Genomic DNA, 144,179 nt, shown 5'->3' with positions numbered 1-144,179 from the left:
AACAGCACAAAGGCACAGTAATGTGGCCAGTTCCCAGGGATAGAACTTTGGGGTTCTTCGGAAGAGCATGAGACAGGAGAGTGGGATGTAGATGGGAAGGGCAGTCAATAGCAGCTAGGAACCTGCCCCCAAGAAACCTGCATGAGCACCAGGGAGAGCTCCTGAGGGGGCTTGAGGAGCTGTTTCTCAGTTCTGGGGGTCAGCAGTGACTGAGACCATTGGGAGCAGGAAAAAAGTGAGGGGAAAATGAGGGTAAAGATGAGGGACTACGAGCAGGGCCAGATTATCCAAGAGGATTCTGAAAACAAGAAGACCATCTGTTTTCAACAATCAGAATTTAAGGTTTAATGTTGTACAGCACCATCCGGGTATCACCTGGAGCAGGGGTGGGGGAGGGCTAGGGTAGAGAAGGAGAAAGGGACTTCTGTAATTAAGGACTCAGTTACTTTCAGTGAGGAGCACCTGATCTGAATGGGCAGGGGGGGAGATTAAAAGGGAGAAAGAAAAGTGAACGTGGCATCCATGTTCTAAGCATCTGCTATGTCTTCGGCTCCATGCTAGGAACTGGGAATACAGATGAAACTCTTATGCCCTGCTTTCATGTCAGAGAAAAGTTGGTCCTTAGACCCCTGTTCACATGGAGGCTCCTAAAGACCTTCACTGGATGACCCAGATGATCCCGCTGAGACAGGCTGCGTGCACATCTGATTATCTTTGCTGGACTCTCTTCAGGAGGAAGCGCAGCCTCTAGATTTAAATGTATAGTTACGCGCATGTAATGAAGTTTCAGTCGAGGATGGACCATGTAGAGGACAGTGGTCCCACACAATTATTCGAAGGCTAAAAAACTCCTATTAAATAGTGACATCATAGCCAGCAGAGCACAACACCTTGTTCTGGTGTTGGTGTTGGGGTAGGTGTGAACACACATACTGTGCTGGCAGTCGTGTAAAAGCACAGCAACACCAAGTGAGTTCTAAACCATGCAAGAGGCAGTGGGTTGTGGGAATCAGAAACGAGGGCATTCAGTTTTCTTATTGGGTAGGTCGTAGGAAGCTTCAGGGAAGCAATGTCCATTTCAGCTGGACCTTGGAGGATAAGTAAGATTTCACAGGTGGAAAAGATGGAAGGAAATGTTCAGGCAGGAATTGTAGGGGAATTCATGGAAATATGTGAGCATGCATTGGGGTCTGGGGGAAAGTGGCTCTTCCTCTCAACGTGCCTTGAGGGAGGGTGAGGACATGGAGTGATGGGTACAAGGGAAGGTGACAGACCCCCAGGAAGAAGCTCAGCAACTGGCCCATGGGTGGACAATCAGGTGGGAGGCAGCATAGCAGAGTCATAGGAGCAGGTGTTCCAGTGAGTCAGGTAGCCCAGAGTCACCTCAATTCCATCCTGTTGTTGCCCATTGAGTTTGAGCAAGTTATTTACCCCCCCCCCCCCTTGAGCCTCACCTTCCTGCTATATAAATAGAAGATTAGTACACCTACTTCTCAGAAGGGGATACCATTTAAAGGATGTCATGTTCAGAAAATGCTGAACCAGGGCTCAAAATTGACCCTCAGTGAATGTTGCCCCTTCAGGTGGAGTCAACGAAAGAAACCCAATTGAGCTTCAAAAAGTTTCCTATGTTGTCTTTCATTTCACAGATTGTTATTGACCACCTACCATGTGCTAGGCCCTGTGCTGGATGCTGCAAGATAGTCAAAGATGCAATCTCTCAAAGAGAGCATAATACACTTGGAGGAGTGATTCCCAAAGAGATCAAAAGTTAAGCAGCAGTCCAAGATGGCAAGCCATCAGAGCCATTGCAGAGGCTGAGCACCTCTGAAGGACACGTGGGTTTCCATACCGTCTGGAAACCCACGTGTCCTTCAGAGGTGCTCAGCCTCTGCAATGGCACCATGTACTGAAGGACAAAGTGCTGCAAGTTCAGAGTAGGGTGAGGTCACAGAGGATTGCTGTGAGTTGGGAAGGTTTCAAAGAATAGGAGGAATAGGAAGATCCCAACCCGGAACACGGTGAGTATTTGGAGAGACCAAGGAGAGGAGCCATCACATTAAGCGGCAAAAACACCAGCCCTGGAGCAAGGTGAGCTTAGGGGATGGTGTGGTTTGATGGTAGAAGAGTCCGAGGAGGAAAGGCTGAGAGGGAGGGTGGAACCAGATTATGGAAAGCCCTGGGAGTCAGGCTCAGAACTTCAATATCCAGTACAGGCAATGTTTTTCTCATTGTGTGCTCTGGGTCACACAGGCCTGTCCCCACCCCCATCCTGCATTTTTAAAATGCCACTTATTCTTTAGTATTTAGTTACTGCCTTGTACTGTTTTCTTTGTTGCATCTATGTGTCACCCTGAGCCTTAAGCAAGATTGTAAATTCCACAGTTCAGGTCACATAAAGTTTTCCTAAATTGACATGACTCAATAGAGGAGGAGCATTATCTCCCAGTCCCAGAGCCTGGGAGATAAGCAAGGTTTGCAGATATCCATGGAGAAGCTGGGGCCATGCTATTCTGATGGCTTATAGTAAGTCCCAGTCACTGTCCAGTCACCACGCTTGATCCCCAGCCTCATGTTGCTCTGATGATTGGAGGTTGCCTTGAAGGTTTAGGCCTCCAGTTTCAGCAATATCTCTATGGACCACATTTGGTTTTATTTTCCATCTATGAATACAGATCCTCAAATATAGGTAGAAGGAATGTTGTCTCCTAGATTTTCCAGATCCCTTTGGGCTTCGTCTGATCAAGCTCTTTGACCTTCCCCAAACCAACCAAAGTCTCACCATTTGACTAGAGAACGCCTGGGTCCTGACTCCTCTTATTGTCTAGAGTCCCCTGTTCCTTTGCTATCACCAGCTGCCTTTCCAAGTTTACTCCTGAGGAGGAAATCAACCAGGAACCTTAGGAATCAGGTGACTCAGGGCAGAAGGCAAGAACTGTGCAGAGCAAACACGGCCTGCCTGTGTGTTTGCTTTGGTTTAAAGAGTTACTGGGGATAGTATACTAACCTTTTGTTTTGCTTTCCTTGTAAATAGCTGTTTTAAGGTAGCAGTTTCTCCATGGGATCAGTCAAACAAATCCTTAAAATAGACCTGACCCCCTCTCTGTGGACCAGCCAGGATGGCAGCAGTGACACCTGGGCCATTGGCCCCAACTTCATGCCAGGGATATGGCCACTCAGTAGTGTCTGCATTCCTTTTCTATCCAGGGCACAGCACTTCATCTCACAGTCCCTTGAAGCCTCGGCCTTTGGTGGCCCCAATGCCACTCAAGTGCTAGACTCCTCACATGAGTGCCTGCCCCCATACACGGTTAGAGACCCTCATTGTGGTATGCACATGAATGGTCCTTTAGTATGGAGTCCCTGACTTTGGTTTTACAGACACCTTTTAGCTTGGTTCTGCAGGGCAAGAGCAGGTAGGGGTGAATATGGGCAAGAGGTCATTCATGGTGGTTCTGTCAAAAAAAGAGAGAGAGAAAATGTCTTCCTTCAACAGGAGCCTGCTCATGCTCTTGGGAGGGGGGGCAGCAGTCTATGGCTGGTCGGTTGGCTGGGTCATGCCTAGACCTCAAGGCCCCATAGACACTGACCTGCCTCTACCTTATCCCTCTTTTCTCAGATGCATTTTCCAGTGGAGTGTGACCAGATTTTGAGGACACCACCAAGGTACATTCATAAATGCACCTTGTGCCAGCTCCTTCCTCTGGCCTTTGTTCATGATGTTCTTTTCTCCTGATAAGTCCTTCCCCATCCCCTGTATGCATTCAAATCCTTTCCATCCTTCAAGGTCCAATGCAAACCTACCTCCTCCACAAACCTCTGTGGAATATTCCTCACAGTTTGGCCCTGGTTCTTGTCTCCTTGTTTTATGTGGGTCACTTTGGTTTTTCCTCAAAGAGTCTGCAAACTCTAGGAAGGCAGAGACCCCATTGAGTTCTACATGCCCTAAAATCTCTCTTTTTTCCTGTATCACTTATGGCTCCTTTGTTATTCACTTCTGAAATGCCCATAGCTACTAGCAGAAAGTGGGAGATCAACAAGTACTTGACAATTGGTTGATTTATTCATGTCTTGTATTAGAGAGAAGAATTAGCTAAATTGATAAAAGTTGAGCATGATCCATGTGCCTTATTCTGGAACTTTGACAATGAGCACATAATGGCTTTATGTGCATTTCTCTTTCATTTAATTGCCTCCTGAGGAAGACTGACTTTAGTCTTTTGCATTCTGTTAGATCAATTCCCATGGGGAAACATTAAACGAGTATCTATTAAGTGCACCTCACTGTGTAATCCTGATATTGGGATCTGAGGCCTTCACCCTGGAGTAGAGCATGAAGAGGGTTTTATTAGTCCTTTGTTATTACCTTCTCAGCCCTGATAGGGAATGACCATGACAACTATGAGCAGTAGATATAGGCTGTTCAGGACAAGGTGAAAATGAGGGAGGAGATCTAAAGGGTGAGGACTTGGAATGAACGACTTCAGCTTCCAAGAGCACAAATGTACTCTGGCTGTACTGTGGCTTGAAGTGACTCAAATGACCAATTATGCAAGTGGCCACCAGAACCAGACAAGACCTCCAAGTAAGGGGAGCCAGCCCAGAGCTCTTTTGGGGAGATGCCAAAACTTCAACAGTCATGGGACAAAGTCAAGAAAGGTTCTTGAGAAGAGCTAAATTTATCCAGGTGCTCGAGGGCATGAACTTCAGGGGAAAAGGGCAAATGAGGAGCCACTTGCCTGCCAGGGAAAGAGGCGAGAAAAGGACAGTACCCATGGCTGGCCATTCACACAAGAAAAGAGGGAAGTCTTTCCAATGCGGGCCAGCAGCAGCTGCCTAACTATATCACTCTGTGTGTGTGTGTGTGTGTGTGTGTGTTTAAACTTACTATCTTGAAGCCTCCTGACAATTGGGAGATGACAGAAGATCAGAAACCACATTGAGATTCAACTACTACCTCTGATGCTTCCTAGAAATGTAATGTTTTCCCATGGATCTAGGTTAAGAGTTGGTAGTTACAAAAACATTCCAACTTGTCCCCAAGGGGCAGAGCATTCAATATGCAGTGTGCAAGAGCTTGGTGACACAATGGTAGAGTCCCACTTTCTGAGGACCTCAGAGAAAAATGCTGGGATCATGGTCAATGTGGACAGTGTGTCTAATGTGCAAGGAATTGAGAAAGACTTGATGAAGAGTTAACTATCCCATGCAAAGTTGGCTCTCAAGAGTGAGATGGGCAGCAGGAGGTAGGTGGTGAGGGGGCATTAGCTGAGTAGCTATTGGCACTTTTTGGAAATATTGTCATTCAGTTCTTAGAGATGAGTATCATCTCCTGTTTACAGATGAAGAAACTAGATTCATGGAGTTTACATGCCTTTAAAAGGTCCATTGGTTTCTGCTTAATTTTGCTCATATTCAAATCATTTCCAATAATTTTTTGAAAACTTTAGCACTCAACCCAAGTCTTAGTTTTGTTTTGTTTTTCTTCAAAGTTCTATTGAAAAAAAATCCTATTGCACTCTTGGGGAAAAGAAAAAAAAAGGTTCATTGATGATAATTATTAAAGTCAGGGTTCAAACCTGGCTTCCTAGTTCCAGTGCCTGGGTTCTTTCTACTCAGCTACAGAGAAACCCCAGAGAGCTGACATCGGAGAGTAGTTCGGGAGACTTGCTCACTAAATCTCCTAGATCTTGGACAAATCAAAAGCTAATAATCAGCCAATGCCCTTCACTGAGCCAACTCACCACTTTCTTATTTCTTCTAAAATTACATTTCTCTGAGAAATATACATAATGAAGTAAAAGGTGGGAGTCATTGCCTTTTTATTTTTGCTTTCAGCCTAGGCTGAACTTTTTGGTCACATCCCAGTCTCCCTGATCTTTGTCCTCAATGCCCGGAAAGTGCATATTTGCCCAGCCTTTCTCCCACATGGCTCTAAGCACCACATGCTCTAATCTGGACTAAGTCCACTTAGCAGAGGGGTGGATGGCCTTCTAGTGACCCTTCCAGGAAACTCCCGTTCTCCCCAGGTTCTCCTAGTAACAGTGCTAGGATGGGCCAGAGTGGGCAGACGCCTTCTCCACGGTAAGTTCTGGAAATGGCCCCACAGACAGTTCCATAATTAACTGAAAATTCTCACCCTTAACTCCTCCTACTTCTTCTTTTGGTCACTCGAAGCATTAGCCACAGTTAATTATAACACAATTCAACACTCAAGAGGAAAACCACCCATGAGGAACTCATCCCTCAGACATAGGAGACAGTCATTCAGAGATAGGTGTTGGCTGGTTCCAGAGTTCTTCATATTCTCCTTTACCCTTCCTGTCCTTAGGATTTTGTCTTGGACATCTTGTCTTAGTGCACTCACTCTCTCTGGGAAATCTCATCCTTCAGTATGGTAGTGATGGTCACTCCTAAGTCAGTGACTCTGAGATCTCTCTTTGCAGACCCTAGCACTCCCCTGTCCAGGTCTCTCAGGAGACAGTCGGTGCTCAATACATCTTGGAGAATGCAGAGGACTCTTTAAACCTCAAAGGTTGGCAACCTAGGCAGTCTTTGACTTGGTGATTTTTATAGTCCCTTATAATTACTGCTGCTTTGTGAGGCCATTTAGAGGAAGGGAAGACTCACAAACCTCAGAATTACAAATTTTTACCTTGCCCTGACATCTGTTTGCATCTATCTATCTGAAGGTTACAGGTCAAGTTCTAAAGTAGGCAACATGGAGTTCCAGCCGGGATTCTAGATCTGGTTATGATGCAAATTGGCTATGTAGCTTTGAGCAAGTCTCTTTGCTTCTCTGTGTCTCAGCAGATGGTTGAATTGGATGATATATAACTTCTGACACTTTTCAGTGAAAAGCATTCTAGCAATTTTGTGTCTGATTTTTTTTTTCCTAGACTTACTAGCTGATGAATTTTCCTGAGAGATGATAATGTAATCTTCAGCAATTGAGCAAATTTTATTCTGTTTGTTTGATTTTTCCTATAGCATTGTCCAGATATCTCCGAATGAGGCTTAAGAACTAGTTGTTGGTTTCAACACTATTCAAGATTAGTCTTCTAAATTTTGTTGTAGATGAACACAAAGCAGGCTTCAAGATCAATGTAACAATGTCTCCACCCAACACAAACACCTGTGTTTGTCTAACTTGTCTACTTTTCTTCCTCCTGAGACACAGTCTGGCAGGGTGGCTTTGACCCAGGCCAGAGTTGCCCTGCATGTATGATTATGCATGAGGAATCGTGACTTAACAAGCATGTTCAACAAACATGCCCAGTGCAAGAACAACGCATCTGAGGGAGTCATTACCTTTCCAGCTATCCATCTTGGTAGGTACAGAGTTATCCTAAAACTGGTTTGGGGTTACCACTTATTTCTGGTGGTGTTTTAGTCAGCTTTTTCACTGCTGTGACCAAAAACCCTGGCAAGAACAATCAGAGGAGGAAAAGTTTATTTGGGGGCTCAAGGTTTCAGAGGTCTTTCTCCATAGACAGCCAACTCCATTCTTGGGGGCCTGAGGTGAGGCAGAACATCATGGTGGAAGAGTGTGGCAGAAAGAAGTGGCTCAGGGCATGAGGGAATTAAAATAATATTCAGTATTGAGATTATTGGGATGATTGAAGGATTGTTCATGTGAAGCTAAGTGGTGAACTATAATTTTCACCTTTTGATTTATTTTAGATAATTAATGGTTTCCTACTTATTTTTTTTCCTTCTTTTTTCTAATTTCTTTGAATCTATTGCTAAGTCCCTCCATTCCACTCAATATCTTATCTATATAAATTTCCAGATGGGAAAGCCAGCTGTGTATGGGTGATACATGTTTGCACACACCTTGAAGCCTCCTGTGTATACAGCTCCATTTTCTTCCCTGAAGACCTTTCTCTAGGAGTTGTGTCCTCTTGCTCCACTCTGGGCTAGTGCCCTAGGCCTGCCGTGAAGCTGTCCGTATGGGACTTCCCTTCATCATCATCATTTTTCTCTTACATTGTGTTCCTATTTCTTGCATCCCTTGTCTTCCCTTTCTTGAATGACATCCTGATTTTGTTGGATCACTGTCTCGAGAAATCCCCGATAAAAGGTACCTGTTTGTTTTTTAGGAGGTGAACTTCTGGAAATGTTGCTTGTACGACATTGTCTATATGCTATGTTCACATTAATTTGAGACTCTTAGGAATAGTTGAAAATCATTTTCTTTCCAAAAAAAATTTTTTTTGGTCTACTCCCTTCTCATGTTGTTGTTGAAAAGTCTGTTGCTATTCTTATTACCATTTCCTTGTATGTAACCCACTTTTCTCCCCGAAAGCTTTTGTTTATTCCTAGTATGTTAGACCTCATGATGATACATCTTCAACTTTTTAAAAACATTCATTGTGTAATGTACTTGATTAGTCATTTCATTCTGGAAATTTTGTGTTATTCAATTTTTTGTACTATTTACTCGATACTTTCTTCTCTATGATTTTTTTCCCCATAAACTACCATTGGTCAGAAATATAACTACTTGGATCGATTCTCTAATTTTTTTCTACTTATCTATCATTTTTTCCTATCTATCTATCTGTATCTATATCTATCTATCTATATCTATATCTATATCTATATCTATATTTTAGTTGTAGCTGGACACAATATCTTTATTTTGTTTATTTATTTTTATGTGGTGCTGAGGTTCGAACCCAGGGACTCACATATGCTAGGCCAGGGCTCTACGGCTGAGTCACAATCCCAGCCCCCTATCTTTTGAGAGATTCAACCTTAAGTTTTCTATATTTTTAATCTCTCAAATAAAAATTATTATATTTTTAATTCTCAAATACTTTTAAAATTCTCATTGTTCCTTTAGTTGTCACGATTTTTATAGGATTCTTATTTCATAGATATAATCTCTCCTATTTCTCCTATTCACCTTTCCCACTATTACCTTGGTAGGTACAGAATTATTCTAAAACAGTTTGGGGTTTCTATGTATTTCTGATAGTAAAACAAATTGCCTCTGCTTCCTCCAGATTGTTTTATTACTCTTTGTTATCTCCATCTTTCATGTAGGAGGATTTCCCTAAGTAGCTGATGTTTTTCTGTTGTCTGTTTTTATTGAAGAGTGATATTTATCACATTGGGTGGGCCGGTTTAGGGTCACCACGTGGCAAGTGGGCTTTCTTTGCACACAGCCAGTCCAGTTTGGAGGACAGAAAATGCAGAACCAAGTTTAGGCTCTAAATTGGGGCGTCAATGACTCAGCAAGGTCAAAGTACACTACTTCTCCCTCTTTCACTTTAGAAGGGCGGCTTTCCCCTTCCACCATCATTTCACTCTAGAAATCATCAAAGGGATTAGATAAGTGCTTATCTGCTGAGGTCATTTCAGATGCTATCCAAAGCTTGAATTCAGAAATGATAAACTCAGATGCTCATCATCTCATGAAAACAGGCTGACATCAGAGGCTACCAGACTACCTTATAGAACACATCCCCAGAGTCTGCCCCACATCATGGAGCCCAAGGAGCACACTCTTTGGGGGTGGGTAAAAACAGACTTGGAAAAGATGAAAAGAAAGATAATTTGCATATTATGACTACTCAAGGAGTTGGAATCAATGTGATTGTTCTGAGCAAAAGAGTAGAGCTATTGCACACACACAAAATCCTAATATTCTGTGCTCTTTGCATTGGATTTTCTAGAAAATATCTTTTCTCAATATCTCTCCACGATTATTGCTACCAGTGAGGAAGTTTTCTGAACCAGGATGTTCATGTGGTAATTGAAAAATTATATATAACATTCCCTGCAAAGAAGTTGAAATGTCTTCTCCATTGTCTGAAAACAAGAAGTTTGCAGATTTAAAATAAAAGGTGCCAGATCTGTATTCCCCCCATTCTAGCCACGGCCTGCCATGAAAATGTATTTAGCCCTGAGCTCGAAAGGGAATATTTCTCTCTTGTTAATCTACCCACGCCTTTATCCTTTTAATAACCTATTCTTATTCTACTTACTTGTTATGATCAAATGTAAGCTTTGCTGACTATTTAATCTTATTGATTTCTCCTTTCTCTAAATACCTGCAGCATAGCTATGCTCATTTTAGCGTGTAGTAAATTATGGCTTAGATTGTTGCAGGTGATCACCAGCATAAGCCTATCAAAGACCAGGAGAGGATGTAAATGAAGCCTACGCCAGGAGTCAGGTAGTAGAGCGCTGGGGCCTGCTGTGAGCTCGAGAATGAGTGCTGTCAGGAAGGGACAACCCTAGTCACTTGCTACCCACCAGAAATGCAGGTCAAGGGGTGCAGATCATCCAGTTTTTCAAGAAAAGTCAGATATCCAGATTTTATGACTTTTTAAAAGGATGGTTCCACTTTACAGAAACACTGTGTGGGTCGAACACAATGAGAGTTTCACAGTGCGTGTTCACAGCCTCTGGCACAAGTCTCTCCCCATGGGGTGGTGAGCTTATCCAGCTTCTTGTTTCTCAATTACACATGGCGGCTCAGATACTAACCAGCATGTATACTATGTGCCTGATACATGCTGGCCCAACTTTCTAGAATATCACATCCACATCAAGCAAAATTATTACTTGAAGGTGGTGTAAAGAGAAAGCTCCCTATATAACTTCTTACCCCCAACCCCGTAGGGCTTGATGCATTGCTTGGCAGGTGTAAATAAGCTATTACTGTATTGCTTATCTATTTTATTTTATGATTTTTGGTATTGGGGATTGAATCCAGGGCCTTTTGCAAGCTATGCAAGCACTCTACCACTGAGCTACATTGCCACCCCCACCCCCTTTTTATTTTATTTTGAGACAGGGTCTTGCTGAGTTAAGTTGCCCAGACAAGCTTTGAACTTGTGATCCTCCCCAGTAGCTGGGATTATAAGCATGAGCCATTGTGCCTGGCTTTTACCTCCACTAAATAAAATCCCCTCTTAGCCCTCCATAGTTGCTAGTAAGAGCACATACAGGCCACCTCTTCTTTAGCATCTCCTTTGCTCCTCAGCATCCTACTCCACAGAAGTCACTCTGGATAGGCCACCAGTGATCCTTCAGGCTAAAAGCAGTGGTACTTATCAGCCCTGGCCATCTTCTTAGCTGATTTGAATCCGTCTACAGCCTTTGACGCCATCGATCCTTTCCTTTTTCTTGAAACTCCCACTTTCCTTGGTCTTTGGGGCTCTGCACCTTCTGAATTTTAACCTTTCTGGATGCTCCCTGCCCAGTCCCTGCATGGCTGATGGTCTGTAGGTGTCATTCCAGGCTCTCCCTCCTCCCTCCACTCTGTCACCCGGGGTGACCTCGTCTCTCCTATGACTCTCCCACATGAGCACTGATGTGTCCAGTTCCGTCTCGCTCCAGCTCCAGACTCATCTAATCAGCTGCTTTCTGGCAGTGTCTGTCTCCATTGATACTTCGCGTTCCATGCGTCCAAGGCTGAGGTCACCATGCCCACTGCACCTCCCGCGGCTCCTCTTCTGGAGCCGCTCTTCTTTGTGAGGGGCATTGTCACCCACCTAGTGGCCTGAACATGAATTCTGTAACTCAGTCCCAGTGTTGGATTTCCCAATAAGCACAAACAAGCACAGGCTTGGAACACCCAGAAAACAAAATCAAGGTGCCAAAAATATGTTGAAATGGTGTCATGCTTAAAAAAAAAAAAAAAAAAAACTCTAAGCACTATCCAGGAAAGAGTAGAGACTTCTTGGACTTTTTTACACCCGTACTATGCCTTTATATTGTTTTGATTTTGAATCATGTAGGGTGGGTGGACATGACCTTTTCAGAGCTTAGAACTTCTGAAGTTCTTACTACGGCCTGGTCATTCTCAGCCGCCCCTTCTCCATGCCCAATTGGTTCCTAAGCCTTGTTTATTTTTGCCTCATTGACAACAATTGAACCACCTCTAATGCTATCTCAGGGCTTTTCTGTCTGCAACCTGAATTGCTGTAGAAGCCTCTTGATCAGCTCTCTCTTGCCATCCATCCATCACAGAGCTGTGATCTGCTTCCTGTATGTCACTTTCCCTTTCTAACATCTCTCCACAGCCACTTAGTAACTTAGGAAGGTTCCAATGCCTAGCCCACCGACAGGGCTGCGCGCCTCTCATCCGGGCCTCCTCATCTTCGTTCTGCTCCTTCACATGTAGCTTCTTTCCACTTGTCCTATTCTTACCCCAACTGTGCAGTCCTCACCCTCTGCTCCCACCTCCGCTGGGGAATGAGTCTTCCTGAGATGTAAAGGGAAATGTGGGAGACTAAAGCTATGGTCCAGAGAGGAAACAAATCCCTCCCCTCTGTGGGTGGAATACAATGTGTCCCCTCCCAACATCTTGTTGAAATGTAATTTCCATTGTGAGCTCATGAGAGGGTAGATACTTAAACTGATGATGGTGTTTAGAAGTGGGGCCTTTGGGACATGACTGGGATCATCAAGGGGAGCCCACATAACTGAATCCTGGTAGCTTCATCAGAAGAGGGAGAGAGACGGGAAGTCAAACGCATGTGTGTTCCTGCCTCTGGCCCCATCATGCCCGTACCATCTTGGGACTTTGCCATCAGGTCATCCGCCCCTGCACCTAGGACCTCCAGAACCATGAGCCAAAATAATCCTCTTTTCTTTATACTGAATCCAGCTTGTGGTACTGTGTTATTAACAGCAGAACATGGAACAACACACTTCCCATCTCTCAAAATCCTCCAAAGGAAAAATAACCAAACATATAGATAAGTGTATGTTCTTTCTGCCCCAGGGCTTGTCTTTTGAACCTCATTTTTGCAGGTAGATTCAATGCTGGGGCCACATACAGAAGAGGGCCATTGTCCTCTGCATCTCAATGCTCGGTCAGTGAGAGCATCTTCACATCACCAGCCACGAGCCGCCTCTCAGCTGACAGAACCCGTGTCCTCTGTCAACAGGGCCTGGGGACACTCCGTGCACCTCCGGTCGGGGCTCAGCCTTGGAGAGAGAAGGGCATTACTCACTGGAGCCCCAACCTCACTCAATGCTGTTTGCCCATTTCCACCAGGGGGCTCGCAGGGCTGGGGGAGAAGCGGGAGGGCACAGGAGAGTGGAGCTGTTTGTTTTCCCTTTTGTGTTAACAATACAACATCTGTTCCCCAGCCTGGCAGCTGGACCCAAGTGAAATGATGTGACCATTCATTGCTCTGGGGATCAGGGGGTGGGGAGTGGGAGAGGGGAGGAGGGCGGGAGCCAAAAGGGCTGAACAAGAACAATAATGAGAAGATCTTCAATACATTGGGCAGGCTCGGGGCCAAGAACCCGCGGAGCTGGGTAACCTGATGTTCTGGAAGATCCACTTGTTGTCACTAATACACTGAAGAGCAATCTGCATGCGTTTTTAAAAGAATCAGTGAAAAGGATGGTATTTACCTAGCAAATATCTATTTTGGCTCAGGCACTTTGATTTAAAAAAAATGTGTTTATTTACCTAAGAGTGAAATGGAGAGAGATGGAAGGAGACCAAAAAGAGTAACACAAGAGTTAGAGAAAGGGCAGGAAGGGGCAAGAGGACCCATGGTCTCCAGGTTTCTCTCCTGCCTCCCTCTGTTCCTCCTCCTGGGCTGGCTCCTTCCCAGCTCTGCAGTCTAAGGCTGGACTGTTCTAGGTCTCCGTCTCTTATCTGCACTCACTCTCAATGTTCTTATTTAGTCTTGCAGCTAAAGGATCCATTAAAAACTGGCCATTCCCAGTTGGCCCCCAGCCCACGTCCATCCCCTGAATTCTTTGTCCTGTGTATTCAACTGCCGGCTCCCCATCTCCAGCTGGATGGATACCTAAGCAGCCCCAGTGAACTTCTGATGCAGCTTCATTCTTGTCCCTTTTCTCTCTCTCGTATCCTACAACACACTGTTGGCAGATCCCATTGACTATAAATGTCTCCCAGACCCACACTTCTTCCTCTTCCTGGATTGCTCTTCTGAGATTTGTACTTCTCTGACTTACTCATCTTTACCCCAGCACCCTCTGTCTTTTCTTGGCTTATTTTTCACCATAAACGTGTGCCATACCTACAAAGTTCCATCTTCTACCTTTGTATTTGAGTTGCCTCCACTAGTGGTGACAGAAGTTCCATATGGGCGGGGATTTTTGTCTGTTTGGTACTTGGCTCCACCCTCAGCTCCTAGAGCAGTGATTGGCACATAGAACTTGCTCAATAAATGTTTGATGAATGCCAAATTGATGGTTAAAAAATAAACAGATGCATGAACCCTGTTATTGTTTATGGCAGGATGGCTAGGCTGCTAGAGGCTCTTCGCACGCCCTCTGAGCCAGTGGGGATGTGTTTGTTGAGTGGTTATTCTGGGTGTAACATCTCTTCCCCTGATAAATTACTGGACAGAGAAGGAAAGGTACAGCTTTCTGTCCTGGAGTTCCATTATGGGGAAGGGATTTGGGGCTGCCTGGAGAAAAGACACAAACAAAGGCCTCCGTTCCAGTGTTCAGAGCGCCCTGCTGTGTTTTCTTTAGAAATTATGATTTGTTTGTTTTTTGGTATTGAGGATTGAACCCAGGGATGCTCAACCACTGAGCCACATCCCCAGCTCTTTTCATTTTTTATTTTGAGACAGGGTCTCGCTCAGTTGCTTAGGGCCTTGCTAAGTTGAGAGGCTGCCTTTGAACTTGCAATCCTCCTGCCTCAGCCTCCCAAGGCAGATGGGATTATAGGTGTGCACCACCAAGCCTGGCCTTCCTATGCCTTTTTACAGATTGGCAGCTATTGAAGACTCCTGGGCAAAAGCAGTACTAGATTACAGTGCCAGTGACATGGGGACAACCATCACTTAGACACAGCAGAGGAGAAGATTTAGGATGCAAATGGTTAGGTTAGGGCCTGAACTCTACACCTCCCAGGGAAATCACAACCCTCTGCTGCCCGGGTGCCTGGAATGTGGTGATCTCTCTGATGGCTTTGTTTCTTGACTCACCACTTTCTATCCTTTAGGATCTGGGACTAAAAGAAAGAAAGTGAAAGAGTTGTCTTTCCCTATGTTAATCCAAACTCCCTACATTTGCACAATTTGCTGAGAACTTCCAAATGCATTCCTTGCACACTGTGTGTGTGTGTGTGTGTGTGTGTAAGGAAATTGTGCAAAGTATTAGGGATGTTAGAAACAGTTGAATATAGCATGAGGAGTGCTCTGGAATGTTAATGTAATTAAAGCAACACTGAAAAGTTGTAGACTGGCTATTTCTTTTCACAAATTTGAAAACAGATTTAGAGATTAAGTTCAGAATACATGGGGATCACAACAGTTCTGGGAACGAAGCTTGACCCCAGGTGCTTTGTCCCTCAGTTCAGTTCTCTGACCTTTCTATTGTGTGCTGTTAAAAGGTGACTTTTTCTTTTTTCTTTTAGTACTGGGGGGTTGAACTCAGGGGCACTTGATCACTGAGCCATATCCCCAGCCCTATTTTTGTATTTTATTTTGAGATAGGGTATCACCAAGTTGTTTACAGCCTAACTTTTGATGAGGCTGGCTTTGAACTCATGATCCTCCTGCCTCAGCCTCCTGAGCTGCTGGAATTACAGGCGTGCACCACTGAGCCCTAAAGGCAACTTTTCCAATCATGTCATAAACCCACACTAGTAGTCACACTAGCCCACAGCCTTTGTCTACTTGGGCTGGAGGAATTAAAGTGGCTCATAAGATATGCTCGTTTCTCTAGGAGTCTGTCTGCTCACGTTGGAGAGAAGACCCAGTCATCCCTGATCACCCTTTTGGGTCTGCCACTCATGATTATCCCAGCCCTGACACTTGTAAGTGAGAGACACTGATGAAGCTATTTAACCTCTGTCAACTTCAGGTTCTTCATTTGTGAGACGAGGATAATAATAGTTCCTACATCAAAAGGTTATTACAAGGTTTAATGAGTTTCAACTTACGAAGCACTACATTAATTCACTGGGGCTGCCAAAGCAAAGCACCACAGAATGAGTGATTTAAACAATAGAAATCCACTTCTCACAGTTCTGGAGGGTAGAAGTTCAAGGTCAAGGTCTCGGCAGGGTTTGTTTCTTCTGAGGCGTGCCTTTCTGTCTCTCTTGGGCTGCAGCTCTTTCCTCCGTACCCTGTACATCTCTTGTGTGCCCAATTTCTTATTTCAAGGATACCAGTCGGACTGGATTAGGCCCACCCCCAAGGACCACCTCTGAGGTTCATTATCCCCTTTAAAGCTCTGTCTTCAAATAGTTTTATTCAGAGGCTACGGGCATTCGAGCTACAACATACACATTTTTTTTCCCCCCAGAGGGAAGCACATTTCAGGTCATAACAAATACCTAAACAGTGGTTGGCAGTGCTTGGTTGAACAAATAAATAAAGGTAAAACTTAACCCTGTGTTTGAATCCCTGATCTCAGTCTCTGCTGCTTCTTAGGGGTGGTGAGTCCTGCAAGTTCATTACCGCATTTATCATAGCACTCCTCTTGTAAATGCATCTCTGTCAAGCTTCCAGAATGGTTCCCAGTTAGTATTTTTACACTATTGGGTTTTGAAAGATTCTAAGTTTACTCACTCCACATCCCTTGTGATCTTCTAGAATTTAACAATATCCCCTCAGAGTTTTCAGCTTTTTGAACTGAATGGTCCCATAGCATGGTAGAAATATCCTGGCCCAGGGGGGTCCAAGCCTCAGTTCTGCTCCAAGCTAGGTTTGGGTAGTCTCTTCAACTTTCTGAACCTCAGATTCTCCAGAAAGAGATTGGAAGTAACCAACTACGTGTAATTAATATTCAGCAATAATTCCATGGAACATGCTGGTAAAGGCATGGGATTCAGAATCCAGATGGATTTGGATTGAATCCCTTACACATGGGATTAGAATAGCCCTGGAGACTGTTTTATTTGGGTGCTCTTGGGCAAGTTACTGAAGCCCCAATTCCTCACCTGTTAAATGAGAACAACAGTACTACTACCTCTCTTTTTAGATTTGCTGTGAGGCTTACGTGAAATAATGCATATAAATTTCCCTTAGCACTGTGCATGGCACAGCCTCAGTGTGCAAACTCCTTTCCTGACTTCACTCCTTCCCTGGACCATCTTGCCTGTGCACATCTTTGCAGGGAGCCAACACCTAGAACCACATTCTCTCTTCATGTCAGGGGAATGAGAGCTTGGTTTTGTTTGAAGGAAGAATAGCATTTTTTGTTTTGTTTTGTTTTCCTGGTTCATGATGCTGTTCAGATTTTGTTTTACTATTTTGGCTAAAGTAGTGCATTTGTTTCATGCTCTCTATTGGATCATTGCTAAGGTTTTTTATAAGTGCCCCCCCCCCCAAGCCCATGTGTTAAGGCTTGGTTTCCCACATGTGCTTCTGCAGGATGATGAAATCTTTAGAAGGCAGGGCCTAGTAAATAAATTAAGTCATTGAGGTTTTCATAATGGTGATATTGGGACCCTGGCCGTCAACTGTCTCTTCTTTTGCTTCCTAGCCATCATAAGATGAATAGGCTTCTTCCACCATATACCCCGCCCCCCCCCCCCCCCCCCCATGATGTACTGTGCCACCACAGGTCCAAAGCAACAGGATCAAGTGACCATAGACTAAAACATCTGAAACCATATGCCACAATAAGCCTTTCCTCTTTTTAAATTTATAACTTCAGGTATTTTATAACAGTGACAGAAAACTGATTAACAGTCATACAAAATTTGATAGCAATATAAGTGGGTACACAATCGTGAGGCTGCTCAATGAAGGTCTTCATTGCAATTGGGATATGAAAATTAGTGTCTGCAAGGTATTTTCATTGGGTTTTATTATCAAGCTTTTAATAACCTTTTATTGTAGCAAAGTGACAAATAATTTATTTTTTCTAATCTTCATTTCTGTACATAATAAAAATTAATATTAGGAAGTAGCAATATTAGCTTTGTAGAATTGAATCCCTTAACCCAGGGGTGCTTAACCACTGAGCCACATTCTCAGTTCTTTTTAATTTTGGGACAGGGTCTTGCTGAGTTGCTTAGGGCCTTGCTAAATTGCTGAGGCTGGCTTTGAACTTGTGATCCTCCTGTCTCAGCTTCCCAAGTCGCTGAGACTACAGGTATGCACCACCACACCTGGCCTAAATCCATCTTTCTTTCCATCTGTACATTAAATGGGAAAACAGGGAGGGTGTGTGTCTTCCTCTTTGCTAGTTAAGGCAAATATTTAATTAGAACTTCTTCCTGGTCTCATATCAAAGGCTGATAGGCCTCTGACTCTTAAGTAAAAGATAGACCTGACCAATCACTCTTGAGACCACTGCAAAAAGGGACAGCTGAAGGTGGTTGGCAATAAGGCAGAGCCTCCTTAAAGTTAGTGACTCAATCTCAGACCAAATGAAGTAACAGTTAAGATTCAGTTGGGAGAAAATTTTGATGTTCCTAGTTTATTCTGCTTCAGTTGTTTTTAAATCAGAGGTTTTGATGTGGCTAAAATTATTTCAGCAAATGTTCTTAAAAAATACTTCTGGTATTTTGTGACAAGAAAGTAGAAGTTTGTGGCAGTTAAAGGGATGTCAAAGACTCATCTAAATTTGATTCCCAAATGATAGTTTGTCAAGTGTCTGAAGACAGCTGCTATGCAATTTTCTTGGCTAAATATCTTCACCTCCTCAATGATTCCCACGTGACAGGGCTGCCCAGTTCTGAGTGTCTTGAATAGCTGTCATTCAGTACTTGTCAGTCTGAAAGTGTGGCACCCAGAAATGAACTTACCACGTCAGATGTGGATCGACCCAGGCAAAATGAAGTGGTTCTTCCATAGACACCCTTAAGAATTTTATACTTCATTAATCCTAGCCACATCCACCATAGTTTATCAACCACATCACCGTTTCAATTCACACTGTCTTATAGTTAACTGAAACCTCTAAAAGATTTGTCCTTACTTCCTTCTCAAGAGCAAGACTAATATTTAAAATATTTGATTTTGAAATAATGATAGATTCTCATGAATTTGCAAAGACAGTGCAGAGGGGTCCCAAGTGCCCTCCTCTAGGTTTCCCCCGATGGTTACGTCTTTCTTACCAATAGTACAATAACCGAACTAGGAAAGTGATATTGGTACATGCATACTATAGATCTATGTCATTGTATGTATTTCTGACTTCAAAGAATAAATCTGAGCTCCTTAAATTATTGCCCTGTGACTACATATGTTTCTTCAGATATTTCCCCCTTTTCTTCCAATTTGTAATTGTCAGCATTAAATTTTTGAGTTTCTCATATTGTTTGAACTTTCTTCTCTTAATATTTGTGAATGCCCCTCTGATGTAGTTTGGATATGAGGTCCCCTGCACCCCTAAAATGCAGAGTTAGATTGTGAGAGCCATAACCTAATCAGTGGATTAATGCATTTGATGGATTAATAATGAAAGGACCACTGTACTGGGTGTAACTGTAGGCAGGTAGGGCATGGCTGGAGGAAGTAGGCCACAGGGCAGACAGGACTTTGGGTTTACAGTTTGTCCCTGATGCCTCCCTCTCACTCTGCTTCTGGGCTGCCATGAGCTGGTGGCTTTCCTTATCCATGTTCTTCTGCCACGATGTTCCATCACTGCATCAGGCCCAGAGCAACGGAGTCGGCTGACCACGGACTGAGATTGAAACTGTGAGCCAAAGTGGACTTTTCCTCCTCCAAGTTATTCTTGTCTGATCTTTTGGTCACAGTGATGAAAAGCTGACTAACACACCCTCCCAACAAAAAAGACCCCACTCATCCAAGAAACAAAAATCTCTTCCCCCAAAGTTCTCCGTATCAGTAAAATGGAGCCACCCATCACTCATTTGCTGAGACAAAATTCTGGGAGACATCACTACTCCCTCTTTTCAACTTGTATCTCACATGCAAAACCAATAACAAATCCCATTGATTTTCCTTTCCAAGTTCAACTTCAAGCTGCTGACTTCCAGCGTACCCACCATGACCTCCTTGGACTAAGCCACCATCACTCCAGTCTCAACTGCTGACCTCTGGCCCCCTAATCCCACTCTTGCCACCCTATGGTCCATTCCACAGAAAATGGAGGGAACCTTCCAAGGAGTAATTTAAGCAAGTTATTGGTACTCTTCCTCCTAACATCCCAGGAAGTTTCCATATAATAAGAACCAAATACTTATTTTTATAGCTCTTATTACATGCTAAGTGATGTTTACACAGATCAGCTCATTTAACCCTCACAACCACCCTTCGGCAGGTTCTCCTGGGATCTACATCTTACATCTACGACCCCTGGAGAGAAAGGGCAAGGGACTTCCCCAAGTCATAGGTTCAGAGGTGGAGAGTCAGGATGAGACTTGGGGTGGGTGGGCTCTAGAGCACTCTCTGTGCTGTTCTGCCTTGTTCCTTGCGCATATGGGAATTCAAATCCTCACCCAGCCCACAACACCGCCCACCCAGCCCTACTACTACTTGGCCCCCTCCATACATGCTGGAATCTGTGCTGTTCCTTCGCTACGCTTTGAGGTGTGACAATACCCTCCTGCAAAAGCTCATGGCTGCACCAGCATCCCTGCTTCATCTTGCTCCTGCACCAGTTCACGCCTGCAGGCAGCACTTTTGAACTCTTGCTCATCTCTCTGCCCAAATACTCTTCACCCGGGGAGAATCTTGGCTTGGCCTTATTTCATTTAAGTTTCTGGTCAAATATTTCTTCCTGTCTACCTAAATAGCAGCCCTTCCCTTCCTGCCAATATGTCCTGGCCTGCCTTTCCTTTCTCCCTCCCTCCCTCCCTCCCTCCCTCCCACCCTCCTTCCCTCCTTCCTTTCTCCGCCCCCCCCCTCTCTCTTTTTCTTTTTGGGACTGGAGATTGAAACCAGGGGCACTTTACCACTGAGCCACATCCCCAATCCTTTTTTTTTTTTTTTTGAGACAGGGTTTCACTAAGCCATTTAGGGGCTCACTAAATTGCTAAGGCCAGCCTACCACACCTGTCTTATATTTATATTTTAGATAAAAATTAATTAAAAAATAGCTTTAGATTCACAAAATTGCAAATATAATATGGAGTTCCCATATACCCTACCCAGTTCCTCCAAATAGTGACATCTTATTTTGGGATGACACATTTGTTAAAATTAATGAACCAATATTCATACGTTGTTTCTAAAGTCCACCTCTTTTCAGATTTCCGTAGTTTGTACCTTTTGTCCTTTTTCTGCTCCGGGATTCCAGAAGTTACCACATTCCATGTAATTGTCGGGTTTCCTTAAACATCTCTTAGCAGTCAGTTTTTCAGACTTTCCTTGTTTTTGATGACCTTGACAGTCAGGTATTTTCTAGAATGTTTCTATATTGGTAGTTACCAGATATCTTCTCATGGTTAGACTGAAGTTGTGTCCTTTAGTGAGGAAGGTCACAGAGGAAAAGTGCCCTTCTCACCACATAGACCCAGGGTGCAATGACATCAACATGACCTATCACAGTTGATGTTGACCTCAATGTCTGACCGAGATAGCCTTTATTACGTTTCTCTGCTGTAAAATTATTCAAGTTATTCTCTTCCCAGATCATTTCTATTCTGTGCTTTTTAGACAGCAGTCACTATGCATAGCCCACACTTAAAGGGCAAGGGACTTATGCTCCATCTTTTTGAGAGGGATTATCTACATGAATTATTTGAAATTCTTCGATATGGCAGATTTCTCTAATCTTGCCCATTTATTTATTCAATATTTTATGTCTATCTATATTGAATGATTGTTATCTATTCTATACTCTGTACTACTCCAATACTACTTTATTTTGATGTTTAAATTGCTCCAGGTTTCGTCATTAGGAGCCATATCAGTTTGCTTCTGGGTCCCTTTTACATAATCCCACTAATGCAGATTTTTTTTGGTTATTGTTGTTAGGATTTTCTTATTTTCTGGCACTACAAGATGATTTGAACTTATCTTGTATATTTCCTGCCCTAGTCCTAGAATCAGCCATTTCTCCAAATAGCTTCCTCTATTTTTTAATACTTATCACTATCTGACATGATATGGTATACTTACTCTTTTGTATATTTGATTTTTGTTCCTCTCTAACCCAGCTATAATGCAAATTCCATGAATATGGGATGTTCACAGTATTCCTAGTCATGGAATCAATTTTGTCAAATCCGTTCTGACCATGGGACCAGAGGTCTCTTTTCTCTTGACTTTTATTTACCCTTCAGGAGCTGGAAGTACACAATTCACTTGTTTGGCTCTTAGAAATCTTGGTGATCAAGTTAGTTTTCCTTAAGTTCTCCTCATCTATGCAATTCTGATGACTTCTTAACCAAAATTAAGCTTAGGATAGCAGTTCCTTTATTGCTTCCTCAACTCTTTATGCAAGAGAAGAATTTAGAGAAGCTCTGCTTTTAGAAAAAAAGTGAAACTTGCAACAGATTTTCAGAGATATGAAAGTAATTTTTCATCACATCCACATTTTTGATGCTGTGTCGAGATAGTGTCACTCTCAGCCCAGCCACATTGTTACCTGTGGTTTTCACTGTCTTGAGACTTCCCCTGAAGCTTCCCCTTTGGGTTTCCATCCTTGAGTTCATGAATAGCCAAGACTTGCCATGTCCACAAAGTCTAGCAAATCTATGAGGCGTAACCAAATCCACATTCATGAGGCAGTCACAGACATTGTCTGACAAATGGAAAAGATTGTAAGGTTATATTTATATTTTTATATGGAAATTCAGTTTATTTTATTACTCAAGCTCTGGTATTATTACTGAACTCAATCATGTTCTTAGCCATTTTCTGTTGTTTTTGTCTTTGCTACTTTTTTTTTTTCCTGGTACTGGGGATTGAACCCAGGGCACTCTACCATGAGCTACACTTTTTATTTTTATTTTATTTTTTGAGACAGAATCTTGTTAAATTGCAGATGCTGGCCTCAAATTTGCAATCCTTCTGCCTCAGCTTCTGGGTAGCTGGGATTACAGGCATGTGACACTGTATCCATCTCTTTGTTATTCTTAATAGTTTGCATAGAATGTAATTTTGTACTTTTACCTGGCTGTCTCCTTACTCTTTAAATACTACAAGAAAGCCCTCTGTTTATACAAAGTAATTCTCTCTGTCACTATCTTTCTGGTTCTGGTTGGATTTACATTTTGCCTTTAGCCAGAATTTCATTTCTTGCTGTTAATTATAGGGCAAAAGGCTAACTCCTGTGGGACTATCTACTCCTGTTTTTAGTGTATTTTCTTATTTATTTTTTCCCTTTCCACATTCTGAGACAGATTTTGAAGGCTAACAATGATAAGGGCAAGAGAGAAAAGAAAATACAGACAAGAAGTCAATGAAATTCCAGAATGGAGGATGACATTTTTAGATAGCACATCTTGGGGTGGCTCCCTGAGAAGGGGCTTGGGGCAAAGCAAAAGGAAGTGAAGGAGCAAGACATGGGTCTCTCTAGGGAAGAACAGGACTTGCAGAGCAGTAGGTGAAAAGGTCCAGGGGCAGGAACAAGTGTGACATGATCTAGAACCAGCAAAACTACCATGTGGCTGGAGCCAAGGAGGAAGTTATCAGATGAAACCAGGGAGGCTATGGGAGGGGAGCAGGTCATATAGATCACAGTAAGGACTTCTTACTTTCATGCTGAGTGAGTGGCGGAATGCCATTGGAAATTGAGCATGTGTCTGTGATTTTGTGTGCACCTGTCTAGGAGGCTCAGAGTTGGGGTGAAGCTGAAAAGGTACAGCACAGCTAAAATTTGTCAAGGTTATGGGCTCTAATCATCAAGTGCAGAGCAAGGTCATGAAGCAGAAGAGAACAGACATGTGTGTAGACAGTAACCAGATTATAATTTCATTCTGAGCATACTGTGGAAATTTATTGATTAGTTTCTTTACAGTGTCTAAATTTTGCAGGTGGAGAAATAGATGCATGAATAACCAGAGAAGCTGAGCTTTGTCTTTTGACTGAAAGCTGTGCACCACTATCTCTGGGCAGCAAAAGTGATTTAGGTTGGAGGAGAAAGAGAATCAGAAGAAAGTGCAGATAGAATAACTCATAGCTGGTCTCTACTCTCCCTTGCTCTGAGTTGACCTGACTCAAATTAAGAATCTTTGGGGCTGGGGATATAGCTCAGTTGGTAGAGTGCTTGCTTGGCATGCCCAAGGCCCTGGGTTCAATCCTTAGCATCACAAAAAAAAAAAAAAAAAATGTCTCCCACTGTGTTCCAGACAGTGTCCCGGAAACTACAGACTCAGTCCTCATGTTCAAAAGTCTTACATCATGGGAGAAATATACAATGAACAAATTATCACATAAATACATGAAAATATTTCATGTGGTAATTAAGTGTTAGGGGGAAAAATAAAGAAGTTGAAGGAATCCTGCCTTGCGGTTTGTTAGGGAAAGTGAGACTGCTCCAAAGTGGGCAGTCAGAAACCATTTCTTTGAAGATAGGACTTTTAGTCAAGACCTGAATGAGAAGAACAAGTTCTGCATGCAAAGATCTACGAAAAGAGCATTCCAGGAAGAAAAAAAAAGCAAATGAACACAAGCCATGGTGCAAAAGCCTCAAGTCCTGAGTGACTTTGAGTGACCTTGACATGTCCAAGGAACAAAAGGAGACTAATGTGACTGAAGTGCCCTGAAGAGGTAGGGTGGTGCCAGCTGATGAGGTTTAAGGGGCCAGAAAGGACCTGCAGGAGCCCTAGGGGCAGAGGGAAGCTTCTAGAGCTTAGAATCCTGTCTGGGATGCTCTGAATGAGCAGCTGTCATACAAGAGCCTTCGGAACTATACATATATCAATCAATTTCCTTTTCTCATCACCTGCTCAAAAGCTTAGGGTTAGACTTCTGTCTCTCTGTTCCCTGCCACATGAGGCTATAAGAAGACAGCCCTCAGAAAACCAGGAAACAAACCCTCACCAGACACTGAATCTACTTGCACGTTTACCGCAGACTTCTCATCCTCCAAAACTATGAGAAATAATGTCTGATGTTTCAGCCTCGCACAGTCTATGGCATATTTGTTACAGCAGCTTGAACTGACTAAGACGCTGCATTTGGTACTGACTTCATTCTTGGCACCATCTTTTGCTCAATTCTGTGTTCTTTTTCATTTTCTCTTCTTGCTTTACCTAGTTCTGGTTTATGTTACCTTTTTGGTAAGTCACTTCAAAAAAACTTTTTTTTTTTTTATAAACAATGGTGGAGGGACAGAGGTAGTGACAATCTCTTAAGACCAGGACAGACTTTGTCTATCTGTCTGGAATGGTTTCAGCTTAGATGAACTTAAAGCTATGGCTTCCTTCTCCTTGGGTATTTAATGTGGCTGTGGTTTTGGAAGAGACTCATTATTTGTAGTAATTATGTTCTATAAGGTGGCAGAAAGGGCTGAGTTGACAAATGCTGAACCATGTTCCTAGGAGAAACACAGGGTTAGGTTCCTGTGAGCTTCTGATCACACTATTTTCATCAACCAATTGCTATGTACCTTTGTCTTACCTGTGTTTTTATTTAAAGACACCTTACTTAATGCATATTTTTGGTTCATAGCCAACAGCATTATAATTCATTTCTCAGCTCCCTACATATATATTTTCTCCGTAAGGTGAATCAGAGCCTTCTTGCACTTAGGAACATCAAGCAACAATTTAGTGCCATGCTTGGGGGCCACTTTAAATAGCAAATTGCCAACAAAAATAAAAAGAAATAGGAAAAAATGTGGCACTAACCAGATTAGAAAATTACACTTGTAATTTTCAGTATGAGAGCCGAAATGAGAAGAGTATTTCTGCTCCATCTTTGTTGGGAATATGCACATACAGCAATTCATGTTTTTCTAAACTCTGCACATTTTTTTTGTGAGTGACCAGGAAAGTGTCTTAAGTATTGATTCTGGGCTTAAGAATAAATTGTAGTGAATAGGCAAATTTCCAAACACAGAATCAATGAAAAATAGGACTTCACCATGTTTTTATTTTTATTTTTTTTAGTTGTAGTTGGACACAATACCTTTATTTTATTTATTTTAATGTGGTGCTGAGGATCAAACCCAGGGCCTTGCACGTGCTAGGTGAGTGCTCTACTGTTGAGCTACAACCCCAGCCCCTTGACCATGTTTTTAATTTTTTTTTTTCACTTCTGAAGTAGACCAGAGTAATCCCAGTATTGTGATGCATGTCAGCAAGTGAGGGAGCTTTTTATTCAGTTATAGGATCTATAAGACTGTCAAGTAGAACACTCCTTATATTTTCTCCAATGAGAAAAATCGAATTCATAGTTGACATTTATATACACCCAATGTGGTTCTGTCCCTATATGACTGGTAGGTGGAAATCATTTTTACTACTTGAAACAAAAACCCCACATTACTGGGAATATTGGCCAAATGAATTAGAGAACTCATTTTCAATGGTTTTTCCTAAGGAGCCAGAAGGTATCATCAATATTGTCAGAAGATGGATTAGAAATTTCTTGAAGCACTGTGATCCAGAGGAGATTCAAACATCCCAGACTTTTGTACAGAGAGTCTGGACCTCACAAATAGCTGGCCTCAAAATAGTTGCCCAAATGGGGTGGCAGAGCCAGCAGGAGCAAGGCCGGCTCTTCATGCGCCTTCCTCTTCTCCCTTTTCCCTATGCCTGTGTTCGCGGTTTCCACCATTCTGCAAGGTATCAGTCTCAGTTCTTCAGTCCTGCTCAGCACCTTCCCCTGGTCTCTTCTGTCAAGTTCTCTAAGCTCTCCCGCTTGAATCGGGACCTTCCGTTCCAGGCCCACAGAGACTCTCCTCGTCCAAGCCTTCATCACTATTTCCAAACCTACTGCAAGAGATGCCTAATTATCTTCTCCTTCTCCCCCTCGACTATCTCATGGCCAACGTCTTCCTCAAAGAATCCCTTACAAAAAAACCTTCTGGGACTCCCTGTATGTGCCAATTTAAACTTACACACCTCAGACTCCAAAACCCAATATTAGGGACATAAAGCTTTCTTTTCCTCATAATTCTTAAAGGAAGCCTTGCACCAGAATAGGATCTCAACAAATATTTGTGGAACATGAAGGGTGTTCTAAAGTCTTCTATGGTGATTTGGTAGACATCTCTCTAAGTAGGACAAGAAGAAGGCAGGGAGGGGTGCCACCAGGATTTTGTACCTGGGGCCAACCACAAAAGGTACGAGATGAGCTTATATAAAAGTAAATAATATATTCCAGATCCCAGATATCTAAAAGGCCACAGATCGATCTTAGAATTCAAGACAAATGTAAGTTCATTGGATGAACTCCTTGGGATGCAGTATCAAACAGAACTGGAAATCTCATAAATTTCCACTAAAAGTTATCTGGAACTGTTATGGGCATCTCAGAACAGTTGTGGTCTCCACAGGTCCTTGTCTCAGGTTTTTTTTCCAGATGTGGCAAAGCCACCTTAGGCTGACGATAATCCCTGATCATCTTTAGTCTTGGGTTGACCAGAATTTAAGGCTTTGAGAAGATACACATGCAAGGAAACTTGTCACATACTGGCAAAACCCTGATCCCTGTCCAAATTATCATTTTAGAAAAGGTAAGCACTTACAGTGAGTGTGCAATTGGGGTGGCAAGGGGAGATACACATATGAGTTCTCTCTAGGAAAGTGGGGAAAGAGAAAGCTCAGAGATCATTCTACCAGCAATAAAGTAACATTATCTGTTTTACTTTAAAAGAATTATCTTTCTCTAAACCTACTGTTAACCTCAGTAAAAATCACCTCCATTTATTATTCTTCAATTATAATTATTATATAATTGTATAAAAATTAATTACAATTACTCCTTAATTATCCCTTGAGTGTGCTTTTCTGAGCACTGGGAGACACCCCTGAGCATTTTGAGCTTCTCATCCCTCCAGAGCAGTCTGAGCCATCTACTGGGGGTGACCACAGGCTGTCAATGTTCCCTATTGCCCTGAATTTGTTGGTTCCCTCTTGAGCATAAGACGATGATATTCACCGAACCATACAGGGACTTCATGTAGGAGGAATGGGTGACTACGAGGAAAGGATTTGGACATTGGTTCTTGACTGGTGAAGTGCTTTGCCACCCAAGCACAGGATTGACAGCTGCACACCATGGGGCTGATTCCACCATGGGCCACTTCCATCCACAGGGAGTCCTCTTCCCAAACTGCACATGAGTCTACATGTTTATTTTTTAAGTCTTTGCCTTTTACCCCTAAACCTTCTCCTCCAGTACTCCCTCCGTCCCCCAGGAGTAAAACAAAACCCAACACCAAAGGGAAGCAAAACAAAACCAAGAAAGTGGAGGGCATATTCCTTCCTCATTGTTTTACCATGTCAGATGCCTCACATCTGGTCTCTAGCACAACTGGCAGCAGAAGTGCTGACCTATCCTGAGAAGGGCTTTTCTGGGGGACATGTAGCTTGGGCAGCAGTGACAGCGGAGGCAGGAAGTACAGGAAATCTCATGAGATGGCCTGTTCTTGAACAACTGCCAGCCTGCTTCTGCAGACTCATGAGGTTAAGACACATGTCCACGTTACTGGGGAAGCTGTTGGAACAGAGCCCCAATTCTGTGTTCAACTCTGAGGCTCACTGGTAACCGGCCCAGTGACCACAGAGCATAACTGTCAGAGCTCCAGCCAGGCCTGAGGTTAGGTGCTGCCTGTTGAGGTACTTCTCATTTTAACAGCTGACAGCACTCAAAGCTAATATTGGCAACATAGCGCTGTGGAGCAAAGCTCTCTCTGAGACTGCTACACGGCACTGGCTGATGGTGAGACATTGCTGCTGTGTCCCTGGTGAGGTCACGTGGGAGAGGAGGGACCCTAGTCTGTTTTTGTGATGCAGAAACATGGCTGATTATGAGGAAAGAGGAGGTGTCTGAGTTAGAGACCTTCTTTGGAAACTCAAGATGGGATCCTGTGACCCCAGTTTTGCATTTCTGGATAATTTAGCTAACTGGTCACATGAGTATACGTTCTGGGATGAAGAGGCTGATGCCAAGCCACCAGATTTTCAGAAGTTCTATCCCTTGTTAAGAGAGAGAGAGTCACCAAGAAGGGGTGTGGCAAAAGATTTCTTTGGCTACATCTCTGGCAAATGTCATTTCCTGGTACAGCAAGCTCCATTCTTAGAAATAGCTGGGCTCCCCTGAGGGAGTTTGCTGGAAGCACTGTATTAAAGCCACTGTAGAGAGACTGGACCAGGCCTAATGCTCTGTCCCATCTAAATGCACCCAGGCTCTGGACCAACTTCTGTTTTCTGTGGTCTCCGATCATTTGATGTCTCACCTTGAGAGCCAGAAACCTGGGATGATTTGGCTGTGTCTTATATACACCAGAGGCACTGGACCAGCCTCAGCCTCCAAGGGGCCCAGAGGATGCCTTCTTCAAGAAAACTTGGCAGGTCAACCTGATCTGGGGGGGAGAATGACAGGTGAGCCAAGACAGGACCTGAACCAAATGTCACTCACCTGAGCCTTGTACTCTGAGAATGTCCTCTGCCACATCACTTCTCATGGGGCAGAAAACGTGAAGAGTAGAATTGGGTATTGAGAGAGATTGGGTGGATCACAGCCCCAAAACTGGGGCCTGTGATCAGATGAGGACTGGGGCCTCCATGTTGGAGGTTCAGATGAGGAATTTTGACTCACTCATTGAAGATGTTGATAAAGCCCTTAACTTGCTGGTGGGCGTGGTAAGAGGGTTCCCATACTGCTGATAATTTGGAATAGAAGCATCAAAAAACTGAATTAGTATATGGGGTAAAAATGGGAGTTCATAACCCACTTGATTCAAAGTGTGAAATATGATATATCAAGAACTATGTAATGTTTTGAACAACCAACAATAAAAAATTAAAAAAAAACTGAATTACAAGATGAAGTCGATGATGTATATGCTCAAAATAATACTTAATATGTCTTTCTGAAGAACACTCAGCTAATATTAAATGGATTCCCTCCTCTCTGCTCCCCACTTGCTGGCTTGGTGATGTGAACTGTCTGTCTAGTGCACCCTCCTTCAATCCACAATCAAGCTCTATGGGAAGCATTTCTTTAACAGACATCAATTCAAGATTTAATACATTTAATTCTACATTTTAAAAAATCATTAGTTCCAGATAAGGAGGGGTGCCAGCTTCTGCAGGGTAGGGGTGGGGGTGCACAATTTTTATCAGTCCACTTCCCTGGGCAAATGCTAAATGCCAGCTTTCATGACCACCACTGAGAACACAGAAACATACAAGATACCTTGCCACACAGGTGACCTCCGGTCTGGTCAGACAGATATTTTTTAATCCACGTATATCAGCTAGGGCTATTGTTAAAAGTTGCTTTTGTCTTGTTTTGTTTAAAGTAAAATCCTTTTATAAGTATTTTTAAAAGGTCATGAATTTTTTTTTTTAAATTCCAAGTCTCTGCCTTTGACAAATATATTTCTAAACAGCACCCAAAGTGACAATATTTTCTGAAAAATGATGTTGGCGTTGTGTAATACTTTCACTTGCCTTATCTGATCCCTATGACAACCGTATGGGATAGATTTGGCCCAATTTTATCATCCCTACTTTAATGTGGATCAGGGCCTTACAATTTGCTGATGATCTATATGTTGTCCAGGTGTGGTACTGGACTCTGATGGAAACAGAGTGCCTGACCATGTGAGACCAAGTGATTTTCTGAACTGCTCATTTTGACCTGGGGCCTGTCCCATTTGTTGAGCTGCAGGGTCAGTGCGCCCAGCAAGGATTCATTATGCAATGGAAGCAAGTGGTGTACAAGCAGGAATAGAGGTCACGAGCCAGCTGTACAGCCCACACTGCTGCACAGGAACTCCCAGGTCTACACGGGCAGTTCTTGATAACCAGCTAAAAGGGATTAAGCAGCCCCAGCTTGCTTTATAGATGGATCAGCTTAGTATTTACGTGCAAGTGGAATGTTGATGACAGCTGCAGTATAGTCTCAGGCCTGACCTTGGAAAAGACAGGGGCAAGAGAAAATTCTTGCACGTGGCCCCCAGCTTCCAGAGAGAGAAGCAGCCTGAAGTCAGAATACATGAGGACTCACAGAAATGATCTTTGGTGTCTCACCCAGTCAGAGGTTTGGGATTTTCCTTGGCAAAGAATAAGCTGTTTTTCCCTTGGGGCAACTTTTCTCTGCCCAGGACAGATCTGGCACATTGCTGAGGCCTTCTAGGGCCCCCAGAGGGCTTTGTAATCCTCCCTCTCCTCCAAGGGACTTGATGGCCCAGGATGCAAAGAGTACATAGTCCACATGGAGAACATGCCAAAAACAAATCACTTCTGAAATTCTATCCACAGCTCTGGGTTAGGGCTCCACCTGGCACAGACTTCTGAGAAGCCCGAACAAGGCCATGTGATTCTCTGTACTAGGATTAGCTAAGAATAATACAAATCTAGTGTAAACACTCTTTGGGACATGGGGGAAGTGTGTTTAAATTTGTGTTTTTAACTGGTCAAGAGTTGGCTTGTGGGGGCGCAGAGAAAGAGAAGGAGGCGATTCCTCGGTTAGTCACTGGACTGTTGATGTAACTTAAATATTTCAGATTGCAATTTGTTCCATAGTCAGATTAGGGAAGAATAAAAAGCCATGCTGAGACTTTCTATGAAAATTATTCAATTAAGAAGTGACATTTCTTTATTATGGAAAGATAAACTGACCTAGGAAGCGATGACCCTTTTCTTTCCTGATTCTGCAGTTACCTCAAAATAACCAAGCCTCCAGGAATGCAAAATCGAAAAGGGTTGAGGATTCTTTAATTTTTTTTATTTAAAAATTATTTTTATTAAGGTGTATTTGACAAATAATTTTTATATTTAAAATGTGCCAAAAATTCTTAGAACACTAAATTGGCATATAAATATGTAGGATAATAATAATAATAATAATCATAGCAATAAATTAACAATGATAAAATAAAATTATTATCTGTGATTTTCAACCTTTATTTTATATAAGAGATACCTGGGGAGATTTTAAAGAGCAACTAACCCTGAGCTCTATTCCCTGGGATTTAGATTTCATCATTCTAGGAAAGGGGAACTAGCAACTGGAATTTAAAAGAGTTCCTAGGAAATTTAATGTGCAGAACCATTAAACTAGTCCTTGACTCGACCTACCACCTGGAAATTTTTGTCTCCACAGAATATCCGCCGTGTAAGAGGGTGGTGTGGCAGGTGATGCTAAAAACCACGAAAAAGAGCTCTTTAGACATCAGATAAAATGAAGGCTGTTCTTTAACGAAACCAATGAATCTCTATATTGACAAAGATCTGGTGAACTTTTCAAAACACATTAAAAATCCACATTTCAAATATTGATGTCAAATTGTTTGTTAATAATTAGATAAGAATGGCCAGGCATAGTGGCATATGCCTGGAGTCTCAGCTCCTCAGGAGGCTGAGGCAGGGAATTGTTTGCACCCTGAAGTTTGAGACCACAACCTAGTGAGATTCGGTCTCTGAAAAAATAAATAATGAATGAATATAAATAAGATTAGTGTTTCTGTTTCACAATTTCTTTGAGTTCTTTAAATGGCCAGGAAAAGTTTCTATTGGTGGTGCCAATGGGGAGCAGGCACAGCTCTGTGGATGCTGTCACAGTGGGCTTCTAAGGCACATCAGGCTCTCCATGAACAACCACTGTAGGAGCTCAGATAGACATCACTTTGGTACAGAATCTAGGTGATGTGGTTTGTAGTTCTTCTTTCCCTGGGGCCCAGGGAGGGGTCCACAAATGTTGAGAAACCCAGCCTCCCTCTGCTCCAGGGTCTGCATTGCTGCCATTAAGATTCCCTTCCAAAGTGACCCTTGCCCCCATCTTTTGCTCACACATGCCCAGACAGGTTGAATTGCTGAAATGAGCACTATTTAGGCCAAAGTGTGTGTGGGGGGATGCCAATATGCTATTTAAAGAGAAAACTAAAAAAGTAAAATCACAGGAGTTTTGAAGCTATTCATCTTGAAGACTATTCATGGAAGCAGGGAAATTAAACACAGTATCCTTGAATGTATACCCTCCACACATAGGCTTGGGCTATTGTTTCCTTCATAATGACAATTCACCTCTGGGAGTTTAGCATGGGGCTCTCAAGTCTGCTCAGCACAATCAACACAGCACTGTATCAGGAATCAGGAGGAAATGAGAACAAAGCTGTATTGTCAGCAAGCTGAGGGGTGACCCAAACACAGCAGAGCTGCAGAAAATTATTTTGGAAAATATTTCCTCCAAGCTGCCTGGGATGGCTCAGTCTGATTCTTGGTCAGACTTGACTGGAAGAGGAAATTAACTTACTCCGCCAAGAAGCCTGTGCATTGTTATTGCATTAAGGAGAGAAAGCACAGGTAATGGTGTGAGCCACAGCTCCGGAGAAACCCGTTGCTCTGCCCTCAGACTACCTGCTCTTCAGCTTCCTTCCCAGGGGGCAGGCAGCTCCGTGGGCAGATATCATCAGAAGAAAAAGTTGATTTGACTTACACACACACACCTGCCTCCTTACCTGCTGGTTTGGTTAATTGGGGTCCGTAAAGTTTGACATCACAGAGGCCAAGTGGTGACCTAAGACAGTGAACCCAGGATCTTTAGAATGGAATTGTTGGGCTGGGAAAAAAAGTCAAAATGGAATCTAAAAGGGTGTGTGATCAATGAGATGCATTAGCCCTTATGCTTCTCTTGATAATCACAGGGACTACCCCAAAGTAGATTTAAATGCCCTATTACAGGGTATTGTAAAAATGTATTTGAGCTAAAACTTGAACAAGATTCAATTTCTCTAGAATCATGGTATTTCAAGATTTTTGTTAAATTTTTCTTGTTACTAGTAAAATAATTTTTTCCTCCTCCTCCTCCTTCTTTTGGTACCAGAGAGTTTTTCTGGGTACTTTACCACTAAATTATATCTGCCCCTCCCACTTTTTTTTATTTTTGTGACAGGGTCTTGCTAAATTGCTTAGGGCCTCACTAAGTTGCTGAGGTTGGCCTTGAACTTGCCATCGTCCTGACTCAGGCTCCCGAAGCTGGGATTATAGCCATGTACCACCATGCCCAGCATCAATTCCTTTCTTTAAATGTAGGAGGAGCTGGGGGAGAATCCTATGAAAGGGGAAGAATCCATGGTCAGCTCATGTGTCGCAGTGGTTTCTGAGAGTCATTCATTCAGTTGTTTTTCGTTCCCTTGTCTGTCTGTTTGCTCAACACACACTCACGGAGCCACTATTACCAACTAAGCAGAAAAAGTGTCAGGGATAGAGAGACTGGTGAGCAAAAGAGACAGGCTTGCTGTTTTCTTGGCACTTGTAGCCTAGAGGAGGAGACAGACTAATATGACACAAATAAATTATGTAATTGTGAATAGTGGCAAGTACTAGGAAGGGGAAACACAGGGTGCTATGAAAACAAATAGCAGGAGTGGTGAAGGGTCAGAAAACTTTCCATGAGCCCTAAAGGATTAGCCAGATGGAGGGAGGAGCTTGGGGGAAACAATTCAAGCAGGAAATAATAGCATGAGTGAAGAGAAAGGCAGGTGAAAATCCAAATCTGAGAGAATTGAAACCATCAGTGAAGAGCTAGTGAACAAAACGAAACAAGGAGAAGGCAAAAGAAAATAAAACCAAAACACAATAGGGAAGAAATTTGCTCCTAAAGCTGCCTTGGTGGCCGGAGAGCACATGCAGGGTCTCTTCATCCATTCTGGCTTCTGCCTGGCCCTCATTGAGGGCCATGGGCATTTTGGAGAAGCAGGAGGTGAGGTCCTTCACGTTGCCTTCCCAAGATGGTACCCTAAGTCAGACGGAAGTAATGAATCCTTCATAATATTAATGTGGTTATCAAGTGGTAGAGGTGGCCAAGTGGGAGGTAGGGATAAAACGAAAACGACTGAGTACTTGTGATGTAACAGGCATGCTGAGGTACTTGTGTTCCTTATTTTATTTAACATTCCAATAGTTCTGCATGGTGGATAGTATGCATCTTATGTTCTAGAGAGGAACTGCAGACTCGGGAAGGTGAGTAACCTGCCCAAAGAGTGAAAGATGGAGATGAGCCTGCTCAAGTTGGGTTGGCTTCCATGTCCTGGGGTTTCCACACTCTTATTCTGTGTGGCTTCCTTAGAGGGGCCACAGAACCCATCTGGTCCAGGCCTCTTATTTTCTAGAGGAGGAGACGGAGGATCACTCGCACATAAGGCCTAGGAGCTAGTAGCAAATGAAGGCTACACGTCTGGTTTCCCATTGCGAATCCACACACCTTTCCTATTTGTTTCAATACACATAATTTAAAAAAAAAAGTCACACTTTCAATTTGTCTGGATGCCAGAAATAAACAGACTCATCATTTTTTTCTTAGTTTCAGCCCTTTTCCCGCCCCCACAAAAATTCAGTGTTGAAACATGTAGTGAAAATGTCCTATTAAAAAACAAAACCCTACTAAATGACACATTTTGTAACAAAGCAATCACATTTGACTGCATTTTTTCATTTGGACTTTTGTATTTTGAGCTCTTATAAAGCAGGCATGCTTTAATGGAACAACTATCTTGTGACTTTTCCATAATAGACTACATTCATCTAATAAAATTCAAAGTATATGTAATTGGTTGGTTTCTCTAATAGAATCTCATATCCAGAATCATATCTTGGTCCAAACCTTGAATCAGTGAAACAATACTGAGGAATAAGAAGATAGAAAATGGGCAACCATTGTTTCATCACAGGTGAATTCCACATCTGTGATCACAGAGTTGCTTCTAATTAGTTTCAGCTTTAAACATGACATTCTGGCCCCCAGTTCTGCATCTGGGAGATGAAAAAAATGGTACCTGGTGGTCTGTATGATTCCCTTCCAGCTTTGAAGTTCAAAGAGACAACAGGACCTGGAGGTATATTTACAACTAACTCACCTTCTCGCCCTTGATCAATAACCCCAGCAGCTGTTCTTACCTGCTGGGTCCCTTAATTTTAATCCTAGCCTTTCCTACCGGATTTTAGAAAAACTGAAGGGGACATCTGAGATTCTCAATTCCTGAGCCTGAGCGCCCCCTAGGCACCCAGAGGTAAACTGTGACAGCCTTGGAAGAAATCAGGATTCTGGGAAGTAGATATCTAAGGTCAGCACCAAATCCTTGAACTTCCCTGTTTGTCCGATGATGCAAGCACTGTGGGACTTTCCTGATTTGGGCAGGGAGGGCAGGAGGTTGGAAGGACGAGAGGGAGTAGGAGGCAAGCACTGTGGTCAGACAGGCCCCACAGAGCTCTGCTAGACTATCCTTATAACGACAGGGTTAGAATGGAAGCAAGTAAACTGGAGACCCATCAGAGCTGCCCAGTGCAAATGACCCGTGGCCACACAATGAGTGCGTGGAAGAGACATTTTCTGTTAGAACAGAGAATAATCCCAAAGTAATAGACAACCATCATTGTGTTGCTTGCATTTCCCTCCTGTCCCAATAAACACCATGTGAGTCTTTCCAGAGGGACTTTGTTTTTGTGTGCCATTTTGCTGCTTTTTCCACTCCTTTTGCTATTTCGCATGCATACCTCCTGTACTCGTAGTCCACATAACAAAGTTTTTGGTGACATGGCTCTATTATAGAAGTAGAGCACCAAAATAGAGTACTTCTCTTTATTTTGAGAAGTAGAGCATATGTGTGTCCATGCGTATGTATGTGAGTCATGTGTGTACTGTGTATGGTCTGTGTCATTGTGTGATTGGGTGTGTTTCTGTATGGTGTATGTGGCTTGTGTGCAGTGTGCATCTTTGTGTCTCTGTGGTATATATACATGGAGTATATGTATTCTGTGTGTGCAGTAGGTATGTTCTTCTCTCTCTGTGTATGTGTGGTGTGTGTGAGTGTCTCTGTGTGGCGTGTATATATGTGTATGCATTTTTGGTGCATATAGATGTCTCTGTGTTTTCTGGGCAGTGTGAGTGTGGGTGTTATGCATTTGTGTGTTCACTCCTGTGTGCTGACTCCAGCTCCTTGAGTCTAGACTCTGGGCTCCTCTCTCAGGCCTCAGCATCTATGACCAAACACAAGGCCTTCCGAGAAGTATGCTTTAAGAGAGTGAGGAGGGCCCTTTGCGTGGTGGGCCTTTGAGATCCTGCAAAGTCACGCTGCACCTGGGGGTGTGCCATGTGACGGCGTCTGCCGAGGACCGTTCTTATCAGAAGGGTCAGGACGCCTAAGAGCCATTATCACAGGCTCCAGAGCTTAGCTTCGTGAACTATGTGTTTTTTCTCTAAGATATTTTCATTTTCTCCTAAAAGAAAAAGAAAGAGGAAAGGAACAAGAAAAAAAAATCTCTTGGGTGAACCTGTTGTTGATTCTCCTTGGGCCACCCTCACCCACATTGCAGAAGCAGGAAGAGATGGTACAGGCTCAAATCCACACCAGAGGTGGTCTTTCCCCTCAATTCAGGCCCAGTTCCCGGCTTGATGTGAACTTACGGCTCTGCCTCACCCACACTGGGTACATCTCCTCCATGCCCCTCATAGTGGACCTTTGACCTCCGTGTTCCTCAGAGTGGGCCTTTGACTTCCCGGTTTGGGTCCTACTCAGAAGGTGAAGACACTGTCTTCACTGCCTTCTATGGTAGTTTTCTGTTTACTCCACCACGAGTCAACTCTTTTAGCATTCACTAAATAAGGGTGGCCACATACTGGGCCAGATAGAGGAGGTAGACAATAGGGTTAAGAATGTGGCTTAGAATAAGACAAGGAGGTTCACCACTAAGTTCTCTGCTTACTCTGCACCCAGTTCAGACAAAGTAACCTCCCTAAGGCTCTGCTTCCTCCTTTGTGAAATAAGAACTGACCGCCCTGGGTTGCTGAGCGGCTGACCCAGTGCAGAGTACTTAGCAAGGACGTGACATTCTGCTCAGCATGTGGATTGGCCAACCTTCACTCTAGACTCTCTGAGTGGAGCACCATGGTTCTCAGACTTTTTGGCAGTGAACATTCTAGAAGCAAATTATCTTCCACCAAGGAGCCCCACAAACACAAGATGAGCAAGTCCTCCCTTTTGCAGCTGTTTTTGCTGGGAAGCAAGATCATGGACACAGGTGGGTCCCTGACTCCTGCCCCTAGGGTGCCTGCCTCAGCTTTGAGAGGCTGGGTTGCTGCAGATGCAGCAGGAGCCTCTCCAGAGGTCCCTAGAGTGGGGTCTCCCCTGTGGGTCATTTCTATATCGTTCTGGGAGTCCTGGCCCAGAACCTGTTCCTTGGACCTTTCCAAATAATTTTGTAGGCACCTTATTTCTTGATTAAACTCCTTCCTACTTAATATAAATAAAGCAATTTCTGTTCCCTAATTGAACCCCAATGAATACAACTAGTGTCATTTGTATATGGAAGACCAAAATTAAAATCATAATAGCTATCGTGCTTCGGTTATACCAAAAGTTCAGATTTTTACAGATGGTATCTAACTTCATTTACCCAGAAAATCATGCAACTGTTAAGGGGCCTAATCCTGGTGTGCACCTAGGTCTTTCTGCCTAATTAGGCTGGATACCTAATTACAGTCTACTGTTCTTTCTCTAGAGGAGTTCACAGTTCACAGGGATATATTCAGGTCAATAAATGGCCACAGCCCACGTGGGAAGCTGAAAAGAGCTGTGGCCCAGGGCTCTTGGAGCCAGGAGAGAAATTCCTACCTGAGCTCAGGACTTGGAAGTTCAGCATGGTATCTGCTTTCCAGTTGGCATGGGATCACAATCTTCAGACTCTATGGGGTCACGATCTCTGGACTCCTTACCATGTTGGGGGCTTCTACCTCAAAGCTCTGTTGGCCTGTTTCTCAAGTAAGGGTGAATTAGGAGCCCCAAATCTGCACGTTTGCAAAGGTGCCCATCCATCCTTGTGTTGGATGAATCATTGCAGGTCCTGGAACATTAAGATCTTTTTGTGGGACTCAGGTATATTTTGCCACTGAGTTACATCCTCAGCACTTTTATTTTATTTATTTATTTTTTTTTTTAATTTTAAGGCAGGTTCTCAATGACCTTGATCTTGGTGATCCTCCTGCCTCAGCCTCCCAAGTAGCTGGCGTTACAGGTGTGTTCCACTGTGCCTGGCTGACATCTTTTTGCTTTTTCTGTGCCTTTTTAATGCCTGAGTTGAGGAGTTGGCCCTGTTCTCGCCAGCTGGACATGCAGCACAAACCCAACCTGTGGTGTCAGAATTGGTGGAAGCAAGGTCCTGCTGAGAGGGTGTGGCCAGACGTAGGGACCTGGACTTCTGATTTCCTGACTCTTCCCTTCTTTCCAGGTTTCATTGCCACCCACTAATTTTCATGTTAGGGAACATATAGAGTTTTATAATCTGGACCATCGGGAGCTTAACATTCAAGCACATTTTGAATGCCTAGGCCCTGCACAAAAGGCTCCTCTCCCTCTACATTCATCTCCATGCTCACACCCTCAGCAGTGCCCTGGGAAAGGAGTCAGGAAATTGCAGTAGATTCTGCTGCTAAAACAGCTGTTAGATGATGTCAAAGAGAACACCAAAAACATGTACCTCAAAATGCCCCAGGTCACATATGACCAAAAATACTGCATTACTTTACAGAGTACATGAAAAAAGGATAAGGACATAGAATTGTTCAGTTTCCAGAAGGTGAGTTGACGGGAGGAATTGCAGTGGAGAAGATGAAGCATTCTTAAACTAATGACACTAAAAATTACATGCATATAGTACTTGTAATTCTAAAAACACTCATCTGTGTAATTCTACATAATTCTCAAAGTAACAGGCTAATGAGGAAGGCAGAGAGCACATTATGATAGCTTTAAAGACAACAGATCTGAAGTTTGGGGTCAAGGTCTTCTGATCTCAAATCTAGCTCCCCAGTGGCAACCAAAACAAATATAGTAACATGAATTTAAAAACAAATCTATAGCCCAAGTTACCTGATTTTGATCTCTACTTGCTTAAGCAGGAGCTCAGCCTCCTTAACTCTTCAGATTAGTTCTGGGAGTCCCTAGGAGATATTTCACAAGTGCTCAGGAGCAAGGCCACTCACAGAAGTTTTCTTGCTGGTGGCTGTCCTGATTCTGCTGGCCCCTGGGAATATCACGTCACCCTGGGCCATGACTCAGGACTCAGCAACACTGCCAATCACTCCTGGAGCAGGCTTTTTTTCTGACACTCCACCAGGCGAGCAGTTTCTTGGTAGCAGTTTCAAGTCCACAGGCCGTAGAGGACATGTGGTGGTCTAGGACAGGGTAAGGGATGGTTGCTCCCTCTTCATGAAATCACGCTTGGCTAGAGGCTTCCAAGGCAGTGTTATTATGACTCTGGTGTGCCAGAGGGTGACACCTAGTCAGTTTTCATGCACTGAGGAGGGTGGGTTTGGGACAGATGAGTATAACAGCCAGGACCTCTCCTCAGATCCATTCAGTATCTCCACTGCAGAACTTCATGGCTAGCCTCTCGGTCTGCGAGTCTCCCAGTCAATTCGAACCAGGAACCAAATAGAATCAAAGTACATTTTTCAATAGATACCCTTTAAAGCTGTCTTTAAAATTTAAATTTTGTTTTGAGGTAATTGCAGATTCATGTGCAGTAGTAAGAAATAATATAAAGAGATTGTGTGAGCCCACTTACCCATTTTCTTCAGTGGAAGATTCTTGCAAAACTATGCTATGCTATGATATATCTACCAGGACACTGATAATGACCCAGTCAAGATACAGACTGTTTCCATCACCATGAGAACCCCTCATTTTGCTCTTTAATGTCCCTCTTCCAGCCCCTAATCCAGGGCAACCACTAATCTAATTTTCTGTTTCTAGAATTTTGCCTTTTCAAGAAAATGACACCCACAGAATCAAGTATATGACTTTTTGAACTGATTGTCTTCACTCTACCTAATTTCTTAACTTTCTGAAGATTCATTGAAGTTGTTTCCTTTACTGCTGAATAGTATTCCACGGTATGGAAGTATTACAGTCTGTTTAACCACTCACTTGCTGGAGGGCATCTGGGTTGTTTCCAGTTTTTGACTATTATGAATAATCTTTTATTTTACAGGCTTCCGTGTGAACAGATGCTTTCATTTCTCCAGGACAAAGGCCCAGGAGTGCGATTACTGGTCTCATGTTTACTTTTACAAAATTTGCTAAGTTATCTTCAAGACTGTCTGTACCATCAAGCCTTCTCATTAGGCACGTTTGAGTGATCCAGATTTTCCACATCTTTGCCAGCCAAGTCAACTTCCCACTGAATCACAAGGGGCATTATGACAATGGGAAATCCTGTAGGGGACACAACTTGAGCCCCATCTCCAGCAGTCTCTTCAGTCCTGTTCAAATCCATTTCTATCCAGCCTGCACCCTCATTTCTTTGGCCATGTCCAGACAGGGCTGAAGCTTCAGCAGTGGCCAGCCAAGACTGCAGCCTTAACTTACAAGTTCCTCTCTACATAGTGAGATGTTTTAGGATTTTATCCTTCCAAAGAACTGCCCCTCTCCATATGCCTCACTGAAAGATAGGCTGTATGAGTTATATTGAGTCAATCTAATCCCTTCTTTCCACTATTTTAAACCCCTGTCTGATGGCTCTGTCCTATAGCAACAATTCCTATGGTGCAAGTTCCAGTACACACTATTCCTTCACCCTATCAGGACTGAAAGTGGTGACAGCTTCTTTCATTGGGCACTGTTCAGGGGCTGTGGATTGAAGTGCAAACTATCAGTTAAGGTTCTTTCTCTCATGGATCTTTTATTATATGAAGGAGATATGAACAACAACAAAAAAGAAGCGAGGTAATTTCATGTGGTGATGCATTCTACAAAGACTCTACACAGGATAATGTGAGAGAGCTGAGCTTGTTGGTATCAGAATTTCTACAGGCTTCTTTTTTATCAAAACTAATCATTATTTCTTCCATTTTTAGGTGATATGTTTTCTGATCCCTGATCTTGAATCCACAAATTCTTTTGTTTATTAAAGATCCTTGAATAATTTGGTTCTTTGAATTAAACAATATTATATCAAACATGGAATGTAGGCTACAGATACAATGAAGATGCTTCCTTCCTTAATTGGGATGCCATACCTCTAAGGATGCAGCCAAGGAACACAGAGACCTTGTTCTTGTTGATTCCTTGTGATTAACATTCCTGAGTCTTTTTCAAGTGAATACCCAAAATCAAATCACCCATGTCTTGCACTAGTTCAAATTACTTTCAAAAGCAAGGAATTTACAAAAGCATGCATCAAATGTTGTCGTTCTAAGTTCAGCTTGCCATATACTTCTGCCATTTGAGTTTGTCACTGAACAAATTAGGTATCTCTTCCAGCTTGAGGTCATCTGTGAGTGTGCTAACGAGCACTCTCAGACCAAAGTTCAAGTAGTGAAGAGGATGGAGCAGGGAGGCATGTCTTGCTCTGAAAGTAACATGGTCCATTTAAGCCTCTTGGGGCTTCATTGCTTGGTGAGTTAGGGTATTATCTTGTGTTTCCCTATCCTGTACCTGAGAATATGGTGAGAGCTTTGGCAAATAGTTTTGCTCAGATTAAGCTATACTACATTACCTGTTGTGTAATTCCATCAGAGAAGTAAATGAGACTTTGGTGGGACTCATTCTTAATGATCCCAAGTTGGCTCATAGCACTTTGGTCCCTGTTTGTAGTATTACCCTTTCCACCTTCAGTAGCCAGCCTAGACTTTTTTTGTTGTTGTTGTTCTTCCTGCTGTAAACACAACTAGAATAATAATCATTGGGGCTTTGTGCAAATCTCAGCTTTTCCTGACACTGTTATTTTGGGTCTTTGGCTATCTTCTTGTGCTAATTCTTTTACAATCTGAGTGCCTCAAACAGCCACGTTATCAATTTCTCTGCATTATTTTCTACATTTACGTTTGCATTTGTGTGTATGTGCATGTTCTCTCTCTCTCTCTTTCACACACACACACACACACACACACACGCCTGGTTTACTTATGACAATTTAATATAAACATCAATTGTTACAATCTTTGAAGTGCCCTGCTTTTTGGAGTTATTGACACAGAATCATTCTTTCTTTTCTTTTTATTTTATGAAATCCACTTTCCTAAAGTTTAACTTAGATGGCTGATTTTCTTTCTTAACTATATGGTCTTTAAAATAGTATGGTCATTCTTCATCAATCTAAGAGGGCAGGTTAATAAGTGGGTTTGAGTCAGAGAGATCTAGATTTGGCTTTCAGGTTCTTGATTCCTAGCTTTGTATCTTGGACTAGTTAATCTGTTTAATCCTCAGTCTTCTCATCAGCAAAGTGGGATAATCTCACAGGATGGTAAGAGAATTTAAAAAACTGTAGTGAGTGCTCAAATTTTATATTTATTTAGGCATATTTATTATTGTGATCAAACACATGTTCAATAAATATGTTATTATTATTTTATTATCCTTGTACACTTGAATTGAATCATCATTTAATTTATTTATTATCCTATGCATTAGGATTGAGTGATGTTCTATCTAATGAGGGCATCATTTCCTCAAGTTACTTCTGGTTTTCTTAGAAAGGAAAGAGCTTGCGATCCTCCTGCCTCAGTCTCTTAGCTGCTGGAATTATAGGCATATGCCACCATGTCCAGCTTGAATCACTGTCTAAAAGCCAAATAGCTCCCCTTGATAGCATGCTTTTCTTCCTATATGTGCTATCATGTTCACATCTATTATTGATACTGTGTCAGTCACATTTCCATTGCTGTGACAAAATAATTGAGACAGGCAACCTAAAAGGAAGAGAGATTTCTTTTGGTTCCGTTTCAGAGTGCTCATGTTGGGCCTGAGGTGAGGTAGAGTATCATGGCGGGGATCACATGAGGGAGCAAAGCTGCTCAGTTCACAGCAGCCAGGAAACAAAGAGCCCGGGGAGGGGCTGGGGTCACAAGATTCCCTTCCAGGGAAGCCCCCAGTGACCCACTTCCTCCAACTAGTCCTCACTCCCTAAATTTTCCATCCCCCCACCCCCCCAGTAGCACCATCAGGTGGGAACCAAGCCTTCGACACATGAGCTTTAGAGGACATTTAGGATCCAAATCATGACACATAGTTAACCCACATCTGAAATCATGTTTGGTTACCAAAACTGTTTTGTTTTCTTCTAAGATAACTGGGGATATTCACCATCATTGTCCTATTTTAACACCTGAGGTTCTCCCTCAAAACTAGCTATCAGCTCCATCTGAATCTTTTTCTCTCAATCACAAATATTAACATAAAGCCTTCTCGATCAGTTAATAAACCTCCTGCCAAACTGCTCTTTTCCTGTTCTGTCTCTTGCCAAAAGCCCATTGCTCTTTATTATTGTAAGCCATAGTCCAGGAAAATCAAACCTGTTTTTCAACTAGTTTATGAAGCTTGCACTTCCCTACTGGTACCTACTTTTCTCCTTTAAGGTCATTACTTTCAACTGCAATATGAGATAAAATGACCCTCAATGGATCCTCAGTGTGTGGCCTTTTGACATTTTGCTCATTATTTCACATTTCACACCCATTTCAGGTGCATCCCCCAGATTTCTTTGCATTGTATTGAGGATCAATGGCAGTGGGTAGTGATCAGCAGACCTGGGGACTTGGCAGATACTCACATTTCAGGCATCAGCTGAAAATCAACAAACTAAGTTGATAACCATTTAAAACATTATTTTCTTACAGTCTTTAAAAACTAGATGTATTTGGATTTGTGTTTATGTATAATGAAACAGTCCAAATAATATTGTAAATTACAGTAATAGTACAGGAAAAGTGCCTTCCTTCATTCCTTTGGTCTTCATGCTCTGAGAACAAGTTCACCCTACTCCTCTGCTCTTAGTAAGGAATAACCTAACCTAACCCGAAACTAAACCATGACCCTTAACAGCTCTCTTAAACTAGGACTTCTTCCCATTGGGTATCCGGAGGATGTGAGATGGCATTAAAGCTTTATTTGGTTTCATCTACTAAGAAACTTCTTCACTTCAATTTTTTTTTAATGCCACTATTATATTTAATCATTTAGATTGCCATTTGCTATTCTCTCCCATTGATTTTGATAACAGAATATAATTTTATTCTAGGCAAAATTTACTAAGCTAAAGGATTATATTCCTACATCTGTCTTGCAGCTAGACATGGTCACGTTATTAAGCCCTGCCCATGGCCTGTCAGCAGAAGTGGGGCTTATGGGAGACCACCATAAGAAGGATATTAGTGCTCCAGTGCCATCTTGGACTTTAAGTTGACCTCCAGGTTGAAAGCCATTTGTTTGCATGCTGGAGCAGAAAGTCAGTCCTGGGTTACCTACTTTAGATTCCTCTAACGCTGCTCAAGAAATAAAAAACTATCTTGTCTAGGAAACTGTTATTGTGGGCTTCCATGAAGTTCAAATCAAAATGCCAAGAGGATTTGCTTATTTGAAAGTTGACAGATAGGCTGTTTCTAAAATCAGAAAAATAAAAGACAAGAACAATCAAGACACTCCTGAAAAGTATTATAAGATAAAAGACTTTCTCTACAAAATATCAAAATTCATTATAAGTTAGAGTATATAAAATATGGTGTGCTTTTCAAGAGGAATAGACAAATTTATTGAAGAGAACAAAGAGAAATCTAAGAAGTAGAGCCACAAATATATGGAATCCTGATTTATGAGAGAATAGGCAATGCTCACCATAGGGCACATGATGAAAGGTTCAGCAAATTAATTGGGATCCTTGGATATTCATATGGAGAAATAATAACACTGGAACACTAGCTTATACTATCTATAAAAAGTCAGTTTCTAGCCCAGAGACAAATCCACCTAAATACAATTGTCTCATACTAGACAAAAGTGCCAAAAACATACATTGGAGAAAAGATAGCCTCTTCAACAAATGGTACTGGGAAAACCGGAAATCCATATGCAACAAAATGAAATTAAACTACTATCTCTCACCATGCACAAAGAGTAACTCAAAGTGAATCAAGGACCTAGGAATTAGACCACAGACCCTGCACCTAATAAAAGAAAAAAAATAGTCCCAAATCTTCATCATGCTGGATTAGGTCCTGACTTGCTAAACGAGACACAAGAAAAAAAATAAAGAATTAATAAATGGGACAGATTCAAACTAAAAACTTCTTTTTAGCAAAGGAAACAATAAGAGAGTGAAGAGAGAGACCACAGAGTGGGAGAACATCTTTGCTACATGCACATCAGATAGAGCACTAATCTCCAGGATATATAAGGAACTCAAAAAACTTAACACTAAGAAAAATAAATAACCCAATCAATAAATGGGCTAAGGAACTGAAGGAACTTCTCAGAAGAAGATATAAAATTGATCAACAAATACATGAAAAAATGTTCAACCTCTCTAGTAATTAGAGAAATGCAAATCAAAATTACTCTAATTTCATCTTACTCCAGTAAGAATGGCAATTATCAAGAATACAAACAATAATAAGTGTTGGTGAAGATGTGAGAAAAAGGCACACTCATACATTGCTCGTGGCACTGCAAATTGGCACAACCACTATGGAAAGCAGTATGGAGATTCCTTAGAAAACTTGGAATTGAACCACCTTTTGACCCAGCTATACCATTCCTCTGTCTATAACCAAAGGACTTAAATCAACATACTATAGTAACGCAGCTACATCAGTGTTCATAGCAGCTCAATTCACAATAGTTAAACTATGGAACCAACCTAGATGCCCTTCAACAGATGAATGGATAAAGAAACTGTGGTACTGATATAAACAATGGAATATTGCTCAGCATTAAAAGAGAATAAAATTATGACATTTGCAGGTAAATGGATGGATTTGAATAATATCATGCTAAGTGAAGTAAGCCAATCCCCCCCAAAACAAAGGCAGAATGTTCTTTCTGATAAGTGGATGGAATCCATAATGGGGGGAGGGGCATGGGGAGAATGGAAGAACTTTCGGGAAAGGGCTGGGGTGTCGGGGCAGGAAAGATGGCGGAATTAGAGTACAACCAGAGAAATGAAAAGTTGTATTCCATTTGTGTATAATGCATCGAAATGCATTCTGCTATCATGTATAACTAATTAGAACAAATAAAAAAAAATAATCTCTGTAAAAAAAGTCAGCTCTTAGCTTTTAAAAGTGTATTCACACTTATTATGAATACACTTTTAAAAAGATATGATTCCTGCAGTTTGGGAGACTGAGGCAGGAAGATCGCAAGTTCAAAGCTACCCTCAGCAATTTAGCAAGGCCGTAAGCAACTTAGCAAGACTCTGTCTCTAAGTTAAAAAAAAAAAAGGGCTGATGATGTGGATCAGTGGTTAAGTGCCTCTGGGTTCAATCACTGATACCAATGAAACAAAACAAAACAAAACATAAACAGACATGAAAAGAAGAATCATAAAAATTTTAGAAGATAAAACAACTCAGAGAAGAACAGATATCTTTAAGAAAACACAAACTTGCTAAGCAGAATAGAAAGGATTTCTAAATTTAACCCCTTAAAATTTTAAAAACTTTCACAAAAGACAGCATAAGGAAAAGAAAATGTAAGCTACAACCTAAGGGCCATCTAACTGACAAAGTATGAAATCTAAAATGTATTAAAGAAATTAATATAAAATGTGATTCAATTGAAAAATGAGCATCAGACATGAACAGACTTTTCATAAAAGAAAACATCTTTGTCTAATAAACGTCTTATGACCTGTTCAAGATCATTAGCAAATAAGGAAATGAAAATTAAAAATGCAATGAAATCCCATTTTACACCTACGAGATTGGCAAAAATTGAGATAAGAGTCAGTGCCAAGTTTTGACAGGAATGTGGAACAATGGGAAGGTTTAGACACTCTTTGTGGGGGTGTAAATTGGTACAACTACTTTGGGAACAGTTTCCCACACCCTTCCACTCAATTCCACTCCTACAAACACACACTTATATACAAGGGGCCATGTAAAAGAATGTTTATACTGTTACTGTTTGTAGTAGTCAAAATGTCTTTTAATTTTGAGTCAAAATTAGTAAGTAAAAAAAAAATTGTAGTGTATTCCCACAGTGTACTGTAACATGGACATAAGAACTTCAATTCTTCACAATATGAATTAATTTCAGAAAGTTGGTATTTAAGAAAAAGCAAATGACACACACTGTGCCCTTTTTATTAGTTTCAAAACCAAACAAAATTAAAGAATAGGTGTGTGTGTGTGTGTATGTGTGTGTGTGTGTGTGTGTAAAAACAGAACAAAAAAATGTAGAAATCAGGATAATGGTTATTTCTTTGGGAGGGAGGCAAAGAAATGTGATAAGAAAGGCCTACATGCTGACAGTATTGTTAATGTTTTCCTGATTTGGATGATTCTACCAAGCACTTAAGGAAGAAATAATACTTCTACACAAATATTTTTAGAAACTCATTTTCTGAAGTCTGAATTACCCTGATAGCAAAATCTGACAAAAACAATAAAAAGAAAATTGTAGACCAATATCTTTCATAAACATAGACACAAAAGTTTCTAATGAAATTTTCATAAATCAAATCCAAAATACATAAGAAATATATGCTCCCTCATGACCAAATGGACTTTATCAGGGAAATGCAAAGTTGGTTTAAGATTTGGAAGTCAATCCACAAAATTCACTACATTTGGAGACTAAAAAAGATAGAGCAAATGCTTGAAAAAGCATTTGTCAAAAATCAGCAACAATTCATATAAAAACTTTCAACAAATTTGGAATAGAAGCAAGCTTCCTTAACCTATAACATGGAAATAAGAAAAACATATGATTAATATACTCATGTTAAAAACAGAGTATTATCTCCTTAAAATTATGAACAAACTGTTTCCAGTCTCACTGGTTATGCATTGTACTAGAATTCCCAGCCAGTAGAAAGGAAGAATTAACATTTTTTATTCACTAATGATATGCTCATCTAAATAGAAAATAATAAGAAATCTATTTGTTAAAAAGCTGCAAGAACCAATAAACAAATTTTGCAAAACTGAGGGACACAAAGTCATTTGGGATGTTAATCGGAACTTTTAAAAAGCCAATTATATTTCTACATATTCTCAGTGAAAAACTGAAAATTGAATAATATACTGTTCATAATAGTATTAAAATATGATTACTTAGAATTAAGTTTAAGTAAAATATCTATATATTAAAGTTATAAAACTTTACTGAGAGAAACTAAAGAAGACCAAATTAACTGGTGAACCATACTGTGAGGATAAATTTGAAGTCTAAAATTAGAAATTCTCTTTAAACTGATCTATTGATTCAGTACAAACCAGATCAACATTCCAGCAGGCTCTTTTCTCTGGTCCAACTTTTTTTCTACAGATGAGGAAAACAAATTCCAGAAAGGTGGAGGGATTAGCCCAAGGTTAATGGCTAACTGGAGGCCACTAGGCTTTAGTTCCCCGGTGGCCTAAGTCCTCTCTCAGGGCTCTTCTCAGTGCCTGCTGTCAGAGGGGAATCTCCTGAGAAAACACTGCCTGTCTGTCTTATTTAGTGCAATCACACATATGTGATGAGCTGGCCTAATTTTCCATGATCTGGTCTGAATTGTCCTCCCAATTCACCATCCAAAGCAGATAAATATTTTAGGATGTAAGAAAAATATATTTAGTTTATTTGTATTTTACTTATTTTTAGGGACTTTTTTTTCACAAAAACAGAAACATTCAGATTAATAAAATAAGGATTTATTTTAAAGGACATAGAATTAAGAAAGAGAAGCTCAATTTCTGACCTTCATAAGAGGCAAGTGGCTAGGATCAGATAAAAAGTTTGGTCAAGACTTTATGGCAGCCATGGGTAAGGGTTAAGGAGGGGAAAAGAAACAAAAAGATGGGAAAATAGGGAGAAAGAGAAGGATCAACATGGATAATTTTTATTATCCAAGAGGAGGTCCCTTCCTTATTTGCAATTTTGCTTTCTGTACTTTCAATTACCCATGTTCAACCAAAAATATTAAATGGAAAATTCCAGAAATAAACTATTCATAAGGTCTAAACTGTGGGTATCTGTGAGGCGTGTGATCCCGTCCAAGAACGAATCATTCCTTTGTCTGATGTATCTACCCTGTATATGCTGTGTGCCCATTAGTTACTTGGTAGATCTCATTCAGTGTCATAGTGTTTATAGTTCAAATAACCCTTATTTTACTTGATAATGGTCCCAAAGCACCAGAGTAGTAATGCTGGCAATTCATACATGCCAAAGAGAGGCTGTAAATCACATATTTTATGTGAAAATTCTTGATTAATAAGGGAATACAAAAGTTGTGTGCTCAAGTTGCTACAATCCACTGTAAAATATTTTATCTGTAAAATGTTAAAGAAATGGACATTTGTGCCAGTTTTGCTATTGTGCCATAAATTGCAAAAATTGTGCCACAATTAAGATGGACAAAGCATTAAATTTGTGTATGTATACATAGGAAAAACAGAGCGTACACATGGTTTGATGTTATCTGCAATTTAGGACATCTACTGGGGGTCTTGAAACATATTTCCTGTGCAGATAAGGGAGGATTTTTGTCTTAAATTATGTAAGGTTGTTAATATCAATCTCATGATGATTGATGAATTGATTTCATGACAATTATTGATAAAAGCAAAAAGAAAAAAAGGAAGATGGAGAAACATGATGAGTTCCTAAGGATAATAAAGTGATGAGGTTAAAATTCAAAGATTTTTTGGTAGTCCAAGCTAACTTAACAATAAAATTACCATATTTAGAGATGCGTCTTTTAGACCCTCTTACCTAAATTCTCAATAAGTGCAATGACTCTCAGCTGATGGTTGAGGTTAGACTTTCAGGAAGGTTCCCCATCCTGCTATTAAGGACAGATGCATGTGCTTTGGAAGCCACATAATTAAGTGGAAGGTCAAGGTCTATTAAAGCAACAAAGGAGCCTCTTCCAAATACAGGCAACCCATTCAAATTTGTACTTAATGGAGATTCCAAAATTCCTTGGGCTAGAATGACATGAACATTTTAATCTGGACTATCACAACCAGAAAAAAAAAATCTGTAAGATTTGGGTGGAATGTATGATGTCAAACAGTGGCTTCATCATGGGCCACTGGAATAAGTTAGCCACAAATAAATTCTCAGGAAACTGTATGATTCACCATCAAAGGGAGTTATGGGGTATCAACCAATCAACGCTTGGAGTCTGTCCCATCCAAGGACAATTATCTTTGTTGTAGTTACTGTTTATCTCCTTTTCCAGGTCAGTGTAATAAAACCAGGTTGTCTGCATGTGCACTTGGACTGTCCACTTAAAATTGTGACCTGATGTTTCTAAAAACTGCCCCTGTCTTGATGATTTTAGCTATGGAGTTAGTTGTCAATGGACCTTTATTTTATTGATTTATATACAGTGCTGAGAATCGAACCCAGTGCCTCACACGTACTAGGCAAGCTCTTTACCACCGAGCCACAACCCCAGCCCAAGCAATGGAGTTAGAATGCAGGTTTTGCAGCTCTATTCAGGGCTCTACAAGGAATTCTTCTACAGCTTAGTTCATGACCAGTGACTGGGAGAGATTTATTTTTTCTATTAGCTAGACTCATAAAATATTTTTAAAGGAATTTTTGATTGATTGATTGCCTGATTGTGTTAATTAGAGGGCTCCTCTCCAGAAACACTCAGCCCTGGGGGATCTTGTACAATACAAATCACATCAGGTCAAGATTCAATAAAAGTTTGTTTCAATTTTTCCCATCACTCATAGGTGAAACCTGAAGTCCTTATTCTGCCCCTTAGGTTTGTGTCACCCATCTCTGCCTTCATCTTCAGCCACTCATTTAGCCATGCTGGACTCTCATTGTCTTTCCCACAAAGGGCTCTCACCCCAGCCACTCCTGCTGTCCAGAATGCTGGACATCTGGTTAGTTCTATCCTGTCTTTGAGGTCTCAGATTATTCTCCCATCCCAAATTAGGTTCTCCAGGGATACTCTCACATACTATCTTAAACTTCTTCTTTGTGGACTTTTCACTAGTTTTTAATTATGCCATTTATTTGTATAATGATAGGTTGCCGGTGGATGACCAGTTCTAGGAGGTCAGAAGCCTGTTTGTTTTGCTCAGAGCTGAATGCCCAGGAGACAGGAATTCAGTGTTTAGTGAAATGATGGAATTGGTAGCTTCGTGGTATTAGCATCCATGATTGTGGTTGCTGCATTAGGCATTGTGCACTGATTATTCGTTTATTTTTTGTATTATAGAATAGGTTCTCAATCATTACTTTAAGATGTCAGGGAGCCTAGACCATTAATTCATTAATTAAATAAATTGTGAATACAATCCCTCTGCCAGCCCCTAGAATACAAGGTGACAAAAATCTAGCCCCAGTTCTTAAAAATTTCACTTTTGAAAACTTTTCTCTGCTGTTTTTGTTCATTTGTTAAATTGGACTACATACTTTGCTTCCGCTGATACTTTCCATTGTTCTGCATTGAACAGGTTGCCAAAGCATCTGGGTGAATTGTAGATGCTGCCGTGATTTTAATATTTTTTTTTTGTCTCCACCAAATTTTGTATGGTGGAAACTTAATCCCCAAGGCAACAGAGTGGGGTGGTGGGGTTTAATGGTTAGGTCATGAGGGGTCCAGCCTCATGAGTGAACTAAGGCCACTACACGAAGGAGTGGATTTTCTACTGCTATAGAGCAGCCACAATCCAACCCTAGGGAGAACTGCAGTGTTCAAGGCGCAGTCTTAGAGGCAGAGACCAGACTGCTCCGACATCAAACCTGCCAGCACCCTCATCTTGTACTTCCCAGAATACAAAACTCGGAAAAACAATTTTCTATTCTTCATCAATTACCCATCCAGCACTATTAGGCTAAGACAAACCCTAATCAACCTCAGCCTAATTATCCCTAGAGATGTCAGTTCTCACTCTCTCAGGGCATTTGGAAACTGCCTACATTATGTTTCCAAACCCTCTTTTCCCCAGAGGATATTTTGGACTCAGTAATTTGTCCAGTTGCAAAATTGTTTCTCCTCCGCCTTTCCATTATATGCTTCTAAATTTTGCCTCAGGGTCCATTTAAAAACCTGTAATTGGATCATTCAGGGGTTGAGCTACTGTGGAGTGTCTCTGTACCATTTTCCATATTCATCTTGGAATAAACAGAATTCTTCTTCTTCTTATTATTTTTAACCAGAATTCACTTTTCATTGCAAAACTCACACACATTCCTTATTTCAAAACAAGAATCTGCATCTGAAAAATGGTCACCCATCTCAAAACCACCTCACACTTTGTGCTGCCAAATCAAAATATAATTCTGCCTAGAAACTGGTGTGATTTCAAAATTGTTTAGGAGGATATTCTAGAAACCTCAGGATCATCTTGCCTGTCTCCTTCCCCCTGCCTGCACACATGTGGACTCCTCCTCACTGTAGAGTTCTAGGTCGGCCTGCAGGTAATCTCAGTTTTTGCTCTTGACATGTGCCACCCAGAATTCTTCCCTGATCTGTGTATCCAACTCTGCTCTAAAGTTAACATTTGGGGCCTAGTTAGCAGAAGTTCTTAAATGTCCCCATTTCAATCTCTAGATTTCAAAGCTCATTATGTTTTAAGCTCTACTCATTTCCTCCTACTGGGCTTTCCCTGTTCTAATGGCCTTGGAATGTTTTAATGATGTGAGGAACACAGCAGGCGCTCCAAACAAGTGAGTGGGGCTTCCTGGGCACCTGATGCACATTATCCCTTTCTGTCCTTCTCACTGACCTGCTCTTATACCAATGCTGTCCATGGGGAAATGAAGCAGAATCAGATCAGGCACTTTTCTAAGGCCACCAAACTGCCAGGTGGAATCCAGATTCACATTCATCCGAGTTCAAAGTCAAGGCTTCCTATTGCTCTGGTGAATTAAGTGCCTTATTTGAAGGTTGGAACTGGTAAGGCTTACAACCATGGGCAAGTTAATTTAGGATTCCTTCCTAAATTAATGAGTAGGGCTAGATGAAAGCCAAAGTCCTCAATCTCTTACATGTCCAGTTCCTGTTCTAGGGTTAGCTGATTCTAGAAAAGGAATGCACACTGCAACAGGTCTCTGGCCATCAATGTCCATTTATTGACTGCATAGTCTGTCTATACAAGGTGGGCAATAGCTTATTATTATTTTTGAGTCCTTCTAACAAGTCTGTAAAGGTCTGATTATTATCCTATTTTTTTTCTAGATGAGAGACTAAGGTTCAGAGAAATTCGGAAATGTACCCTAAGTCATACAGCTAATAAAAAGCAAGAGTATTTGATTTCCATTGTGTGCACTGTGATCTGTTTATGGGAAAAGGGGAGGAGAAGGCAGAGTATCATAAGAGATGTTCATGTAGGATCATTCCAAAATGTCGCATGGTACCCCAATGTTATGCACAATTTTCATGTTTTTATGTACTGATTAAAAATAAATTTCATTAGTAATAAAAAATTGAAATAAAAATAAATCAGGGCCAGAAAAAAAGAAAGTTTCTTTAGGGTCAGATAAATCTGTGCACCTGGCAGAGTGGTCCGAGCTAAGCCAACTGGGGTGAGAGGGGTGAGAGGGTGCTTAAAAGCAGGCAATGAAAGTCCTGTCCTGGTCTCTCAACTTCACTTCTTACCCTGGGCAAATGTGCTGCTGCCTTCCTCTCAGGGAGCCCTACGTTGGAAGGAGCTTTGGCTGGAAGAGCTTGGCTCAGCGCTCAGCCTTGTTCATGAAAGCTGCTTAACCTCCAGGTCACTAAACCTTTAGCCCCCACCCCCATCTCATTGTTGGGGCCACAATTTTCTGACTTCTCTGAACTTTAGATGATTTGCAGAAACTGTTAAACTGCCTAACTCCATCGCACTCAGTGCTTTTCTGCAGCTGCCTAGGTCCCGGTGTGTAGCAGAGGAGTGTAAATCCGCCACCTGCCTTGATGGAAAAGCAGAGTCTCTGGGAAAGGAAATTGTGAGGAATAAGAGTCCACAAGGGGTTGTTCAGAGTCCAAGCTGGGTTTGCAAAGCGGTGTGTGGTTGGTGGAGTGCAGTGTGGGCTCTGGGACCCAGTGTAGCTGGATTTGGATAATACTTGGCTTCTTCCCCTTTCTGGCCTCAATTTACAGTCCCAGTCAATGAAGTGAGGATGACTGTACCTTAGTAGGTGGCTATACACATCAGACAAACTTCGCACCACGGTGCCATAAGCACACTGGAGAGACAAAAAGGAGGCGGATCCTGTTGTCATTATTATTAAGGAAACAGCATGAGGCCTTTTCCTGCCATGAGAACTCAGGCAAACATCACCGTTTTTCATGCTGTTTTGCAAAACCTGGGTGTGACCATTTGGTGAGTCAACTCTGACAATGCTCACTGGACACTCATATTCAGAATGAAGCAAGGGTCTGGAGTTGAAGACAAGCTGCTGAGGTTGCCCGAACACACCACTCATAGCCCTAATGCAGGAGTCAGACAGCTTTTTACGGAGGGAATTTCTTAAACCCGCCATTTTCCTACTCCCCAAATAGACGCAGATATGACATGAATTTGACACTCTACAAGAAAAGGAAGAAATAGTAGCCCAACACCAGTAAAGGGAAAAGACAAATCAGTCAGCAAAAACAAGTCACTCGTGAACCAGGGCAGGCTGTGAAAGATGGGAGGGACACACAGAGTGATAAGTAGACCCAGTGCTCATGCAGGGGCCTGGTGCTCTGGTTAATAGTTTTGCCCTGGAACTGCTCTCCACAGCACCCCTGTGATGATCAGAGATGTTGAGACAGAGATCAGAGGTGCTGCAGCAGAGGAGGCTGGAGTGTATCCGTCACCTGCCTTGATGGAAAAGCACAATCTCTGGGAAAGGAAATCGTGAGGAATAAGAGTCTGCCATGGGTTGTTCAGAGCTGGGTTTGCATAGTCCCGAGCCACCTTGTCATGTACAATACAGAACATCAGTCACATGTATACGAAAGGGGGAATCTACAGATGCCATTTGGGCTACAAATTCCTAAATCACTCCAAGCAGAGGGACACCCTTGGGCAGGAACTTTCAGAACTTTGCCCTCTGAGCCAGTGTCACTAACTCTTCCTTGTGTTTTTCTAAGCCCCTCTGGTTATTACTTAGGCTGATCTACTGGCTGATGGAATGGAAGAAGAGTCAGAGGAGAAAAGAGGAGAATATAGGGAGGGCAGAATCAAACGGAAGAATCACAGGATTGTCAGGCTGTGATCAAAAGCCATGAGATCGAATGGGGAAGTGGACAGAATGACTGTGCTCGTCTGCTGCGGCTCTGTCTTTCTGGAAGACAAGGGTATTGCTTAGAGAGAGGATGCCATTAGTCAGCAGCCTGGCTTGGCTTGAGTCAGCGTCTACTACTTACTTTACCCTTTGCAGCCCTCATGTTTGGGGTTCCTGGGAAGGTCCCCAAGGACATCACCAATTTCAGACCCTTGTAAGGCGGGGACATCTGGGGGTTTTTTGTGTGTGTCTGTCTGGGACCCACTGGACATGAGTATGTGCATAGGAGTGTGTGGGGGGGGTGGTGTGGGTGTGCCTCGCTGATCCAGGAAGTGCACAAGCCAGCCTCCTCCCCTGACCTCCCCCTGTGTCTATTTAAAAGCTCTGGGGTAGCCTGATCTGAGGTCTGTCCATCCCATCCCCTCCTTGTTTACTGGAACATTGGGTCACTGCAGTGCAGCTGGAATGCAAGCTCTGGACAATTCAGCAAGGCCAAGGCGGGCCCCGCAAGGCGTCATGTCATTGCACTGTTTTTCCTTCCCTCCCACTGAGTTTTCTTGGAAGTTCTGAGCCAGGCTCAGTGTGTATCTCCAGAGACACATTCCAAATTCCCAGCTGCTTGCAACTCAGCAAGTTTCATGCTCCTCCTTTTAAAATCCAGGTGCCCTGAAAGGTCAGAGATGAAAACACCCGGCTTGGCTGAGAGGGAGGGAAGCACTGTATGATCCCAGGAAAGGGGCATCCAAGGTTCTTGTGGTTGGTGAGTTCCCACGGTCACATGCCATTCAAACACTGCTTCCCCTCTTGAAGAGCAAAGAGCAAATAATCTCGGCTTAAGCTACCTCTGTGACTGGGTTGAAAAGAATGAGGAGCAACCTTGGCTCTAGTCTGTGTGTCAGTCTCACCTAAGGGGACCTGGAAGTGGCTAGGCTGCCCTTTTCCTCCCTGAGCACAGATCTTGCCTGCTGCTGTGCCACCCAGAACTCTGGGAATCTCTCTCAGCCCCCTTTTTCCCTCTTTTCCATCAGTTTTCTTACCCCCTATTTTTTACCCTCTATCTTTTTTTTTCCCCAGCACAGTGACTTCATTATTTCACGGATTAGAGGAAATGAGGAGGGGCAGGAGAGAAAGAACCAAACACGTCTACTATTTAAAGTATATTAGAGACAGTGTTCACCTCATGCTTTGAATATAGCATAGCTCTTGCTGCTCCGCCACAAAACTTATTTTAAAAATGGACATGTTTTTTCCTCTTCCAAATTAACAAGTGAATTATAATCTCCCTGCAGGAACACCTGGAATGTAGCCTTTGAATCACTTCTTTTAAAAACCCTCTGTTCTCCCTGATGGGCAAACCAGCCTCTGGGACAGGAGTCTTTTTCTTGGCTAGCAAAGCCATACTTCTTTTTCCTTTTCTCAAAACTGTGTTCTTATTACTGGATTGGCATCAGGGATAAGGGCAGAGCTTTTTGTAACATATTTGTCTCATGAAGAGTGAAAAACGTGCCTGTGCCTTTTCTTAGATTTGTTCTTGCTATTGCATGAACGATACATTGATAATTGAGGGATGAACTTTGGTTTTTCCAAGGGTGGTCCTCTGACCTAGAGCACCAAGACCCTTGGAACTCATTAGAAATGCACGTTCTCTCCCGTCCATCCTTGGGTGGGGCACAGCAAGCCCTCCAGGTGATTCTGATGCATGTGCAAGTCTGAGGACAGGGACTGACAATGAAGGGAGGTGTTGAGGTCTCTGTGTGTCCTCCAGACACGAGGCAGCGTCTGTGCCTTGCTGGTGTGGTCTGGCTCCTGCACCTCTCCTTTCAAGCTGGAGCATGGGGGTATGTGAATGTGAGTAGAATGACTGGGAGGTGATGGTGGCCCTGTCTGATTGAGTTTCCTGATAGTTACATGGTGCCCAGAGCTTCTCTAAGAGTATGGGGACATCTGATCCATGTCATATCACCATGTAGGTGCCATCACTCTGCTTCTCATCTGCTTTAGGCAATTAAGTGGACTATTAAAGAAGAAAATGGTGCAATTTATTCCTTTTAATTTTTTTTTTCTTGGAATAAATTTTAAAAAATAACTAAAAGCAAACTTTTCATCTTGACATTTTTTTCCTTTTTATCCTTTGAAAGATTCTCAAAAAGATTCCCCCAAGTGGGGCTGGGGATGTGGCTCAAGCGGTAGCGCACTCGCCTGGCATGCGTGCGGCCCGGGTTCGATCCTCAGCACCACATACAAACAAAGATGTTGTGTCCGCCAAGAACTAAAAAATAAATATTAAAATTCTCTCTCTCTCTCTCTCTCTCTCTCTCTCTCTCTCTCTCTCTCTCTCTCTTTCTCTTAAAAAAAAAAAGATTCCCCCAAGTTTATTAAGAAGGTTGGGATATGTGGATTTAGATTTGTGATGTTCAATTTGGTAACACTAGCCACAGGTGACTATTGAGCAATGAAATGCAGCCAGTCAGAGCTGAGAAATGCTCTAAGTGTGAAGTACATGCCGGATGATTAAGGCTTAGTCCAAAAAGAAAGTGTAAATTATTATATTGATTTCATGTTGAAATAGTAAGGCTTTAGATATATTAGCTTAAAAATACATTATTAAGATTAATTCCACCCATTTCTTTTTATCTTTCAAAATGTGGCTACTAGAAAATTTAAAATGACAAATGTGGGCTGGGGTGGCTCAGTGGCAGAGCGCTTGCCTAGCATGTGGGAGGCACCGGGTTCAATCCTCAGCACCACGTATCAAATAAAATAAAGGTCCATTGGCAACTAAAAAAAAAAAAGTTTTAAAAAATGACAAATGTGACTCATTTTTGTGGCTCACATTGTATTTCCCCTAGAAAGTGCTGCTAGTGGAGGTCAAACACAATTTTGGGAGAAATTAAGGTTATTCCAGAAGTAGGTACAAACGATGGCATAAGAGCTCAGGTGAAGCAATGTAGCTTGAAGCATAGTAGCTAGTCTCCTGGCCTTTGGAGCTAGACACTCTAGGCCTGAATGGAGACCATGCCACTTACGGGGACAGGTGCCTTAACCTCTCTGAACTTCAATTTCTCCATCTGTAAGGGGTTATCTTTGTTCCTAACTCAAAAGGCTTTCATGATCATTAGTTAAGACAAGGAATAAAAAAACTTAATATTATTCCTGGCTATTAATAAATAGTTAATACTGACTCTCCTTTAGTGAAATAAGAAGAAATTCTATTATTAGAGCACATTATGTTACTGATTTGTTACTGATTGTGGTATCTTCATTTCTGAGAATGGTTTGTATGTCGTCTTGCTCCAAAATATTGGATGCTTTTCAGTGCCTCTATAGCTTGAAGTCTGCGACTATATATGGGCCTCTACCCAACACTCCTACAATGGTGTTGAAGCTCCTCATGGTGAAGAATTATATTCCAAAGTGGACTGTCCCCAGAGAGAGACCCATCTGGTTCGTTATGTCTGCAAAATTTGACAGATTCTATAACATAGAGAGTGGATGTACCTGACAGTGACAAAGGAGATGTACTTTTTTTTTTTTTTTGAGAGAGAGAGAGAGAGAGAATTTTAATATTTTTTATATTTATTCTTTTAGTTCTCGGTGGACACAACATCTTTGTTTGTATATGGTGCTGAGGATCGAACCCGGGCTGCACACATGCCAGGCGAGCGCGCTACCGCTTGAGCCACATCCCCAGCCCGAGATGCACTTTTTGAATGAGAAAAACAGAGTTTCTTCACTTGCAAATATTACAGGTCAGCAAAGTCAGAGTTGGGTGGAACATTGGAACAATGCTATGATGCTGGCATTGAGCCTACTGCATGGCCCCCCAAGTGAGCTTTAGGCCTTCTGTCCCCATGGTAGCACAGAATATCCAGATTAGACTCCTCCAAAGAGAAGGCAGTTTTCTCACTAAATTTTCATAGAGACAGGAATGAAGAAAATCAGGTAAGTGAAGTGAAGAATGGGGTAAAAAAAGCACACCAACAGAAAAAGGGCTCCTGGCTAGGTTTTGAAAGATGCAGGAGGGTCACATTCTCATAGCAAAGTCTCTGAGCTCCTAGAAACGCTGACACCATCATGATAAACCTCGAAGAGTTTATCAGTCACTAGAAAAAAAAAAGAAAAGAAAAGAAAGTCCTCATCCATCCTCCATGGATACTGCTCAAAACAACTACAGGAATGAAGAAGTAGAGATCATCAAGGGATTCTCAACCGAGATTAGGTGTCCCAAGCATAGCACTGGGCAGTATTCAACCTCCAGAAAAACAGCAGCAAAGTGTAAGGATGACGTACTTGGCTGAGGAAGGGACTGAAGATTCTTTGGATTGTCTCTGAATCATACTTAATTAATTAATCATAGTTACCAGAATCGTCATCGTCATCATTGTCGTCATCGAAAACATCATCATCATCATCTACATCATCATCAAAACAGGTGCCTTTTATTTAGTACTTCCTACATTCCAGAAGCTTTGCAGCATGCTTTTCATGGTTGATCTCATTTAATTCTCTTGACAGCTGTGAGGTAAGTACCATTATTAGGCCATTTTTACAGATGAGGAAACTGAAGCACAGAAATGTGAAGTAATTTGCTCAAAGTTAACGCCCCTGTTGACAGGCTTGCTGGAACTTTCATGCTCAATAAACAGAGATACTCACTGAAGCTTCCTGATTACAGATCCTGAAGGGAATTCCAAGGTCAGAAGATCTTGACCCTATGTCAACTTTAAGATCCATTTTTATAAGGAATATTTCATAGTATTACATTATTATCCTGAAATAAAATCCACAGACTGAATAACCCACTTAACCACAGTGATTGACAATCAACATTTTATGATAAAGAAACATGAAATGGATATATCTTGTAAGGAATATGTATTTCAAAAAGTAAACAAACACATTGGAATTTATCAGATTCTTTGCACCTGCACACATGAGCACCATGAAAGGCACATTTACAGAAGCTAACTACTCAAATACCACAAGCGGCGTCAATATTAGTGATTTGGCTACTCCTAGGAAAAGTTTTAGACAGAACAAAATACAATTTTTAGGTGTTCAATATATATTAATTAAAATCATGCTGAAGTATTTTGTGTTATAGGTAAGGTAAAGTTCTAGACCTTATAATTTTCTCAAGTATGTAAAACTCCAGTATGACATTCAAAAGGTGGGGTTTTATTCATTGTGAGAGAACTGTCCCAGGAATGGAACAGCATTATAACAACATTTAACCCAAAGCTCTGTCAAGAAAATACCCATAACATCATTGCTTCAATGATCAGGGTGCCAGAGATATTTTACAAATTTCCCAAGCACTTTGGGACAAAGGTTCTCAGTCTTGGCTGCACATTCAAATGCCCTGTGGAAGTTTAACTCAAATGCTGCAAAGACTCTGAGGTCCTTGGTCAAGGCCACTGCCTGTCATCTGGGTTTTCAACAGCTGTTCAGTTGAGTCTATTAGTAACTATAGTGGAATCAGAAGCCAGACCGTTAACCTGACCAGTTTTCTTTCTGTCTGTCTCATGGAGTTGTTTCCTGGTCCGAAAGAGTCCAAAGTCCTCTTAACCCAAGGAGCAACATCTCTAATTCTAAGTTGGGGCAGGGGTATGTGACTCTAGGATCTGAAAAGTCAAAAACCTATTTTTAAGAAATCCTGTAAGTTGAGTCAAGGGTTGATAGTTTATTTTCAAGTATAGAATAAACAGAAGAACAGAGTTAAACTAAATCAAAACAAAATCCACTAGTGACTGATTATTTAGGAAATACGCTTGTACTGTGGTGAGGCTAAGCCCCCTCTAAAACCCCCAGTCCTCTCCTCCTCAGGCTGGACTCAGGCCATTAGCCTTATAGGAAAAACAAACGCTTCCTGAAGGTCTGAAAGGGATGTCTTCTGAAGCCTTAAATTAGGAATGGCAAATGCATTTTACCTCTACTGGAAACAAACAGCTCGGATGTACGACCTAGAGAGGGATACAAAGTCCAGTTCAGGGTAACTGAAGAGACTTGTCATAAGAATCCCATGGGGGAACAAAGGGAGGTACACACATTCCTCCCATAGATCTTCAGGTTATCATCGCGGAGGAGCCACATTTCCCCAAAATAACAAGGGGCTACCTAGTCCTGGTGAACTTTTGGAACCTGACTGGATTTTATCATCATCACCATGGTCACCATCATCATCATTATGCAACAGTAGCTTCCATTTATTGAGGTCCAGTTATGTGCCCTGCACTTTATATTTACTCCCGTTTTACTTCTTACAATAACTTTATAAAATAGACATTTTCATTAGAGTCTGGGATCCCACAACTGTTAGAAGAAACCAGTCTTCAAATCTGGATCTGCCTGACTCTAGAGTCCCATAGTACAATAATATGGAGTGAAATGTGGTCTCAGACTATCCCCCAAAGCACGACTATTCTTTTTTTTTTAATATTTACTTTTTAGTTGTAGTTGTCAATACCTTTATTTTTAAATTTATTTTTATGTGTTGCTGAGGATCGAACCCAGGGCCTCACATATGCTAGGCGAGTGCACTATCGCTGAGCTACAACCCAACCCCAGCACTACTATTCTTTATCCTGCATCCACCTTCTTCAATTCTTACCCCAAAGGCATGAACTTCGACAAAGACCAACTGACCAGTCTATTGGGTGTGTTCTTGTTCCTCAGCATTTTCCACCATTCCTTGGGGGAACAAGGGGAGCAACACATACAGACCTGGCTAGGCTAGCACATAGTGTCATACAGGGAAGATTCTACAGAGGAAGAAATAGTTTTTGTTGACTATTGAGATGAACTTGGCATAGAATATCAATATCATTTCTTGGTATTAGATCTTGTCTATGGGTTTAAATGGAAAAAAATTAAAATACATTAGAAATTATCTGATTAATAAAAATTTCTATGCTTTGTGTTATTCCTAATTGTAAATTGCTCTAAAGTGTTCATTTTCCTGTTCCAGTCCAGTTTCTTTCAAATCAGTATAATTAGAGGGAATCTAATTTATTGCCATAATCCAGCACTTAAAAGGGTGGTGGTACATAATGGGTAGTAAATAGTTGAAATAAATAAATCAACGGAATTGACATTTTTAAGAAGAGGGGTTTTTTTTTTCTTCTTCTTTTTTTTTTTCCAGGGTTGACGAGTCCAGTTGATTTTTTTGTTTGTTTGTTTTGTTTTATCATTTATCCTTTTGGTTGCTGAGTCTTAGAAATCTTGGTCTAACCCAAGCTCACAAAGATTTTCTCCTAGAAGTTTTATAGTATTAGCTTTTTCATTTGGTGTGATTCATTTAATCACAGAACAATCATTGCTTTTTTTTTAAATTAAGATTCTTGTAGATCTTAAGTTTAGTTTTTTAAATATAGCTTTATCTGCTTTGCAGATCCATGTGAAGTAGTGTAAGTGTATAAACGAGATGCTTTCTATCTTGAAACATGGTCTATAAGCTGGTTTTTTTTCCCATAGAACCATCTCTCATAATTGTTTTTCTTATCATTTGACTCTAAGAGAAAATATGTCCCTCTTTTTCTTTGCCCACTGTCCTCCTTTCCAAAATCTCAAGAAACAGAAGATTCTGGTCTGGGTAGTTGTATTATCTGACATTTTTCCATCTCAGAATAATCTTGTTCCAAAACGGAGGAATTGCTCAATTCTTTCCATTCTCCCCCAATCACTTAACCAGATAACGGCCCCCAGCGCCATTCTCCAAAGTAATCTTTACATTATCTGCAAAATAATCTTCCATCTGGTGCTTAAGGGACAGGCCACCAGCAGTAAGATGAGGCCTGTGGGTGACAGCTGTAGTTACAGAGGCCAAGGACCCACCATGCTGGCTAATGTCTAGCTACCCATCTCCTGCTGCACACATCCACTGAGCAAGATTCTTTTTCAGGGAGTTGGGAGAGGAGGATGTACGGGGGAATAACTAGTTCTCTCTGAGTCCATAAGCCCTGTTGATTTCAGAAATGGAACTGCAGCTAAAGTTCCCGTCTGCTTACAATTCCAGTAACAAATTATACCATATTTATATCCCTTTGACATTCTGGGAAGGACAAAGAAACAGAAAATAGATTTTGTTTGCTCTTCATCAGATGTATGGAAAACATTTGCCTCTCACAGCTGGGCTCGTGCCTCTGCTGTTTCTTTCACATATTCTTGCTCACCGTCGTTCTCTTGGAGGCAGGACCTTCCCCTGCCCTTCAAGTCCCACTTACCAACGTAGGGCTTTTTCTATGAATTCAACTACTCAGGCATTCTCAATGATCTCCTCTTTCTTTGTCTTAAAAAAGGGCATGAATACGCTCTAAGAGCAGAAGCAAGGGGACATAGAAAAATAGGACACAAATCATCCCGTTAGGGAGTCTTCATCCCAGTGAAGGGGTCAGATGCACCAAAAGTTTATGATAGTGTAGTTGATGGTAGGAGGTGTGCATCAAGTACGACGGGAACACCAAAGTTGGGCACCTGATACAGACTTGGCTAGGCTAGCACATAGTGTCATTCAGGGAAGATTCTACAGAGGAAGAAAAAGTTTTGTTGAGTATTGAGATGAACTTGGCATAGAATATCAATGGGGAGGTCCCAGGAAAACTTGTGAAAAGCACAGAGGCACAAGAGAACCTAGGAGGTTCAGAGAACCATAGGTGGTTAAGTCATGAGCTCACTCTGAGCTGACTCATGATTAGGTGCCCCTTTAACAGATTTTCTCCAGTTTTTGTTCAGAGGAGAGGGTAGGTGTGACAATGCTGGACACGGAGGGCTCTCTGATGGTGGCATGCAGTAGTTAACAATTTTCCCAAGCAAGTCCACTCTTGGTTCACTGAGCAAAGTTCTGTAGTTAGTGGGCCCACCCTCCTCAGAACTAGAATTCTGAAATGTTCTTTGAGCTTGCCCATGGGGGATATCGCTCCTGACCCTTCTCAGTAGTTTACCCAGGATCACACCTAAGTTTTTCTCCCTGAGGACTTCTGACAATTCTGCCACTATGTCTTGCTAGATTGCTAGTGACATACAAGAAAGTCTTAGAGGTTGGCTCCCTGGAGGCCCCACTCTGAAGCCAGGCCCAAGGGTGGTTGAAACATGGGATGTAGGAGAGAAGTAGCAAGAAATGGGGCTAAGCCGAGGGTGGGCTGGCGGGGCGTGGGAGACCAGATTGCAAAGATAAGTAAAGGAGTTGCAGCTTGCTCCTGTGGGCAGAGGAGTTAGGAAGAAAATAACACCCTTGTCAGCTGGATGGAGCCATCCAGATGAAGACTTGCTTATTACTGATGGCTTTCAGGTGCGGATTAGTCACTCCAACTGAAACATACATGCACACTCTGGGGGCGAAAATCCTGCCTAGTATTTCCTTGGCATCCTCTGTGATTCCAGACACATATTTGAGTATATAGGAAATGATTAAAAAAAAATGTTGGACGGTAGATTCAAATGGGCTACAAAGAAAGGCTGTACAAACCTTTAGAAAGAGATCTTGGGTATATCTTGTATAGAGTCAGATCCCTCAAAAGCAGGGAAGAGCAGAGACTATATTTCAATCTAGGATCTGAGATTCTCCTCCAGCTTGTTGCTGATGGCTCTCTCTCCTTTTCCTTTCTCTCCCACTAGGAGGCAGCATTCCTTCCCTTGTCCTCGGGGACAGGATCCTGTAAATACACAAATACATAAGACGCACAGAAATATACACCTCCACAATCTGAACAAGTGCCTTAAGCTTTGACCTTGATTGATTAGGAAATTGTTGTCCAGAGTCTTGGCTGATCGGCCCCACACTTGAGACAGAGAGTTCTGGAATGTTCAGTTCTCTGACTTCCAACTATCCCTGAAGAAGCTGCCCAGTATAACAATTAAAACTACTTTCTGTGAAACATCTTCACAGTAGATTGGTTTTGCAAGCAGAAGTTAGCAAGTTCAAAGATTACAGAACCACGTAGTGGGGAAAGAGTGTTTAGAGGATGTTGTGCTGTTTTTTTCCTGTTGAATTTTGTGCAACCCTGGGTCCCTAGGGAGTTTCCACTGAGAGTCAATACTGGGTGTGCTGGCTCCTGTGTGGAAGCTTGCTGTTTATTTCATGATGACTGAAATATGGTGGCCCTTGTGCTGCTGTTAGCAGTTTAAAACCTCTTAGCACAGGCCCCTCTTAGTAAAGCCCCTGCAATCAGCCAAAGAATCTTCAAGGCCTGTTTTTCTTGAGGTCAGGGTGTTCCATATTATTTCTGCCAGTAGTGACAGGAATATCCAAGAAAATCTATTTAATTTGATCATCATCATTAATACATTTATTGGCTTTCCTGGGAAAGATCAGTCAATTGCTTTGGCAGAACTTCCTAAAGCTTGTTACATCAAAGGAGCTCAGGTTATTTTGGAGTCACGAGAGGGGACGGCCAAGGGCTAGGACATGGTGAGCCTCATTTAGTTGTACAGATCCTGTCAAAATAAAGACTTGACCTGTCTTCCTGCTTAAGCCTGTTTAAGAAAGATTTGCTTTGACAGGTGACTAGTGCCAAGTCAAAGATTAAAAGCTACTACATATGTGTGGAGGGCAGAGGCAGGCAATGTTTTAGGAAGAAGTCCAGATTTTCCTCTGTGGGGCTTTGCTGAAGTTCCTCCAGGTTTTTCCTTAAACAAACATATACTGAACCTGAATTCTCTCCAGGGCTGATGACACGAGGCAGAGGTAAGACTTGGAGGGAGTGTCAATTATCATATTACTGCTGCAAAGGACTTGCACTGCTGCTGAGGAACAAAGTCAAGTCCTCCAGCTCCCATGCAAAGCCTTCATGAGCTAAATCATAAAAAGAGTGGAAATATTGCCTTTAAAAAGTAAATAGACATTTAAACAAGGCAAAAATTCTAACCCTGATTTCTGGGAACATCTGTATATAATAAAGTAGCTGATTATAATATAGGGGTTTTAGAACTACTATGAGAATACAGAAAGAGTTATTGAGAGGAGCTTTCTTTCTGTGAAGAATTTATAATATTGATGACAGAGAAAGCCTGGTGGGATTGCCTACAGGAGGACAGTGGTTTTAACTTTAGACAATTCTTAATCATTCACCAGTAAATATTCATTGAGCATCTATCATGTGTTGCTAAGTCCTTGGATATATCAATGAAATAAAGAAAAGAAACTGTTCTTATATTCTGAAAAGTACTTCTTATTTAGTAACAGATAGGAATCTTTTTATTTTAATTATGGAGATGTTAAAAGCTTCAGGGGATCAATCTGAGGTCCCAATCCCAAGGTCCCACTGAACAACAGTATGTGAGATAATGGCCCATTCCAATATGCAGGCATACTTTGGAGATATTGTGGGTTCAGTTCCAGGCTACCAGACTGAAACAAATACCAAAATAAAGTGGGGCACATGCTTTTTTGATTTTACAGTGCATATAAAGTTATATTTATAGTATGCTGTGTCATTAAGTATGCAATGGTATTATATATAAAGAAACAATGATATCTTACTGAAATATACTTTATTGCCAAAAAATGCTGATGATCATTTGAACTACTGGAAAAATGATACCGACAGACTTACTCCAAGCAGGGCTGCCACAAACCTTCAATTTTAACAGCACAATATATGTGAAGCACAATAAAGCAAAGCACAGTAATATAGCATAGTATATCTGTCTCTACAGAAGACAGTTTTAAAGTCAATGCAGGTCAGTGTTGTGCTAGTAAATGCTTAACAACAAGCTCTAAAAAAAAGTGAAGAATAAAAGGTAAATTTTGGATTTAGAGCATTTGCCAATTTCTGTGGTGTAAATTCTCTCACCATGTCCATTTCAGGCTACTGCTGAGATGTTACTGAACACAAAGTGGGAAAGAGGTGCACAATGGTTCTGAAGAGCCCACAGGAGCTGGTTATAGGTCACTATTGGTAGTGGGCCCAGGGAATAATGGACCACTGTAGATGAAAGTCCCTGGTTACATGTTCTTTCTGCGATGTGTTGAGATGATTTCTGTGAGAGGTGTCATAAGTAAACTGTCATAAATAAAATATTTCCTTGAATTACCTTGCTGATTCAACAAAAAAAGGATTCTTTGGTGGGGGAACAGTAGGCATGCACAAAAATTATTTTATTTACTACTAGAGAAAATGTCCAATATTAAAGATTCTTATTATTTGCTTTGGCCACAGGCAGCTGGGCAGAGCCTCATGGTGAGGAGCTGCTCTTTGGGGGAATTTCCCTGTTTTTGCATGTTTGAGATTGACTTTGAACTTGAGGCATATTTAAAGAATACCTAGCTTTGTCTACACTTCCTATTTGATTAAACAGATTTTTTTCTCATTAATTAAATTGTACATTGAGGATTGCTAAGCAGCTCCTCTTGAACCCCCCTTTGGAGACTGAGGCACAGTCCTTTGTGATGTGAGTGTCAGTTACACCAGATTCCCCTACCTAGATGTTGGCCGCCTCTAAGTTCATTGTGTAGCTTTCAACAACAAAATAAAACCCTTGCTAGGTTTTGAAAGACTCTGGGTTGTTTCTTTTCCAAAAAGTGAAAAACAAAAGCAAACAAGCAATGTAGAAGGGATCTTGATTTCTTTCTAGATCTCTTGACAACTGAAATTCAGCTCTCCTATGCTGACCTGAACTGTGTGTACAGGGATTTTTTTTTTCTTCATTGTGGAAACATGAGTAATGTTTTGGTGATATTGCATAATATTTAGGGAACCACACTAAGTAAAGTTCATCCACACTTTGTGCTGTGAATCAAAATAATTCAATAAGGCATCAGCAAAATGACAAACAACCTTCCACGACCCCCCTCAGTCTGCATGGGTGTGGGCAGTGAAGACCACCTTTCAGCATGACCCTTCTGCTGTCAATTGTAGATACACAGCCTGGTTTTGAAATGTGAAAACAATGTTAAAATATGAAGACATAATGAAACAGCCACAGAAAAAAAATACTCAAGATTCAGTCTCAAAGTGATATCTTGTAGGTAAGGTATCAACATGTACAGGATGCTTCTGGCCTTCAAGACAGGGGAGGAAAGTAACAAGCCAAGGAGTTTCTAGAAGATGGAACAGGCACAGAACCAGATTTGACCTACAGCCTCCAGAAGGAATGTTGTCCTGGTGACCCTGTTATTTGAATAGCAAGTTCCAAATTAGACTTCTCACCTACATAATAATAAGAGAATGAATGTATGTTGTTCTAAGTCACCAGGTTTGTAGTAATTTGTTACAGCAGCAATAGGAAACTAATACACATGTACTCCTACATTTTTCAGCCTCTCTTCACTATATAGATAGGGCTGAGAATTCATGCAGTGTAGGTGGATATAATATATCTCAATCTGGTCCTAACTTCTGAAACTGCTGTGCAATCAGTGGCCTCTCTTTGCTGATTGGACAGCCAAATACAGATGTTCAGTAAAGAGTCCCATGAAGGTTTTAGTGGATGGCAGAACCACTGGATGTAAGGAGCTTGGATTCCTGAGCCTCCACTTGGAGGAGAGTTGCTGAACATGGCTGCCTAACCCAAATGAATGGGTGTGAAACACTCAGAACTAAGTGTTCCGAGTTCATTTTTACTGCAGCAAAACTTCTCCTATCCTAACTACTACCCAAATCAGAGATTCTGGGATAAATTTTATTTTATTTTTTTGCAAAAATATTGATGTTTAACTACTCTTAAGATTTCATCTCACTCCAGTCAGAATGGCAGTTGTCAAGAATACAAGCAAACCACAAATGTTGGTGAGGAGTGGGGAAAAAGGTTCACTCATACATTGCTGGTAGTACGGCAAACTGGTACAACCATTATGGGAAATGGAATGGAGATTCCTCAGAAAACTTGGAATGAAACTACCATTTGACCCAGCCATCCCACTCCTTGGCTTATACCCACAGGAGTTAAAATCAGCATATTGCACTCAGCCACATCAATGTTTATAGCAGCTCAACTCACAACAGCTAAACCATGGAACCAGCCTAGGTCCCCTCCAATGGATGAATGGATAAAGAAAATGTGGTATATATGCACAGTGGAACAATACTCAGTCTTAATAAAGAATGAAATTATGGCATTTGCTGGTAAATGGATGGAGCTGGAGAATATCATGCTAAGTGAAATAAGCCAATACCAAAAAACAAAGACCAAAAGTTTTCTCTGATATGTGGATGCTCATTCACAATAAGGGGGTGGGGCGTTAGGGAAGAATAGAGTTACTTTAGATAAGGTAGAGAGAAGTGAAGATAGGGGAGGAGGTATGAGGGTAGGAAGGATAGTAAAATGAATCAGACATTATTACCCTATGTACATATATGATTACATGACCTGTGGGATTCTACATCATGTACAACCGGAAAAATGAGAAATTATACTCCATTTATGTATGATGTATCATACTGCATTCTATTGTCATGTATAACTTATTAAAAAAATAAAAATCATATCAGAAAATATTGATGTTTGAGTCTCTAAAAAGGTTCAAATTATTCTTAAGGTGCAAAGGGAGAACTCTCTTGGACTTTCTTAGCCTGATTTTATAATTTAGAACTTTAAAGTTTCAAATAGTACATGAGGAATAACTATAATAATTTCTGTGCTTCAGGCCTACTCCTGGCCACATGTCCGTCACCTCTTTAGGGTGAAGTCAGCTCACTGGTGTTTTCATGTGTCTTAGCCCTTTTCTAAATATGCCCTCCCTTCCAAGTTTTTTATTCTTGTTTAGTGATTCCCCTTTTTTCCACTGTTTGCTCTACTTTCTCCTTCAAGTTCAGCTCAATTCCATTTCTTTCAAAAAAGCCTTTTTTACTAGCTGCAAGGAATAATTTCTTCTCTTTCTTTACAACTCCATTAATCATTTGTATACTTATTGCATTTGTGACTGATCCCTGCTCAATCCCACTCCCTCCCTGAGACCCCCTACATTGTAGCTTCTAGAAAACAGGTATTATTTCTTACTCACCATGGCCCTCACCACAACACGTGCTCTGAAGGCAGTAGAAGTTCACACATTTTCAAGTTTTAGTACAGCTGTGGGGTTTTGTTGGTTTTGTAGTCAGGACCACACGATACCCTTTAAACTCTTATGTAAATGGAGCAAGGGTCTCTACAACCTGCCTTCTTTCATCCTCTTCTAAACCAGACACTATTCTGAGTGAGCTGCACAGTGTTCCCTGTGTAGCCACCACACCTCACAATTGGGACAGCTGCAAACTACTTATGAGGTGTACCTACTATGTGCCAGGCTCAGGGCATAGAACTCACCGTCGGCTGAGCTGAGCCGATGCTCCACTTTCCAGGGCCTGCTGCTTTTCAGGGACATGTACCTCTCAGCATCTGGGAGCCTAATCACTCATTTGTTCAGATTTGCTCCCACACCAGGATTTTTAGGAACAGGCTGTTCATGTTTCCTTGGCTCAGATCTCTATGTTCCCATATCACTATTCATGATGTCATTTAGAATCTATTTTATAGAACTGAACTCAATTCAATTTTAATATTGTGTCAAGATCTACAACACCCATTTTCTGTCCATTAAAAAACAAGAGGGTGTGTAGGAACAATTTAAGGGTCCCTGGGGTGAATCCCAGCACATTATTTTAGCATTTCCTTACAGCTCACTGAGAAGGGTGGGGGAACAGGAAGGGGGAGACGGGTTCTTTCCTGAATGATTATTTGGCCAATCCACAGGACCTCCCACCCCAAGAGAACCATCCTCCTCCCATCAGGGAAGCAGCACTCAGAGGCATCCCACGGTCAGAGTTGGCTGTGTCAGGCCGCGAAGAATGGTCCAGAGTGGAAGATGGAATCTGGTCACTAGAAGGAAAGCATGGTAGCAGGTGATAAGTATTAGAACATGACACTTTGAGGATAGAATCCAATATAACCCCAGCACCAGTACAATGGCTTGGCTTAGTAACAACTCTGTCATGTTTAAATGAATGTTAAATGAATTAGTATGTAAGTGAATGAATGAGTGAATGTCAAATTCTTGCTTCCTTCTCCAAGAACTCTTCATAAAAGCATCTCATTCACGTCTCCTCTACAAATCAGGAATCAGGAATTTGGTGAAGCTGTGGTCCATCATTCTGCAAGTGTTCTGCTGATCACAAAGGTTCAGGGTTCTTAGGTGGAAAATGCACAGGTTAGAGGGAGAATGACAGGGTCTTTCCAAGCCTTTTCTAAAAGGCTACAGTCCCCCTTCCTTGTATGATTACCTTCAGCTTCTATGTCATCCTTGGGGATCTGCAGTACGTGGAACAGCTACGTGCAACAGTGGTTTAAGGGGCTCTGCAGCCATATAATCCTAGGTTCTACAACAATGGGGAGGGAACTTACCTATCTTGACCTTCAACTTATCATTCATAAAATGGAGATGGTAATAATCCCTTTCTTGAAAGGTTTTTGTGGTGATTATATATGATTCACATAAAGAACTCGACCCAGTCCCTGGGATGTACTAAGCTCTGAACAGATGAGAGTTCACTTAGTGCAAGGCACACGGCACTTTATGGACAGTTTTTGACTATTGGTCTGAAATGAGGCCTAGAATGGAGAAAGCAGAATCAGTGAGAACAAGGCTAGTCCATCAGACTCCTTCCAGGGCTCGTGCTGCAGGGCTGTCCTTTGTCTTGGCTCCATTATTTCCCAAATGAGGGCACCTTAGGCCTCTTTGCAGGAAGGAGAATGGGTATACTTGCAGGGACAGCTCACGGTTTGGGGGACCCTCCTGCAGCGGTAGATTCCAGGACTTGTCCTGGCTAAGAGCCTTGGAGAACTTGGGGCCTATTGAAGAGCTATTCTTCCCACCTCCCAGCTTTATTAAAGAATAATTTTCAAAAATTCTATATACTTACAATATACAATGTGATATTTTGACATGTGTATGTAATTAGATGATTAAATTGAGCTAATTAACATATTCATCACCTCACCTCCTGTCATCTTTGTGTGTGTGTGTGGTGAGAACACTTGAGATCAACTCCCTCAGCAATTTTCAAGTATTCAATATGTTATTATTGGTTATAGTCAACATGTTTTTCAATAGGTCTCCATTATGTCTAACTGGAACTTGTATTCCTTGTCCAACTTCTCCCTATTCTTTCTTCCCCCAGCTGCTGGTAACCACTACTCTGCTCTCCACTTCTATGAGTACAACATTTTTGGAATCAGCACAGGAGTGAGATTATGCAGTACTTGTATTTCTGTGCCTGACAGATTTCAGCTAACATAGGCTCATCAGTTCCATCCATGTTGTCTCAAACGACAGAGTTTCATTTTTTAAGGCTGAGTAGGATTCCATTGTGCGTGTGTGCTTGTGCATGTGTGTGTGTGTGTGTGTGTGTATACCTATCACATTTTCTTTATTAATTCATCTGTTGGTGTACACTTTCATGGCTTCTGTATCTTAGTATTATGCATAAGGCTGCCATGAACATGTAGCTATCTTTTCAAGTTCAGATTTTATAGAGCTATTCTTTAGCCCATTTGAGGGAAAGGTAAGAGGAAATGGTGTCTCATGGATACTGGAGCACTTCTTGCTAGATAGAAGAGATTCTGAAACAAATCAGCCTTCTCAAAGAGGGTAGGTAATATACTCCCACCCCCAAAATACTTAGTGGACTTTATTGAAGCATAACTGATATATAACAAAGGTGCTTACTTATTAAGTGCAGTCTAGTGATTTTGACAAATGAATATGCTCATATTAACTACTATCACAGCAAGATATTACACATTTTCATCACCCCACAAGTTTCCTGGTGCCTATTTATTACAGTCAACCTCTCCCCATCCTTGGTCCCAAGTAATCGCTCATCTGCTTTGTGTCATTATAGGGTAATTTAATTAGTGTCAAATTTTATATGAATGAAATCAACCAGCACATACTCTTCCACGTGGCATCTTTGACCACCCAACTGGTTGCATGTGCCCATTTTTTTTTTAACTGCAAAATCACATTTTACTACATATTACAGTTTCTTTTTTTCTGTTCATATGGACATTTGGGGTATTTCTAGATTGTGGTCATGATAAAATTGAATTTGTGTACAAGTCTTTGGGGGGACATGTTTTGATTTCTCTTGGGTAAATACCTAGGAGGGGAATTGTTAGATGATTAGGTAAGAAACTTTGCAGAAATTGCCAAATCATTTTTTTAAAGGCCTGTACTATTTTACATTCCCTTTGCAGTTTTAGCTGCAGCTGTTCACATCTGTATTAGTCTGAAACACAAGAAACAACACAAGATTGTGTGTGTGTGGTGTGTGTGTGTGTATGTGTGCGCGTGCATGCACATGCTCTGCTGGGGAGCAAACCCACAGCTTCCTGCATGCCAGATGAGTGTTCTCCCACTGAATTACACCTCCAGCTCCAATAGGAGATTGTACATGCACACACACAAATAATGAGAATACATTCTAAGAAATGCTTCTGTAAGCAATTTTGTTGTTGTATCAATATCCTAGGGTGCATTTACACAAACCTAAATGGTGTAGGTCAATTACTCAACGGGTTTGTTGATGCAATCATGAGACATGGTAAACAGGAGATGTATGAGGGTGCTGCTGGTATAATACAGCAAACTGTAAACTTAAAAAAAATCATAAACTTAAAAAAAATAAGTAGAAGGAGTACCCACTAAAAGAATGACAAAAAGTACAGTATAGTAAATAACATAAACCAATACCAGTAAAGTACCAGTCCTTTACTGTCAGGTGTTATGTACATAGTGGCATGGACTGTATTTTTATACAGCTAACAGCACAGTAGGCTTTTTTACACCCGTATCACCATAAACATGTAACACATTGCACTGTGACTTACAATAGCTACAACCTCATTGACTGATAAGAATTTTTTTCATCTGTTATAATGCATGGGGGGCTCGTTATGGGAATCAAGCTCTTGTGATTATGGAAGCTGAGAAGTCATCTGCAAGCTAGAGAATCAAAAAGCCCAATGGCATAATTCAGTTCAAGCCCAAAGGTCTGAGAACTGGTCAAGGGCGAGGGGATAGTATGTCTCTGTCAGACAATGGAGTCAGAGGCTTAAGAACCAGAAGCCCTGATGTCCAGGGGTAGGAGATGAGGCCTATCTCAGCTCAAACAGAAATATTTGGGCCCTCAACAGATTGGTGATGCCTGCCCACACAGGTGAAAATGTTTGTTATTCAGTCTAACTATTTAAATGTTAGTGTCTTCTGGAAGCACCCTCACTGGCATACACAGAAACACTATTTCTCCAGGTATCTGGGTATCCCGTAGTCCAGTCAAGTTGCCACATAAAATTAAACCTTGCCACATTCTCACCAACAGTGGGTATTTGTGGGTGATAGCTCCCAAAGATGTCTATGTCCTAATCTGTGAAATGTGAACGTGTTATCACATGGCCAAAGAGACTTTGTAGATAGAGGTAGGGATCTTGAGAGGGGAAGATTATCCTGGATTATCTAAGTGGTCCAGTGAAATTATAAGTGTCCTTAAAAGATGCAAGGTGAAGGTAGAAGAGTCAGAGAAGACGAGAGGATGGAAACAGAGGTCAGCATGCTGAGGTTTCCAGGGAAGGAATGAGAGAACAAAGCCTCTAAACGTCAAGAAATAGCCTCCCTAAAAGCCTCCAGGAAGAATGCAGCTCTGCAGACACCTGGATTTTAGCTCTGTAAGCCCTATTTCAAATTTCTGACCTCAAGAATGTCATATGACAGGTTTATGTCATTTTAAGCCACCAAGTTTGTAGTGATTTTTTATAGCAACAAAAGGAAACTAACATGTTGATTTTTAAAATTTAGTCATTCAATAAGTGTGTATCACATCTTAGAATGGCTTTGATTTATTTAGCAATGGCAAGCATTTTTTAGAATCCATTCATCTACCTCCCCTCGTGAAATGTCTGTTCAAATGTTCTGTCCATTTTATATTATATTGTTGTCATATCATTTATTTGCAAGAGTTAGTTGTTTATTTTCATATATATATTTAAGTTTCTAATGTACCTAGTCTATGGTATCTTGTTAAATTAGCATCAGGAGAGTCAGTCCTCACATTCTTTTCTGGTTTTAACATGAAGATGCTTATTTTTTCACTATTGAACAAGGCATCAACTATTAGGTCTACATTAATGTTCTGTTATGTATTAAAGAAACAGTCTTCTATATTCAGTTTACTAAGAGCTTCTGTTAGGCATGTTACTAAGATTTTTATCAAATTCCTCTTGGTACTTATCCAAATGACCATACAACTTCAACAACTGCTTTGCTACTCTTTACCCAATACATACTCCCACCTGAAGTTCTAATCCCAGATTGTTATATGGCTATTATTTAAAAATTTCTGATATTTTTTTTTTTACTTTTTTTGGGGGGGGCAGTGCTAGAGATTGAACCCAGGGCCTTGTGCATGCCAGGCAAGCACTCTACCACTGATCTATACCTATAGCCCTACTTCTAATTTTTTAGCAAGAGTAGCCACTATCTAACTGTTCACCCTCAAAAAAATAAAGTAAAATCAGCAGAAGCAAGTCTAATTCTCCAATGGATACTAGCAAAGTAAGTACTCTGCAGCTACAAGGTTAGAACACTTTCTGAGAATAATTTTAAAACATAAATAATTTGAGTAGGCTATTTTATCTCATGCATGGTTAACTTTCTAGATATATTTTATTTCCTTTTCCCATTTGACATATAAAGGATTTCTGAAAATATTAGCTTACTTTCTTATTACATTTCTATTTTAAAGAAATCTTCTATAGTCCCTACTATAATTTCATTCAGTATTTATTCAGTAAAAACATTTTAAGCGCTTACTACTAATTATACTATGTTAGATTCTGGGGAAACAAAGACAAAACTAATACAACCTGTGTCTTCTGAAATTTTGTCCGGGGGTGGGGGAGTCTCAAGGAGAAGGAAAGACACAGGCAAAAAAATCACAGTGTCAAAGGGGTGTATTGAGTTCTTCAATAAAGATGTGACGAGGATAGTTAGGAAGACTGGCGGAGGGGTCAGGGACCACTTCTCTGGATATTGCTGCTCAGTGGAGTAGATGTCACTTCAGATGACCTGTTTGTCTGCTACCCTACAAATGCTGGCAGGGTGGCTGCACTTTTACCCTTGTATCACTGAAATAGTTCTTCCTTATGGTTTATGCTACAAGGCCAGACCCTGATTATCTCACAAGAAGGCTTACCACAAACTCCAGTTTATTTGGAGGTGTTTTACTTTGCACTGATTAATTCATGGAATTGCTAATAATGCTTCCTTCATGCTCAGAAGAGCTCTAGTTTGGACAATAAATGATAAGTCACTCAATCCATTCCTTTTCATCCCAGCCTTAATTAATCAAGCAAAGTTTCAAGGAAGAAAATTGGGTTTTATAGGCAGACAATGATCATCACCCATAATGACTATTACTGTTGTTGTTGTTGTTATTATTATTATTATTTTGATACTGGGTATTGAACCCAGGAGCCTTTACCAATTCCCACCCCATTTATTTTATTTTTTTAAGTTTGAGACAGGGTTTCACTTAGTTGCTTTGGGCCTCACTAAGTTGTTGAGGCTGGCTATAAAGTTGTGACCCTCTGCCTCAGCCTCCCTACTCACTGGGATTACAAGTGTCTGCCACCATGCCTGACATGACTATTATTGTAAACTAAGTCATATTTCTATTTTAACCAAGGTTATATATTAACATGTTTAAAAGGCAGATAGCAATCAAAGGTTTACAACATAAAATCCAATTCCCTGCCTCAGTCTTCTGAACCATTTTTGTTCCCGGGAAGTCTCCTCTAACTCTTGGCTATTTTTTACCACCACTTTTCTAAATAATACACTATTTCTCCATTTTACCCCTTTTTAGCTTCTGTTGACTTCTATTATAAACTGGATCATGTCCCTCAAGATTCATATGCCAAATCTCCAACCTCTAACAGGACCTATATTTGGAGATAAGGACTTTGAAGAGGTAATTAAGGTTAAATGAAGTCAGTTGTAAGAGTAGTCTCTATGGTCCCTAGGCTGATAGAACTGGTGTCCTTACGAAAAGAAGAAAGAGTGTCAGAGCTGTCTCAGAGCATGCACTGAGGAGTGGCCCTTTGAGGGCACAAAGAGAAGGAAGCTGTCTGTGAGCCAGGAAGGGGGCCCCCACCAGAACCAAATTGACCAGCACTTTGATCTGGGGCTTCCACCCCCCATAACTGTTAGAAGTGCATTTCTGTTGGTTAAGCCTCAGAGTTTGCAGAGTTTTTTTTTTTTTTTCTTTTTTTAGTGGCAGCCATGCTGACTAATACAACTTCCTATGTGCAGAGACCTTAGCTTTTTCTTCCACTTCCTCTCTCTCTCTCTCTCTCTCTCCTACACACTTTTGCACTCATCCTCTCGTTTCCTTCCTTTTCTCTGTTCCAATGTTTCTTATTTAGTGATGCCTCCTGTTTTTCATCCTTGAAGATGTACATGTGATGTGCTTATTTTTAAATATCTCCCTGACCTATCATGGAATTCAGAATAGTGATCACATGATCTACCCACCATGTTTAGCAAGAACTCTATTATGCACCTCCACCAAGGGACATTTTCAATGTCAGGAATTCTCATGACTCATGGTGGTGATGTGCTAAAAAGCCTACGGATGCTGCTCAATATCCAACAATGCACAGAACAGTCCCCCAAACAATAATCCAGTCAGAAATATTGATAATGCTTTGATCCACACCAATCAGCACATGGAATTTTCCTGACAGCTGTTTTTGGGCCAGTGATGGATGTATGACTTACTCTGATGCAACTGGACTAATGGAGAGGGCTTTGGGAATGGTCACATTCACTCACTCCTCCCTGATGAGTGTGCACAAGAAGTGCCTAGCCTGACATCCAGTGGCGCCATCTTGTTTCCTTGAGAAGAACCAGCCTTCCCATGAAGCTGGTGCTGAGGACTGCAGAATGAAAGAAAGGACAGAAATGACCTATGTCCTTAATGACATTACTGGGTATTACTGAACCGTATCTTTCCTGGAACCCAAGCCATCTCTGGACTTCAGGTTATGTAAGACACTGCGTTCATATTATTTAAAGCTACTGGAGGGAGTTTTCTGTTTCACGAAGCTGTGTCATAACCAACACACTTTGCTAAACACAGGAGGTTCTTGGAAAATTTAGCAAAGTCTCTTTCGCATGATCAGATTCCTCTTCAGAAATTTCTACTTCCCTCCTCTGGCTGCACTTTGTCTTATGAAGAGATTAGCAGACAGCCTCCCCGGTCTGTCTCTCCTTCTGTCTGAAGGGCTGTAGACAAAGTAGAGGCTTTGTGACCAGTGGAGTACAATGCCATGTGCCAGTGAAGGAGAAGGGAAGGCCAAACAGGGACGTTGCCCTGTTTGTGGAAACACTTAATATCATCCACATAGGTAGGCTTGGGAGTGAAGGCCATTCCCAGGATTCAGGATGATATATCGAGGGAAATGAAAAGGAGATCTTTAAACACAGCTCCAGTGACTATTCCACCATTTGAAACCGAAGGAGAGGGTGACCTGAACGCTTTGGCATCCATATGACATCCTATGTTCTCTAATGATGGCAACTTCCATTATTTATTCTGGAAACCACCATCTTGTTATTGCCCAAGTACCTGCAAGAGACAGAACAGAGGGACCCGCCCCCGGTTATATCATTAGACACATCTGTGAAAGGTGAGAGGAGAAGGGAGATAGAAGCTAGAAGCCTTCAACGCGCAGGGTGTTGAATGATTTCTTACCATCTACATCACATTAGGGAGTGTTCTGCTCTGTGCGGACTTGTTTTGAAAGTGAAATCTTTGTTTTCTGAGGCCTGGAAAATGTAACCATTTCAATAGGATCTGCCAAAAATAATAGGAGTTGTTTTTTTTTTAAATTTATTATTATTATTTTTTTATGAGGCCTGGTACTTGTCACTATGTGTGCTTTCCCTCAGAGTCTGATTGCCAGTTCCCCCCCATTTGGGGCATGATGAGCAGCAGCTGGGAGCATACACTCGACTGGCCACTACCTTCCTCCAGACCTCTCTGATCTGCACAGAAAAACAGCCCAGAAATCAGGCCAGAAGCCCCGCAGCCTGCTTCCCAGCTCCCTAAAGAACATAGCAAGAAAAATGGAGTTAGAAGTGGGATGAATTCATCAGGGAATCTCTGAGGAGCAGGGGTGAGGCTGTCTGTGCACGTGAACGTTTCCTGACTTTCATTTCTCTCTGGGAAACTGTAGCAAAGTCCACAAAGTCCACAGACTCCTCTCTTCACTGACATGTTTAGCAAGACCCCAGAGCTTCCTGTTTTTGCCCTTTCCCTGATTGCCCAAATTAGATTCGATTTTATCATTCCTTACGGTGGCATCCAGGAAGGCTGAACTTTGCTGACGTCCAGACCCACACTCCCGCTGAAGGGCAGACACACGATCCAGGCCTCTCCCGCCGAGCCTTGCCTGCAGCCAGGGCTCATGTACACTGTTTTGCAATAGGTTCCTATGTTGCCACATCGGGCTTTTCCCCTCTGAGACGGAAGAGAAATTGACCTGCCTGAAGACTCTTGCCACACGCAGAGGAGTCTCACCTGCCTTTAGGCCTAGGGAGCTACTGGGTTGATCCTCACCCAAAGGCAGGCAGTAGGGTTAGGGGGTGCCACCAGACACACTGCAGCATCTTTCAAACTGCATGTCCAGACTTATTCGAGGGTACTGATGACACAAACAGAATGGATTATAATTAGCAAAAAAAGTGGGATAGAGCAGAACTAAAGGGAAGAAGAGGTAAAATATTGCAGGGTCCTGTAGGTGAGAAAGGAGAGGGCTATTTGGTGAACCCCAGGTGCTGCTTCAGGTATATGAATTCATCAGTGTGAATGCACATTACGTCACTCCCGTCTTCCTGCAGGTTGCAATCAAAATAATTTCAAAGCTACTGAAATAGTAAATTGGAACTTCATTCCATCGTCTCCAAAACTCTTGTGGCAGAAAGCGACAAGTATGTTTTTTATTTAGGGAACTGAAGAGGTTTTAAGCATGCACTGTGTATACACACTCACTCTGAGAACCCACAGTATTCACAGGAAGTCGGCTAGGTGTGTGTTCTACTCCTGAAAATGCCAGGTCAGCCGCCTTCCTTCCTTCGCTTCCTTCCAACCTCCTTGTGGAACCCTTAAGAGGGGCAGGCATCGGGACACTGGGACGGATGGAGCAAATTGGGAAATCAGAGCAGATTCCACAGCCTTTTTTTGATGATGAAATTCACTGAAAAATATTTAGTTCAACTTCTGTTTACATGGTTGAAAAGGGCAGCCATCCCATAACAGGGCTAGAGCAGCTCGCCCTCACCCTTTTTCAAATTGGTGCATTATAGTTGTATATGGCAGCGGGATCTGTTCCATATTCCTACCTGCACACCACATAACACTGTGATTTGGCCAATCTCTCTCCCCGTAGAGAGAGCAGTCTGTGCAAAGAGGAAGCAGAAGCTTCACACACGGCTTGGACATCCCTTTTCTTGATGTTTCAGATTTTTTTTTTTTGGTTCATAACATAAAATTTACCATTTAAGCATTTTTTACCAATTAGAAAGCAGTTAAATTTCATAAGAAAAGACATCCAAGTCCCAGTATATCATTTACTTCAAACACCTGTGAAATTCTCTTCTTTACTATGAAGGTAGAAGATGGCCATGCTGGAGATTATATTATTGTGTGCATGAAGGAGAGATAAAGGATATAGGTTAATAGGGAAAATTCTATGCATAAGAACATGAACAATTTAAAACACTTTTTTTCCCCAGTACTGAGATTTTCACCAGCAATTTTTGTTTTATTTTGACACATGTTCTTGCTAAGTTGCCCCAGTTGGCCTTGAATGTGCAATCCTCCTGCCCCAGCCTCCCAAGTAGCTGCAATTACAGTTATGCACCACCGTGCCCAGCTTTAAACAACTTTTCTTTATCTTCTTTTTTGTCTTCTTTTTCTTTTCTTTTTTGGTGCTGGGCATTGAACCCAGGGCCTTGTGCGTTAAACACCTTTTCTTATGTGGCAAGATGCACATAAAAATGAAACACCATTGTTGTTTTACCTATTTTTTAAGTGTGCAGTTCAGTGGCATTAAGTACATTCACATCATTGTACAAAAATCACCATCATCTGCCTCCAGAATTTTCTTATCTTCCTCAGCACAAACTTTGTGCTCATTGAAAAGAACTCTCTGAGTCCCCCTCCTTTCAGCCCCTTTTTGTCTCTGTGAATTTTACTCTTCTAGTTACTTCTTGTAAGTGGAATCAAACACTTATTTTTTTGAGACTAGCTTATTTTACTCAGTATAAAGCTACAGCATATGTGAGAATATCATTCCTTTTTAAGGCTAAATAATATTCCATTGTGTATCTATATTCAGATGATATTTTTAGAATACCCTTTATTTCTCCATGGAGTTCATGTGTAATATTCATTTTGGATCAGCAGCAGAAGGAAGAATGCTCTGATGCTAATATTGTCCCCAAAAGACCTAGAATCAGTGGATCAAAAATCTTGCAATCTGGTGCCAAAGCACAATCTGGTGACTGACTTCTCTGGCTCTCTTTTGCTGACTCTGAAAGTTTCGAAAGGTTAGAACAGCGTGTTGTTTTGTCTTGTTTTCATTTGTCTTTTAGAACACCAAACCTCAAAACTTGTTGGGCTCTTTGAGTCAGAAGTGGGACCCAGGATCCCTTGAAGTGTGCTGACTACTCTGAGGGCTGCATTTTAGCCTCTCTTAGTGGAGACAGGAATGAATGCGCCTGTTTTGTTACTTTGGCTTCTCTCATTTAACACCCCTGGCCACTCGTTTCCTTGAACTTCATGATTTCCAGTGCAGACACTTTTGCTGTGAGCCGTTGCCTCTTTCCATCACTACCCAGATTCTACACGACCTAGACGCTTGGCAAGAAAGTGACATTCCTACAGAGCAGAATTGTTAGAAATGAGACTGGAACTGAAACAAGGTCATTTAGGTGTCTGACATCACCAAAGATTCAGTGACAAACTCATATGTTGAAAGCTGTCTGGGAAAGAGACACAGATACAGTTCATGTTCCCAGAGGTGGAAGGCCACCTGAGAGCGTCAGCGGGGCTATGAACTAGTCCCATTTTGTCACTGTTTAATAATTCAATCACAGTCACATTTATTGCACTGCTGGGCTTTTCCCTAAAGGCTGCTTGTGCATTCTCTTATTTGGTTCTCACAGGTTCTGCTATGATGTCCATTTGATAAATAAGGACAGGGCAACTCATTTGCATAAAGTCTCACAGCTAAGGGAAGGTAAAGCTGGATCCAGCTCTGGTGACCAAATCCCCAAACCCTCCCCCTTTGGCACTTTCCCCAGCTCAGAAGCCTAAGAAACCTCACCATTCACAGGCACAATCTTGCAGATCCTCTGCAGGCTCTTATCTGGCCAGTCTCCATGGAGAGTTATTACAAATGTAAGAATATGGGGGTACTCCAAGGAAACCTTGTATGTCCCTCTCTGTTACCTGTGCCCAGGAACGACTATTAGTAACTCTAACCTGGAGACAGCTCAATGAGGCATTAAAACTATCAAAATTCTTTTTGAAGACCCACCAATTAATATGGACAGTCTGTATAGCTACTGTTTTGATTGGATCTGGAATATCCTCCAAAAGTTCATGAAAACTTGGTCCCCAGTGTAGCAATACAGAAGTGGGGCTTTGGGGGAGTGATTAGATCGCAAGGGCTCTGACCTCGTGGGTGGATTAATCCATTTGATGGATTATTAATTTGGATGGACTGCTGGTAGGAGGTGGAAACTGTAGGCAGGTGGGGCATGGTTGAAGAAGATCACTGGGGGCACGTCTTGGGGACTATATCTTGTCCTTGGACACTTCCTTGATCTCTTTCTCTGTCTCATGGCTGCCATGGGCTAAGTAACATTCTGCTGAAATCTTCTGCCATGATGGTTCTGCCTTGGAGGCAGAAGACCATGCACCGAAGGCCTCCAAAATCTAAAGTCAAAATAAATCCTTGCTCTAAGTTGTTCATGTCAGGAATTTTGGTCACAGTGATGAAAAGTTAACCAACATACCTCCTAAATGGCTGGCATCATGCTGGAAATTATAATGGATACAAAGAAATGTGCTGATTCTTTCTTTCATTGGAATGAGCCCCTGAGAATCTATACAAAGTCTATTAAAAGTAAGTGCTTAGCTGGGCACTGTGGCTCATGTCTGTTCTGGGGAGGCTGAGGCAGGAGGATCTCGAGTTCAAAGCCAGTCTCAGCAAAATTGAGGTGCTAAGCAACTCAGTGAGACCCTGTCTCTAAATAAAATACTAAAAAGGGCTGGGGATGTGGCTTAGTAGTCAAGTGCCCCTGAGTTCAATCTCAGGGACCAAAAAAAAAAAAAAAAAAAAATGGAAGAAGAAGTAAGTACTTAGTTTTCATTGAGCTGTTCCATTCCAGGAACCTGGTGCTCAATCTAAGATGTGACGGCAGCAGCACATTTTGTCTAGAGATCACTATGTACTCCCACTCGATTTCTTTCATGATTAAAATAGTCCCTTGCAGATTTCCTGAATTTCTTTGCCTTGAATAGGGAAACCCGGATTAGATGAAGTCCAGAATGAAAAATATTCACTATCCAGAAAAAGAACCCCATTTAAAACTAAACAGCACCAAAGGGGGAAAAGCATGGTCAACACAAACCTCCCTCCGTTTCCAACATGAAAGACAAGACGTTCCTCCCAGGCTTTGGGTCTTGCTCATTTTGTTTTCTGGTTCACTTCACGTGACTTTTCCTGGGCTTTATTAGAATCAGACATGACAACAGGGAATCCACTGGGAGTTAAGCACCGTGTGAGCTCTGATGTTCTCAGAACCCTGGAGTCATCCTGGAAGAGGGAAGGTCACACTCATTTCTATAGGAAGAGACTAGACCCCACTTCTTTTGAAAGTTTCCACCTGCAGCTCCAAGGCCCCTGAGGAGAGCACAGCCTTGGAGAGGACGGGAGAGACCTCTTCACGTACAGAGAGACCTATTCTCTGCTGTGTCTGCCAGTTAGGCCTGAATTCCATGACACCCCGGAAGCTGTTTATGCCTTGGCCTTGGCTACATTCCAGTCTGGAGGGTCCCTGGGAACAGTGTTTCACTGGTGTGTCCTGCATCCATCACAACCACCATAAACGAGGGTGCTCGTGAAGAGTGCAGAGTCAGAAATGTCACTGGAGGCTTCAGGATTCCAAATCTAGATGGGGACCAGGAGTCAATGTTCCCAGAGTGCCTTTCCCTTTTCTTTAAAGTGTCAGCCTATGAAAGGGCAGAGGGACTTCAGCCAGCTCAATTTGGGGGGAGGGGCCATTAATTGACTTGGGAACAGTCTCTGGCAGCAAAGCCCCCTTCTTGCAGGGGAGAATGATGACTAGGGAGGGGTGAGGAGGGAGAAGTGACCAGTGGCCTTGGCTCTAAGAGAGCCTTGGGCAAATGCCAGGATTGGAAGAAAAGATCAGCTCTTAAAAAACATAAAATAAAATAAAACCCCCACAACCTAATTAGATATCTGCCTAGAGATTCATTGGCTTTTAATTCTCAGACAACATGAAAACCAGGTTTCTTCTTCCTGCTCCTCAACACCTCCTTCCGTATCTATCCCCCTTCCAGCATCTCCTACCCAACCTGTATTTTATCCAAAGTGTAGGTTGGGTCTGAATGGAAAGCTTATTAGAGGAAAAGAAGAGGATGTGGAGCTGCTGGGGAACCGGTGGTTGCCATGGGAACCCTGATGCTGCAGGGTCTGAATGGCTTTCTGTCTGCTGACGTCCAGTTCTTTAGGGCAGGCCCTGGCATGGGCAGCAACTGGGCACCACATCCTCTGCGTCTCCCGTTTCCGGCATCCGGCCCGGTGGCATGCACCCCAACAGGTCTCCTGGTAGCAGGCAGGGCGTCCAGGATTGAATGCTTCCTCTGGCCTTTCGTCCTGCTGCTGCCGCCCTCCCCGGCTGGGAGATGAAGGGAAGCAGAGGGTGTTTCCCAACTGTTTGAAGAGAGAGCCCTTGTTTTCCTCTTGCATTTTATTCTTTCTTCCCTTGACATCCAAACATGAACCGTTGGCCATTTGCCGGTCTCCTGCTGGCCAGCCATCCTTGCTGTTCTCAATTCTGAATTTCTATTTATATTGTAGGAACGGCAGGGTTTGTTTTCACCCAGCATGGTGCAGGGGGTGAGCTGATGTCTCTGGTGTGCTCTCCAGTGGCTGATTAGAATGGTTGAGATGACCACCATCCAGATGACGCAGGGACACACTAGACAGTGTTAGCCTACTTGAAAGGTTTATGAGAGGAGGTTGGGGGTGACCAAGGCTCCGGGTGCCTAGCTTATGCTGTGTGGACTGCACACCCGGATGCTGCACGTCACCGTCTCATTTTCCAATTACTCCGGCTGCTTGCTCTTTTCCCTTCTCTGGGCCTTTACACAGGCTTTTTCTTTTGCTTGTAAAGTCCTTGCCATCCATTTTTACTGGGGTCCACCATGGCCTGAGTGTACTGGCCATTGCTTTCCTCTCTAGCAGCACACAGTGCCCCCTCCTTTCTTTTTACGTTCACTGACTGAGCTCTAGATACACGTGTTCTCTAGTGGTTTCTAGAACAGGCCCAGCAGTCTCCTGTTTCAGGGCCTTTGCAATCCAGGTTTGCCTGCCTGAAACACTCTGCTGTGGTTTGGATGTGGTCTGTGAGTTCCCCAAGAGCCCGTATGTTAAAGGCGTGGTCCTCAGGGTGATGATATGGGTAGAGGGTACAACCTTTAAGAGGTGGGTCCTAGAGGGATGTCCTTAGGTCACTGGGGGTATGAAGTGTTTTTCACCCATTCCCTGAATTCTCAAAAGAGAGTTGTTTCAAGGCGCCAGCTGGGACCCTCCCACTCTCTTTGCTTCTGGGGCTTGCTTCTGGGTGTAGTCTTAATCCCAAGAGCAGGCACTCTGGCCATTGCTACCCAACAATGCAGCCTTGGGGGCCCTCAGCACAGCACCTGGACTTTGAACCTCCAACACTCAGAGCTACATAAACCTCTTCCTTATAAAGTTAGCCCATCTCAGGTGTTCCACCACAGCAAGGAAGAGCTAATACACTCTTTCCTGGCTCTCTCATGGCTAACTCCCTCTCCTTCAGATCTTGTCCAACATCCGCCCCTAGGGAGTGGGGCCTTTCTCAATCAGTCTTCTAGGCCCCCTCCTTGTTCTCTCTCTCGGCTCCTCCACATTTCTTCCTAGCATTTCACACTTTGTAAAGACTTGTTTACCTGATTATTTTCTGTCCCTTAACTAAACAGGAAGGGCCAGTGGGTCGGGGACATTTTCTTTTTCCCTCAGCTCTGGACTTAGAATGCCTCCGCAGAGCACGCAGGGCATGTGCTACTCACTGAATAGTTATCAAATAAATGAAAGAGTGGTTAATTCCTACTCATCCTTTTCAATTTCATCCTCAAGTCAGTTGGCTTCTTCTGTGAATCTTTCCTGTTACCCCTCCCACAAGCTCACCTCCCGGGTCTGGGTTGGGTGTCCACCCTGGGTTCTCCCCTGTGCCCTGAGCCTACCTTCCTGTGCCGCATTATAGCACCAGCTGGCCCGGACCTTCCTTAAAGCAGATGCTGATAAGCTGTGTTATGGCAGGATTTTAACTTTCCTTTCTGTATCTCAGGATCTAGTAAAATGCCTCACACACAAGAGATTGCTCAATTTGACCAATATTGGTGAATAAATGACTATTAGGTAACTTTTCAGAGATGTACAGGGAATTCAGTGGAGCTAATACCTTGTTTGTAAAGAGACAGAGATAAGTTTTAGGTTCTCATTTTTCCTGGTCCTTCATTTTGTCTGATGATATACTATTATTCTAGGCAAGCAAAATCTGGTAGAGATCTTAAAGATAAATTGTAATAAGGAGTCCTAACTCATTACAACTGAAATAATCCTATCAGTAAAGGATTTTATATGTCCATTTTTCAAATCTTGAACCTCTTGGATGAACACTTCCATGTTTATTGTAGCATTATTTATAATAGCCAAAACATGAAACAAACCCAGACATTCTTCATTGGATGCCAAGACAATTCAGCCATAAGAAGACTGAAATTCTGTCTGTACAATATGGACAGAATTGGAGGTAATTATTCTGAGTTAAACAATCAGGCACAGAAAGGCAAATACCACACATTCTCTCTCATTTACAGCAACCAGTAAGTCAATCTCATAGAAATATGGAATGAAATAGTGGTTACCAGACATGGGAGGGAGGGGGACAGAAAGAAATTAAAAGGAACTTCTAGGGACTGGGAAGGATGTCAGGGGAGAGCAAATGGGGGAAGGTGTTCTGAGGTAGAATAAAGATAATGGATGTGAACAATGCACAATGTACGCATGTATGGAGATGTCCTAGTGAATCCCATTAATTTGTGTCACTAATATGTGTTAATGATAATGATAATAGTAATAATGGGATAACTACACACACACACACACACACATACTCTCTCTCTCTCACACACACATAGATAGATAGATAGATAGATAGATAGATGTCAGCCTTAAAAATGAATGAAATTCTAACACATGTGACAACAGGGATGAAACTTGAAAACATTATGTTAAGTGAAATAAGCCTGTCATCAAAAAACAAATGCTGCCTGAACTTACATGATCGAGCTGGGGTAGTAAAAATCAGAGACATGGAAAGTAGAATGATGGCTGCCAGGGGTGGGGGGTGGGGGTGGGTGGTGGGTGGGGGGAGGGGGAGTTATTGTTTAACTGATGCAGAGTTTTAGTTTCACAAGACAAAGAGTCGTGGAGATGGATGGTGGTCATGGTTGCCCAACATTAGTTTAATGAATTTAAAAGTACAGAACTGTACACTTAAAAATGGTTTGGATGATAATTTTTTTGTTATATGTATTTTTTTCCACAATAAAAAATAAATTTAAAAAGAAATTTACTGTGCCAAATAATCAGTCAGTAAGTTTGCAGAAAATAAATTTTCAAGGCCTCTCAAATGGTTCAAAAGCTCATTGAGGTTTTGACAATGGAGTAATTAATTCAGTAATAATAATGATTGTTGTGCTAACTTAAAATAATTGTCTCAAATGCAACACAACATCCTGAAACACAAAGATGAAATCCAAATAAATTGTTAAGTTTACTTTAACAGTAATGTACCAATGCTGGCTTCTTAGTTTCAGCAGAAGAACAACAGTAGGTTGGACCCTGGCATTGGAAACATCTGGGTAAAGGGTTAAAAACCTGAATGAAAGCAGAAAGTATTGACTCAATAGGGTCAAGAGTAGAAGGATATATGGAATAATACAGAAAAAAATAATGCTACTACATTAAAGAAATACTAGTAGGAATTTATAACTCACAAGGAAATGGATCAAAGAGGTCAGGGGAAAGTCCCCCACTCCAAAAAAGGCCTGGTCACATTTTCCCAATTGTTTAAAAGAGAAAAATTAATAAATGTTATCTTTATTTTGCCCAAAGGTAATTTACAGGAACTGGAAGGGTTGGGCCAGGACAATGGGTTAATGGATGAAAACATGCCTTTGATGGAACAAAATCCTAAGCAATTAAAGTCCTAGGCTGAACTTGAGGCCTGGGGTAGCCAGCCTTCCAGTCATCTACACAGTCAGTCAGAGGAAACAGAAAAACCAGGGGACCTGCAAAACATGGAATCCAGAGTTTGAGAGGACAGCTGGGGGGGTTTGGGGACAAAGCTCAAGGAATGGACTTGGAAAGAGGTTGAAAAAGCTCATTGCTAGGTAAGAATTCATGTGCAGATTCAATATTAGCCCTTTAAAGGCAAAACAATAAGGGTAGGTAGGTGCTGTTATTCCCACTCATTTTCATCAAAGGCTCAAACCCAAACTCCTTATAGAGGTAAATGGCTGAAAGTTGGCCAAGTCTATCTTCAGGGCTCCTTCTTCCACGGGGTGCCATCTCCTACCTGGGCCCTCATCTAATATCCTGCCCCTAGGAGGTCCTGTGTTGTTCCAAGCCCTTGTGTTGGGCCTCCTGCCTTTCCCTTTTGCTGCAGCTCTCCATCACTTTACCCTGTTGCTGGCCAGCCCCCTGACCCTGTACTCTGCAGACTCCTGTCCCTTGATGGAGGTCGTCTATATCATCCAACGCATGCAGTAGCCAGGCTTTGCTTATACTCATGTGGCAAGGTGCCAGAGGGAGTCAGCCCTTCAAGGTCACCTGTTACTTTTCCTCTCTGTGGACCTCTAGAGCAGGCGTCTACAAATTTTTCTGTAATGGGTCAGATAGTAAATATCTGAGACTCTGTGGGCCACATACATATGACCTCTGTTGCATATTCAAATCTGCTGTTGTGCAAAAACAGCTATAGACAAAATGTAACTGAATGTCATGGTTATATTCCAATGAAATTTTATTTATGGACCTGAAATTTAATTTCATATGATTTTTTTTTTACATATCATAAAATTTATTCTTCTGCTCTTTTTTCCAACATTTAGAATTGTAAAAAGTATACTTAGCCAGTGGGTCATACATAAACAGCCGGTACACCAGACTTGACCCATGAGCTGTAGATTTCAGTCCTCCATGTTGTCACAGCACTGTCTAGTACAGTAGCTGCTAGTCACCAGGGACCATGGAGCACTTTAAATGTGGTAGGTCTGAATGTAGACACGCTGACGATATAAAATAAAGCCCAGATTTCTAAGATTAGTATCAAAGTATCTCATTAATAATTTTTGTATCGACTACATGTTGAAATAATAGTATTTTGGATATACTGGGTAAAAAATACATTATTAATTTCATCCATTTCTTTTTAGTTTCAAAATGTGGTCACTAAGAAGTTCACACTTACATATGTAGCTGGCATTTGGTTCTTGTGGGACGGTGATGCCTTAATGTCAGTGCCTCAGCCTTTGGAGAATGAATCTGTGAGCTAATGAAACACTCTTACAGATCATTAGGTCTATCTCTGAGAGGTGAAGTTCTTCCTCCAAATCTCACAACCACTTGGACAAGCACCCTGGTGTCCTTGTGCTACCAACTTGTGAAACGTCCATTCCAGCACTTGAATCCAGGTGAGGGGGTATGGTAGTGAGCCAGGGATAGGCAGGGCCCTGCATTGACCCTGTGCCAGAAAGTAAGCCATCATTCTGTTCCGTCAGGCGTAGAGCTTGAGGGAACTCCTCTGAAAACTTTCTACCTTGCACTTCCAGTTTTTCCCTCAAAATCTAGTTCCAGAGTTACTAAGCAGAACCTAGATGGTCTTGTTAGAAAGTACAGATTACTAGCCTCACCCCCGGAGATACTGAATCAGTGGGCCTGAGAGTCTGCATCGGGACAAGAAGCCCTCCATAATCTTTTACACACTTTTGATTTCTGCTGCTCCTGGATGGCTTTGGAATCCTGATCTATATGGCTCAGGGCTAGCTTCTTTAATGTGGTGGGAAAATAGACTAAAGATTAAAACGGGCTGAAAGTCTTTATAATGCAAGCACTGTGATATCCTTGATGAAAGTTTTCACATAGGTAATGTAATAGGACTGCAGTAGGAACCGCTGGCTAATCATCACTTCCCTTTCTTTGTACATCTTCAGATCTCTCTAAAGAAGAGCGATTTTGGATCTGAATGGCAGTGCTTGGGCCTTTGAATTCTTTGAAGATCATGCCTTTCAATATTTTGCACAACATCAGTGGCATGTGGTTTCACTCTGTATTTTCAATAATGCTAATCAAAATATTCTTGGTGTGTGCAGAGATGAAGGCTTACCCAGCACTGGTCACCAACATTACTATGTAAGTAGCTTTGTATTAGGCATAGGCCAGAAATTCAGGCCAAGTCATGTGCAGATTTCAATATTAGGGGAGATAAATTAGACACTCAATTTCTTTTTTACTTTTGAGATTTTGCTGGTAGTAATGGTACATGAAACAAACAATAACATCTCTTGAAGATGTATAACTTGAAAGAGTGCCCAGTGCAATCTTCTTACCAAACAGAAGAATATTTGCAAATTAAAGTTAAATAAAATCATACTAATGAGGGGAGTAGCCACACTCTGTTTTAAGATGACAAATACAGAGCCCCCAGTTATAATCCAGGAAAAGGTTTGATCTTTCCAAGAAGATTATGCTACTGAAGTTTTGCAGGGCCAGATAAATGTGAGACAGAGATTGCCCAAAGGATTGTCAGATACAAACTACAGAGTACTCTCCTGGTCTTGTATAAACTCATGGTGATTGATCACTTGGAATGCTTCGAGCTGTTAAGAGTTACTTCTTTCTGATCAAGAAATGATAAGGTTCCAGGAAAGAAGTCAAGTACAATGGCTTCTTTAGATATGAATTCACTAATGCATGAGCAACTAACTGAATGCAAGTCACTAAGAAATATAGAGAGCGCCTACCCTCAAATAGTTCTTATCTAGGAGAAATGTGAAATATTTAGTGTATCAAAAATTCAACAGAGGAAGCAATAAGTGCCATATGAAAACTACAGGGCATATCATCCACCATGGGGAACTGGTGGGGGGAAGGGAAGGGCATTTCTACTTGAAGCATGGATGGAAACTGAAAGCATATACAGAGAATGGCCTGGACCTGTTAGTGCCTGTTAGGAAGGTATGAGACCTGTTAGTGCCTGTTAGGAAGGTATGAGACCGTTGCCTTACGAAAACACCACAAAAGTCACTTTTCAGCCTGTAAATATGGGACCTGTGAGCGTGACATATTCAGTATGCAGAAAATCCAATTTTTCTCTTAGGGAAAATTTGCATTTAATAAATCTTATAGTATTAAAACTAGGGACTATTCTTTAATTATTGACGATACTAACAATAGCACAAATAAAAGGGAGGATACAGCCCATACTAATCTAATGAAAACCAATTACTCAAGATATTCTGCAAGCAGAACATAAAGATTCAAGGGGGATATAATTAACTTAAAGGTTACAAGACCAAGTTGTTGAGAGAACTAAAGAGTGTTTGGGAGATCTCAACCCCAATATTATGTGATCAGTGCCTTGCAGAGTATGTGATTCTATAAAAATGCTTTAATTCTAGAATGTATTTGGCTCAAAGCTTGGGTTTGAGTTTCAGAGAGATCTGGGTTCAAGTCCCATTCTGCAGCATGCAAGATTTTTAACCTTAGGCAAATGACTTTAAGTTCCAGATTCATCTGTAAAATGGTGGTTATGACTTTCGTCCCACAGGATTGAGATGAGGACAACCACAGTGAATAAGAAAATGCTTGGGAAGTGCTCAGCAGAACATCAGGGCTTCACAATGGTGGATGTTGGCTGATTGCTTGGTTACCTGAGTTGGATGGACCATGGGCTCAGTTTGGAGTGACGTTTCCTTTGGTCTTGATTTAGAGTTGCCAAGCAATATGTAAATACATCAGAGCTTGCCTTCAAGAGGGGGCTTAACCAGCGCATTTATTGCCCATAATCTCCTTGGCAACCCACTCAAGGGCTGCTGCTCTTGGTACGCGTACAGCAGTGAGTGGCCTGCATCACAAGGGAATTTGTGTCTAAAGTCTTCAAGTGTCAAGTTCAAATGTCTACACAATCCTGTCTTGTTCTTCGGGCTGGGCTGAAACTTGGAGGTTTTTGAGAGCCAGAGGTGCCTAAATGAGCCATGAGAGTGTCACAGCCAGGCAAAAAGAATATGGCTCCAAGTGATTGTGATGATGAACTGGGATGGAAATAATGGGGGACCATGACGGGTCTAGGCAAAAAGAGAACGTGGAAATCATTTGTTGGAAAAAAGAACACCAAAACTGGAATCAAGGGGAAAAAAGGAGAGCCACAGTCCAGTCAGAGAAATGGCCCAAACTGGAGGCCACAGGAATCCTATCTGGAAAGGCTGAATTCTATAAATACACATTTACTCAAAGCCAACTGTGAGGACCAGTCCCAAGAACCTGTCAAGAAATGTGAACAGAGTGAGCAGGCTAAGGAGGGTGACTCATCAGGGCTGCGGTCAGCCTCCCTTTCCCTTCTCAGGATGCTGGTGTCATGTGTTAGACCACGTCCTCTGAGGAAAGCTGTTGTAAAGGAGCAATAGGACTCTCCATGGCAACAGGAAGTGGCACTCTTCAGGACTCTCCCAGGGCCTTGCTGAGTTCCTGTCCCAGAACTGCACCCGCTTCCCTGGAGAGGTTCTCATCAGGCCCTCTGCCACCAGTCCTTTGGGAGTACTTCCCCAAAGACCTCCTTCTCTTTACCATCAGAGAGAGCTCCCCTTTTCTCCCATCCTCCTCTAAAGCCCAACCCCAGGCCCTCCTCAGAGGTGTCTTCCCCGAGCTTCCCAGACTTCACATATTTTCATTGTTTTGAAAAGAAACACTCAGCTCTCAAAAATAGTCAAGACTTAAATCAGAGCCAAAAGGAAGTTTGACCTTGGATAGTGACAATGATAACCACAAACGTTGTTTCCCACAAACATTAAATCTCAGGTTTCTGGAGCCCCTCATTAAGGCCACAGCCCATGACATGGGTCTCAATGTCCATCCCAGCAACCCGGTTTTGCATGGGAACAACTACTTTTTCCCTGTTGTATTCCTTTGGTGCATTTCTTGTTCCCCGTCCACGCCTGTGTCTTCTCCCTGCACATCTCCTACAAGCAGCCCTCCACCCTTAGAAATGTCCCCAATAGCCCAAGAACCTCCAGAGAGAAGTAGCGATACCAAGGGGTGAGATGAAAGAGGACGCTCTCCCAGAGCTGAGATGTCCTAGTTGGTCAATAGAATATTTTTAATTTACTAGAACACTTTTTTCTAATACCTTGGAACATATCAGTAAAAATAAAACTGAAATCCATCCCTTCTCCTTTAGCATTTTTCCCACTCCTTTGTGCCAACTATTCAACAACTGACTGTCATTAAACAACTACTGTGTCCCGGGCAGTCTAGTAACTTCTGGTGAACTAGGAGACATGCAAGTACTTTTCCACTCTTGTCTTCCTTGGCTGCATTTCTTGTTCTTTATCCACTCCAATGTCTTGTCCCTGTACATCTCCTACAAGTCCTTACCCTCGAGGAACTTTTAGTCCAGTTATATTTATATGCATGAATAAGGCTATATTACTTATTCATGCATCTGTTGGAGCTAATTCCACTTTTCTCAAACATAGTATGTAGGACCAACAAAGATGAATTTGCTGGTATAAGAAAGAGGTCAGAAAAGTGGTGGCTGGAACTGAGGGGCAGTACCAATAAGGGGAGGAGGGACAGAAGGAAGGAAGGAAGGAAGGGAGTAGGGCAGGGAGCAGTTCCAGGCAGGGGGAGGCACTGTGGCTTCTTTCCAGGTTCTGGGGCCATTGGTCACCCCCATGAATACTGGTGCACACACCCATTCCCAAGGCTCCTGTGCTTCCAGGTAGGGCTGGGCCAGTAGGAGTCTACAGGGGGTAGAGTGTCCCATCCTGATGCTCTGCTCTGCCAAGCCTCCTGGCATGGGCTAAGGGATGCGTGTAGACTCAGGTTACATTGAGGTTCCCACTGAGGCAGAGGAGGTCAAAGACAAGGCCTGGGCATTGATGAGCGCACCTGAACTTCAGTCTTGAACCACGATTAGTGGTATTATCTTAAGTAACTTGACTACTCTGAGCCTCAGGTTTTCTCAGCTGCACAATGAGGACAGAGTCCTTAAGTCACTGGGTTACTATGAGAATGAATGCTCAGTAAGGGGCAGCTGACCTCTATAACAGGGACCTGGAAAGGTGCCTTTTAATCACTCCAGTATTTGACCAAACTCACATATTAAAAAATAACATTATAATCAGAAGCATGTTGTTATGAAGTCACCTGAACAACGAGCTCAAATTTTGTTTTGAATCTAGGAATCCTTAGAAAATGAACTATCATATCTAAGTATTTTTCTAAATCAGAATGCAGCAAGAATAGATGAGAAGCCTGTTTTCCTTCACTTTCCAAACATTACCAGGTAATGCGACACATTCCAGTGCTAGATTTGGGAGATGACTTAGTATAAGAGGAGTCTGGAGGCAAGAGCTACTTTCATCATTTGGGTTAGAAATTAAGTAACCAATTTACCAGGAAAAAAAAAAAGGTTAATTTTTAAAACAATCTTTCTGATTCTATACTCCAGTGAGAAGAATTTTAAATCCATGAAAGCTATTAATTCTGATACTATGACTGTGAATACTATTTTAGCTAACGCTTACCGAGAGATTACTAAGTGCCGGGCACTGTCATAAGTATTTTAAATGGAATAACTCATTCGGTCACCGGGAACAAGACAGACATTGGTGCTATTTTTAGCTCTATTTCACAAACAAAAAAAAACTAAGGCACACAGACATTAAGAAACTGACCCACAGCTAGCAAGCAGGGAACTGAGCTCGTGTCCAGGAAGTCTGGCTCCGGTGGTAACTGCTTCTAATAGATTCAGCACCTGGTTTTCCTCTTAAACTTAGCACATTGAATCCAATCTTTCTTTTTTCATGAAAACATAAAGTTTCCCTTTTCTCCCTGAAGGACTTATTTTCATAATGTGATGAGATTTATTTTCCATGCAAGGTATTCAGGTTAACATGGTTTTATTTTAATGGCTTCTTGTTTTTGTTCCACTATTTTTATACTGACTGTTCATTTACAGATGTGGTATGGATTTTGCACTTGGAATGGAACTGTGAAGTTTACTTCTGAAGCACAGATTAAGTTTCAAAACATGCCTAAAGGAAAGTGATGAAGTATTAAATAGCACTGCCCAGACTTTGTGAGTATGGTTAAATGGGGTTAATATCTATGACTGGGGACTTGTTGGGCACCCCACAGAACAGGACCATCTCTGGTCAGTGAGCTGGTGTTCACCTGGAAAAGTCCAAGCAGCAGATGACACCAAGGCTATTGGCCAAACTAGTGGGATATCTGAATGAAAGAATAGAAGGCTGGAGGACCAGGAGGGGAGCAGCCAAAGGAGGGGTATGCATAAGAGAGAGAAGTTGGGGATTATCTGTCACCCCATAAGAGTTGTATGTTCACAGACTTCCTCTGCCCTCACACAGGACAGTCCCCCTTCCCCAATGGCAACACGGTTTCTTTCATTCAGAGAAGATTAATCTTCACACTTGACATTGCAGGAATCCTCTTCTGTGCTTTACAGCCAGTGGCTGCTTGGAATCTACAAAGCTTTAGATGCAAGAGTCGATGTACTAGAACAAACTATTTTGAACATGGGTGCTTAACATACAAACTTTTGACTTAATCATTGCCTAAAAACCCTGTCCTGGGGAAAATGAGCTTTAACTTTAAACAGTGACTTGCCTTGGGTCTGTCACTAGTAAAGGGTAGAGGGGGACACAGATAGCTCTTCCGACTCCAGGCTCAGAAATGTTTGTCATGCATGCTGTATTTTTTCTGAATTCTTCTCAGAATACTACAAAGAGTATAATAATGGCGATTTGGGTCAGTCTTTTCATCACGGTGACCAAAACATCTGGCAAGAACAGTTTAGAGGCATGAAAGTTTAATTTGGGGCTCACAGTTTCAGAGGTCTCATTTCATAGATGGCCAAGTCCATTGTTCTAGGGTCAAGGTGAGGCAACACATCATGGTGGAAAGGCATGGTGGATGGAAGTTGCTTCCCTTCTGACAGCAGGAGGGTGGGGAGAAGAAGAGAGGAGAGAAGAGAAAAAAAAGAGGAGGAAGGAGCCACAGGAAGAACAGGGCATGCGCCCAGTGACTCACCCCCTCCAGTCACCCACCACTTGCCCACAGTTACCACCTCGTCAGTTCATTCAAATGGGATGGATTGGTTAGGTTACAGATTTCAAAATCTAAACACTTCACCTCCAAACATTTTTGCATTAATAGGAGCTTTTGGGGGATACCTCATATCCAAACCATAAAGATTGGCTTACCCTGGGGTAGATGCTCAGAGATTTAAGAACAAAACTCTAGGCCAAAGACAAAACAAGTATTAGAATCCCAAGGATCTATTACATGGCAGATGCCTGTGTGCCTGCTGTTTGGCCTATGGGCCTCCAAATGGGTAGCAACCATACCCCTCACACAGAGCCAGTTTGGGCTGCGGGGAAGAACAGGCATAGAAATCCCAATAGTTCTACTGTGTTTCCTCTCTCTGTCTCCTCACTCCTAAATTCTTACACTAGTCCCCACCACACTCTCCTAGTGAGCTCATACCAGATGTAGGCACAAGGCAAAAGCACTACTGCTGGATTCCACATCCTGCAGAGGGGCCTCTAGAGTTCTCCAGAGCAGCAGGTTTCCCTTGTATCCATCAGAGTGGGGCAACGGGACTGCCTGCCAGAACCCAAGGAAAAGAGTCTTTCCCAGCTTCGTTGAGGGGTCTCGGGTGAGAAAGGTCACCTCTCAGGCCTTGGTTTCCTCATATTCTAAAGGAGGATGCTATTAGATAATTTTAAAGGCCTGCTTTCCTAACACAAGATGTGGCAGTGTAGCTGGTTTCAGGACCTTTCCTGAGGACAAGCTGGAAGGAACATGGACCCTGGGATGCATTGTCATGTCACCACTAAGAGGGGAAGAGAGAGCAGAGCTGGCTGGCGCACCCCTACTGGAAAGAACCCCCCCCCACACACACACACACAACCTCATGATCTTTCTGGGGCCAGTCTCACATCTACATTTCTAAGTGACCTTGTTACCAATTCTTCTGGAAAATTCGATGTGGACAAAGTGACTCCAGCCCCTTCTGGGGATAAACATGCTCATGCTTTAATTATCAACTGTTTAATGTGGTTAGCGAAAATATTTATTTTAATACTACTAAAAAAATCCCATTATTATTCATGTATTGCCACTCCCCCTACCCCAACTGCTTTCTTATCTGCTGCTGCCAAAGACAAGAAAGCAAAGACTAAAGCTGAAGAAGATACCAGGCTCAGTAAACATCACCTTTAAATGCTCTTTTAAAAGATATGTCCTGTCCTTACTGATGTTGGGGCTTTTCTATTTTTTTTTTTTTTTTTTTTTAAGATTTCATTTTAAAGGAAAATGAGAAAAAGGAGCCATACCGTGGCCTGGAAAACTGTGGTGTTTACGCTTGAAGGAACCAGAAGTTCCTATGGGCTTGGCTGAACTAAGAAATGACAGCTCAGCACAGGGAAGTGGGGCGGGCGGGGGTGGGGGGGCACGCAGCCGCAAAGCAGCAACAAAACATTTAAAGCGGACTGACCAGAACTGGTCTGTACAAATTCCCCACGTGGCTTTCCGCCTGGCCCGCAGGCCCGCGCTCCAGACAGCAGCCCCGCGGTCTGCCTGCGGCTCCCGCTCCTGCGAGGGAGCCCTGCACGCTCCTGTGTGCTCACCAGCCTTCCTCCGCCTCCCACTTAAGCTAGACCACGTGCAAGGGAGGGTGAGGAGGGCAAGAGGAAGACGGCTCAGCTGGCTGGCCACGGCCCCTGACGAAAACAAGCCTAGGCAGGGAGGAAAACATACTGTTCCCTGCAATCTGATCACCTCCGCGAAAGCCTCCGGGTCGCACACCCGGGACGCGGAGCCCCGGAGGCGAAGCTGATTAGCCCAGGCAGGAAAGCCGAGCTGGAGACTGCGCCCCAGAAGATTAGAAACACATTGTGGGGAGGGGGCGCGGCGAGGGAGTGCGAGGTCGCAGGGCCTGAGGCTGGGGGTGGGGCTGGGGGTGTGGCGGGGCTGCCCCGGGGAGGGGACAGAAGGTCTGCACATAATGCTCTGTTTGTGCACTGAGATTCCAGCTCCCAGGGTGGCCCCTGGCAGCTGCTGAGGCCTCACAGTGAGAAATCTGGAACAACAAAGGCTCTAGGGACAAAAGGGTCTCTGGCCAAAGGGGCTGTGGCTTTGTGGGGCCAATAACTTCACTTCTGAGGGGCTAGAGAAGCAACCAGGGTTGAGGCTGGGGGCTGAGAATGAAGAGCTTACCAAGGAGAGCGGCCCACGCTAAGCTTTTTGTATACATTTTATCGAGTTTGGGGTCACAGATGGAACCCTCACTGAACTGGAAAACGGGAAGTAACATTAGAGTTGTCCCCAGATCAGTGACACCTGGAGTTATCCAGAACCACACCTGTGCCATTGATTTGGAAAGCTAACCAGAGGCCACCTGGGAATTTAGTCACAGGGAAAACAGTAGAACACATCCTTTAGCTTCCAGTCCAGAGGAGGACATTCAGGGTGTGAGCACCAAAGCACTCTTCATGCCTTTGCCTGTTGGCCATCACCCATGGCACAGGGGGACTCTAGGCCCCTCCAAACCACTTCACTCCTGGGCTCACACCTTAAGGAGCCACCGCTGGTTCCCTGCGGCTCCTAATAGCGCCACCTGGTGGCCCTGACTCCTAATGCATGGCTGCTGGGATTTCTGATTGACAGCAGCTGGGTTAAGTCACCTACCCAGCTTTATGATGGGTCTCTGATCTCTACCTCATCAGTACTCTTGCCATGTTTACACAGTCGTTATCAGTTGTCAGTTTTCTACTGCCTCATTTATTAAGTCACCTCTAGTGTTATTTTCAGGGGAACCAAATCAGAGATCTTTCTTTCTTTGCTTTGTAGGATGTTTACCAGTACACCAACTTGTTCATTTGAATTTTTTTTTCCAGTTTCTAGAGGCACTTTCTCTTTTCCTCTTCCCAAGGATTTGGGCATGTTTCTGAGAGCTTGGTTTGACCCTGTGTGAGTGGCACAGTCTTGTGTTCCATTTGAATTTGTGCCTCTCACCAAAAAAAAAACATCATCCAAGGACTGAGTCTGGACACACCAGCTCAGTCTAGTTACAGGGCGATTCCTTGCCTACCTGAGAGCCCTCCTCAACATGTAGGTGAGTGCCTTTGCCTTGGTTTCCACCAATCGGATGCTCAATCCTTACATTTGATTCCCATCCATGGAGCCTGATGAAGCACAGTGGGAAAGTCAGCTTTAGGATCAATGGATGTGAAGGCCATGCTTGATGGAGAAGGGAGTTTGCTCAGAGTGGCAGCTGCAGATGCATTCTGAAGGGTGAGTGTTCATTGTAAAGCAGGAAGGGAGACAAGGTCAGAAGTAGAGAGATAGGGTCTGCCCAAGGGCGTAGAGGAGATCACAAGTCCAGAGAGGAGGAGAGTAAGTCCTGTCTTAGAATGAAAGTCAATAGCTGGTTAGTTAAATGCTTTTAACCACTTTCCACATTTCCATTGTTGAGTTGACCTCAAAATCCTGATTTAGGAGGTAGAGGAAATAGACTCACCAAATATCTGACACAGCCGATTGTATGTACCAAAACTGCACCTGAGACAGATTACATAAAACATTTATTGGCATGCAAGGTAGCTGTAAACTCAGTATAAAGAAGGTTAATTTTCCTCCATTCAGGTTAATTCAAGCAGGTATCCTTTTGCATGAGAAATACACCAGATCAGTGCAAATACAACCTCTGGAACTTCTTATTCGAACAGTAAGACTCTCTGGAAGCCCAGGAATACCAATGCCCAGTTACCAGTGTAGATGGACACTCTGATGATGGGCAGATATGGGAAGAACTGTACTAAATACCTCCGAAGGGTCTCTGTGATTCGGTGACTTGGCTTCTCCAGGGAAGAAGGATCCCTTTAGCTCAAAACCTGGCTGGGAGTGAAAAGCAACTGAACCAAGGAGGAAAGAAATCAACAATAAGCTAAGAACTCTGAGAAGTGACTTGAATCTGGCCCTGGGAAAGGGCATTGCCCATCTGAACACCCCACTTGTAGAGCCCTCATTGGCCAGCTCCAGGCTGCTGGCAAAAACAACAACAACAACAATAAACAGTTGTCATGACAAACTCAGGAAAAACTGGGGTCTATTTAATATCTAAGTTCTCAGTTCAATATAGCGTTGGCCTAGGTAAGTCTCATTAGCAATTCAGCAAAATCAACTGTCTTAGGCAACTTGGATCAACACCTGGAACAACAAGAAATCTCTACACACTCTCATTAGCTCATCTCCAAAATTCTGCTTCAGGCTTTCAGAAGTCAGACCTTTTGTTCAAACATGAAGGAGCACAAGGATAACCATGCACAGATTCCTTGAGCTCAGGCAGGTAAACAGCTGGGTCCTGTCAGGTCACATGGCAGCCTCACCCAGCCCCAGGTCACAGGCTTCTGGTAAACAGCAAGCTGCAGGTAGCAGCCCTGTCTTTGGGGTTTCCCAGGCTCCACCTCCTGGCCCTGCTATAGATCATCTCCCCCTGTGATGTTTTCCCTGTACCATGTCTCATTCCTGGAATCTCCTTGTCTAGATCCCCCACTTTGATGGTAATTCTTTGGAATGTTTTCCCTGAATTTAACTTTTCTTTTCTCCTGGAGCTCTCCCGCCCCTCACCTCCATACACTGTATCTGTTTGTGAGATTCCTAAAGCCACAAGATCATTGGTTTCTAGGACTCAGCACCGCAACCTGTGCCAAGCTCCTCAGGGCTCCTGCTGGTCTAGAGAGGAGATCAAGAATTGGGCTAAGATCTCACAAACAACCTAAGCAGAACTTGGGTGTTTCTATTCGTGGCAGCACAGGACCTGAGAGCCAAGAGGGGAAAGAACAGAGTAAAAGTTAGGAGCAGGCGAGGAAGGAAATGGGTCTTGGGTGATGGTAGCCAATAGCAGTGGGGTTTTCAGCTTCTCTCCACAGGTCAGCAAGACTGAATGTATTCAACTGCATTAAAGGGCTAAAAATAAAGAAACTCGGTGCTTCTCAGCTTTAGTTGGACCTTGGAATCATCAAGAGAGATTTTAAAGAAAAATACCAATGCCCAGTTACCATCACAGAGCAATAAACCAGAATCTCTGGAGGTAGTCCCAATAGCTTTTTAAAAACCTTTCTAGAAGATTCTAATATGTAGACAGAATTGATTCCACTGAGATGACTACAGAACCAGATTCCTTTGTGAGATCTTCTGTATCTCTTGCCTCTGTTTTTTTACAGTCATAGCTGGCCAGATTCTCCGGGAAGCAGCTTGATGGGCAGAGAGAATCAAGGCTTTGGAGGCCCATGAGTTCAGATCTTAGCCATATCACTTAGTAATTGTGATCTGGGGCTGGTCTGACTGCTTCTGAGGTATCTGGAGAATTACATGAGATGGGGTATTTAATCACCCTGTGTCGGGCAAGTTTAGAACATATATCCATCCCTTCCCTGTCACCACCCAAATAGTTTCCCGCAGAGGCCTTCCCTCGGTGTTTGACAGTTCTAGAAGAGATGGGGTATGCATCAGAGCTGTTGCCCAATGTTATGGTTTGGATATGATGTGTCCACCCAAAAACTCATGAGGTAATGTTCAGAGGCAAAATGATTGGCTTTTGAGAGCTGTAACACAATCAGTCCATCCTAGTTTGAATGGACTCACTGGGTGGTAACTCTAGGCAGATGGGCATGGCTGGAGGAGGTGGATTGCTGGGAGCATGCCCTGGAAGGGTTCATCTTCCCTGAGGCCCTTCCTTGCTTTCTCTGCTTCCCACCCACCATGAATTGCACAGTTTTCCTCTACCACCACCACTCCACCTCGATATTCTGCCTCAATTTGGGCCCAGAGCAATGGAGTTGGCCAATCACAGACTAAACCTCTGAAACTGAGTTACCACCCAATGACTGTTTGTGTTACAGCTAACATAAACTTTTAACTAACATAAACTTTTCTTCCTCTAAAGTATTCTCATCGGATATTTCAATCACAGTGACAAAGAGCTGATTGACATACCCACATTCTGTGGGAGCTGGGCATAAAATCCCACAGCTAGATTTGGGAGAGGGACCCACCATGGCTGTTGAGCAACCACATGGCTCCAGAGTCTGTGTCATTGCCTGTTCTACCGAAGAGCCAGGGTCCCAGGATCTGGATGCCCTGGTAATCCCAAAAATTGTTTGCATTTCTCCCTGATTCCCTGTAATCCCACATATTGTCTGCGTGTTTGGATTTTTGACCTCAGCTAACTGTGCTGGATTCTCTCTAGCCATTGTTCCCTCTAGGGAGAGCTATCTTGAGCATCTAGCCCAGCACCTCACTTAACTCCTTCCATTGTTCCTCCCTGGAACCAGCACAGGCCCTCACATCTCAGCCCTGGCTGTGTTTCTAGTCTTTGCTGGAAGTTTTCAGTACCAACCTTTCTCTACCTGATCCCTACAGGCTCCTGGACTTTGGCTGGCCCTTCCCCCTGCCCACTGCCCTAGCACTAAGACAGAGAGAGGGCTTTGCTACCCTTGACTCTGTTCCTATAGTACCCACTGCCCTTTCCAGGACTGGCCTCAAATCTGGATGGGTCAACCTAGTCTCCCTCTATTCAAAGGGAATAAGTCCCTGGTTAGCCTGAACTCTTTCCTCCTCTCAATCCTGAACCCATATTTTCCATTCCTGAATCATTTCAAGCCACCACAAATCCATGCATTGCAAATAGTTACTGACAAATTATGATTGTTGCTGTATTTAGAGATCAGAGAAATCGTAGTTGTGATAACATGGAGCAGTCTGTCTAGAAGGGCTCTTTATAAAATGCTTTGCAGAGAGTGATGAGGGGTGCCTTCAATGTGTTATAGGAAATATTCAGTAATACACTAAGCTTTTCTAAAATCTGAGTCAACTGAGTCTCCAACCATGCATCTAGCATCTGAGCCACATTGAACATCCATACATGTGGAACATGTAACCATAACATCTTTCTGGAAGCAATTCTGCAATTTTCTCCTCAAAGTCATTCTTTATAGACATTAAACTCATATTGACAGTTGGTGAATGTCTTAAATATTTCCTGTAGTTCTTTTTCTTTGGAAAGCAGGCTAAGGAGGTCTCTTTTAATTTAATTTAATTTTGGTACTAGGGATTATGTCCAGGGGTGCTGTGCCACTGAGCTACATCCCCATCTCTTTTTATTTTTTATTTTGAGACAGGGTCTCACTAAATTATCCAAGCTGGCCTTGAACTTGCAATCCTCTTGCCTTAGCCTCCTATCACTGGGAAAGTAGGCATGGGCCATTGCACCTGGCTAGGGAAGTCTCTTATCATATAAATTCCAAGTAACGATGTGGGAACACAGCCTGTCACAGCAGGTCAGCATTGGTCATCACTTCTGCAGGCTTGCAGGACTAAGGGATCATAGGCTGCATCTGAGATGATGTCACTGGGATATGACATTACAAGGGCAGCAGTTAGTCCAATTTCAGGAACCAATTCTGATCAAGCTACAGTGGCTTCCCAGAGCACTATACTAAAAGAAGTTAGGAGGCTCTGTCTGGGGCCACATGAAAGAGAATGCAGTGATCACTTAGGGATATCTGTCATGAGCAGAACAGCATGGGAGTCAAGAGCGGGGGTGCTGAAGTCAGAGAGAAAGTCAGGTTTGATCTCAGCACTTATTAGCAGAATGATATTGTACAACATACCTAATCACTTTCAGACTCGTTTCTCAGCAGTAAAGTACAGATAGATTATAGCACCTGTTTACAGAGTTACTGTGAGGATTGATTCGGATAATTCATGTATTTAGCCCTGAATCTGGCACAGCATACTCAGTAAACATTAGCTGTTATTATCATAAATAATACCATGTGGGCCCAGGTATGGGGAAAATTGGCTTGTGTTCAGCACCCTGCCATGCCAGGTGCAGGCTTAGAAATCCTTGAAGAGACCTCTGATTAAGACACTTTCAAAAAGGCATTCGTAGAGTAGTTGGAACTTAGTTTCTAAGACACTTAGCGGAAGGTTTTTCAGCTGATGTTGTGTCAAATTTTATTCTACAGATAATTTTTTTTCTCTCCCTTCGGGAAAAGCAAATGGTATCTCAGGGTCAGCCAGCAGCACAGACCTTCACTGTAGGTAAGTTCAGGAAAGGTCTGACCTTCTCATTGAATCCTACCTGTTTATGGACACCCCTCCCCCCCCAAAAAAAATTCCCTGGTCTTCTCTGCCTGCATTTCCAGCTTCATCTCCAGATTGTGTCCTCATTGTTCTCTGAGCACTGGTTGTGCTGAACCACATAGTCCCCAAGTTCATTGTAAACCTTAGTGTCCCTGTGCATGGTATTTCTGCCAGGATACCTTACTCCATATTGCCGGTTCACACGTTATTTTCTGGAATAGTTTTCATATAATTGGAATTATTCCTCCATTGAATATTCGGTTGTACTTTCTGGTGAAGCAGTCTTCAACTAGGGTTTTCTATGTGGGATTTTTTTTTATCATTATGGATTAAATCCTTTCTTCATTAAAGATTGGTGAGGTTTTTATATTTATTCTGCATTCAGTTTTGGTAAATGACAGACTTTTGTTTTTTGAGAATAATAACCTTACTCTTTGTCGAGTGAACACAATAATATAAAAATATTTGGCAGGAATTTTTCAATTAGTCATTAAATAAAAATACAATAGAAATTTGAGCTTAAATTATAGAAAGTTCCAGAAAAATGATAATTAATTAGGTTTTTTAACTATAAAATTGAGTGACCAGGTATTGACTAGCTCAGAAAGGCTCAAGGTTTGTGTAATTGGTGTATTACTTATTACCAATAAGAGGAACAGAATTTTAACTGAGTGGTTTTCCATCTAGCTGAAAACTATTTCCTCAACTCAATCCTGAACCCACATTTTCCATTCCTGAATCATTTTAAGCCACCACAAATCCATGCATTGCATATAGTTACTGACAAATTATGATTGTTGCAGTATTTAGAGATCAGAGGAATCATAGTTGTGATAAATAGTTGGGTGTGCACTTTCCTAGTGCCTGTTTTCATTCATTGGCTGGGAGATCATAAGAAGTGGATCAGTTTCTTTTGGACCCAGTGACAGGATCCATATGTTGGAAGATGTCAGAACATCCACTGGACTACCAACTTCTGGTCTAAGACATTAAAAAATAAATTATCTTATTTAAGGCATTGTGCTTTTGAGACACATTTTGCTGCAACTGAGTTTATCTCAATAATGGGTGAATTTGAAGCATTGCTTTAGTGACTGACAATGCACAGTTCTTTCCAAATCTTATATCCATTAGGATTCAGTCAAACCCAACTGAGATTGGTCAATGAGCAATTTTATCTGTTGGAAATGTTCTTTTGATTGCATAGAGATTAGTTTTCTTTTTTCTCTCTTATAATGGAAGGTAATGGCCGTATAATGACCTCTTTGAGGTAGTAAGCCAACAGATTTTTATTCTAGGAAATTCTTCTTTGTTTGTCCATGGCTTTTCCATCCACAGAGACACTGGTGTACCTTTCCTTAAGGAGGCAGTGTAGATACAGTCTAGAACAGTGCGTCTCAAACTGTCTGCAGTAAAGGGCCATTAAGAAAAAAAAAAAATTCCAGTGCTTCCTTGAATAGAATATAATCAAAGCTGAAAAAAATAATTACTAGAAAAAAAATAAATGTAAAACAAACAAGAGCATAGGAAGCCCAATTTTTTAATTAAATTTGAAACATAAAAAATAGTCTGTCCAATTTCTAAAATAAAGTTTCTAACCACTCTGAAGAATTGCCCTTAATTGTTTCAGGCAGTAGCAAACAGTTTAGGGACAGGAACAAATACCTGAGTAGAAGTGGCCCAGAACAAGAAATCATTGCTGAGCCTTCAGTTTCAAATTAAATTCTTTGGGTTCATGGAGAGGAATTCACCTTAAAAGCCAGGATTTATGAGAGATAAAGCATTTTCTAAATTCCTGAGATTCCCCTTCATATGTGAAGACTAGAGTTCAGGGGTCCCATCACAGAATGTTACTCTAGACATGGTACTGATGCAAGCAGGATATGACTAGGATTCCCATTCCCAAGGAAGAAGTCTCCCAGTCTCTAAAGAGTAGGCACAGAGAAGACAGCAGGCGTTCTGATATGTGAGAACCCTTATTCTGTCCTGGCAAATAAATCCCCTTGGGTTCATGAAAACACATACTTGGGGAACCCAAGAACTACTTCCTTGGGTCTAGCTTGGGAAGACTAAGGTCTTTCAGCATCATGTCCACCTGGCACAGAAGCAGAAGCCTACCATGTTGGAGACAACTGTCCTGAGAGACAGTCCCAATAGAGTAATCCCAGATTCCAGTACTGTGTATGGTGTCAGCAGGCCCAGGCTTCTGGCTCATCTTTGTGGGGAAATATGGAAGTGCAGAGTCCTGATGGATAGGAAGAAGCTAGAGTCCAAGGGAGCAGAAGGTCTTTGCCATCACAGAGCCTACTCCACTGTTTGAACAGTTTTAACAGTTTTTAACAGTTTTACCACTGTTATCATCTGACAGCAGACTCATTGCCTATGGAAGGACCATTTCATTTATTTCCTTGCCTCTGCCTTACTTGGGTAAAGAGAACCACTTATTCAATGAAGATGTCTTATTATTTAAGAAAAATCAGGCAAAGTTCATTAATAGTGAATTCTTGGGCCCAAACACTTCTAGCCCTTTCCCCAAGTTCGAGTTTACTCTCCCTAAGTTCACAATCATAGGAATCTCTGGCCCTCAGCAGTACTTCTCCAGAGTACCCACTCTCAGCCCAGATTTGGATTTAAATATTTTGGGTCACTGAATCCAAATCCATCACTGATATGTTTGAAATGAAGATGCATCCTGGGGTCATTTCCTATTCAGGCATTATCATGTAGATCCTCCAAGTGGTCTACAAGCACATTCGGGGAGCTGGCCTGGCAGTGGCTTCCAAGGCAGGCTTCATGACCTTGAGAGATAGGCATATGGTTCAAGCTACTGTGGTTAGAATGCCTTCAGGGGTTGCTAAACAGAAGAGAAGAAAGAATGTCCTGAATTTCACAATCTCTCCACTGAGAGCCAAGTCTCTCAGTCACTGTATTCTCTGATATTCTCCTGTGGAATGTAAATCCCATAAAATAGGATGTGTGCATCATAGTTCACAAAGGTACGCTGCAGTGTCGCCAGGGCACAGAGGAGAGGTGGCAGCCCAAATTAGAAGGGGTGCCACTGGGCATGTGGGAGGGGAGGGTGCACTTCCCAGAAGTGAACAATCCACTCTGTTAAATGAAAGACTCCAATAGTCTTAAACTGTTCAACAGTCAACTAGAAATGAAAGCAGCAAAAGAAAATTGGGTTCAACTTCAAGGTTAACTGACTGAAAAGAAATGAACACATAAGTAAGAAAATCTTGTAAGTCAACTGGTAAGATTTACAGGAATTAGGCGGCAGTTTGGAAATATTATACCAAGGCTAAAGGTGGGGCTAAGTCAGACCTCCCCTGGGTTACAAGGGAAGCTGCTTCTCTAGCCTAACGGGAGGCCAAAGGCTGAGGACAGAGGTCGGCAGGATCCTGAAGCGAACTGAGCAGGCCAGTCGCTTTCTTTTTTAATTGGTACATTATAATTATACATAATAATTATGATAGTGAGATTCCATCTCCATACACGCACATGACATTTGGTCAATCTCATCCCCTGGACCTTCCCTTTCTCTCTCCTCCTCCCTCCTTTGATCCACTTGCTTGACTCTAGTGATCTCCTTCTATTGTTATTATTTTAATTAATGCATTTAGCCATATAGATCTATATAGTATTCATTGTGGTATATTCATTCATGGACATAGCATAACTTGGTATATTTTGTTCCCTAGTATTTCCCCCATTTCTTTCCTTTTTGTTCCCCCTGGATTTCTTTCCTCTACTCTATTGGTTTCCCTTTTATTTTCTTGAGATTTCCTTTTTAAACCTCTTCCCCCCACAACTTCCACAGATGAGAGAAAACATTCAACCCTTGACTTTCTGAGTCAGCTTTGTAAGATATCCCCATATTTTCATCTAACTTGGTATGAAATTACAAACACAGTAACACCAGAATGTCAGAGTTAAAACAAAACTCAGAGGTTTCTAGTCCGAAGGGCTCCGTTTCCAGATAGGTTAAATGAGGCTTAGAGAGATTAAGGAACTTGACCAAAGTCATACAGCTGATGAATGTCATGTCCAAGAAAGCCCAGATCACCTGACCTCAGCTGAGCGTGTTTTTTCTAGTAGCCTGATCCCTAATAGGTCACCTCTGGGAATTCTTGTTTCCCATTAGCACCATGTCTAAGGCATGCTTCTGTTACAGATGCTATTGATGGATATTTGCAGTGATAGAAACAGTCCTTCTGGCGGTAAAAACTGTCTCATCAGTTTTTAATTTTATTTTTCATGCTGGACACTGACTATAACACATGTGTATTTATATGTGTATGTACATATAAATATATATTTGTACATTTTGTAATTTGATATTTCTATGTAAATATAGAAATATGTTTATTTATTTATGTAAAGGCTTCTCATGATGTATTTGACTTTCTAGATGTTTAGCTTAGATGAGGTTTAAAATTCTGGATGCATTTTTTTAAGAATTATCTTATGTTTACAGTTTTCAAATGACATCTCTAATACTTTTGAAATCTTTGCTCTCAACTTCTCAGTAGGTGGTTAATTAGTCAGACTCAGTCAAACTACAGGAAAGAGACACACCCAGATCATGCTGAATTATGGAGCCTGATTGCTGGTGTTCATGGGACAGAAAGGAGTCTGGCCACATGTTTAGCAGCTTCCCAGATATTCTGGGCCCCACTTCCTGCTCCGGGACTCACAGTAGCCTACCTTGGACTCAGGACAGTGGAACAGTTTGACATGATTCAGATTACCTCAGAACTTGTATGTTACCTCCTTTTAAGTGAGCACCTGTCTCCCTCCCCTGGAGAGAAGATGTGATCCCCTTTGGAGGAACACCACTGGACAGAGTTCCAAGGCACCACTCTGCATCATTGTTATCTCATACTTAATTGCCCAATTTCTGTTACAATTAGTTGTGCCAGGGTTGATCCCTCTCATCACAGATGCCATATACCATAGCAGTTCAGAAAGAAAAGTCTCTTTCCACAGCACAGGTCTGTGGCAGACCCTCAGAGCTTCCTGTCCACATGGGGTGGACCATGCTAGGAGGTGTGCACGGAGGCATCGGGAGAAATTGTCATTATCAAAACGAGGCACAAAGTAACTTCTTGAGTTTTAAACTTGGGAGCATAACCGGGTCTCAAATAGGCAATGGTTCCTGTATAATTTGAGTTTATCACTGACTTCTGCTTACATCAAAAATGAAATGTTCTCTGTCCCCTTCCACTGATGAGACAAGAAATATGGTCACACAGCACACCTCAGGAGTATCAGACCCTTTCTATCTCACTGTTGTTACCAGAGAAGGTTAACTGCTCTTTCACCACACCCCGCTCCCCTTGTTGCTGAGGATTTGTCTAAACGAACTTGCCTGAAGTCACAATCAACAACTAATCAATGATTCTTAATGATCAATTCTTTGGTTGTCAGTTCTAAGATGACAGGTCATGATTGCATCTCATATATCAGCTCTGATGTGCTGGAGTGACTCCTGTAATGTTTGGGCTGGGAAGGATTCCAGGGTATTGGCCCTTCTGAGAAGGAAAAGAGGCTGCCAATCACCAGCAACACCTCCATGAATACAGCAGGGAGGGAAAGCACCATGCACGTTGTACTTGTCAGTCTCATGCCAACCTTGTACCCCTCCCAGTATTCACAAGAACACTCTCTTCCTTACTCCCAACTCAGTTGACCAGATCTAAGACCTGGAGGTCTCGTTGATACCTGACTTCTTTTGCATCTTTACCCCAACTCAAATATATATCCACTGACAAGTCCTTTATGAAATCTCTTCCTCCCTTTCCATACCTCCATATATGCCTGGTTCAGGCCACCCTTTTAGACTATCAAAGTGACTGTTGTTTAGAAGGAATAGTACAGTCCAGGGAGGTGCCTGGAAAGAGTCCTGTGAATTAGAAGATTCCTGGGAATCTCAGCAGACTGAGCTTTGGTTCTCCCTTAGCTCTGCAGGTCAAGAACTCAATTGCAATCCTTGCCCCAAATGGAACGCAGACGGAAATGATTTATATGAATCAAAGTCACAGGAGACCCCTGTAGAAAACATTACTGTCAAAAATGTACCCGTTTTAAAGAAAAATATAAAGTCCCCTGATCTGCAAATTCATCTCGGGTAAGAAATCTTCACACAAACCAGGACATGATCAGAAAAAAAAAATTGATGATAATGAAACTGAAGTGAGGAGCTAGCTGTGAAATCAGCCCTGTTCTTTTCCCACTAACTGTGTCGATAAAAGTTCCCGGGCCCTGCTCAGAGTAGAGGGAACTTTCTAATGATGGGTCCACAGGCTGCCACCCAGGTTTCTCATTCTGCTCAGTCATGCAAACCCCGTTCCAGTTCCCACTTGCTTTGCTCTTCAGCCTCTGCCTTGGCAGGGGTTGAGCAGAGAAAACGAGTTCAGAGCGCGCTTCTGGATCCCATTTGAGTGCCTTTCCCCAAGCTACACAGGGTATCAGTTTGGCAGGTCAACTTCTGCTGGCACTGGGCTCAGGGACCTTGAGATGTGAGGGGCCGGGGGGAGGGAGACTGACCGAGAACTGAGCATTTTCAATGCATGTTTGATCCTCATTTCCATTCAGGGCTCCTCATTAGGCCACAGATGCACCGTGGACCTGTTCTTCCTTTTCAGTTGGCAGAGCCCAAAGCCCCATTAACAGTAATGTGCACCAGTAGGACTCCAGGGAGAGGAAGAAGACTGAAAGGACTAGAGTTTCTGGTCCAATTTTTAAAGAAAAGAAGAGAATGAAAGACCCATAAAACTCAGAAACACTTTTTTTCCCTTGGCTCATTCACATGGAAATGCAAGTCTGATGATCATGGACAAGGAGGTGATGGCCCCAGGAGCAGGGGTCAGGGTGACCTCCAGTTCCCCAGCGCCAGCCCCATGTGCCAGCAGGGCTCACCCCCTGGGCCACCAGCACCAAATGAAAAGGCTTTAATGTCATGTCTTTGGACATTTGGCAGGAAAAGTCACCAGTGTTCCAATTACTGAACTAATAAGCACCCGGGCCCCAGAGCAGCCCTTTCTGGTGCACGTACTCCCAAGGTTGGGTGCTGGGAAAACTCCCCATCAGGCAGACCGCCCCTACGATTGTTGTGTTCATGACACGGGGCAGAAAAAGGACAGCAGTAACAACACTGGCAGTGTCTGTAAAAGATTTTTCCAGGGGCCGCGTACGCTGAGAAGCATGAGCCCAGGCCCATAGATGTCAGCGTTAATGGCTAGGAAGGAAGCTACGAAGAAGCTATGGATCCCGTTTCTTGAAACTTAAAGAAGCAGATATTGAAATGAGATCTGGTTTGCAACCTGGTCTCTTGATGACAGGTGCAGAGGGAGTGGCTTTGCCTTTGTCATGAAAACTCTGCTTACTTACCCAGTGAGCGCAGAATTGCAGAGGATTCATGGGGAAATGCCAACCCATTCCATGTGCACAATCTTCACCTTCATTCAGTGGCTTCTTAGCCCATCTTACAGCCTCCCAGCCAAGGTTCCATCTTACAAAGAACTGAGTCCCTGCATGTAAGGGCTATGCCCAGGGTTAGTAGAGCTGACACTCCAGCCCAGAACTTCTGACCAACTAAGTGCTGTCTCCCAAGAATTCACCTTCTACAAAGATCTCAAACAAGCTAAATGTTGTGGTTAAGACTGGGAAGGGACATCAAATTTGGGACTATGAATAACTCAATTTGAAGACAAATTTCGTGACATCTGGGTTTCCCAAAGAATTTCTGATGATGAGGTTTTCTTTAAGAGAGCTAAGCCAGGCGCCTATCTCAAGGGACAACATGGTATTAACATGGTCCCAAAAGATGAGTATCCTTCAGTTTACCACAGGGACGGGACGTCCCACACGTGGCTTTGCATCCTGCTTCCCATCTGGCATCTGGGTTGCCTGCTGTCCCTTGCCCTGTGCTTACTCCTCCTTCCACAGCGGCCGGCCCTTTTTCTTTTTTCCCCCCTGGGTTTATTGCCCTTCTTCCTGCCTTCTCCATCCTTCTGTTTGTGGATATTTGTTGATAGAAGTCAGAAAATTTTACATTTACACCTTGCGTCCACTGGAGAAAAGAAAATACAGAAGTTGGTCTTGTGGCCACCTGTTATACAACTGGGTGCCCTTAGCCATCAAATGGAAAGGAGCTGACTGGTGTGTGAGCTCAGCCCTGAGCTCTGCCTGGGCAATGGAGGCAGAGATCCCCTCATTTTACAAGTTAGGAGTGATTTCCTCAAAGTTGGACAGTGGCGAAGCAGAAATTCATTTCTACTTGTTAATATCATTTTTCCTGTAATTCATACAATTGGAGGATTTAGAGGAGTACCCAGCCCCTTTTTAGATGGGAAAATAAATCATGCAGGCATTCACTAGTAAGAGGAGAGGGGAAATATGGAGTTGTGAGAAGACAGTTGCCCTGCTGGGGCTGGTGTGAGAGGAAACAGCTCTCAGGACCCAGGACTCCCCAGGGAGTCCCTCCTGTGCCTGGCTTTTCCCTTCTATGTTGACCTTTCACCAGAGAATAAAAATGATGGAGAGATCAGGAATTGCACGTGATTTGTCCTGGGTTCCCTGACCCAGACCCCCTTCCCTTTCCCTTTCCTTATGGCTAGCTCCAGTGTGGCGCTAATAAACAGAGCGAGGAAAGGCTGGAATACATGGCCAGAAGATTTGACCAGAATGTCTGGAACTGCTGCTTAAGGTTAGATTAATCCCGTTGGTTTCTGCACTACTCCTTGGTTGTCAATTTCTAACAGCTGCCTCGAGTGACACAGACTGCAGCCCAAGTTCCACAAAGCTTTTTTTTTTTTAAAGCCTGTTCAGCAATGGCAATTTTCTACTAAGATCTAAATCGTAGACAAGCACAATGTTTGAGGTTTTAATAGTCCACAAACCAAACCAAACAAAATCCATTGACTTTATTATCTTAATCTGAATGAATCACGTTGATGAATAATGACCATTCTCATGTTAGCTTCTTTGGGCTACTTTGGAGCCACTTTGGTTTTCCACTAGAGCCCCTTTATTCCTTGCCAAAGGACTCTGCTAAGGAACATTAAGCCACCTCCATTTGCCTCTTCTGACTTGGAGTCTGCAACCCATTCCCAGCACAGGGCCTGCCCCCAGGGAGGGGACCTCCTTCCAGAGCGTTCTTTCCTGTGTCCTTGATGTCTGTGCTCTGAGATAAGTAAGCCTTGTGCTCCACACTCTTTGCCAAGCATCTGCTTATCATTAGGCTAGGCAAATATTGTTGGAATGTGTCAAAGTACTGCTAACCAACTTCCAAAGCCATCCAAATCACCTGGTTAAGTGTCTCGAGCAACTCATTCAGTCCTGGCATTGACAAGCCCTTGAAGGAGGTTCACAGTTGCAACGAGAATAAACGTCAGCATTCCCTCTTAAGCTGGGCGTGTGAAACTGACTGACAAGAGCTCCGCCAGGTTAGGGATTTCATCTTCTTTGTTCTCTAATGTATCTCCTAGACACGCCTGGAATGCTGCCATCACAGCACCCAAATGAGTGCCAAAGTGTACCAGGTACCAAAGAGATGGCATTTTCATTAATGATTTTTTTCCTATTTATTTAAATTTTACTGTATAGATTTAAGGTTCATGACATGGTTTTGTTTGTTTTTTCTGTGGTATGCTAGGGATCAAGCCAGGGCTTCAAACATGGTAGGCAAGCACTGCTGAGCTACATCCCCAACCCCAACAAGATGCTTTGATACAGATACACAGTGAAATGATTACTGTAGTCAAGCAACTTAACATACTCATCATCTCAGACAGTTACCCACTTTTTGTAGGTGAGGCAAGAGCTCCTAAAATCTACTCTTTGGGCAAAAACATTACGTGAAATATTATTAACTATAGTCCTCATGTTGTACTTTAGATCTCTCAACTTGCTTATTCTACCCATCTGACACTGTGTACCTGTTGACCTACCTCTCTCCATCCTGGCCCCAGTAGTCTCTTAAATATTTGCTATCTCTGTGTATTTGACTTTTAGATTGCATATATAAGTAGGACTACGGGGTATTTTACTTCTGTATCTGGCTTATTTCACTTAGAATAATGTCCTCCAGGTTCATCCATGTCATCATAAGTGCAGGATCCCCCCTTTTAAAGGTTGAGTAGTGTGTGTGTGTGTGTGTGTGTGTGTGTGTGTGACCATTTCTTTATCCATTTGTCCATTGATGGTCACTTAGGTTGTTTCCATATTTTGACTATTGAGAATAATGCTTCAATGAGTGAGGAAGTGCAGATCTCTTTACAGGGAAGTGATGTCATTTATGTTGGATATAAACTCCCAAGAGGGATTGCTGAGTCAGATGATGGTTCTATTTTTAGTTTCTTTAGGAAATTCCATATTTTCTCCCAGTCCTTACTTCCCACCAACAATGCACAAGAGTTCCCTTTCCTACAGACCCTCACCAATTCCTGTTATTGCTTTAATAATAGCCATCTTAACAGGTAGGAGGCAAGATCTCATTGTGGTTTCCATGTACATTTCTCTGATGATTAGTGATGTTGAACACTTTTGTCTTGGTCATCTGAATGTCTTCTTTGGAGAAATGTCTACTAAGTTCTTTTCCTTTTTTTTTCCCCCTGGTACTTGGAATTGAACCCAGGGGCACTCTTCTAAAGTTATGTTCCCCATCCCTTTTATTTTCTATTTTGAGACAGGGCCTTGCTAAATTGCCCAGACTGATCTTGAACTTGTGATCCTCCTACCTCAAGCTTTCCAAATAAATAGGATTACATGTGCACACCCCTTACCCAGCTTGCCCATTTATTAATCAAGTTGCTTTTTTTATTGAGTTGTGTGTGTTCTTCATATTTATATATAAAAGTCATGTGTACTGTTTCTATAAATGTGTAATATATGTATATATATTCTATAAGTTTCTAAAGAAATACATAATATATGTGAAGAACTCACACCACTCAATAACAAACAGGACAGTATTAATATGACATTGATCTCTTATCAGATACATGATTTGCAAATGTTTTTTTCCTAATCTATAAAGAAAATTAATTTTCATTTTGTTATTGGTGTCCTTTGCTAGGTGGAAGTTTTTAAGTTTAATGTAGCCTCATTTATTTATTTTTGCCAAGTTTTGATGTGGTATTAAAAAAATCATTGCCACCACCAATGTCACAGAACTTTTTCTCAGTGTTTTCTTCTAGAAGTTTGATGGTTTTAAGGCTTAAGTTTACATCTTTTATCCATTTTGAGTTGATTTTTTTTTGTATCTTTGTATAAGATAAAGGTCCAATTTCATTCAGTTGCATGCAGAAGCCAGTTTTCCCGACACCATTAATTGAAGAGACTGTTCTTTACTCATTGCATCTGCTTGAAAATTAGTTGACCATATGTTTTTGGGTTTACTTCTGGACTATTATTTTCCATTGGTCTATGTGCCTGTTTTTATGCCAGTACCAAACCATTTTGATTACTGTAACTTTGTAGTCTCACTTAAAATCAAATAGTATGATTCCTCCACATTCATTTTTCTTTTTTAGAATTGCTTTGGCTATTTGAGATCTTTTGTGTTTCCATGTGAATTTTAAAATAGTTTTTTGAGATTTGATGGGGATTGCACTGGATCTGTATAGTGTTTTGGGTAATTACCAGTATTAATTCTGCCAATCCATGAACATAGGATAGCTTTCTATTTACTTATGTCTTCTTCAATTTCTTTTATTGCTGTTTCATGGTATTTTGTGTACAGGTTTTGCACATCTTTGGCTATGTTTATTCATAAATGTATGAGTTTTTTTATGTGATCATAAATGGAATGTATCTAGGTGTGCTCAGGGTGCTAAGGGGCTACAGAGAAGAAGTACCTAGCTCAGTCTGAGAGGTCTTCCTAGGACTGGACATAGGCAAAGGAAGCTGCAGATGCAAAGAGAAGAGAAATACAGCATGCCCTATCTAGAGACCAGTGGGTCCCATGACCAGGGAATAAGCTTGGCTTAGGGGAGGCACCACAGAACTAAACCTGGGTCACTGAAGGCTTTGAATCCCATATGAAGGCATCTGGACTTTACCTTGGAACAATGCAGAGTTATTGAATGATCTTAATTAAGTAGGGAGGTGACACTTGCTGAATTAACTGCCCCTCCCACTTTTCCACTGCGATTGGCTTGATTTTTATGACACTACTTGTCTCAAATTTCCTCATTGTGGTTTATATGCATACTTCCTCTCCATCTGGCCCACAAGGTAAACCTTGGGTTGTTTTTATTTCTATGACCCCAAGGTGCCTTTCAGCAGTTGTTGTACAGTAGGTGCAGTGCTGGGTGGCTGTTTAATATATAGGATTAAACATTGAATTCCTAGAGACTCCCCCCACCCAGAATCCTACAGAGGTATATCTGCTGCTCTGCAATAAAACCTGGTTGCTTTTCTGAAGCTTTCCAGAATTTCCATCTTGTGAACAGATGGCATTGTTTTCATATGAAGAGCAGAAGATTTCATGTATTCAAACACCAAAAGCTTGAGAAAGCACACAGAGCCTGGGTAGTAATTATAATGGGGGAAAAGACATGATGTGTCGACAGACTCTTGAGTGATGTAAGAATTCAGTGGCAGCTCTGGCCTATAATCTGGACTCTGCAGGGGTGTACTGAAGTGGCAATTGAGGGGTGGAGTGTGCACGGATGTGGTACTGAAACAGGTGCTGGGCCCAGCTAGGGTTCATTTACAAGCATGGATGAATTGTGTTGTCTCTAGATATATGAAGTTTGTATTATGTACTTGGCCCTGAGAATACAGAGATGAAGAGTCCAGTCCCTGACTTCGGGGCTTGCAGCATGGTGGTGGAGACAAATTCATGGAAGATCTGCACAGAAAATGAGAACAGAGAGTAAAGGGCTCCTAACCCAGCCTGGAGATCAGGAGGGTCCCAGGAAGGCGACATCTGAGCATCTCATGAAGTCTGGGAGTTGGCCAGGAGAGGGGTGGGAGGACTGGGGGCATATGGCTCAGTTGGTAGAGTGCTTGCCTCACATGCACAAGGCCCTGGGTTCAATCCCCAACAACACACACACACACACACACACACACACACGGGGGGGGGGGGGGAGTGAGGCACAGTAAGGGACAGGTAATGGCATTCCAGACTGAGGGAGGGCAGCAAGGGCACAGAGGTCCCAGGGGTGAGGTGAGTACAGAGAAGTCATGCAAGCAGCTCAGCATAGGTGGATAGGGCAAGGAATAGAAAAGAAATGGCAGGAAGCTGAGGCAGGAGGATCACAAGTTTGTGGACGACTTAGCAAGACCCTATCTCAAAACTAAAAATTAGAAGAGCTGGGGATGTTGCTCAGTGGCAGTGCTCTTACTTAGAAAGTGCAAGGCCCTGGTTCTACCCCCAGCACCGTCCCCCCCCACCCAAAAAAAAAAAAAGAGGCCAGAAATGCAGGCTGGAGGCTAGAAAATACCTGAGCATAGAGGACTACCTGAGCACAACAACACACAGGTTCATACAAATCACCTGCAAAACAAGGTGTATCATATCAGTAAACCTGTTCACGAGGTTGAGAGAGTGAGTTTGTTTGGTAACAGAATCACACTGCCAATATCAACAGTTCGCATGTAGGAGGGATTGTTCCTTTAGCCACTTAATCTAAACACATACTTAGAGCATGAGCTAAGTGCCAGGCACCCGAAGCTCCACCCATGATGAGTCTTGACAAAATGACTAGCGTTGGGCACACTGGCTAAAGTGAGTCCTCCGTAGATGGTTATTGAATGAATAAATAAACGTATTCAATTTGAGCCCCTGACCAAAGAGCTTATAGTCCAGCGGTGACTCAGATAAGAAGATTATTATAATAGCAAATGATTACAGTTAGGTTGGAGCAGGGAGTTCATCCAAAAATATCTACAAGGGCCAGGCAACAGGAGTAGGTAAATGAAGAGATCTCCAGGCACAGGGCAACCAGTAACGATGGGGACTACAGCAGGCAGAAAATGTGTGTCCCTTCTATGAGGGAACAGGTGATGGTCAACTCCAGGCAAATTAGGATTAAAAAAAAAGAAGCCACCTATGATGAGCTGCTTGAATGACTTCTCTGTACTCACCTTACCCCTGGGACCTCTGTGCCCTTGCTGCCCTCCCTCAGTCTGGAATGCCATTACCTTGTCCCTTACTGTGTCTCATTTGTACTTTTAATCAAGTGAAATACTGATGTCTAAATTCATTGCTCACACATGCCCAGGACTCCAGCATGAGTGCCTTTGGGTAGTAAGACATAAGACCTGACAACCTGGCTTTCAGAATGAACATGACATGGGACTCAAAGGGGGAGACCACAGCCCTTGCAAACAAGAGGGCAAACAGCATTAGCTGCTGCCTGCTGCCAAGAGTCCCTCCTGGCAGCCCACCAGGCTCCTGTGTGCCTTTAGGTTAGTCTCCAGCCTTCTTAGGCCTGGATCAGGCTCCAGGGCATTCCTAGCCCAAACCTACCACAACCTGTGTGGCAGTTCCAATACCCTGGCCATGGGGATCTGTTTGGGGCTGTTTGTTCTGCAGAAGGAAACAGGAGAGCGCAGAGTGTTGGAATCGTTCTGCACCACGGCCTCCCCCACCACATGAAAGCTGCTGAGCAAACAGTGAAATCAAAGATGATTATACACTGCTGGAAACCCGCGTGCTTCCGCCTGGACTGTCTCGCTGCCAAACTGTTATGTAAGCCACAGCCCCACACAGGCCTGGAACCAAACAGAGATGCCATTGAAATCCCTTCCAGGACCTGCTTCTCACCTACAGCTTCCCCAAACCCTGCCTACCTGGAGTGGAGGGCCTTGCACACTCTGTGGCTGACAAGCGGCTTTCTCATTCATTTTGGGATTGCCCTCTCTATTCCCTTCCAACACAGAGATATGGGTGGGTCAGACCTGGGAGTTTACTTTGGTCTGATTCCAAGTGACTAAGACATTTTATTCTGGAAAACTTCATCTGGCAATCTGAGAGAGATGGTTGTTTTTCACCCTCCTAAGTGAATAATTCACTTGAGCTGTTTAGATACCAGAACTGAACAAGTAGCTCCTGGAGGCCCTGATGACCTCTGGGCCAGAGATGGCCTGACCACACCACTCTGACAACCAATACTTATTTCTATTTAGGGATTCTGGGAATGTCCCTCAGCCCCAAACCACGTAAATGAACTTATAAAAGTTTTTCCTCTAGTGTGTTGATGATCAGGGCAAATTAGTTGAATTCTCAGGGCTCTAGTTTTTCTTTCTACATCACAGGGTTGGAAATACCCAGTGGTTCCTATAACAGTTGCATGAGAGGTTTTATTTTTGAAATCAGCTTTTTGGCACTATGCTAATCACAACCGAGACAATTCCCAGGCTTTTTAGTGTTGTGATGCTCAGGACTTTATTCATGTCTATTCAACGCCGGGCTTCCACTGTTCTTCCTTTGGCACCATAGCCTGAGTGAGGGGCTCAGGTCTCAAGCAGCAGGGGCCTGAACTTCGGGGAGTCTGAGGACACCTGTATTGGAGCTAAGGCTCGAAGGCTGTGTGTCTTTGTGCTGTGTTCGGTTAATTTCCCTTCATTTTCTTACACTATTTAAAATGCACATGACTTCTAAAGGGGTCCATTCTGGCTTGGGAGAATGGCTGATCATTTCTGCCCCTTTCTTGCTCCATCATGGTAGAGGTGAATGGAAACCCTTCCCTGATTGGTGAGATTACTCCCCAGGAGTGAAGAGCTGGACTTGAATCCCAGGGCTCTGTTAGCTCCTTTGGCTCTCACCTCTCTCCATTAACACTGGAGTGGGAGGGCCTCACAAGCCAAGACACTTGGGCATTTGTTCAATTTTCTCTTTCTTATAATGACCAAGGTGTCAGATCTAGTGATTGATGCGGAGTCCTTGTTTCAGGAACAAGGCCAGCAAGTTCATGCTCTTTGTACCGGTATTTTGAAAGAAAAAGAAAAGAAAACTCAAACCGAAAAAGGATTTGCCTTTTCTATAGGAGGAATAGTCACTAGGTCTCTAACTTCAGATAAGAGAAGGGATTTTTGTTGGGGGGGAGGCACCCGGTAATTGCTATAGGAGAGAGAGGGAGAGAGAGAGAGAGAGAGAGAGAGAGAGAGAACACTCCAAGTACCCTGAGAGCTGTTTTGAAGAAGTACTGTATTGCACTGTAACACAACATGAATGTAAGAAACTGCCATCCCATGGTTTGCATCTACATTTGGGAACCAACCTGCGATCATAGCCCCCTTCTTCAAGGAAACTTTGTTTTCCCACCATGCTTCAAGGTGGTCTTTGGGAAACAAAATGTGTGTCTGAATTCATTACAGAATACAATACTTTTATTCTGCCAACTCTCCTGGTCTACTGGGATAAAAGTCTCTGCGGCTGGACCTCAGTGACCTTTGAGTTAAAATACCTGGATGAGTGAGCTCATCCAGCCCAGCTTTCTGGATAATCATTCAACTCATGTTGACCAGCCTTTCTACACTGGTATCTAAAAGATACCAACCACACAGTGTGTGGTTGGCTTGGGACCTGGATAATCAAGCCTTTCTGAGTACCTTTTCTTCTCTGCCTGCTTAGGGTTGATGGTCTGCCTGCCTTATACATTGTCAGAGAAGCAGTCTTTCTCTTTGGACCCTCAGATCTTCAGGCAAAGGGATGAGAGCAACTTTGGACCAAGGGGGGTGGATTCTTCATAAAATATGCTTTCCTAATCTGGGTGGGGGTGGGGAGGTCAGAGCAGATAATCAGAAGGAGCGACCCAGTCTTAATTTGGAGGCTGCATCAACACCCTCCCCTACCATGGAGCACAACTAGAGTGGGAGATTCAGCACCAGAGAACATGTTTATATGCTTGAGAATGAACGGAATAAGAGACTGATCTGAATTCATGACAAGACTTCTAAAAGTCCCTTCTTCAATTCCAAGGGTTACAACTGAAATTCAACAACTCTCAAGAAATAGACAAAGCAGGCTAGTCAGGAACTTGTAGTTCAAATGTCTCTAATTCCCAAACATATATAAGTAGGGGACACATGATTTTTGTCAGTTATGCATTATCAATGAAATTTTAAAAATTAAGCATCAGGCATCACAATTTAGAGATACACAAACATTCTGGTAACAATTTTGAAATTTCTGGACTAAATTTGAGTCATTAATTGCCTGCTAGTTTAACTTAGACCATCAGTTTCTGTATGAAATATGTATGTGGCTTAGAGAATGCATTTTTAAATGTAATTTAAAAAATCTTTAAGTTTACAGAAAAATTGCAAAAAGGTACAGAGTTCCCATTTACCTCTCACTTGATTTTCCCTATAGATAACATCTTCCATGAATATGGTACATGTGTTACAAATCAATATTGATACATTATGATTAACTAAAGTCCATACTTTAGAGAATGGTGATTTTACAGAAAAATAGGATTAAAATTCCTCAGAGGCATTTTAACTCAGGCGTCCATATGGCAGAGAGAAGGCCTTTGCTGACTTTGGATCACGCCCCTTACAACACTGGCTGTGTGCTGCTTTCCTGTGTTCCTTCTTCAAAGAGAAAAACATTTTCCGGTCTAACCCTGCTTTTCCACTGTGAAGCAATCCCTGCACCTCTTTATCTAAAAATTATTTCATAACAGCAATGCAAACAACTGGCTTGGAGACTTTAGAATTAAATAAACTGAGTCTCAGTTCTGCAATTTGTAAGCTATTAGTTATCAAGCCTCAATTTTTCATAGGTGAAATGGAAGCAACAATAATGTCTTCTTCACTGATTTGCCATGAGGATTGAAAGTTGTTTTCCTGGAGCACTTAGCACAGATCCAGGCGTACAGTAATAGTTCAATAACGGTAGCTATCAGTAAGCTTAAAATCTGAGGCCCTTTTTGGAATGCAACCATGCTCAACAGGCTGGTCAATGAGTATCTAGTTCCATTTGGTGAAAAATGGCTTTTTCAACAAATATCAGTTTCAAAGGTCAGATGGGAAAAGAGAAATAGTTGTATAAGCATAAACTTAATTGCCTGAAGAATTTTCTTCAAATTGGAAAAACAAGGCAATTATTGAGCCTACTGATGTGAAAACCTTTGAGGAATTACAGACCTTTTTGCTCTACCATTCTGCATGAAGGATTGAATATCAGTGAATGTTTAGAGCAGCAGATATCTCCACTGAAGGCATTATTGAGGAAGAAATGGTGTCTCAGGGCTAATTAGGAACATTATGGAGACCTGCCCCAATGCCTGCCTATTCCCTACCTCCCATCTCATCATCTCAACACGTCTTCCAATACTGAAGCATGTGGACCTCCTGCAATGTATCGAACAGGCAGGCTCTCTTGGCCTGCCATGCTCTTGTGTGCTCCACTCCTGCCTGGGTGCTTCCTGCAGCCTCACCTGGCTGACATATTTTTTAAACCCCAGTTCAGGCATCACCTCCTCTAGAAGGCCTTCCCAAGGCACCACCATGTTTGGTTACCACTGCTCCTGTTGGCTCCCAACCTACAAACTTGCAGCATGTAACCCCTTTCTCACCCCTTTCCTTCATTCTGCTCTGAGTACCATTGCTACTCAAGTCTAGTGTGTTCCCCAGAACTTGATGAGGGCTCAAAAAATGCCAGTGCCTGTTCTCTGATCATCCACAAGCCCAAGGGCTTTTGAGGCTTCTCCAAACCCTAAAGTGGAAGCAGTCACAAGAAGCACCCAGATGTGGTAAAAGTTGCATCTCTAAACCTGTAGTATAAAGGAGAAGACCTTAAAAGTTTCTCTTTAAAGTATATAGCCAGGGTTGGATTCAATAGTAAGAGGTAAATTATTTTGGGCAATGGTTCCTGGGCTTCAGTGCATGAAACCATGTTAATCTGTTGTGAAGTTTCACAGATAACAAGTTTTCTTCTCAAGAACTTCTCTCCTCATGTATGAACATGCTCCATGCCATGAACAAGTTCTCTAGACTAAGAAGTCTCAGGAGGGTTCCTGCAGTCTGCCTTCTTCGATTCTCCTAGGATAGATGCTTCCTCTGCCACTGCCTACCTTCCTAAAAATTGAGGCTATTCTCCTTAGTTTTGCTGATGAAACAAAAATGAAGTGCTATCTTTGATGTCACACAGCCAATAAGTTCTGAAATTCAGATCTGGGCCCATCTGTCTGATCCTAGTGTATTTACCCAAAACCTTCTTCAGTAACTGGCACCTCTTTATGTTGGAGGCTTGGTGCCCAGAAAGACTCCCCCTGGATGATGCTGAGCTAGCACATCAGGTCGATTTTACATGTACAGGTCCAGGCTAGGGCTCAACAGTGCCCTTTTACCATTCAGGAAGTACTTTGCGCCATCTGATTCTCTTCCCTCTTTATCCTGTGAATCCCTCTGGTGCTGGGCAGGAAGACAGGATTCCAGGGTGAATAAAGAAGGATCTTTACACCTAATCATATTACAACTTACCCCACAGTAGGACCCTCTCCGCACCTGCACTTTACAATAGAATTAATTCCCTACAGTAGAAATAGTGCCAGGGGTATAATAGGTCTACCAAAACTCTCTTAGAATTGATAAGTTTGACATGAACTTTGCATTTCTTTAGAGATAAATAGGTCATTGCTGGTGTTTGGGAATAATTTTTAATATGTAAGGTTATTAGTTATAATTTGGTTATTCTCTTGACATGAAATTTAGTCTTATATAAAACATCCACCACCGGACACTTATATAACTCTTTGTTTAAATTTTTAGCAGGTCGTGGCTTATAAGTCAAGGAAACACTGTACCTATAGCTGCAGTACAGAGTCCTGTGCAAAGAGACCCTGGGTCCGGCAGCTCAGGATTCTCCTCGAAAAATTCTACACACTGCCCTGAGCCGTGGCCCTCCCGTCCTTGGGCTGGATAGCCACTGGGAAGAGGTGAGCCGGCTGTGTCCAGGAGGGTGCTCCACGGTTCTGTCAAGCATCTGCGCTTGGGAAAGATGTTGTTATTTCTTTCAGATTAATCATCTCAGCTGGCAACATTCTTTCTCTTCAAAGCGGAGAGCCAGCTCAGAGGTCAAATATGAGCTGATTCAGAAACGAAAGCCCATCGCACAGTGATACAAACAGACAGAAGCTAGAGACAGATCCATACAGATTTTTCTGACTTTTGCAGTTTTAGCCCCAGAGAAAGTGCAGCCTTGCTGTGCCCTCCCTGGGAGATTATTCTGTGGTTTTGGCACAAGACGACAACCTAGGGTGGAAAGCGAGGTCTATGGATATGGTTGCCTTTTCTCCGCGAAGCCAACTAGTGCCTTGTTTTTCTGTGAGCCTGCCACTGTGGGAAAATTGGTAGAGTGTAAAGTTTCCCTCTTTGTCCCCAGCGCACTTCATTTACCAGCGAGCCAAGTTGGGAACAGAGCTGCCTCTCACACAGCCCATGAATGACTCTGTTTTCTCAGGACAGCCTCTGCCTGCCCATTGTCTAACTGTCATGGCCTCTTGTATAGGTGTTCCCTGCAGCCCGGGCTGTTATGTAATGCCTGGGCAGGGGACATGGCGTGAGAGCAAGAGATCAGAGAGAGGAAAAATCCAGAGGGTAACCAAGACCGCAACGTCTTCCTGGAGAAGGGCGGGGGGGTGCTGTCCTTTTGTCAGCTCCCTTCCTCTGGCTTGTTTGCCTGAGTGATAAACTCTGCTGGCATACGAGGGCTCACAGCTGGCTTGAGCCAGCACTTCTGTTTATATCCGTAAGACAGGACATGCTGTACCCTCATGGCAGGGCAGCTGCCACCTAGGTCCTCCTGCAAGACTCACAAGAAATCCTTCCCGGATTTCCTCTCCCAAGACCTAGAAGGAAAGGACTTTTCCCCTTATTAGGTCCCACTTTCTATTGCTCCCTTCTGTAACCTTGTTGGCTCAATGAGCCTCTCGACCCTACTTAGAGAAGCACAAGCCTTCCCCAGGATTGCCTATGGCAGTTTCCAGGTTGCCTTGACTTTCTATCAAGTTCATGGTCAAGAGGCAGCCACCATTTGGCATTGAGGAATGGAGCTATTGTCCCCACATCTGCATCCCCTGGATGCTATGTTCTCGGCTCGTTTCCCATCATATCCCTTGGCCACGCTGCTGTATTGCAGTGAGATGAGGGGAGGTGGAGGTGACGCCTATCATTCTTTCTCTCTCTGCTTCAACATTTTCCTCAAGCTTGCTCTGCAGAGTACTGGCCCTGACACTATACGAAGATGCTTTATAATTATAAAGTAATATTGGATTTCATAGCTACATATTTTGGGAGAACACTGCATACTTTACCCACTCTTAGAAAGTCACAATGCATGTTTTGTGATGAAAACATGAAATGCTTGCCGTAGAGAAACCTGTATCACTTTCATGTGACACTTCCCAACTTCCTTGACCATTAGGCTACAATCTCTAGGAAAACAGACACTTTGCTTATATTGTTTGTGGTTGAATTTGCGGTTCACAGTGATGGTGTGGGTGTTCCATAGATGTCTTAAATTAAATTGAAGTGAATTTAATTAATTTCCTTTCCAAGTCATGTCTATTAACAGAACAATGTCATAGTAGGTACTTTGGTGAATGCTTTTTGTCTTTCACTCATTCTATCCATTATAATAAAGAGGGAACAAAAGCACAGAGAGGTACAAGATGAAATTTTCTGGTCTTCACATAAGAACAGGCTGCATGTGGTGGATCACCCAGCCCTGTGAACGCATCCAACCACCAAGAGCCCTCCCAAGGGGGAAGGCATTCGCCCACCTCTGCTATTCACATGGACCACATTCTGACCCTTCCCACCCACACTGCTTTGCAAACCTTGGTGCTTTGATCCCTTGGCTTTGGGGCTATCTCATAATAGATTCTTCTGCATTCTCCCTTATTATGAAATCCCTTTAAGAAACACAAACAAGCAAAACAACACACACACACACACACACACACTTTTTTTTTATAACTGAGACTTTGGTGTCTGAAAACTGAAGTTTTGTATCAGATTCTGCTATTGTCTGACTGTGGAATTTTTAGAAATTTCTTCTATCAGAACCTCATTCTGTACTCTGTAAGATGAGTACAGTGACATCACCTCAAAGAGTTTTGGGGGGAATTAAATGAGCATGGAAGGCCCTACCACAGCATGTGGTGTTTGGCCAGTGCCTGGCACGTGGATAATCTTACTGTGGTAGCTCCTGCCCTTGGGCCTTGCCCTTTCATGCCAACGTGATTTGGGCAGCAGCCCACCTCCAGGTGCGCCTCTTTCCTCCCTCTGGTTGGTTGGCCCCAGGAGACTCAGCTGGCAGGGCCTCTGGTCCACACCTCTGCTGTCTCTAGGGACTTTTCTCATCTGTGCCCTCATTTCCTGCAGCTTTCACCAGCCCCTTGGATTCACCACTTTATGTCTCCTTCGAGGCCCCAGAGAAGAGGGTAACCCCTCATGAGTGTAGTTTATAAAATTCTAATGTATCAACTCACTTCATCCTTATAACACTTCTCTGCAGGCCGGTATCTTTCTGCATATCAAAAATGTCACAAATAACTGGCTTAATGTAATGCAACCAAGGGCCAGAGGCTGGATTTGAACACAGGTCTGGCTTCAGATGCTAGTCTCTCCTCATCACCTCTCCACAGTGGCTGCCTGGATTACTGTGAAGCAAATGGGAAGGAGACTCCTACCCTCTGGGCCTCTCAGGATTTGCCATTGTTATTACTTTCCTACCTCCACTTAAACTTCACACAGCAATAAAAGACCTGGAAAGAAAGGGCAGAAGAATGAGGGAGGAGGAAAGAGCAAGGTTAACCATCCCTTCCACTGCATGTCCCAGATTCTGTGCTGCTCCTTGATGCAAGGGTCCCTAGACTCCCCTTTCTAGCACAGTGGAGCATGGGATGCCTATGCTCATGTCCAATAATAACAAAGATGTCCAATGAAACATGCAGAAGAAAATTCTAATTATAACACTTGAAAGCACTGTATAGGAAATCTGTTACATTGTCAATGACTAAACTACCTCAGAACCCTCTATAAAGTCTTGTTTAGTCCTTGTTCTATTGAGAAGAACACACACACACACGCGCGCGCGCGCACACACACACACACAAACACACACACACAGATGTATCCTTATGGCACTGAAGTAAAGAATTGCCCAATGGTGGTCTCCCTATTTTTTTAATAGCACATCCTATAACAAATATATAAAGCCACATGACACATTCTATATCATCTAATTTCAAGGATACCTTTGGCTTATAAACCACAGAGCCTATAGATGTGAGTTACTGTGAAGGAATAAAACATGGTCCAGAGCAGAAGTCATCAAAAGGCACAGTAACCCTAGGGCAGCACCATGGACAGTCACCCACCTGTCTTGAGATCTTGGGAGCCCAATGCCCTAGAAATACAGGAAGAAGCAGAGGAGAGAAAGAGATTTCTTGGTGATAGGAATCAGGCACTATGAAAAGTAAGGCTTTCGTATTTTTCTGTGGGCTAGGGAATGCCCTTTCTAGAGAATCAGAAATGGCCACCCCTTTCCTTCTGCTATGGATCAGGCACCGCTTTTCACATGCTTCTCATCCTTCTCAATCACTTTAATTATTCTTTCTTTCTTCTGCCTTCCAAGAGCCCCAAAAATATATACCCTGTATTATTTTCCCACAGTTGTGTCAATACAGGGTTTAAACCCTCTGACTTGCCCTTTCACTCTACCACTCTATCATCCAAGGGCATGTATAGAATCTCAAATTTCCACTTTTTAATTTTAACAGAAAAGGCATTAAATAATAATTCTAGTCTGAAGTCTGGTAAAGGTGTTATCCCTATATATTCTTGCTTGAAAATTAAAAACCCCTCAAAAAATGTGGCTTAAAACTTTTTTTTTCCCCCAGAAATCTGCAATTTGTGCAGGGTGTGAAAGGAATATCTTACCTGGTGTCAGTTGGAGCTATCTTGAGTTGCATGATAGACATTTGAGTGAATGAGCCCTCAGGGTTTACAGCTCCCAAACTTTGTCTGTCAGTTGGGTGGGAAAGAGGCAAAACCAGGGACTGAAATAACTGTGGTTCTTTGGGCATTTCACTCTCCTCCTCCCTTCCCCTTCCTCTCCTTTTCTCTCTTCTCCTTTCCCTCCAGACCCCACTTTATCCCTCCATGTGATATCTCTACATGGGCTCAGCATGCAGCTTCAGGGTGCTAGCCTTCTCAGAGTAGTCCAGTGTTCCCAAGGTATATTGCCTTTTTATAACCCAGCTTTAGAAGTTCCTCATGTCACTTCCCTGACATTGTACCTACAGCAGCAGTCACAGGGCCCATTTAAACTTGGGGAGAGGGAAGATAGATTTCACTACTTATTGAGGAGCCACAAGGTTCTAGAACAACATGTGATACTAAAATAAACGTGTAGATACGTTTTGAAAGTTCAGTCTGCCACAAGAGGTAAGTCAATGAGAGGATATCAATGTATTGGGTTGCTGGTTTCTGAGCCCTCAGACACTGGACTTTTCTAATGCCTTTTGAGGTTTATAAGTTGTAATAAAATGAAGCAGTAAAACAAAATTGGGGCCAAGTCCATTGTGAAAATGGTCTGCTCTCTTCTTCCTTCTTCAAACCCAAGTGACAGACAAAGTGGCAGGCACTGAAACAGGTGCCACCATTTCTATTGGTCAGAAAGTCAAGGGAAGCTGACATGTTTAGATCAAAGGCAAAGAAAATGGATGGTGATCATTAGGATTGATGTCTGGATGCAGAAAACCTGGCTAATGATTGCTCCAACAGCTGAAATCACCAGATTTTTAATTTCTGCTGAGGGAAGAGTTTACTCTCAGTAACTGAGGGAATGGTTCCACAAAATAAATATAAGGAAGTGGTAAGCTTGTGGGATAAGGGAAGGCATAAAAGGCCCTAGGTTCCAATTCCACTAGTGAGAAAGGTAATGTATAATCAAGGAACATATTTTAAAATGGAGCACCATGCTATGGGACTTAGTAAGAAAACAGATGTGTGATGGGCTGAGAAGATGGGAAAAATGTTGAAATATATGAGATGAGGGCTCTTGGAGAAAAAGAATTCAATATCAATATGCCTATCTGGATATGTAAAAAAAACGTTTAAAGAAATATAATTGATATTTATAAGTTGGAAAATTCAATGGATCTTCAAAATATAATAATGCTCTTAGATATTATTAAAAATTCAGAGACAAAAAAACTCAAGAAAGAACAAAACAAATTGAAATGACAAAGATAGCGAGAAAGTACACATTCTAATTATTCAATTCAGTTTTTCAACTATTTTTTTGAGAGCTGATTAAATGCTACCAGTAAGCTGGAGTGCCTTCAAGTGAAGATGACAGACAAAAATATTTCAATATGATGTATTATGTGTTTTGATTGGGCTCTGCTATGGGAGCACATTGAGGGGTCACTTAGACTGTACTGGGGAGGCTCTGGAAAATGATTCATGAGAAATAAGTATGAGTTAAGCCAATGAAGAGCTGAGAGAAAAAAATTCAAAAGTAAAGACTTGAATTTCTTTTCTCCATTCATTCCATTAACCTAGTTCAAATTAGGATTCAAGGAATGAGTGGAAGTGTAATATATTTGGTAATTTCAGACTATAAACCTCACAAAAGAGAACAGTGGGAAATGAAGCTTGACAGGTAGGCAAGGGGCAGATTATGGAGAGTTTTATAAACTGTGGCAAGGAGTTTAGCCTGTCAGTAGACAAGAGGAAAACTCCAAAGAGCTTTAAACAATCTGTGTCAATGTTTGATCAGTCTATGAAGGATGGTCTAGAGAGAATGGAGGTGGGACCCGTTAGGAGGCCAATGTAGAACCTCAGATTCATGGAGATGAGAGACCACATTAGAACTGGCAGAGTGGAAATGTCTGGGGCAGGGACAAATTTGAGAAATACTAATTACAAGACTCATCAAACTTGGTGATTTGGTATAGGATGCAATGAAGAATGACACCTAGAATTCTAGTATAGGCCTCTGGGAGGATGCCGTGCCACCAAATGAGGACGACAACACAGCAAAGGGAAACAAACCATAAGGGAGAAGGAGAGGCAGAGTTCAGGGTGGGGCATGTCGAAGCTCAATTGACCGTAAGCAGACCCATCTAGTGTTTCATTCTGGGCAATCATCTGATAGTCTTCCACCATCCCAGAGACTCTTGGAAAGAAACTAGACTGGTTTTGAAGTTGTGAATCTCTTATAAGACTTTAAAGAAGAGAGCTGAGGATGGAGGCCCTGGATTTGCTCATGTGTTCCAATCTTACCATTTAAAAATTATGTCTTGAAGATGAAAATTGGACAGGAAAGATACTCTGTAGTACGTTGGATGGGGAATTTTTAGGTGGAGAAATGTAATCCATTCAGAAACTATTTCCATTAGCATTTCTCTTACCTATTCTTGGTCTTATTTAAAATACTGTCTGAACACTTACTATGCCAGTTGCTAAGGATATAAAGATGAATGAGATATGAAGAATATTCTTAAGGGACTAGCAAGTTGAGAATTAAATCACTTTGAATTCTGAAGCAACAATGCAAAAGTCTGGTTTAATTTTAAATGATCTGTTTCTAAAATTAAGGCAATATGGTTGAATGCAAATAAAGGACTTCTTTGATGTATTCTAGATTTATTTGCCCAGATAAATTAATTGGCCCCCACCCAGTTTGGGGAAAAAAAGGGAAGTTAGATAATTCAGAGCAATTTTCCTATTTAGGATAGCTAGGAATCCTATCTTAAATAAAAAGAGAGAGGAAAAGATAATAAAAGAGTGAGGAATTACTGAAACCATTTGGAAGCTTAAGGAAATAAACTGGAAGATGTTACACTGGGAATATTTGACAGTTCATCAGGGGTTGCAGAAAGGATAAGAGACTGGCTTAAAGGAATGGACTGCAGTCCAAGGTGAGGAGGGATTGTAATTCCCCTATTTTGTGTTGAGACATTGAAGAAGTAAGGATAAAGCAAAACTAGATAAGGCTTCCCAAAATAAAACAATCCCAACTACCTAGTAGGAAAAAATGCAAATCCTCTGTAAATGGAGGATACTTTTCTAAAACAATTTTGCACAATGTTATTAGTACATAATTTTAAAATAGTCATGTTTGGTGGAAATTGATAAGCTAATTCTAAAATTTCTGTGGAAATGCAAAGGGCTAAACACATCTAAGACTCTTGAATAAGAACAAAGCAGAAAGACTTGCTTTTCTGGATATGAAGACAAATTAAAAAGTTACAGTACTTAAGATTCTGGGGTTGGATCAAGAATAGACAGAACAATGAGGGAGATTCAAGATGGCAGATTAAACAGACACTAGTATGGCAATATGTAAATCAATGGATGTGTAACTGATGTGATTCTGCAATCTGTGTATGGGGTGAAGGTGGGAGTTCATAACCCACTTGAATCAAAGTGTGGAATATGATATGTCAAGAAACTTGTAATGTTTTGAACAACCCACAATAAAAAATTAAAAAAAAAAACCCACCTTAAAAAAAAAAAGATGGCAGATTAGAGGAAGGCCACATTTCCTGTGGCTTGGGACTCAAGCGTGGGAACACTACTTCTTAGTGAGGTGAATGAAAGAAGGAACTCACTAATATTCAATATCAAGACAGTCAGAGAATCTTTAAAGACTTAGAAATTTGAGGGCATTGAACAAAGAACATAAAAGAGTTCATAGGGGCCAAGTTGGTTGCAACAGCAGAAATGGCACCAGTTCATTGCAGAGGGGAGATACAACACAGAGAGAAAAAACAAAATGAACAAATTTGGCATAAAAAAACCTGTAGATCAGAAAATCAGTCTGAACTTAGCTGATCATAGACTGCACAGCAAACTGGTGTTTGAAAAGTGCTCTGTGCTTCTCAACTGCTGAGCAAAGAACTAAGATGGGAAACTATCTTGAGGAGGCTGCACTGAAGCTTGCTGCTATGGGAGCCCAGAAGATTACAGCAAATACTGCCATTCTGTTCCAGCAAACATGTGTCATGTGGCCTGGGGAGTACCTAGAAGAATGTGAGTAAAACAGGCACAGAATTCAAGTCAGAAATATTGAAGGGAATGCAACATGCTTTCCTTTTGAGTCTGGCAGTTCATGACCAGTTGAAGAGGGCCAGGAACTTGAACAGACAGATGGGGTTACACTCAGGGACTAAGCCTGGGAAGGTCATATTCAAGGATAGCAGAGTGTGTGAGAACTGTGCAGGGTTGGCTCCCCTGTCCTAAGAGTAGAATTCTTGGGAGGCTCCTGAGATCCAGACTTCCAGCAGAGATTGGTATCTGTCTGGCCCCAGGGATGAGTTGATTGAATCTCTCCATAGCAGATACCACCTAATGAATCCTGTAAGAGCTGATTAGAATAAGCCACAACCACAAGAGCTCCCCTTTTAGAATTCTGCAGTAGCCCCACCCTGGGATTTATTGGTCTGATCTGTCCAGACAAAATTCCAGTTAAGGAAGTCAGTACAGGATAAAAGGAGAAATTCAGTACATACACAGAGGTATTGAAAAGAAACAAACAGAAATCTTGGAAACAGAAGACACAATACACCAAATAAAATATTAAGTTGAAAGCATATCTAATAAAGTAGACTATGATAAGGACAGAATATCAGAGCTGGAAGACAAGTGAGCAACCTTGAACATCCAGACAGTATTAAAGAAAAAGAAGTTAAGTAACTGTGTCCAAAATATGCAAGAACACTGGGACAACATCAAGAGGCCAAATATAAGAATAATTGAAATGGAAGAGGGTTGTGGGATTTAGACAAATTGAATGGATAACTTATTCAGGAAAATAATAGAAAAATTTCAAAACCATGAGAATGAGGTGGATATCCAGATACAGGATGAATTCAGACCCCCAAACAAGATTAAAAAAAAAAGAACCTCTCCTCAACACATTATAATTAAAATACTTAACATACAGACAAGTATAAAATCTTAAAAGTCTCTAGAGAAAAATATCAGGTCACTTTTAGAGTCAAACCAATCAGAATTACTTTTGATTTCTCAGCACAAACTCTAAAAACCCAGGAGCGTTTGGAATGATGTATTTCAAGCCCTGAAAGAAAGTAACTGTCAGCCAAGATGACTACATCTAGCAAAACTATCCTTCAGAATTGAAGAAGAAATAAAAACTTTCTAAGAGAAGCAGAAACTAAAAAAATTTATTACTACTAAACTGGCACTTCAGAAAATACTTAAACTGTACACACAAAAGAAATTAAAAATAAAGCCCAGATCTCACAAATGGACAAATCTCATTTGAAGAGTAGGTAAACAAAAGAGGAACAAGACCAAATTAAACATCAGAAACAAAATGGCAGGATTCAATAAAATCTCTCTATAATAACATTGAATGTAATCTCAACTCTCCAAGTAAAAGGCATGGCAGAAGGGACAAAAATCAAGACACTCTAATGTTGTTTGCAAGAAACTCACCTAACAGGCAAAGACAATCACAGGCTAAAAGTGAAAGGCTAGAAATTGATATGCTGTGCAAATAAAGCCCGAAAACAAGTAGGAATAGCTAACTTCATATCTGACAATGCAGATTTCAAATCAAGATTATTCAGAAGAGACAAAGAAGGTCACTTCAAAAATCCAATGATAGAACATGTTTTTGCCCCAAATGTTGGTGCACCTAATTATATTAAATAGACCCAACTCAAATTAAAGATTCAGATGGACCCCTGTACAATGATACTGGGTAATTTCAACACACCCCTTTCACCAATAAATAGGTCATCTAGATATAAATTCAGTAAAGATTGTGGATCTGAAAAAAAGTTATAAATCTAATAGATAGCTATAGAATATTTAACCCAACAACAGCAAAATACACTTTCTTCTCAGGTGCTTATGGAACCATATCCAAAATAGACCATAGTTTAGGCTACAAAGCAACTTGTAGCAAATAGGTGAAGGTGGTTCTAAAAGAAAAGTTTATACCTATGGGTGCCCATATAAGAAAATCAGAAAGATCTTAAAAAAAAACCTAAGGATGCATCTTGAGGCCCTTGGAAAAAAATTTCACCAATTTCAAAACCAGTGAAGGAAGGACATAATTAAGATCAGGACTGAAATCAATGAAATAGAGAATAAAAATGATTCAAAGGATCAATGATCAAAGAGTTGGTTCTTTGAAATGATAAACAAGATTGATAAACCCGTAGCCAAACTAACCCAAAAGAAAAACCAAAAAGACACAAATTAATAGAATTAGAGATGAAAAAGGGGAAACTACTGCAGATATCACAGAAACTCAGAGAATCATTAGGGACTATTTTGAAATTTTAAACTCCAATAATTGGAAAACCTAGAAGAAATGAATATATTTTCAGACACATGGGACCTGCCAAAATTGAATCAAGAAGCACATAGAAAACCTCAACAGACAAATAACTAGCAATTAGATAGCAGTGGTAATAAAAAGTCATTAAAAAAAAAAGTTCAGGACAAAGTGGATTCTTAGCTGAATTCTACCAAATCTTTAAGGAAGAACTAATGCCAATACTCCTCAAATTATTCCATGAAATAGAAAGGGATGAAACACTTCCAAATTCATTCTATGAAGTCAGTATCGTATTTATACCCAAATCAAATAAGGACACATCAAAGAAAGAAATAATCCAAACTCAGAAAGTCAGGTCATGTTTTTTTTCGTAGGTGTAAGCTAGAGAGGAAAAAGGGAAAAAAAATGTTGGAGGGGTGGTCTCATTAAAATCAAAGGGAAGTAAGTAGAGTAGAGAAAAGGGAGCAGGAAAAGGGAAGGAGGGAGGGAAAGGGAAATACTGTATTGCTGTATTGTGTACATGTATGAATATGCAACAATGAATCCCACTGTTAAGTACAACTATAATGCATCAATAAAAGTATGGAAAAGACACCAAAATATCATTATACATCACAACAAGAAAAAATGTTGTGTATTAAATTATAAACAATAACTTCCCCCACACCTCAAGAAAAATCAGACCAATGAAATTTTTTAAAAATCCCATATGGGCATCCCATATTATTTATTTGGGTAGTAAGAAAAGATGGTCTTCTCAACAAATATACTAAGACATTTGGGATATTCATACTGAACCCCCCCCAAAAAAAAGAAAGAAAGAAATTCAACACATACCTCATACCATCATAAAAAGCAATTTCGGGCATAAGTTATATTGAAATATGAAGGCAAAACAATAAGCCTCTAAGAAGACAATTATAGGAGAATCCAATTATCAAAGAATCCAATTATCAAAGAATCCAATTATAACCTATAATCCAATGATAACTTTTTAAATAGAACACAAGTAATACTAATCACAGAGGAAAGACACATTAAAAGTAATAACTTCTGTTCATCAAAAGACAACATTCAGAGAGTGAAAATAATAGTTATGGAATATAAGATATTTGTAATATACATAACAGACCACTTATTTGTATCCAAATTACATAACAAAATATCACAAATCAGTAGGGGGAAAACCAATATAAAAAAGGAATGGTCACATCATAGAATATTCAAAGGGCAAATAAATATTAAGATACAATGACATGGCCCCCAGAACATGTAAAATTATAAATATTGAGAATACTAAGTATTGAAGAGGAGGTGGAGAAACCATTTCACTGATGGAAATACAGTTTCTTGGGAACATTGTTTGGTATTAACTCCTAGAGCACCTCAAGACCTAGAAACTACACTCTTAGGTACCTAGCCATAGAAATGTGAACACATGGGCACAAAAAGAGATATTTTCAAGAATTCTCACTATAGAATTATATTTTTATAAGAACCCCAAACTTGAAACCACCTGAAAATCTGCCAATAATAGAATGAATAAAAAAATTAGATTTTATTCATATCAGGAAACACCATAAAGAAAAAAATGAACATGAAAATCTATAGCCACAAATAATAACATGAATAAAGCTTGTGAACCTAATATTTAAGAAAGAGACAAAAAGAACACATGCTGTTTAATTCCATCCATATAATTTTTTAAATATAAGACTATGGTGTTTGGAATTAATACATAAGTGTTAAACTGCAAAGAAAAGCAAGTGATTTCACCTAAAGTCAGTTTTTTTCTTTAGAGAAGGAGATAATAATCAAAAGGGATCATAAGGGCACTTTTCTGGGGTTTTGGCAACATCTATTTCTTTTTTTTTTAATTTGTTATATTTAGATGTACAGGATAGTCGAGTGTATTTTGGCATACATATGTGAAGTATAACTTATTCTAATTAGGATCCCATTCTTGCAGTTGTACATGATGTGGCATTTCACTGTCATGTATTCATCTAGGAACACAGGAAAGTTATGTCCCATTCATTCCACTCTCTTTCCTATTCCTGTCCCCTTTTGCTTCCTTCATCCCCCTTTGTCTAATCCAATGAACTTCTATTCTTCCCTCTCCCTCCCCCTTATTGTGTACATATTGTACAGAACATTTGGCCTTTGTTTTTTTTGGGGGGGGGGGGATTGGCTTATTTCACTTAGCCTGATAGTCTCCAGATCCATCCATTTACCAGCAAATGCCATAAAGTCATTCTTTCTCTTTATGGCTGAGTAATATTCTATTGGGTATATATATACCACATTTCTTTATCCATTCATCTGTTGAAGGGCACCTAGGTTGATCTCATAGCTTAGCTATTGTGATTGAACTGCTATAAATGTTGACATTTCTCTGTCACTGTAGAATGCTTATTTTAAGTCCTTTGGGTATATACTGAGGAGTGGGATAGCTGGATCAAATGGTGGTTCTATTCCAAGTTTTCTGAGGAATCTCTATACTGCTTTCCAGAGTGATTGTACCAATTTGCAGTCCCACCATCAATATATGAGTGTACCTTTTCCCCCACATGCTCACTAACATTTATTGTTACTTGTATTCTTAATAATTGCCATTCTGACTGGAGTGAGATGGAATCTCAGCACAATTTTAATTTGCATTTCTCTAATTGCTAGAGATATTGAACATTTTTTCATATTTTTGTTGACTTCGTATTTCTTCTTCTGTGAAGTAGGTGTTCAGTTCCTTTGCCCGTTTATCGATTGGGTTATTTGTTTCTCTGGTGTTAAGGTTTTTGAGTTCTTCATATAATCTGGAGACTATTGTTCTATCTGAGGTGCAGGTGGGACAGATTTCCTCCCATTCTGTAGGCTCTCTCTTCACATTTTTTTATTGTTTTCTTTGCTGTGAAGAAGTTTTTTACTTTGATACCATCCCATTTATTGATTCTTGATTTTACTTCTTGCACTTCAGGAGTCTTGTTGAAGAAGTTGGATCCTAAGCCAACACAATGGCAACATCCATTTATTGATTTTACATAGACATTTGCTTTGTGATAAATCTTGAGCTGAATGTTTTTGTTTTGTGCAGTCTTTGGAAAGTGAGTATAGTTCACAATAAAAAATATTTTTCTCTCTTTCTGTCACACACACACACACACACACACACATGACTTAATACATATGTTAAGCACCTAATCTCATGTCTGCCACATAATAGATGTTTAAAGAACATGAGATCGCTTCTTGCCTCACATTCCATCTTTCTGCAGAGAGGAAAGAAAAGGAGAAAAATTAGAATTTTCATAAATATCTCACTTCCCAAGTAGAGGTATGAGCTTTCTTGCTGGCTTGCAACAATCTCACTGTCATGGCACTGCAATCCAAGGTAGAGTTTGAGACGAGAAGGAGAGATGTGGGCATGATGGTCTGAATTTGATTACCTCCTTGCATGAAGAAATCCCCACTAATAACTGAATTGCTAGAGCCCTATGCCCATTAACAGGAAATGTATTTGTTTATATTTTATTTATGACTGATGTAGAATCATGTATAACCAGAAGAATGAGAAATTATACTCCATTATAGAGGATGTATCAAAGTACATTCTACTGTCATATATAACTAATTAAAACAAACTTAAAAATTATTTTAAAAAGCCCAAAGCCTTAAATGATTACCTTTGCTGCAGATTTCAGTTAATCCCATAATTGCTTGGTGCTTATTTATAGAGTCAGAGAAGCAAGAGGTGGGCAGCAGAGGCATTATCCTCAATGCCTTTGCACTGTGGGGAGGAAGGGGCTGGCTGGGGTAGGGGTTGGAGCCGGCTGTGGGCTGTAGGGAGCTGCCCTACTCTTGCTCCAGCAGGCACATTCCAGTCTTCACCCCTGGGCTGGGTGTCAGTTTGTCACCATTCACTCTCAAGCGTCAGCTCCTCTTCCCCAGCTGATTGACACATTTGGAACTGGGGAAAAGGCTAATGATACTTGGGGAAAATACTTCAACTCTATCAGATGAGAAATTAAAGGCATCTATAAATCAAAGATCACCTTAAAATGGTCTCTGTCAGCACACCACTGCCCCCAGCATGCACAACCCATTCACCGAACAAAACAAAACAATCTTGGAAAGAGATGAAAAAAAATGAGATTCCGGGCCTGCAAATGAGTAACAAGTCCAAATAGTTGAAAACTGAAATCTCACAGGACCTCAGGGGCTTAACTTTCAGCTGATGTTGAAATTCCTCCTGTGACCTCAAAGGAAATTCTGCCTGTAGCAGAGATTTGATCTGCAAAAGGTTTCAAAGTAGGATTCCTTAAGGACTGAGATACTTGGAGAAAATACTTTTTTTCCAAAAAAAAAAAGGACAGGGGAAGGCAGCTGAACAGGGACATCTGGGCCCCACTTGCTTGGGCCCAGGTGATTAGGCAGCATCCTGTTGGTTTGGTAAGTGGAAATCTCCAAAAGCTAGGTTGTTAATTAGTTAACTCAGCACATGGATCTTGAGTATCCATAGAGTACTAGGGCTAGGTTAAAGGCAGGAGTTAGACTGGAAAACCTGAGAGACCATGCTTCTTATCCCAGGGAGCCTAAGCACAGAGGGACTGGACACAAAGCAGGCTCCAACTGGGCCAGAGACTGTGCAGGCCAGGATAGCCTTCAACCCTCCCTTTCTACAGCAGAAGTCTGGCAGGAGGGTCAAGAAGTGGAGAAGGAGGGGAGGAGGCTTTCATGGAAGCCCTATGTCCACAAGGACCCCATATATATATTAGTTGAGATGGGCCAGGGAAAAGGGGAACCCAGAAGTATGGCTGGGAGTATTGGTCATCAACAGAAATAAATAAACTGTCAAGAACTTAGAAAATTAGCTCAATACCACAACAAAGCCTTGAAAATAGTGAACCATAATAATACCACAGACTCTTATCTGACTACTTCTAGGGAGTCCAGAGCTAGAAGGAAGAGAAAATCAAATACTGTAGAAAGACTGACTGCCCTGAGAATAACCAACAAAGGCACACAGTGCTCGTCTGCTGAGAAGGGGGAGCTAAAGGTATGAGGTCCCCATCCATCTGGGGCAGAGATGAGATCCACACAGGGATGAGACTCACCTGCTGGTCTGATCTCAGTATGATTTCCAGGATGGATACAGCAGAGCCGTCTAAGAGGGGAACACTTTGTGGTCTTGTGCAGCCCTCTTCATGATCCTTAGCAAGCTTCTTTCCCCCACCATTTCCTCATTTTCAAAGCAGCAGAGAGATTGTAGCAATTCTGCGTCTATTACCTTCGTCATGCTCACTGCCCAAATTAAATAGTGGAATATCAGCATGTCCTCTGGGATTCTCCTCTAGGACACTATCTCAATACTCATAAGTGTTGTTTAGACAAAACAGAGCAGGGAGAATAAGACTTGAACATTTGTGGGAGGGGAATGTAGCCATGGGGTGGGGGCAGGGCCTGCCCTGCATAGGTTCTCACAGATGGCCCAAGGCCACTCAGATAAGACCCCAGTCAGCCTGGAATGCTGAGCAAAACAGAGATTTCTAAGTCCTTGCTGGACTGCAATGTACAGGGGTGCCCTGGTCATGGACAGCCCCACAGTGGAATTTTTCTCATCAAATGCTAAGACTTTTCTTCACCACTGCTATGTAGGATTAATAAGGACAGAGACTTGTTCATTAATCCTCTTTATTCCTCCCTGGGTATCTAGAACAAATGATGGGTCTTCACTTAATTCTTGTTCATAGAACAAATTTGTCAGCCACCAAATGTGTATTGGATGCCTATTGTATGATAGACACAATCACTCAATGCACAGTGTGGTTTTTAAGGTCCAAGGAACTTTCCAGGTAGATAATATTACAAAATTATTATCAACTGCTTTTACAAAATGGTCCATTAGATCAATATTTCTCCATGAATGGCTACAGCCCTGAAGTGAGGAGGCATGGAGAACCCCTCACTGCCTTCTCATGGGTCAGCTGCAGCCCAGCGTGACCTGTGACCTGCTGTGGAGCTGGGCAGTCCAGAAGAAAATTATTGTTACAAGATGTAAGGGCCAGCAGGGCCCTGAAGTCACTCAAAAGATGGGTCTTACGGGTTCCACTAGTTTGTTGGGAGTTGAACTGCTTTCTGAGATTCTGGTAATGGGAATGAGGAATGCACAGTGGGAGAGACAGGATGTTAGGGGAATAGGTAGAGTCAAGCAAGGGAGCACTTCAGGGTGACTCTGAAACTGGGCTAAGTGTCTTCCCGGATGTTTGCAAAGGTGAGAGCAACACTTGCAAACTGTGTCCCCCTGCTGAGATAAACAGACGGAGAACCGGAGTGCTGGTATCTTATCACGTTTATTCTTGGGAAGCAAGCCTAGGACTGCTTCAAGGTGGCCAGTGGGATTCTTGCCTCACAGCTTGAGCACAGATCTGTAGATACCTGAGCAGACCCAAGCAGGTGTGACACAGGCAGAACTGCCTTCTGCAAATGCTTTCCAGGAAACTGGTTACGGGAGGATAGGTAAGTGTCCTCTGAATTCTTTATCAACATCCTGTAAGCTGAGGCCAGGCCAGGCTCTTGTTGTGCTGGATTTACTGGAAGGCCCCTGTCCTGCCTGCAGGGACATGCAGGGCAGTTTTGCAAGATAGTTCCCCTTTGGACTCTGGCTCCTTTCTTTATCCATATCCTTGGACAACATGGCCATGCAGCTGAGGGCTATGAAGCATTGTCTACCCAGCAAACCTTTTCTACCCACACTGCCAACCTCCTGCCAGATCTCTGTGTGAATTCAGACGTGCTCTGACCCAGAATGAATTATGGCCTTGTCATGAAGTTGAATCTCTATGCTTCAAATACAAGGAAATGAAGGTCTTGTGGTACAGTGTTCACAGCTCCCTGAATCCAAATCAGCTTTGGAGAGAGCTAGAGCCAAGAGCCCAGTGGGGCAGAGTGTGAAGAAACTCTGACCCGAGCCTCCATGAGATGGTATTCCCAGGCCTTCCTCTTCACTAATGCTCAGGGTGACCATCTCATCTTCACCTACAATGCCCTGCAGCAAAGGGGGCCATACTTCTCCCCAGCTTTCTCTGGGGCTATCTAGCTTGGAAATGGCAATCAAGCAAGCAATAATACATAGACTCTGTGGAATTCCAGAGCTCAGTCTCAGAAATGGAAGAGATTGGAGACTCTCCATCATTCCTGTTCTTTGATGTAACGTAGCTCTGTAACACCAAGGTCAAAGGATCAGCTTCTTTTTTTTCTTTTTCCTACTGAAAGAATTATGTTTCTTTTCTTTGGGCTACACATTCTCCATTGCATCAGTCATTCTTTATACGATATGACATTACACACAGGTATGTGACCATCCACAGTCCTGGGCGTACAAAGAGGAGTAAGACAGGATAATCAGGTAGGGCAACGAGTACAATGTCCTGAGTGCTCTATGGAGCCACGTGCCAATCACTGTGAGAAGTGCTGAGCAAGATGCAGTGTAAAGCAGCAGGGAACATTCTTGGGGTGCCTGACATCTAAACTGGGTGCTTGAAAGGATGAATAGGGTTTACCGAATGCACAAACAGGAAGGCAAAATGTTCCAGGCAGAGGAACTAGCACTGATTCACTCATTCCTTCATCCCTTCCACTAATGTTTACTCAGTACCTGTTTTGTGGCAAAATGTGTCCTGAGGAAATAGAGTAAAAAAAGAAACGTCATCCCTGCCCTCATGTCGCTGTCCTCAGATAGCTTCCAGTTTTGTTTGACATACAGGTAAGAAAAAGGCAACCATGAAAGGCCAGGCCAGAAACACATGGGGGGAAATTGGGAACTCTGAGAGCTCAAAATCCACACTGTGTCCTGGAGTGGGACTGAGTATGGTGAGCTGAGGGAACAGGGTAGCCAGAGTTCTTTGGGAAAGTA

General features: G+C 42.1%; 1 long non-coding RNA gene across 1 annotated transcript; it reads right to left on the bottom strand.

The window, feature by feature from the left end:
- Positions 1–59,831: 59,831 nt before the first annotated feature.
- On the bottom strand, positions 59,832–141,648 carry LOC124075914 (uncharacterized). The gene is made up of 3 exons (XR_006846212.2): positions 141,382–141,648; positions 65,609–65,795; positions 59,832–60,660 (listed from the first exon to the last, which is right to left on the bottom strand). It is a non-coding gene; the product is annotated as an uncharacterized LOC124075914 (long non-coding RNA).
- Positions 141,649–144,179: the final 2,531 nt, after the last annotated feature.

Source organism: Marmota monax, unplaced genomic scaffold, assembly GCF_021218885.2.
Source record: "Marmota monax isolate L192 unplaced genomic scaffold, Marmota_monax_Labrador192_F-V1.1 WCK01_AAM20220418_F8-fsc00209, whole genome shotgun sequence".
In the NCBI taxonomy this organism is placed as follows: Eukaryota; Metazoa; Chordata; class Mammalia; order Rodentia; family Sciuridae; genus Marmota; species Marmota monax.
Note: the sequence above shows the minus strand (reverse complement) of the source record. Positions and strands in the feature narration are given on the sequence as shown.